At 46.3% G+C, this 144,179-nt stretch overlaps 1 protein-coding gene across 1 annotated transcript; it reads left to right on the top strand.

Moving 5' to 3' along the window:
- Positions 1 to 70,677: 70,677 nt before the first annotated feature.
- Positions 70,678 to 126,293, top strand: LOC135891577 (sodium- and chloride-dependent betaine transporter-like). Its single transcript, XM_065419164.1, has 14 exons — positions 70,678 to 70,825; positions 74,537 to 74,671; positions 75,433 to 75,573; positions 78,202 to 78,289; positions 80,633 to 80,765; positions 84,098 to 84,232; positions 86,710 to 86,813; positions 87,869 to 87,993; positions 88,497 to 88,609; positions 89,559 to 89,696; positions 91,537 to 91,639; positions 99,255 to 99,355; positions 108,142 to 108,312; positions 126,132 to 126,293. The coding sequence occupies exons 1-14, from the start codon at positions 70,678 to 70,680 to the stop codon at positions 126,291 to 126,293; spliced, it is 1,797 nt and encodes a 598-aa protein (XP_065275236.1).
- The last annotated feature ends 17,886 nt before the right edge of the window (positions 126,294 to 144,179 follow it).

Below are 144,179 nucleotides of genomic sequence, written 5' to 3'. Positions count from 1 at the left end.
CAAGTTGTTCTTACTAAAAACCTTGGGGAAAAACTTTTTCTTAATCAGGGTTTAACCCTGGGGTGCTTTTGCATGCTTTTTTTTTTATTACAACACATACAAAAGTGTTAAATAAAGGGCTGTGTCTTCATATAGGTTTGTCTTTTCAAGTGTTTATCAAGGCCTTTGCAAAACTTTCACCTCTATTTGTTAACAAATTGCTTTTATAAACTAGCCGGCTGTGGCTTTAACCCTAAGGTAATTTCTTTTTTTATTTTACCTTGTAAATAAAATTACTTACAAAGCGATGCCTTCTTTACATAACAAAAGGAAAATGTTTAGTTTAACAAGTCTTTGGTATAATTTTGTTTTAAAAGCAGGCCTAGGGCTTTCTTGTTATGTTCTGGCCTTCTTATATCTGATCACAGAGGCTGTTTTTGCTAACAATGGCTTTGCTGAAAGCCTGTTGTTTCATATTGGGCTTACTAAAAAATAACCACCTTAGTCTAGAACCTAGGGAAAAACTTTTTTATGACTATACATTACTTTTATAAACAAGCTTTCTGTTTTTAACCCTGGACTGTTTCTGCAAACTCACATGTTATTAAAACATCTATACCAAAGGACTGTGTCTTCAGATAGGCTTGTCTTTTTAAGTGTTTATTCCTTTCCAAAACTTTCACCTCTATTTGTTAAAAAGGGGGGGGAGGGGATGACAAACTTCTCTCTGATCCAGTGTTTTACAAAATAAGGAAAATATAAACTGTCTGTCACTCTATGGTTTTAAACCTGGGGTGCGTCTGCATGATTTTTTTTTTTTTTTTTATTGAAACACATGCAAAAGGGATGTGTCTTCAGATAGGTTTGTCTTTTTCAAGTAATTATACCTTTGCAAAACTTAATGTAACTTTTACTTGTGTTTGTTAAAAAGCAGGTGAAGAAGCAAACTCCTTCTCTATGATCCACTGAGACTCAGATGCTGTTTTGCTAACAGGAGCTTTGCTGCAGCTTCACATTGTTTTTACTAAAAAAAATAACCCCCGTTAGTTTAAAACCTGGGGAAAACTTTTTAAAATTGTTTGTTACTAAAAGCTTATGGTTTTAACCATTATAAAAACCCCTATGTAAAAGGGCTACATAGCGGAAAAAAATGCTGGGGGGTCTGTTTCTTTAGATAAGAATAAGACAGTTACAAGGGAGGGGGGAGAGAAGGGAGTTGGCTCTTGTTTAAAATCTTGGGACTATAGGATTGGTTCAGGAAAATGAATTCTATGACACTGCTGTAGAACAAACTCTGACTGGTCTGATCCAAAGGCGCTGATAACAAGTCTGAAAGTTTCTGAACTGAGTAGTTGCCTCATTTTATCTTTCCTGTCTTTCTGTAGAGATTCTCTCTCTCTCTCTCTCTCTCTCTCTCGTCTCTCTCTCTCTCTCTCTCTCTGATTCAACCATGTGCTCTTTATCTTTGCAAAGGGGACTTTCTTTTTCCTTTTCTTGCCCTGTTCTTTCTCTCTTTTTCTCTCTGACCTCTTCCACTGTAACCCCTAGGTCCTTTTCTGCAGAACTGTTACTAGCCATTCGGTCCCTAGTCTGTAGCAGTACATGGGATTCTTCTGTCCTAAGTATTGAATGCTTTTTAGTCACATTTTTACCATGTGCTTACTAAACAGGCTCTTTGCCCTAGTAAATTTTCTTTTTAAACCTAGTTTTTAATGTTTTTAAATGCTTTTTTTTTAACCTACACTGGTATTGAATGCTTTTTTATTCACTTTTTTACCAGGTGCTTACTAAACAGGCTTTGCCTTAGTACATTCCCTTTTTAAACCTAGTTTTCAATGTTGTTTAACTTTTTTCTTACCCACGCCCTGATAGTTAATACACTTTTTTACATTTATCTCAACATTTTCTATTCTTTAATAGCATACCAAACTAGGCCTTTACCATCATCTCTCTTTTCTTGAATAACTTACCTCTCTTCTTTCAAATTTCCTCTTTTTCTCTCTAAACCTTACCCAAACTTTCTTTTTTCATCTTAAACTCTCTCACTCTAGTCTTTCAACCTTTTCCTCTCAATGTATCCAAGCACAAACACACACAAGACTTCCCCTATTCTCACACACACACACACACATTTTCAAAATGGCCGACAGTGCCAAACTTCGGCGCCAACAGAAACGGGGTGGGAAGGCGGGACAAAAGCCTCAAATGGGGCATGGAAACCTGTCAAAAATGCATAGTGATGAATACTATCGAGGGATATACTACTCCTGTGTGTCCTGTAACAGCTTCTTACTGTCTGTGCTCTGTTTGCCCTCCCAGTTTCCCCTGCTGCATTGGACCACGGAGAGTAAAGCAGCTGTGGAGGCTGAGCCCAATGGGGGCATGGTGCTGCTCGAAAAGGAGAAGCCAGAAATGGAGCCAAGAGGCCAGTGGAGTAATAAAATGGAGTTTATGCTCTCCATGGCTGGGGAGATCATCGGCCTGGGCAACATCTGGAGATTCCCTTATCTCTGTTACAAAAATGGAGGTGGTAAATCCATAAAAGCCCAGGCTGTTCATATATACACGCCCGTACATAGAGAGCATGCCCACACCCCGTACCTCCAGTGAAGCAATCACACAGTGAGGTAAGCTGACAAATCTCATGCCACAGGTGGATGCGCAGAGTAGCTCTGCCAGATGGAGAGCAGCAATCCAGCTTTCAGTAGGCTCCCCATTTTAATAATGGATGAACATCTAGGTTTGCCATTTTGTAGAGGCAGCCAACAGGTGAGATGCTTATCTAAAACACAGCTGAATTAGCAGAACCTTTGGGGGCTCCCTCTGCCAGGGAACCCACCCTGTCAGTTCCCCCACCCAACAGTCCCTGGAACCCTTCCTCCCCAGCCCCCATGCATTCCCCCTCCTCCCAAGCTATTCCAAGCTCTCTCTGATCACAGCTGAACTTCTGGCAGGGGAAAACACTTTGTTGCTCTTATTAACAAGGACAGAGTGCAGAGTCCTGCACTTAGGACAGAAGAATCCCATGCACTGCTACAGACTAGGGACCGAATGGCTTGTACCGGGGGGCTGTAGGGGAGGCTGCTGATGGAGTGTGACCTGCGAGGCAGCCAAAGGGATGGCAGTGATGTGAGATCGGGAGTGACTGTGCTGTGAATGGTTGGGGGCTGCAGTGGGGCTATTGAGGGCTTTGGGAGAGTTGGAGAGCCCAGGCTGACTAAAGGGTGAGGTGGAACTGCAGGGGCCAGGCTGCGAGGGGATCCCAGAGACACCTAAGGCATTGTGGTGACCAAGAATACAGTATTGCTGTCAGGGCTAGGGTGACTGGGAAGGAGGAGTGATGGGGGAGATTGGGCAGCTTCGCTATGGGATGTGTATGAAAACTCTGGGCGGGGGGCTGCTGGAAGAGTCAAGTCTGGGATGTTAACCTTTCTCCCTCCTCCTGCACTGGCAGGAAGCGAGCCCTGGGGCTCACAGACGGTATTCACAATCTGGGCACTGTGCGCTGGGAGCTGGCTCTCTGCCTCCTGCTCGCCTGGGTCATCTGCTACTTCTGCATCCGGAAAGGAGTCAAGTCCACAGGCAAAGTAAGAGAAAAGTCTGTCCCCTTAGTCCCTAAACCTCCTCCTAGCTGCCATTATATCTCTTCTCCCCCCTTTTTAGCCTTCTCCATGATACAGAGAAGAAGAAGAAAGGAGGCAGGGAACACACAAGACATAGGGCCATACTCGGATTGGCATGGGTGGGTGCAACTGCATTGAGGTCACAGCTGCTTACGCTGGGTCTAAATTTAGTCCATTATGAGAAGAGCAAAGAAAGTCAGTCAATCAGAGGGGAGACAAGGGAAAGATCTTAGAAGAAATGGTGAAGTCCTAGACCAGCATGGTCCACTGTAATGGGGAAACCTTGTGAAAGACGCTGCTTCACCATTAGCAACACACAATCATCCAGTTGCTGATGCACAGTCCCCACGTGGTCTGGTGGCTTTTGCAACATTAGCCTGTTTTAGTGTCAAATCTCCAATCACCAATAATAATTAAACACCAGAGCTGAGTGAATATCCACTAGAAATAATCTCCTTAGGGGGTTCATCGCGGTTACCTTCCACTTCCTCATTATTTGTAATTGCTCAGTTTTGGGGGTTTTCTGTCTTTTTTTTTCTTTAACTCAATGGATTGCTCACAAACAGGGCGCTGCTGTGAGCATTCCACACTCAATACTGAAAATTTGAGCTGGGCTGGCTGGTTGTGATTGCATAAGTCACATGGTATTGTTTCTATTCCTGGATTGGATGAGCATAACATATTTCATATGGGAGGCTTAAAGAAGCCACTCGGGCTTCAATGGTGCAGGGCTGAAGTAGAACCCCCTAAGCAGTGGTGAGGGTGGGTTATACTACTCAGGGTTGGTCTTGCACATTTCTAGAGGACCTGTGACAATCGCTGAGGGGTGAGTGCCAGTTTCTTCAATCCCTTCTTCCATAAAGATGTTTCCCACTATTTGCTCTCTCTCCATCCATGAAGCTCCCATCACTCTCACGTTTTCCTGGTACAGGTATTGGGACGCGTCCTTCACAATAGACACATCTCTTTAGTTCTGCGTCAATGAGCTGCTGAGTCCACAGGGCTGTCTTCATCTCCCATATTTACAACCTTTTTACCACTGTGCTCCTTGGCTCAACTCTCAGATGGGAATGTGTGGAGCCTGCAAGCAGGGCCGGCACCAGGCAACCAAGCTGGTGCTTGGGGCGGCACCTGGAGGGGGGCGGCGCGGCGCTCGTGGCCGCCAGGGGAGAGCGGAGCCACAGCCGGGCTCGCCGCCCTCCCCCCGGTGCTCTGGCCGCCCTCCCCACCCGCGCCCTCACCCCCGGCTGCCAGGGCTCGCCGCCCTGCGCTCTGGCCACCGGGGGGAGAGCGGGAGCCCCAGCCGGGGCTCGCCGCCCTCGTCGCCCGCTCTGGCCGCCGGTGGGGAGAGCCGAGCCCGTCCGCCGGGGCTCGCCGCCCTCCCCCCCGGCGCTCTGCCCCCTGGCCGCCGGGGGGAGAGCGGAGCCCCCGCCGGGGGCTCGCCGCCCTCCTCCCAGGGCTCCGGCCGCCCTCCCCTCCGGCGCCTCCCCCTGGCCGCCGGGGGGGGGGTCGCCGCCCTCCCCCCCGGGCTCCCTGCCCCCCCAGTGGCTCCGGCTGCCCTCGCCCTCCGGCGCCTCTCCCCCGGCCGCCGGGGGGCTCGCCGCCCTCCCCCCCCGGCGCCCTGCCCCTGGCCGCCGGGGAGAGAGCGGAGCCCCCGCCGGGGCTCGCCACCCTCGCCCCGGGGCTCCGGCCGCCCCTCCCCCCGGCGGGAGAGCAGAGCCCCCGCCGGGGCTCGCCGCCCCCCCGGGCTCCGCCTATTTTTGTTCCATTGCTCTACCCTCATATGACGATTCCCGTTGCCCCTTGTTGTGCCAAGTCCCTTGTGCCAAGACTTCACTGGGGCAATCTGCTTACAATATATGGCTGCAGCCCTCTGTCATTTTTATTGCCAAGTATAATCATGTAGTTCTTGTAGTGCCATGGGTCAAGGCTGTAGGCTGCCAAGTTCTGTTTTGGGCTGCTGGCCTCTGGAGGAGTCTCAGGCTAGTGTTAGCTGTAAGCAAGTGCATGGATTCATGTCCCATTCAGAAAGCTGAGCACAAAAGCAATTGCCCAAAGTGGTATATTTACAGAGGAAAACAATGCCATCTCTCTCTCTCTCTCTCTCTCTCTCTCTCTTTTTTGTTCTGCCCCAACAGGACTGCTTCATGCTATGTTTCCTGAGTAGTGCCTCCAGCTTTGTGCCGGCTTTGCTATCTTCTCTGTGCTGGGCTTCATGGCACAAGAACAGGGCGTGCCCATTTCAGAAGTGGCTGAGTCAAGTAGGTGCTTTCTAAATGTGACCGGACCAAAAGGAAAACTTTAAAACATGGGTCGACTTTTTAAAAATTGACACCTTTGAATATGAAGCCAACCCATGAGGTTAGCAGTGCTGCTACCTTGAACCAATCCTACATCCTCTGTAATTGCTAGTGTCCCCAGTCCAGTTGCCCAGAACAGCCTCCGCCTATTCTGCGGAGTCAGAGGCCCTGTCATCCAGAACCACTGCTTTATTCTCTGCTATCCTGATGCACTTAGTGCCACTGTCCAGAAGCAGAGCTGCATTCCCTGTTGTTTTGAAATCCTGATTCTTCTTTCCAAAACCAGCTGCTCAGCCCATGTCAGCAGTTATTATCCCGTGTGTCAGTGACCATTGCACGATACATTCTGGGGAAGTGAGGTCTAGCAGGATAAGTTTTTAAACAGCACATCAAACTGGTCTCTGTGTTGCCTGGGGTCGTGTTGTTGGGGAAACCTCATCCTTACTCAGCTATCTGATTGGCAGGTCCGGGCCTAAGCATTCATTGCGTATCCAAAGGCTGTAATGATGATGCCTGTGTCTCAGCTCTGGTCCTGCCTATTCTTCCTTATGCTGATCTTCCTGGGACTGGACAGCCAGGTACAGTAAATTACGTTGGAGTTAGAGGGAAAGAGGAGGGTTGTCTGTCACATGTTTGAGAGCCTCATGTAGGTCATAACTCGTGGGTGGGAAATGGTGATGTGTCTCTCAGCCACCTGGAACACACCGTCACACATCCATGTTACTACTTCAGAATGATAATACTTAGAGCTGGCCAGTACATCCCAGCAGTCAGCTGGTGTTAGGTGTTACTCCTTAACAGTGACCTGCAGCACTCTGTACCTTCCAGCATAAGTCTCTGACAATCCAGTGACAACCAGCAGCCACGCTTCTGTGTCCTTCCCGCCAAGTCTGCCCTTTGGGGCTAGCAGTCATCTCTCATGAACCAGGCACTTTGACACAAAATGTGTAGTAATCTCCTCTAAGTTCACTAGGACTCCCTTTGTATTGTGACATTCCCTATCTGTAACTGTAGTTTGATGGCAGCTCCCACTGTACTACGAGTGTTCTTTGATTCCAGGTGTGACTTGTGACCTGCAGTACCCTCACTGTCTCCTGGCTCCAGAGTAGCTGCTTCCTGGCAGTAACTTCTTTTATACCACAGTGGTTCCTTGTGACACACAATTTATTTCTTGATAATCCTTTGTGGTGAGGTGCAATTCCCTTATTGTCTCCATGTTCCGTGTGTCATTTCTGTTGTACCTGAACATCCTCCCTACTCCATGTGCAAGGCTTGTGATAATCTCACTCAGTTCCAGATGTGGTTCCAGTCACTTTTCCGGGGCGCTCAATTCCTGATGTTGCACCAGTGGTAACTCCACTTCCTTTGGGACTCAGATGCAGCTATACCTCCCTGTTTCCAAGCAGTTCATGCTTCAGGGGTAGGAAAAAGGGGGAGAGAGACTAACTGAGTGGAAGAAAGTGAAGTGGGAAAGGGGATGCGTAGGGAAAGAGAGACATTAGGTCCTTGGTTTCTTGACATGAATTCTTCTGCAGTTCGTCTGTGTTGAGAGCCTGGTGACGGCCATTGTCGACATGTACCCAGAAGTTCTCTGGAAGAAAGGGCACTGGGAGTTGCTGATCCTGGCCATTGCAGTCATATGCTACCTGCTTGGCCTGTTGCTAGTCACTGAGGTAAGAAGGGAAGTATATGGTGGGGGAGCGGGATATGGATTTGTTTGGAGCAGTATTATCTGCAGCAAGTTTGTATTTCACACTGTTAGTTATTCTCTCTCTCTTTTTCTTAGTTTATTAGCTGGTGCATATCAGAACCAGTAGTTCTTCTTTCTTATATAGTGCTAGTTGAGATGTTGTCGTACTAAATAGCTGAGCCTTCCTCTGGGGTATGTCTCAGAGATAACCTAGCACAGGGGTCAGCAACCTTTCAGAAGTGGTGTGCCGAGTCTTCATGTATTCACTCTAATTTAAGGTTTCGTGTGCCAGTAATACAATTTAACGTTTTTAGAAGGTCTCTTTCTATAATATACAACTAAACTATTGTATGTAAAGTACATAAGGTTTTTAAAATGTTTAAGAAGCTTCATTTAAAATGCAGAGCCGTCCAGACCGGTGGCCAGGACCCAGGCGGTGTGAGTGTCACTGAAAATCAGCTCGCGTGCCGCAGGTTGCCTACCCCTGAACCTAGCACCAGGGAAGGGCCACCTGAAAGGAACTTTATATCCAAATTCCAGTCTTGATGGCTCTCAGGTCAAAAGTAGTGGAGCTACATGTGAGATGTGAATGCTGCCACTCTTTGCCATGGTGGAGGCCTTCCAAGGGAAGGCACAGTTGGCTGGCTGTCATCTGTGGAAAACAGGACTGGGGTTTTGAAGGCTGTTGATAGCAGGTCCTAGACTAAGTTAGAGCAGTGGCTCTTAACTTTTCCAGACTACTGTACCCTTTTCAGGAATCTGATTTGTCTTGCGTACCCCCAAGTTTCACCTCACTTAAAAACTACTTGCTTACAAAATCAGACATAAAAATACACAAGTGTCTGTCGGAGAAAAACTGAGTTCACACTCTCATGTTGGGTGCAGCAAGTCAGATACTTTATTATCTCTAGCAATTGCGTGGAGGGAGAGAGCAAAACAGGTCTCTCTCTAAGTAAACAATTACAGCAAGCAGTTATACCTTTTGTTACAGACAATAATGGGCAACAGCTGCATTTTGTTTATACATAGGTCATCCTGATATCTTATTTTTCTCACCTCTATTTAAACTATAGTCTACATTCCATATTTACCTAATACAAGGTCGCAAAAACTTCTCCCACAGTTCTTTCTCACTTGCCTCACACAATCCTCGCTTCTACAAATCTCGCGTTATTAGGGTTACAGCTAGCCTGACTCTTGCTCACAAACTACACTATTTGCATTGAAATACCCTTCACTTCCATCTCTACTTCCATACACACACCCCTTTTGTGCTTCTAGCACAACAAACATTCTTAAATCTCCATTTGCACCAAGCCTTGGATTTCAGATTCTACATCAAATGCTTCAACCTTAGGGGTTTTAATTGGATGCAATGACAATGCATGATTAGTATGGACATGAAAGGTATTACTATTATTATGTCCTTTACAACAACAACAATAACATAATCCTAAACTAAACAACAATAAAAGCAGTAGCATTCCCACAGTAATAATATGATGGGGTTGTTGTACAATTTTAGTCACAAAGCACAATACATCATACCTGGTACATAAAGAAGACACTCTATAAGCTGTATGAAAGGCATACTTTTCAACTTGATATATATTTTGAAGCATGTGAATTTGCCTTTGTAATTCAGAGATTCTTTGAACCTCTGGTAACAGTGAAAGCAAATTTTGAAATCGATCAGGTACTAAACTAGTCCAATTAAAGGGTATCTGAAATCTCAGGGCTACTTGTAAAGTTCTGTCCGCAGGCCAGTAAATAATATGACTACCTGCAGCAGTAGTGAGATTAAAATGTATATCTCGCAACGTGGTGGTTTTAACATACATACAGCTATCATTAGCTTGAAAAAGTAGGTGTCCTGTAAGGGTAGTTCCTTGTCCCCTACCCTCCCAGCAAACGTTGTCATGAACAGTGACAACTTCCCCTTGCTTCAGTTTCCTTATGCGCTGAAGCTGCGGGGGTTCTAAGGGCCATAATGTCCAGTGCTTCCCTATTCCAATCCAAATATCGGGTGTTATTCCGGGAGCACTAACAGCAAATCAGCTAGGCATTACCAGGTGGTCTAATCTCCCAGATATCACAGTGAATAGTCCAGTCCCACATGCATCCTCCCCATGGACCCGACAGGATTCGGTATGTGGGAGCCCACACCCCTCCTACCGGCCCATATGCTTGGGAGGAGCACTGCGAGTATATACAACTCCATCCTGAAAGTCTCCAAGTATGTCTCCATGGCTACAAATCAGATGGCATTCCTGAGGTATCTGTAAGGGCAGTAGGCCATGCCTCATGCTCGAGATCACTCTGAATGGCCGTCAGCTGGTCATTCAGGAAATCTTGAATTTCTGAACATGCCAAATCCCACTGCAATACCTTCCCAGCCTCAGTGATATTCAATACCATCTCTGTCCACAAATCCTGGTTATTGAACTAAGGGCAGAAATAACATGTAATTCACCAACTCCAGCTTGCACCTGGGTCAGCTGTGCTCCAGTAATAAGACCTGTGGCTTTCTCTAATTGTCCTAATTTCTCGTCATGTTCTTGGCTTTTAAAATATTCCAAATTGCTGCTGCACTATTGGCACCATCCCATAGGGATCCGGTCAAGTCCCTCTTCTTTCTAGAGGAAATAACCCAGGCCCTTTGCTGTGCTAATCTAATGGCAGCCCCTTTTGAGCAGTTTGAATATGTGGAGGTGATCTGAAAACTGGATGAGGGCAGTGTGAATTTAACAGTCCCTAGTGTAGTATTAATCACAGTCCATCGATATCCTAATACATCTCTCTTTGGTGTAGTACTATACCACATCTGTTGGTTGTATACCTTTATATACTTCCAAGAGGCATTGGCATAAGAGGGGGTATATTGCAATAGGGTACAGGTTACATTATTAGTTACTGGAATCATTTCAGTACAAGTAAACTTTCCAGTGGCAGAACACACTCTTTGAGTATGAGTCTGGTTATTTACTAATTGGGTAACCGAAGCAATAAGGACCCCTTCCCCCTGATATACTACAGACCCCTGGAATGGTCATTATATCAACCCCATTATAAAACCTTAATTTCAAATTCTTGAAGCTCATTTGTAGTGATGTCATATACTTTTATCTCCTCTGACCAGTCTTTTCCCACTCAATTGTTCGCTTATATGGGATATCCTGAACCTTAAAAATTTTTTCCAAACAATATTTAAATCAATCACTAAAGTGTGAAGGCCTTGGCCATTGGGTTTTATCAGATATATGACATTGTCTGTATTTGGATGTGTTACAGGGATAATAATGTAATGGAGGAAATGGCGGGGGCAGTGGCAACAAGGTGCCTTTGGTATTTGTCATTTAAAATCCAATTAGGGAGGGCAATATATGCTGGAGGATTTATCCAAAAACACAGGGTGCAGCCTGTAGAATAAACCCCAAAATCCAATCAATACCACGTTCTCAAGCATGGGTCCCACAAGTTTCTTCCTGCCAGTATATAATTCTTTGTTTCTTCACTAGGGTCAGTTCTTAATGTCTTTTGTAGTCAGGAATCCCTGGACTTTGGTGGTTTCAGTGGAGCAAGTGTTCCTTATTCTTTTTTCCTGAAACAGTCGTGGTTCAGCATGGTACAGGGGAGAGGTTACTAGCACATCACCCTGTAATGGTTTGATTCTTCTAGAAAAATCCAAAGGCACAGTAGGTCTGTCAGTGGACGAGGGAGAGGTTACTAGTACTTCGCCTTGTCCTTTTTTCCCTGCTGTCCAGAAGGCACAGCAGAGCTAGAAGGAGAAATAGGCTGATCATCAGTCGGAGAGTCATCTCCAGGTGGAGGGGTCTTTTCTTTGCAGTGAGAAGTGTGGGTCCAGGTAGGTAGTCCTTGGCACTTCACAGCGGTGTTGGTGGTTAACAGGACTTGGAAAGGGCCTTTCCAGCGTGGAGCCAAAGCAGTCTTTCATTGGTGGACCTTTACATAGATCCAATCTCCTGGTTTCAAGGAGTGGCAGGGCTGCTAGGGTTTTGTTTTGTTTCTGGGGGGGGGGGGGGCGTAGCGCTTCTTTTACCTGTGAGAAAAGAAACCTAACACATTTCATTAATGCCTGGCAGTGTTTTGCAGATTTTACAGCTGCTTGGGCACATTCAAGCCTCCCTTCTTGGCTTTTTTTAACCTACAAAGAAAACTTCCACTCTTCACTCATACATCTTTTCCCAACAATGAACACATCATTGCCATTATACAGTACTTTAGTCTTATTATTCAACTGTATGCCACGTAGACCCTTCCAGTAAAACAACTTTATTACAGAGCTTTGGAGCAACAAGCCAGGACAAGCACACCCACTTTTGAGGAGTCCACTCGGTACAACCTCTGGTGTCCAATAGCTTTTCTCCCTCTGCAGCCCTCTGGCAAGAAATCTGGGGTAGCCAGAAGGATCCCATGTGCAATATGGGGAGTGGGTTAACCTTTCATGTCATTGTTTCCAAAGACTGTTGGTGTGCAAATTTTAACAACAATTTTTTCTATTAAAAGATCTGGCCAATGAAATTTCTTTTTTCTTACTTAAGCAAATGTATTAGACTTTAGTATATCACATTTTCCTGATTTATCCAAACCTTGTATTTCAAGTTGAATAAAACAAGTATCTGCATTTTGATTTAACCCTTCTATTTGATTTTGAACTAGACTGTCCTATGAAAATATTAAACACAACAGTTCTGGCCACGAGACAAACACCACAAAACAGGACATAGAACACAGAACATAATTCTTATTGTGCCAGTAAATGCATGGTACGTTGAATGCTGTTCAGCTGGCATAAGTTTTCTCTGATTATCTGAAAGACAAAAAGAACAGAGGTCTACCCCTTCTGGGCAGTCAGTCATTGCTTAAAATATTTCCTTTATATACCAATATCCTTGTTGATTTCAGGCAAAACAGAGGAGTTACCCCATATTTTCTTGTATTTGTTTCATAGGCAGCCCAGGTTTCAGTGGCTTCTACCTTATCAGTTAGATAATTTGCATTAATACAGATGCTTTCTGGCTTGCTTCTGAATCCAAAGCTATCCACAGCTTAAAGCCTCTTACTTAAAACGGACACAATTGTTTTTACCAGAATTTTGATTGCCTTTTACTTTGAACTCCTGCTTTCAAAACACACAACGATCTGAAAGAAAACACCACTTATTGTAGCCCCTTAGAGCCTAATAGGATTTTAATTAAGTAGCACTGTATATTTACATTTCTTTAGCTAATTCGATTAAATTGTTCATAGCCAAATGATTGCAATCAAATAATTTCTTTGCCTGGATTTATTTACAAACATTTCAAAGACACCAAGAATTTTTCTCTTTAGCATTTTACAAAGTTCAACTGCTTGATTCCCTTTAGCAACTACAGAGTTAATTTCTCACTCTTTCCTTAAATCACTTGTTTGACTCCCAAAGGACACTTTTTATCAACTCAAATCACCATTTCAAGTATTGTCCTGGGGATTTGAAATCCCCATGCTTATACTTACTTACTCTTTTCCTTCCACTATGCCCTCAAAGTTTCCAACCTGTTTTCCAATCTCTCTATCTGTTGCCTGCCCGCTTGGGCCTAATCCTGCTTTCCTCGCTGAACCGTCCCTTCCATGGGTACCGGCTTTGTTCCACTACCAATTTAGCAAGGAGGGTGAGCTTCTCAACTAGCCCCCACCCTTCCTGGTCTCTTCCCTTAAACATTCTTACTCACAAGGCTACCCGAGTCCTCCCTCGTGAGGCTTGCCACCTGGGCAAAAACGCATGGCCCATTGGCATTTAACTATTCAATTTGCTCTTTGTGGCAAACACACTGCTGTTACGGTGTATGCTGAGCACAAATGGTTAAATTTTGACAAGTCCCTGAAGGACCGGTACTTGCTTAGCCAGTGCTTCCTTTTCTGCCTGGAAGTCCTGTCTCAAGGCTTGCAACTTGCCCTGGGCGTAGGTTTGAGTTGCTGCCTGGTTCATAATCTATGCCCTTAATTGCTCAATTCTAGTTATCAAGTACACCTCTCTTCCCTTTTCTCCGACAATTTGGGGGCTCGTCCGGGGTGGCAATGCCTGCTGAGACAGCGGCAACTGTTGCGGATCGTTCCCCTTCGAACCCCATGGCGCCACAATAGAGGTAAGAGACCTTTTGAAATCTCTATTGGGATGTCGGAGGAGGACTGTCCGTGGGGCCGTTTGTCCCTGTTGGGCTTACGCCATCCGAACTTATTGACTGTGCAGCAAGATCAGATGCGGAGCGGTACTGGGGAACTGTTTTGCTGCCCCCAATAAGGTTAGTTTGAAGTGGTACTGAGGACTTAGTTTGCCACCCTCAATAGGGTAGTTGTAAGCGGTACTGGGGACTATAGTTTGGCCGCCTCCAATAAGGTTAATGCATAAGGGAAATGCATTAGGTTAATGCACCGGTGCTGAGGGGTTGTTACCACCTCAAAAGTGAGTGTATTGAGTCTGGACATAAGGTAAAGATCGATCGTGGTATTTAGAAATAGAGGCCTTGGGGTGTGTGTGTGTGTATACACCAGTGTGAATGAGCGTCACAGGAAGAAACCCAGAGCCATCTGCGAAGCCATAGGCTCATGACCGAAGACGCTTTAACGCAAGCCCTGTGACTCCACCTAGTGGAGCGGTAAAAGGTCCCGACTAAGGCGGCTCTCTGGGTCTCGCATCGTCCGGTGAGGGGCCTGCCTGGGTCTAAGATTGTGTGATCCCATCTTCCCTTCCCTTTTCCTCTCTGTGTGAGCCACTGACTGGTCTGATCATCTCACTGGAAGCAATTAGAGTAAGCGGCGCCGTCTCTCGGAGACTAGCCGACGCTCTTTGCTGAAGGGAGGTGTAGGAGGGTCGTGGCCATCCTCGTTAACCTTTTTCCTGTGTGAGTGACCTGAGCGGAAGGTGGTGTGATACCTTTAGTTTATGAGCCGCTAGCGGACAGGACGCCCTCCCTGTGTGTGTGATTGGAAAATGAGTGGGGGACAGTCTAAGCATTCCCCCATACCCCCTAAGGGTACCCCAGCATATTACATGTACGTACATTATGGTCCTAGAACCTGCAGATATTTAGAAAATTGGAATCTTTACACCTGTGAAAATCCATCTAAACAATGCCCACTAGAAGGTACCTTCAATCTAGATAAGATCATACATATCCGAGGAGATTTAATCACCAAAAAGCCTCTGACACACAGTGGGAGCAATTTGTCTATTGAAGAAAGGAATGGGTTAATTTGAAATTCAGCTTGGCCCAGAGACAAAGAGAAATCTATGCTCTTAATTGCTCAATTCTAGTTATCAAGTACACATCTCTTCCCTTTTCTCTGACTTCTCTATTGCCCAGTCCTGCTACGACTGGGGGGTAGATCCACCTGACACCCTTCCCGGTCAACCGGGGTGGAGAGAGGAATGCTAAACCCCTCTCCGGTTCTCAGACTTACTGCGGCTGAGAGTGGGTACACCTTTAATCATGCAATCCTCAACATATAACACCAACAGTACCAAACAAAGCAAACAAATAGATGGTGTGCATTCTGCAGGGCTCCCCCCTTACTCAGTTTTCCACCAGACTGTGACAGATTTCTGTTACCAATCTATCCCTCGTGTCAGGTAATCAGGCTGACACCGCAGGATCGTTGGGGGAAGATAAAGAAAACACACAATATGACTGAATTTTAAAGCTTCATTAATAAAATAATAAAACAACAACCGAGAGCATTGGGAATGCTCCCACATCACTCGGGAAGAAAAATGTTAATGACCCAAGCCCTAAGCCACATTCATACTCACACACGTATGTCTAGACTGGCCACGTCTGTGTATAACGTCCAGAGAATGGGGGTGGGGGTGGACGGGCGATTATTCTGTATACAGCTTTTCCAGAGATACGCTGTGCAATCTCCAACTTGCTTCCGCTCTTGGGAGGGCTGTTCTTTTACACCCTTGGTTGTCCTACGGCGTCTCTTTCAGAGATTCCAGTCCAGTCCAGCTGCCTGTGGCTTCTTCAGCGTCCCCAAACTACGCCGGCTCCAGGGTCGCAAAGGCAGACTCACTGGACAGCTAAGTTTTGCAAATGTAATCTCAGTCCTGTAACTTGTATTGCCTTTGGTTTGCCTCTGTCTATATTTTTTCACAGCCAGCTGCAGCTGAAAGCAGTTTTTTCTTTGTATTTGGCATGGTCTGTGTTGATTCTTGACCTTGAACGCTAAATTTTACTGCAATACCTTCCCAGCATGTGGGGGAGAGGGATATGGACTTGTTTGGAGCAGTATTATCTGCAGCAAGTTTGTATCTCACACTGTTAGTTATTCTCTCTCTCTCTTTAGCTTAGTTTATTAGCTGGTGCATATCAGAACCAGTAGTTCTTCTTTCTTATATAGTGCCAGTTGAGATGTTGTCATACTGAATAGCTGAGCCTTCCTCTGGGGTATGTCTCAGAGATAACCTAGCACAGGGGTCAGCAACCTTTCAGAAGTGGTGTGCCGAGTCTTCATTTATTCACTCTAATTTAAGGTTTCGCGTGCCAGTAATACATTTTAACGTTTTTAGAAGGTCTCTTTCTATAATATACAACTAAACTACTGTTGTATGTAAAATAAATAAGGTTTTTAAAATGTTTAAGAAGCTTCATTTAAAATTAAATTAAAATGCAGAACCCCCCAGACCGGTGGCCAGGACCCAGGCAGTGTGAGTGCCACTGAAAATCAGGTCGCGTGCCGCCTTTGGCACACGTGCCATAGGTTGCCTATCCCTGAACCTAGCACCAGGGAAGGGCCACCTGAAAGGAACTTTATATCCAAACTCCAGTCCTGATGGCTCTCAGGTCAAAAGTAGAGGAACTACACGTGAGATGTGAATGCTGCCAGTCTTTGCCATGGTGGAGGCCTTCCAAGGGAAGGCACAGTTGGCTGGCTGTCATCCGTGGAAAACAGGACTGGGGGTATGAAGGCTGTTGATAGCAGGTCCTAGACTAAGTTAGAGCAGTGGCTCTCAACTTTTCCAGACTACTGTACCCTTTTCCAGAATCTGATTTGTCTTGTGTACCCCCAAGTTTCACCTCACTTAAAAACTACTTGCTTACAAAATCAGACATAAAAATACACAAGTGTCACAGCACGCTTTTACTGAAAAATGGCTTACTTTCTCATTCTTACCATATAATTATAAAATAAATCAATTGGAATATAAATATTGTACTTACATTTCAGTGTATAGTGTATATAGAGCAGTATAAACAAGTAATTGTATGAAATTTTAATTTATACTGACTTCACTAGTGCTTTTTATATACCCTGTTGAACACACCAAAGCTGAAAGCAGAATTCATCTCAAATTAGAGAAAGAAGGGCAATCAAACTGAGGATGGTAGTTACTGTATGAGCAATTGCACCTTTTTATCTTTTCTCATAATACAAGAACAAGGGGAGACAGAGAGCCACAAATTTAAAATGGATTGAAGGAAATCTGTTTTCCCCCCAATGCACCATATAATTAACCTGAGGAACTCACCATTGCTGGATAGTCTTGAGAACCAAAATTTAATAACTTCAAAAATGGATTAGACACATTTGAACTTGAACAGCATCTGCGGTTCTTATAGGCTAGAGAAAACATTATAAGGGCTCTGCATCCTGATGCTTCAGGGCATAAACAGATCACCAGCTGGGTTCAGAAAGAAACTTCCCCTCTGGATATAGGTTTGCAAAATTAGGGGAACTGTCAATGGGGCTTTTATGTCTTCTAAAACATCCAACACTGGTCACTTGCAGAGGAGATATTAGGGTTCATGGACTATTGCTTTGTTCCAGTATGGCAACTCTTAGGATGCGCAGGATAAAAGCAGGCATGTCTGTTCCTTCCAGCGAAGATCGCTTTGGGGAGATCTTTAGGGCATTCCCTCCCATAATGCATATAATCCTTCCAAATCTGTACTGGGGAGAAAGGGCAACACGTGCTGTGCCTCCAGCTTCTTCTTAGCTAGAAAGCAATGGTGACTGGGTGAACTGATAACTTCTTCAGCCTGATTACTTTGTCATTTGCTTGTGAAAGGTAGATCATGCAAACCTCATGTTCAAGGGCACTCCGAATCCATTCATGTCAGGTCCCATTGTGTTCCACTACATCATCCACTGCTTGCAACGGGTGCACTGGAACCACAGAAAATGGTGTTTATCTGGAACACATTTGGAAAAGGAAACATTAACGATACTACTACTAAATATAATTAGTAGAATATGGATTCCTGTGCAGAGGTGTCTTCTGTGTTCTCCTTGCTATTGTTTGGTATATTTGCATTTGAAAAAGAGCTCTTTCTCCAGTCATCCAGGATTTCCCTTGCACTTGATCCTGTAGAGAAATCCAGGATGAAAGTTTTTCTTCACACAATGCACAGCATGTGGAACTCTTTGCCAGAAGATGTTGTGAAGGTCAAGACTATAACAGGGTTCAAAAAAGAACTAGATCAATTCATGGAAGATAGGTCCATCAATGACTATTAGCCAGGATGTGCAGGGATTGTGTCCCTAGCCTCTGTTTACCAGAAGCTGGGAATGGGTGACGGGATGGATCCACTTGATGATTACCTGTTCTGTTCGTTCCCTCTGGGTCACATGGCATTGGTCACTGTCAGAAGACAGGATACTGGACTAGATGGACCTTTGGTCTGACCCAGTATGGCTGTTCTTATGTTCTGTTCATGATACTCTATTGACTTCAGCAGATTTACACCAGGGATGAATTTGCCCAGGCTGTATTTAACATCACAATGTGTTCCTGTGGAAAGATTGTGCAATGTCACACAGACTGTTCCATGGTCCTGTTTGAACCTGGAAAGTGATATCAGTAAAGCTGGTCCAAAAAAAGCTTTTTCCTCCGTATGGAAATTTTCAACTTTTCAGGAGAAAAAAGAAACCCACCACACTGAATATTTTTGGCCAAAGTCAGAAATGCTGCCTCATGGCCAGACTATCTATCCCTTGATATGCCCCAATCTCCCCTCTTTACTGAGCCACTGCAGTGCATCATGGGAATTACATGGATGTGGTGCACCATGGAAGATTAATACAGCTGAGGAACCTAGCCACAGACAATGAGGGCATGAGCCATCCACTTCAACTCCCATTAAGCACCATGTCAACATTTGCAAATTGAAATTTTTTTTTATTTCAGCAAAAAGTTTTGATTTCCAAGTTTTCAGATTTTAAACAAAAAAGGTCAAAATTTTCTATGGAAAGTTGACACTTCATGGAAAATTTTGCTTTGTCAAAAACCCAATTTGCCTTAAAAAAACATTTTGAGGGAAAATATTGGACCAGCCCTAGATACCAGCTAGGACAATTAAGCCAAAAGCCCCAGATGCATTCGTCTGGTTACTAGGGCAGAATATTCTTCACAGAGTCCCTCCACCCACAGCCACACAGTTAATCTAACAGAACTGTCTCTTTGTAATGTACGGGGCACATTACAAAGCCTGTGTTTACGCACAGGTTTATTCTGTGGGGGCGGGGTTCAGCTAGGTTAAGGAGTTCTTTTAGGCCCAAATTGTTAAGAGTGGGTGCCTAAAGTGAGACACCTAGCCATAGGGGTCATTTCAGAAAAATTCAGGTGGACAATGTTTGCTTTCCTGATGACCACATCCCAAGGGGGACGGGGGTAGGGAGGGGAGAGAAGGGGAGGGCAAAAAGTGGAAGACCTAATGGAGCATGGGTGAGGGTGAAAACCAAGGTCTAGCAAGGGACAACTGCCCCTCTTGCCCCATAGGTGCAGGGGCGTTATTTGCTATCTCCATATTTAGGCAACTAAATAAGTGGTCTGAATTCCAGAAATTCTGAGCACCTGGAGGACCAAATACATCCCTGCTGTATGGAATTAGAGCTTCCATTTTAGTAAAGCATAACTAAACCTGGACTTGGCATGAGTAATTTCTGAAGAACAAAAATTCTCACCCCCCTTACCTCTGTCTTTCTCTGTCCCTTCCTCTGGTGGTCAAAGTGCGGACCGTTTCTATGACAACATCGAGGACATGATTGGTAATCGGCCGTGGCCGCTGATTAAGATGTGCTGGCAGGTTGTCACCCCTGGTGTTTGCCTGGTAGGTACAAACTATGGTGAGGCATGTTTGTACAGGGATCCTAGAATCTGAGTGAAGAAGAGAATTTGAGGGTGCACTATTGTTTCATAGAATTGCTGTGGAGGAGCAGTAGCTTCTCTTTAGTTGAAGCTGGAATCAATTTCCATTGCAAAGCCTTGTCTTAGGTCTGGAAATTTCATTTAGCCTGAAAATTGGTATATTTATTCTGCAGGGAAAGGAGAATGTGTCTGCAAAGCCTGAAGGGAATTGATCAAATCATTTTTGAATTTCAGCCCATTAAAGAATTATCTTGTTCTGAAATGTTCTCTTCTGTTTACATTTCTATGACTCCCGCTAGTTCAAAAACATCTTGTTCCTGCACCTTGCTTTCCATAAGTCAAATCACCTTGAAAATGCACCCACGGACTATGTTTGAAGAAAACAGTTTATAATTAAGGAAAAATATTAACTATTTTTGTCTCGTGCCCAGTTCTGTTTCCATTGATTTCAGCAGATGGTATGCGCCTAATCCTGCTCCCGTGACGGTCATGACATTTGTTTGCCATTGACCTCAATTGGGATCAGGATCAGGCACTATGGCCAAAATCTTCTACAGTTTGGATAGGCACAAATAGCTTTTGGAGCTGCCACCTGAGGGCTCCAATGGGAGTTGAAAACAATCAGGGAGTTTTCAGAGCTGCTGCTTGGTCATGCATGAGTTGCTGAGAGCTCAGTGGTTTGAGTGCTCTATAGGGCTGGGTGCTGGCTGAGAGATCATCTTTCAAGAAGTATTTTCAGAGAGGGCCTTGGGTGCCCCAGGACTGTTCTCAGAGCTCAAAAGTCAGTCCTGTCAGAGGCATGACTAAGCCAGGAGTCACCAGAGAAGGTGCCCAAACTGCAGCCCCTGATTGGCTGCTCCAGAGTTTCTGCACCCTGACTACAGAGAGCTTACAAATAAGGACCTTCCTCCTACACATACAATGGAGAGAGAGGGAATTTCCTGGAGGTTTAGAGGATCCATGTTGGAGAGGGCAAGGCGAGGTAAGGATTTGGGTAGGGGCTGGAAAGGTGGGGGATAGGAGGTAGAAGAGCACTGAGACTCACATCCCAAAGGTTCAGGGGAGGGGAGGGGTTGGTGAATGGAAAACAGCATAGGGGGAGGGAAAATTCCAAAACCAAAAAAAGTTTCAAAACTCAGTTAAGGCTGGTAAGTAACAGCAGTGTACATACCCATGACATTATTTCCAACTCCCAAACACTTAGGAACAAGGATATAACTAGATAAGGAGATCACAAATCTTCTACTGCTTATACATCCCTTGTCAGGAACCGTCTCTCACCACCTGTTTCCGATTCACCATGTACCCACCTGCTATTCTGACTTTTATGTTCTTCATTCCTCAGGTGACCTTCCTATTTTCACTGATCAAGTACACCCCCCTCAAATACAACAACTGGTACATGTACCTTCCGTGGGGCTATGCTCTGGGCTGGTTGATGGCTCTCTCTTCCATGATCTGCATTCCACTATGTCATTTTCATCCTGCTGAAAACCAGGGATCACTAAAGAAGGTAAAATGTTTAGAACTTCTAGGTCCCAGATTCAAATCCAGCCCAGGTCATCAGTGACTAAAGACTGTGTGAGTGCTTCCCATTGGCTTGTGTGAAATGAATAGATGGTCTCCATCCAGTACAATAGAACCTCAGAGTTATGAACCCTTGGGAATGGAGGTTGTTCGTAACTCTGAAACGTTCGTAACTCTGAACAAAACATTATGGATGTTGTTTCAAAAGATTAGAATTGAACATTGACTTAATACAGCTGTGAAACTTCACTATGCAGAAGAAGAAGAATGCTGTTTTCCCTTTATTTTTTTAGTAGTTTACATTTAGTACAGAACTGCACTGTATTTGGGTTTTGTTTTTTTTGTCTCTGCTGCTGCCTGGTTGCATACTTCCAGTTCCAAATGAGGTGTGTGGTTGACCGGTCAGTTCATAACTCTGATGTCCGTAATGCTGAGGTTCTACTGTACTAGTACGAAACCATCTCGGCAACTGGCCCTAATTGAACCTCTTGTTGAGAGGCTTAGAAGAGAGGCCACAGATGAATATAGGTGTGGGGAATAAAGTACCCTCCTACTCCCAGAGGTGGTCACTGTGGATCACATTTGAGATGCATGAGTGGGACAGTGGGGATGAAGATAGTCCTTATGCTGCCCATGCTGTCCTTGATCTGTGACACTGTCAGTACAGCAGTTTTCACGATCGTGAATGTCATTCAGACAATTCAGTGCATAACATTTCTTTAAAGGGATAGACATAGAGGAGGGCGTGGTTCACTGAGGCCTGTCACCGTGTTCGTTGGTTACATCTGTGTAAAGTTGGCATAAGTTAGAATGGGAGCAATTTGCACTAGTGTAAAATGATGACACGATATGCAGGGAAATGGAGAATCTGGCCCGAACTGTTTGGAAGTGCTTCAAAAAGAATATAGTGAATCAATGGGGTGACCAAGTAGAAATGTCTCCTATCATCTACCTCTCCTCTCCTCTCCTCTCCTCTACCTCTGACCATATCTGTCAGTTCTTTCCAATGCATCCCTTTTCTTATCAGCCCTTTGATTCTCTAGCTGTGTGTTGTAATGTGATGAGAATGGAAGGAGCTGTGTAAGAGAAGGCTCTCTTGCCAATATCATTTGAGACCATGAAAGGATAGGGAAGAGGCCAGTGTAGATGAATGGAGGGATTTGGAAGGAGTGCAGAGAGAAACCAGAATTGTGCGTTTGGCTGGAACAAGTCCATGGAGAGTTTTAAAAAGAAAGAGGAACGTTTTGGACTGGATGCTGGAGAAAATGGGGAAGCAGCAAGGTCATTTGAAGCTGAGGCTGAAGGTGATGTGGTGAGGCTTTGTGGGACAAAGGTACTTTAATTTGGTAGCTGCCAGTTTATAGGAGCCCAAATCCTGAAGCCCTTCCTCAGGCAAAATTCCCAGTGACTTCATTGGAAGATTTGCCTGTATAAGGAGTTATGGGTCCATGGTCAATGGGCAATACACAAAACAGTGGTCAGGATCACCTCCTATGATAAAACTCACAGAATGGGGCTCAGAGGAGGACATCTCAGTGAGGATCTCCTTGGCTAAGTCCTCCCCTGATCATTTGGTCTGGGTGGCCTGGCGTTTGTCTACTGCAGAATGACCTGCAGCGGCCGTTGCTACACTGGGAAGGTTCTTGTGAATTTGCTCAGCTCCCAGGGGACCAACCAAGAACCTCGGCCTTCCTAGAGCGGGCCAGATCCGCAGTTTTATGTGCAACCAATATGCATGACTATGATGATGCAAGGCAACCATAATGCTGACTTAACCGGCTAGTGGAGGATTCCCCCAGTGTGGCACAGAGCTGTCATAGCAGCATCTATCTCTACCCCTCCCACTCCCTGGTGCAAAGAGTGTCAAGGGAAAAGGGAGTTTGAATGAGGCAACTCTATACTCCGTCAATCCCTGGCTCCCAGAAAGGCCCCCTGAGGACACAGGCTTCTGGGCTTAATTTCCACTGGAGATCAGCTGCCCCCAGGATCAGGGGGAGTCAAGGTGGCATAGAGCACCCTCCTGAGTTGTGCCAAGTGCAAGTCCTGGATCAGACACTGGCTCTTTACCTCTGATCTCCCCCTTACTCCTTACCAGTGTCTCCCCTGGCCAGGGCTGCCCCAGATAACTCTTCACAAGGTGTATTACCTAACCCTGCCCTGGCCTAGGTAATCTCTCCAGGGTCAGTATGGGCAGGATATATAACTTGCTCCCAGTCTATACAAAGCTGCCTTTTCCCTGCCCAATCCCCTCTTCTTCCATCACAGGGATCCTGAACCTGTGGAGAGCCTTATGCAAGGTCCTAAGATGTGTGTGTGTGTGTGTGTGTGTGTGTGTGTGTGTGTGAAATGGGGCCATGGAGGTGGCCACCCCCTATTCCAAAGTCCATACACGATGGGTTACTTCCTTGTGAAGACTTGGGGAAGCACAATCTCTCCCCCCGTTTGTCCCAGTTTGAATGACAGCTCAGGCTGATGGAAATGTAAATGAATTGGGGAGGATGGAATGTAACTTTGAGGAGCTGGGGCGAGTTATTCAAATCTCGCTACATGAGATGAGTGGAGAGGAGAACCCTGCAGTACTATTGCATCAGGGGGGAAATGGGCTCACAATGTCCTTTCCAGCTCCATCACCTCAGGGAAGGTGAATCTGTGCCCATGAGGCTCTTATTTCCTGGCTAGGAACTCTAACTTAATTAGAAGTGACAGGCTGTGTGGCAGTGCTGATTAGTGCCCACCTCAGGTGCCTAATGAGTTACAAGGCAAAGCCCCATTCAGAGGAGATGGGGAGAAAAGCCTTGAGCAAATGGGGAAGGGAGGAAGGCAGAGAAGACAGTCAAGGAATGCAGCCTCCTGGATTGGAAACAGCACTGGCAGTCAGGAGACCTGCCTTCTAGTATTGACTACATCTGTGCTCTTAGGCAAGTGACTTGGCTTTACTGGCCCTCTCTGCACAGGGAAAGGGTCTTTTATCAGCTGGACCAGCTTTATGCAGTTGGAAAGGCCCTTAACACCTGGGCCTAGTCTACACTGATTTTGTAGCAGTATTGCTATTTCGGTTAGGGTTGTTGTTTTTAACTGGAACAGTTATACTGGTACAACCCTTAATGTGGATGCAGTTATATTGGTATAAAGGTGCCTTTTGTGTGTATACCTTAATCCCCTTCCCACACTGGAATAAGCTAGACTGGTATAAGCACTTTTATACTAGTGGGACTGTTCTTAGCTTTTAGCTGTGGAATCTCCTGAGCCTAGTGGCGCATGAGGCAACCCATTTTCCCCACTGCTGTCTGTCCAGAGCAAGATGTTTGACTCAATAATATGTAGTCTCCATGGTGGCAACATCATTTTCAGTCATCCTGCAAAAAGTCATTCATTGTCCTCCATGCCTTCTTTTCCCCCCAGGAAGAATCCAATTTAAGACATACCTGGTGCTTATGCCACGGGGTTACCTGATGGTATGGCCAAACCACTGTAGCAGTCTCTGTCTGATCACAAAGGTCCTGGTGGATTCTCCATCATTGACAATTTTTAATTCAAGATTGGATGTTTTTCTAAAATATAAGTTCTATGGCCTGTGTTATACAGGAAGTCAGACTAGATGATCACAATGGTCCCTTCTGCCCTTGGCATCTATGAATCACTGAGCCCTCAGTCTCCTAACCCATGCGATGCAACACTTCCACATTGGTTACATGATCTTTCTAGTGAGTTCCTTAGATTCTTTTTAAGCAATACCTGTGGAATGCTTTCAGCATCCTCTTGTGTACTTCTGCCATCTGCCATGTTTCTGGGCGCACAATAGAACTTACAATCTCATTTTTGTGTGTAGCTGTGTCTTACTCTTCCAGATGTTTGACACATGGGAGAATGATCCACTGGCTTCATCGATTCTTGCCTTCACATCTTTAGTGAGATGGTCATTAGCAGATATTGTACTTACAAAATAGATTAATTCATTAACTCTTTTGTAATCTTCTCCATCAATCACACATCTGCCCGTGTTGATAGCGTTCTCTCCTGTCTCCATGATTTTGGTCTTCTGTATACAGATACAAAGTTCCACTTTGGCTGCTTCTGCTTTTAGGTTCATAAAGAGTCTTTTCATTCCATCCCAGTTGGTATCCAGCATGACTATCTAAGTCTTGCAGCCTTTTTCTTGCCTAAACAATACCAGTGTTCTCGTCAGTAGCTGTCAGTCTTATCACAAAATCTATGACAGTACAGAAAACAAGTGGAGAAAATATGCAACCTTGCCTTATGCCAGTAACACTCTTAAACCATTCTGGGTCTCTACTTTTGGTCCTGATGCAACCTCGTCATACAAAGCTTTGACCGAATTAACAGTCTTTGCTGGGATTTCATGGTGTCTCAGGATCTTCCAATCTCCTCCAATCTTTGGATGGGTGTCCCTTCTCCAGACCACTCTTCAACTGCCTGCACATGTAATTCACCATCACTTCCTCCCCAGCGTTTAACATTTCAGCATTTGTTTTATCCTAGCCTGGTGCTTTAACACTCTTCAGCTGGTTTATAGCCTTAGTTCCTTCCTCTGATGTGATTACTTGTAGTGATATAGATAAGACCTCTATGTCTTCACGTTTCTCAGTATGTGTTAATGGTTCTGGCTGGTTTAGCACAGCCTGGAAATGTACCATCCAACAGGCACTCTGTCCATCCTTTATGGTTGAAATCGTACAGTCTTGACCTTTTCTACACAATTCATCAAAGTTTAGAGCATTGTGATGTCAGTTGTTTAGATACTAGATAAAGCTTTTTAGAATCCTCTCTGCTATGTGCCTTCGCAGTGTCTCTTGCTTTATTTTCCATCCATTCTCTATGATCTCTTCTGGCTAATCTTTTAACTTCCTTGTCTCTGTCCGCATATTCTTGTTGCAGAATAGTTCTTTTACTGCTGTCTCATTCTTGTTGCTTTCTCTTCTTTAATTCTTTCCTCTATTCAACTAGCTTCCATGTATTTGGTTGGAGCCATTCTTCTTTTTTAGATAGTCTCATCTCACATGGTAGTCCTGGATGCATCCTGACTTGCTTCTTTGAAAAACTCCCATTGTTTTTCTGTTATCCCTCTGTGTCTTTAACTCTTCAAATCTATTGCTAAATTGCATCTTGAAATGTGCCTTCACTGTTGGATCTACTAACTTTCTAGTATCATACATACCTTCTACCTTGAGTGTTGTTATTTTTTAAGTTTTATTTTGATTGTCCCAATAACAAGATGGTGGTCACTTCTGATACTAGCACTCCTATATAGCCTGGTGTTCACCTGTTCTCTAGCACCTGCTAAAGGCAACATGATCAAGCTGTTTCTGGGTGAAGTCATAATTTCATCTCCACGTCAGTTTGTCTTTCCTTGTGTGAAAATGCATAGATTGCATCGGACACAGAATTATAAAAACATTTCCCATTGTCAGTCTGTTCTAATATGCCATTTCTGCCCATAATGTGCTCAGATCCAGTATTATCATCGCCAACCTGTGTATTTAGATCTCCCATAGAGATAACAATATCATATTTATTGATCTTGCCAAGGACGCTCTGCAACCTTTCATAGAAACAATCTTTGCCTTGTTCATCGCAATCATTCGTTAGGTGCATAACACTGAACAAGTGTGACTTTTGCTTGGTTTGTCATAAAGCGAGCGGTCAGTATTCTTGAACGTGCAGGTACCCATTCCTTCAGTGCTGTAGTAGCTTCCTTGCTAAACTTAACCTTTCCAATGTTTATCATCTTCTCTTCAACCATGCCTTCCAATGATAATTAGATGGGTCCACTCCACCTCATCTCAGTCAGTCCAAGTATACTTAGGACAAAGATTTTAATTTCTCTGATAACTTGTGTCAGTCTATCTGTGCTCTGAAGTGATCTAACATGCCAACTCCCAATTCTTGACTTACTTTTAGCTGTGAAGATACCCCATTTCAGATTAAAAACTTCCTTGCGGATTTGATTCTCCAGCATCAGAATGTCAGCCGGATTTGCTGGTTGATCAGTACTATTTTGTCTTACATCCAGCACATCATGGTTCTCCACAGTTGTTATTTGTATTTGCAAATCTGTGATGGATTTATCTTGTCTCCGTGATGTTTCTGTAACAGAGAACATTTTTGTGAGACCAGTGGACTTTAGTTTGGCTCCTACCCTTTGACCTTTCTGTCTTGGGTGACCCTACCAGGAGTTCTACACCTGCCAACATAGCTCTCCGGGCACCTGGAGCACACAAGCATACGCACCACATCAAGGTGCAGTCCCTGGGGAAACTATAGCTGTCCCCTCACTGGAGGGGTGGTTATTGCATTAACGAGACCGATATGGACTTTTTAACTGCCTCTTTATAAAGAAGCTTCTGAGGACATGGATTGGAAATGCAGGAAGGGGTCTGTCCACCTCCTTCCCCCACCCCCAAAAAAGAAAAATCCTCAATGAATATTTCTTCTGATTTTGAAATGGAGTCTCCCTGACTGCGCTTGTGCCCCTCTTTCATTCACTGCCTATGAATATTTTAAGAAATGCATGTACTGGCAGCAAAGCTCCAAGGAACAGCATACTGTATTTAAAGTGAATATTGCAGTATATTCATGGAAAGCACATTTCTAATTGGTAATTGTGACTATTCACACCAGCAAGCTAACTCCCAGAGTTCCACTGGGCCAATCAGGAAACACAAACATTGTTACCTTATGTGTCCAGTTAAAAACAGCTCAAATTCCAAACATGGAATCACAAACAAGCTACAGGCCAGAAATTACTGGATGAATATTTTTGAATAAATTAGAGAAAATAACAATCTGTTGGCAGGCAATTCACAAACAGAGAGAGAGAGTGTCAAAATTAGTTATATAAATGAGTTAATTGCTCAGCCCTGTTTGTGATGCGGTCTGTAAGCATGTGATCAGATGAATGGTGTGTGCTGAGCCAGACAGTCTGAGTAGAAAGACACATGTAGCTATGAATATCAATGTCTGTTAGAGAAATGTTTTGACGCTCAGTGAGTCTGAAAACCACTGAGAAACACTTCTTTGTGGTAGTCCCAGGGAGTGCAGGGTCTCAGGAGGGTATAGGGTGTGAGACGAATACTAGAAACATGGAGGGGGGGAGATCTATAGCTAAAAGCATCTCTCTCTATGGCACTGCTCTGTGGGTAGGTGTGTGCAGTGGGATAATATTACCTAGCGTTTTCCATCCGATGATCGCAAAGCATGGCACAGCCTCTAATGAAAGCCTCCCAGGACCCCTGTAAGGAGGGCAGTATTAGTAACCCTGTTGACAGTTGATGACACGGGTACAAAGAGCTGAAGATGCTGATTTTTCTATTGACGTGAACTGGATCTGGGACTGAGCAGCAATTCTTTATTATCAGCCCTTCGAATCGGATGAGTTCAGAGGAGCCACAACTCCCATTGAAGTCAGCGGAAGTTGTGACTACTCAGCACCACAGAAAAATTAAGTCACAAGGGGCTTGTCTGAGGCCACTGGAGATGTGAGGCAGAACCAGGAATAGAACCCTGGTGTACTGATTCCCACTCCTGTGCCTTAAACAGAAAACCGTCCCTCCTCCCATAAATACATCTCTAGTGCGCCTTGCGATACATGTGTCCCAAAATGTAAACAAATAGCAACATTGTAAGCCTGGAGGTTGAATAATCATGCATGAGAACTGGCTAAAGATCAGAAAAGTAAAGTAAGTGTGTGTGTGTGAGAGAGAGGAAGACAGAGGAGAGGAATGGAAAGGATTAGCTCTCTGAAATGCCTTTGCCCACAGCAATTACTCATAGACTTTAAGGTCAGAAGGGACCATTGTGATCATCTATTCTGACTTCCTGCACAACGCAGGCCACAGAATCTCACCCACCCACTCCTGTAACAAACCCCTAACCTATGCCTGAGGTATTGAAGTCCTCAAATCGTGGTTTAAAGACCTGTGGATTGCTATTGGGTGTCAGTTTGTTTACCAGTTTAATTAACAGAGATTTTCTCTGTCTGCCTGTCTCTCTGCAGAGGCTAAAGCAACTCACTTCCCCAGCAGAGGACTTGCCTCAGCCAAAGAAGCACCAGGCTAGCATGTCTGAACCATTGGAGAGCTTCAAAGCAGAATACAGGATCTCATCCCCATCAGCCAAGGAAGTGCTCATAACCATAGAAAAGGAAACCCACTTGTAAAGCATATGGGAAAGGATTGTACCTTTGCATTCTGGATTGATTCCCCCTCTTGTTCCTGAGGTGGCTTCTCTTCACACCTGGGACAATGCACTTTTCATTTCTCCTCTGCACACCTGAGGCAGAGCCATCCTAGTCAGTGACTCTGGGACATCCTTCTCCCTCCCCAAGTTTATCAGGTAGTTAACTATACAGACTTGGGACGGCAGTTCTTTTGACACCACTGGGACAGCTCTCTCCTTCTGCACCTGAGAAAGAGCAAAGTGACCTCACCAGAGGCTCTTTAGAGCCCTGACACTGAAAAAAGGAACAGTAGATATAAAATAATGGGGAAAGGAAATTGCAAAGAGTAGAGAGGTTCAGAAGTAAAGTCAGGAAGGCAAAGGCACAAAATGAGGGGGTGTGAGTGAAAGGAACAAGTTAAATGGTTTATAAGTACATAAAAAGCAGGAGGCTGACAAAGGAAAGTGCACAGGTAGGTCACCTACATACCAGGGAGAGAGAGAGCCAATCACATACTAAGGAGGCTGCAGTGCTGAGTAGCTATTTGGCTTCAGCTGTCACTCAAAGGGTGAGTGACAGGATACTTAACATAATCATAGTTAATGGGGAACGGGAGAGACCACAAGACAGACTCAGGATGGAACAGGCTGAAGGATATCTGGGTAACTTGCGCTAATTCAAATCAATATGGGCCAGTGTAATTCATCCTAAAGAGCATGAGGCTAGCAGAGAGCTGGCGATTCTTTTGGGGAGAACCTGGAGTGCAGGGGAGGTCCCACAATACTGGTCGAGAGTAAACATAGCATATAGGGGTCAAAAGGGGCTCCAGGACTTACACACGAGAAAGCTTAACTGCATTGCCTGCAGCTGGCTAGAAGAATTAATAGAGATGTCGATAGGCCTGTTTCCCTGCTACACTGCACTTTGTGGCGTCATTTACACCAGGGCAAGTGATACCACATCAGAATAGCAGTTTTTTACACCACTTTGCCCTGGTGTAAATGACGCCACAAAGTGCGATCAGGCTCAAAACCTGAGCACCTCCAGGCAAATACATGATAAATAGTAAGGCAACGAATAGCTAAGATGAGTTAATCAGAAAAAAGTAATGCCAAAGTATCTTAATCTCTTTCTTTGACAGGATAATGCCCGAAGGGAATGCAGGGACAGGGCCATCCTTAGGATTTATGGGGCCCTACGCAGTATTATTAAACTGGTGCCCCTATGCCTGACTTGGGGCACAGCCACCACCCTGGCCCACGGACCCCCAGAACCGCACCCCGTCCCCATTGCTGACACACACCGGGGAGGGATAACTCAGTGGTTTGAGCATTGGCCTGCTAAACCCAGGGTTGTGAGCTCAATCCTTGAGGGACCCATTTAGGGATATGCGGCAAAACTCTGTTGGATGATTTAATTGGGGATTGGTCCTGCTTTGAGCAGGGGCTTGGACTACTCCTGAGTTTCCTTCCAACCCTGATATTCTGATTCTATGATTCATACGCAGCAGATGCTGCAGCAGCCCGGGCTCGCAGCCTGGGGGGGAGGAACCAGGCAGCAAAGGATACTGAACGTCCCGGCCCGCCTCACGTTGGCAGAGAGTCACAGTTCCCCGCCCTGTACAATCTCCCTCACACAATATGCGCTGCGTCGGCGCATTCGGCTCTGTGAATACGGCCCCTGCCTAAGGAGACTGCAGCATGTGCTGGGTGTGCAGGAGCCAACCCGCTCTTACCTGCTGTCCCGGTGGTGCCCCAAATTTTCTGGTGCCCTATGCAGCTACATATGCCTAAGGACAGCCCTGAGGAGACTGGAGGTATTTCAACTTGAATAAGGCATTAGATAGAGTTTCACATGACAGTCTCCTATGGAGACTGAATTAAAATGGAACAGCTATAAACTGAAATGCCAAAAACTACATTGATGTATATCAAGGCTGCACAGTTAAAATCACAGGAAAAGCTGAAGTTAAGGGCCCATCGGCCGCATTACCTCAGCTCCGTGGCACGTATATTGGTATATAGACTGTGTGACATAATAGCAGCCTATTAAACTGAAACACACACTGAACCAGAAAAAGAAGAGGAGCAAATACTACACACTGTGGGACTGGTTGTCCATTGCACTGCACTTTGTGGGTATGTCTACACTGCAGCTGGGAGCGAGGCTCACAGCCCAAGGGGAGAGATCTCGTGCTGGTGGGGCTGAAGCTAGTGTGCTAAAAATAGCAGTGTGGACATTGCTGTGCTGGCGAAGGCTCAGGTTAGCCAGCCAAGCTTGGATCCTGTTTCATTCCTGTCCAAGCTTGGCTGGCTAGCCTGAGTCTCTACCCGTGCAGCAACATCCACACTGCTATTTTTAATGCTCTACCTTGAGTCCCACTAGCGTGAGGTCTGTCTGGGAGGTTCACTCCCAGCAACAATGTAGACATAACCTGTGTGGTCATTGACACCTGTGCTGAGTGGGCGTAAAACACTAACACTGATGGATGTGAGTGGAAAATCCATGCCTCTTGTGTGCAATGCAGTAGCATTTAGATTGCTGTTGGGGTCTTAGCTTTTGCTCTTCTTCTGAATGTCACTGTGCAGCCTTATTGCTGAATTAGCACCGTTTTTTTGTGTTTAGTTTCCTTCCTTTAAAAAGAGAAGAAAGAAAGAAAGAAAGATTGCTGGTGCAAGGAATATTTAAATGGCCCCAGTTAAGTGTCAACATTCACACTTCATGGAGGGGAATGGTTGGAAGATGTGGAAATTTGGTTGGAGACAATTTTTGGCGAGTCCGGGTGGATAGCAGGCCAGCGTCGCATCTGGTTCATTGTGATGGGTGTACTTTTGCAAAGAAAACAGTTAAAAAAAAAAAAAAAAAAAGAGACTTTAGAATGAGCAGAAGCCAACCAAGTTGTGGAATGGCCTGAAAATTATGAGATCAATTGTTTCCCGTGTTCATTATTTTCTCCTTCCCTTGCGTTAATACTGATGTGGCTTTTACTTGGAGGGTTGCTGTATGAGTTTCAAGAAGACAAATGTTGCCTCAGACAATGTTCCTCATACAGATTGCCCTAGCAACAGCCTGAGTGCAGCAGCTGTGGCCAGCCTGGAAGACTGTGCAAATGTGCAATGTCAAAGGCAGCAGAGCTTTATAAGACTGCTAAAATTTAAGCAGATGCCCACTGAGCATGCTCAGAAGTGAACTTTTCAATTGCTTATAACTGCTCTATTGTTATTTCCACTATCACCTCTCCCTCCTCCCCAGCAAGCGGAGCACAAGTGCTCGCAGGATTATGCCTAGGCCAATTTTGGTTTTTAATTCCAAGTTTTAGGCTTCAGCAGTTTTTCTCGCATCCTTGCTCGAAAGAGTGTGGTACAGTATTAGAGGGGGAGTGTGTATTTTAATCTCTCTCCAATAATTCAAGTGGCAGAAGGAGAAGGTTGGTTTTGTAGCTCAGGCACTGGAGTGAGACTCAGGCTATTGGAGTTCACTTACAGACTGTGACACAGACTCCTTCTGTGTCCAGGGGCAAGTCACTTAAAGTCTCTGTGCTTCATTTTGTAAAATATGAGGGATAATAATACTTACAACCTCCCTGATATGTTGGGAGGATAAATTCATTCATGTTTGTGAGGTCCTCAGATCTGATGGTGAGGGGGCTGGGGAAACACTTGATAAATTATAACCTTTGCACAGAGACTGAGGGTCAGATTCTGATCTGAGACTTGTTGGCATAAGTGTGGGGTTGTATTAACAGAAATATCACCTACAAGGAAATGATTCTCCTCTACTCACCAGTGGGCAGACCTTGGTGCGCCACTTTCACGTTCAGGCAGCTCCAGTTTAAGAAGTCAGAGGATGAAATGAAAATTGTGAAAATTATCTCTTTTGTATTTAAATAAAATTTTGATTTTTTTAATTAAAATCAAAAAGTGTTCAGTTTTTCCTTTCCCCCTTTTCTTCCTTTTTCACCCTTTGTTTCTTTTCCCCTCCTCTCTTTCCAGTGGCAAAATGGAAAAGAGGGAGGAAAGGAGGTGAAAAGATGGGTTAAAAGAGAGAAACTGAAAAGCCAAACGCCACAAATTTGTGCTTAAAAAAATTCATCACCATTTTCAAGAAATAAATAACCAAACCAAACCAAAACAGTTCTTCTAAAAACCAAACCAACCTCACAAACAACATGCCCAACTTCTAAACTAAAATGTTAGTGAAATTTTCAAAAGTGTTTTAGATTTTTTTTTTTTTTTTTTGGTGACCAGATCTACTTTGTGGCAGTGCTGAAAGAAGTTAACACCCCATTTCCCCTGCCACACCCCCTGCATTAGTAGAGGTGGGTACTGAATCAGAAAAGGAGATGGGCTTTTATAGGATTGGAAAAACTTCCCTCAGCCAGCATCCTCGCACACTCATCTGTTCATGGGAGATCTGTTATGAGGTTACATCTGGGATCTTGTCTTCACCACGAGAAAAAGTTGTGTTCTTAACGTGAGTGAACTAAGTCAAGATAAAATCCTAGTGTGGACAAAGAAGTCTGTAGTATTCCCATGAGCTGGCAGGTTAAGTTAAAAACTAACCTCCCCCATAGGCTTTACCTAGACCTGCTGACTCGTGTGAAAACTGCAAACTGGCTTGTGTTCACTAGGCTATTACTGTGTGCTAGTTATCACCTGTTAGCTAACTTGAGTTAACACCCCTTTCTTCCTACTGTAAAGATGGAGCCTGTAAGTCTAAGGACCCAGCGAACAGGGTATTCTGCAGCAGAAGGCAAGAATCCATTGGCAGCGGCAGCAGAGGGAGAAGTGGGCATTGCTATACATTTGACATGTCCTCTACTGACTGTAGGGACTTCTGGGTCCATCAGCACAAATTACCAGGCTCTACTGTCAGAGGGGACCATGGGAAGAGAGGAACCCAGTGACAGAGCAGACTGTTTGGTAGGGATCCACCTGTCAGGAGGCTGGCTACTCCTCATTTCCATCCACTTACTTCAGAAGTGCTGGGGAAAGGGCCCTAATTTTGGAGTTTGGGGGGGAGGGGTGTTTGTTAGCAGTAAATTCCCTCCTTAAAAGTTGGTTTACAGCACTTGTATGCACAGAATATGCCCCCATGTGCAATATTTGTACTTGTTTTTCATAGACTTGTGTATATTTTGGAAGACTTTGTACTGAACAATACTCTTAAAAAGAAAGGTGTTTCGTCAAACTGTTCTTGTCTGTGCAAATAGGTAGGTGAGTGGGAGGGTTTAATCTCCAGCTAGTGGTGCTCCTGTTCAGTAACCCAGCTGGATACCCTGCTGATAGAACTGGATGGAGATGGGTGGAGAGCTGAGTTCAGTCCCTAGCTGGTCAGGCACCAGGATAGAGCCAGGAGGCCTGGGCTCAATACCTGTAGTTGGAGAAACCCCTGAGTGACAATCAGAGGGGTTAAGGTTAATCAGGTGAAATGCCTGATTGGTTGAGTTTTAAGTTAGTTTTTTATTAGCCACGCTTCACTGGCCATAGGACACAACCTATAGATGAGACTTCTCTCTTCAGCCTATGAAGAAAACTGCAGTTCATTGTCCTGGGCACTGGAAGGAGGTGTGACCTTTTACTAATTCCTGTTACTGGTTTCCTACTGAATTTTGCTGTCATTTTATGCTTCATTTGCCATAGTGCCAGTTGTCAAGGAAGCAGAATTCACCCTGGGGAGAAGGGGACAGCAGGACTGATTCTTGCAACACTTTTTTAAAAAAAAATAAACCAATAGATCCTAAACCCTCAATTGCTTTGGAGTACGAGCACCATTCTGTATCCCCTACCTGTGAGTCTTTTCTGCAAAGGAAGACACTTATGTTTGGAGCTGTCTGTTCTGGTTTGTCAAGCCTCAGCATGGAGAGTCATGTAGAAAGGAAAGGAATTCCCCCAGAGAAATGGATGCAGTTCCCATGCAAAATCAGCCATGGGCTGTTCAGTGTTACCCTCCCTTGTGACATGCTGTAGAACAGTGGTCTCCAACCTTTTTACGCACAAGATCACATTTTGTATGTAAGTGCAACCCAGGATCTACCCCGCCCCTTCTCTGAAGCTCGCCCCTTCCCCGAGGGCCCATCCCGCTCACTCAATTCCCCTACCTCCATCGCTCACTCGTCTCCCTCACTCACTTTCACCGGGCTGGGGCAAGGGTTTGGGGTTTGGGAAGGGGTGCAGGCTCAGGGCTCGGGCCGAGGGGGTTGGAGTGTGGGAGGGGGCTCTGGGCTGAGCCTGGGGTTGGAGTGCAGGAGTTGCTGAGGGGTGCAAGAACTGGGAGGGAGTTTGGGTGCAGCATGGGGCTCCGGGCTGGGGCAGTGTTGGGATGAAGGAGGGGGTGACCGGTGACCAGCACCAGATGCTACAGAGAAGACGTATTGCAGTACGTGAGAGCGTGGCGCACCACTCAGTGCCACTGTCTGCAATGGGTCAGCAAGCTTCTGAGTAGATTGAGTTTGGTCGTGTTCACAAACTCACACTTTATTAGTAGCTGACACAAAGTTTTAGCTCTTGCAGTGAAATGTCCAAAAATCCTAACTGCCATGCTTTGTTGAAGGTGCCAGTTATGCTCTCGTTGGTCTCTTCTGAGGCTACCTCTCCTTTCTGTGTTCCAGGCCTGGTCTGTATTACAAAGATGGGTTGATGTAAGTTGTCTTGCATTGACCTCTTTGTACGTGTGTCTATGCTCAAATTTGTCTCTGGTTGATGTAAGTGCTTCCTGATGGTGATGCAGTAAACCACCTCCCCACACTGCGTGCAGCCATGGTTGATCTGCTGAGGTCAATGCGGTGCAAGTGTAAACACTGTGTGATCTGTGTCAACCCTAACAGTCCCCCAGCAACCATCCCACAATGCCCCTCTGTGACAGTGGCCATTCTGATCACAATTTTAAACTCCAATGCTCCCCACCTGAAAGTCCCCTATGTGTTTTTGAAATGCCTTTTCCTGCTTGCCCACCTTGGTGAACACACCTAGCAGCTCCCCCTGGTTGTGTGCAATGGCACAGCCAACCATGCTGGCTCCACACACTAGACACAATCCTGCCTGGAGTAGACAAGAGATGGTGGATCTGCTGGGCCTGTAGGAAGAAGAGGCTGTGCAAGTACAGCCATAGCACCATGGACCTCTACAAGCAGATTGCACAGGGGATGAAGGTGTATGACAGGGATCAGCAGCAGTGCCACATGAGAACAAAGGAACTTCACCAGGAATACCAAAAGGCGAGGGAGGCCTCTAATAGATCTGGTTGTGCCCTGCAGATCTGCTACTTTTTTATTGAACTGCCTGGCATACTTGGAATAGACACCACCAGAAACCCATAGGCCACTGTGGATACCTCGGAGGAGCATGAGCTAGAGACCCCGGCCATGAAAAGTGAGGAGAAGGAGCGGAGAGACTTAGCGAGGAACTCCAGCGAGGCTGTGAGCCAGGACCTGTTCGAGACTCCATCACAGAAGACAGTCCTGCCAGGTAATCACGAATGAGCCTGAGAACGGGGAAGAGAATTTGGGGATGTGTGTATGTGCATTTTACTGCTGCATCAGCCCATCTCTTGATTAAAGCCAAGGGCTTTGACAGTGGCTAGCATGCTCAGGTTTAATACTGGAACTAGGCCTCTGATCCTTAGATCTGGCCATGATTTGTTTGGCCACAAGGGCACCTTCATGGTAGGGTTGCCACCCGTCCAGTTTTCACCCGAACAGTCTGGATTTCGGCTTGTGTGTCTGGGTGCCATTTGACGAGCCCTGATGTCCGTTCTTTTTTAATCTGTGGCAACCCTAAGCAGAGGGAAGGAGGCAGCGCAGCAGCAGCAGCTGCCTCCGGGGCCAGGCTGCTTGTGCAGCTGGCGGGGTGCAGAGGTGGGACCTTGTGGGGAAGAGGAAGGGCAGGGGGCGGGGCTTCAGTGGTCCAGTTACTATCCATTAGAAAGGTGGCAACCCCCAAGTCCCAAGGGTGCTGTAGGCCAGTTTGGTTCGCAGTGTCACTTCTTTAACTTATACTGGCTGTAATAGCTCCAAGGGATTGTTCTACCAGCCAGAGATCAACAGAACACAGCAGCCCTCTGGCCCCAGCCTGGATCTGTCCCCTATACTGGGAGCACTGGGGCTGGGAAGGGGCAGCACGCAGCTTTCCCCCAAGCTGGAGGAATTCCCAGCAGCCCGATTAGAGCAGCTTTAAAGTCTCTTTATGTGGCACTGGCAGCCCAGAGGACTGGTAGAGTGGATCAGGCTCTGGCCCTACTGTTCAGTGGTTGTGTGGAGACAAATGCACTCCAAAATAGAACATAGGCTCTTTCCCCCTGTTTCATAAAACACAATCCTGAGTGGCTGTATTATGGCTTATGCTGATGGAACTACCATTCACAGGTGACCATCTAAACACTGCCCAGACTTCTCTGGGCTCCTTGCCTCCATCAGGAGTCATTGAGTATTTGTAGATACGACCTCACCAGCTCCCTTTTAGAGTCTAAGCAGGATTTTCTTGGTAAATGATATAAAAGAACCTATAGTCTCTCTCAGAAGGCCCAGCACAGCCAGGGGCTGGGTGCTTCCTGCTGCTCCCCAAGTGCCCTCAACTTCCACCTGATGAGCTACTGCTGATGGCAATTGAGGGTGCTCAGCACCCAGTAGTGTCCAACCCAGATAAATGGATCAGGAAATGTGCTAGATCCCTGTGTGAATGTATAGGCTCTGATCTTGCAAACACTTAGCTTTAGCACATGGGTCTCTGTCTGCAGGATGGGGGCCAAAGAGAGGGGAAGATATTGAATGCTAATGAGAAAACTGGAGGCACTGGTACCCTAGGTCCTGCTACTGATCATGTGAGTATCTCTGCCAAAATCACTACAGAGAGAGATACAAATATAGATACAGAGAAGTTGCTCTAAAGAGGAAATCGGAGCATTTATAAAACACACACAGGGAATGTTCCTTTAAATAAGACATGGCATCACGTGAAAACAACCCAGTGGGCATGTGTCAAAATAAAGGCTTAGGGCATACTGATCCTGGCCAACAACAATAGTGTTACACAAGCCGTGAACTCAGACTGGCTGTACATGTGTGTGCGTGGTAGAAACGCAGACATTTCAATATGTTGCCCTGAGTGCAGTAGAATAAATATATATCCCCCTTGCACAGCTCCCAGTTCCTCCATTGCATTCTGCAGGTCGACAGCTGGATTCTTCATTCTTGTTATTCTGTGCTGAGCTCCAGCACTGAAACAGGTTTAGCATAATCGTTCCTGGTGGAGTTTGAGGCGATTCATTCCATGTCCCAGGGCGCTGTAAGAGGATTCCACAGTTTAAAGAGCTGGGAGTGTGAGGCAGTCTGGTTAGGCTTTATCAAACTGTGTGTGAGAGGAGAGCTTGCTTCGTTCCAGTGAGCGTAAAGGGACTTGGATTAGTTCCACTGAATGTTGTAACTGCTGCCTGCAAACTTCTGGCCTTAGTTCTGCCTGGCCTGGCCTCTATTTCCCATGTTCTCTCTCTGCCTGTGCTTCCTATTACGGTTAAAGGTCTGGAGAGGAAAGTATTGGAAAGGAGGTGAGGAGAAATTTCCATTCCTCACACACACTCCCCCTCTCTCTCACTCCACCCACAAGTGAACTTGATAATAATTTAACAGGGAGATCTGATGGAGGGGGGAGAGAGGAAGGGGAGGAGGAGGAGAGAGGGAGGGATCTTTTTCCCAATCCCCTTTCTCCCAGAGTTGTAGGCACCTTGACTTGCCTGTTCTTGCATATAATGAGTTGCCTGTTGGCCACCCAGTGACTCAGTGGGACAGTACTGCGCTGCCTGTGGAGACTTGAGGTGGATTCAGGTGAGCTGGGTAATTGTTCCGTCCATGTGTCTGTCTGAGTCTGTATGTCATGCTGCCTGTGCTGGGGCCATAGGGAACTCCACAGCCCCTGACTGTCGCTTAGGCAGTGACCCTGCAGGCTTCATGAACATTTCAACAGAACTGCTTACTGGAGTCCAGGGGTGCATGGAGTATTTTGATGGGCGGGCAAAGGAGTCTGTGAGAGGGAGAAGCCCCCACTGCTGTTAGGCTAGGAAGGGGGACCTGAAAAAAGTAAAGGAATTAATTTTGAGGGACCAACTGAAGGGAACTTTCCTTATTGATTTCCAGTGGAAATTCTGAGGCGAGAAGGTAGGGACACCAGAGGGGGAAATGGGTGTGAAGGGACTTGGCAGCAAGGGATGCTAGAGAGATTGGCAGAGAGGTGGATGGATAGCAAAGGGAATGGGCACCGAGGGATTGATAGTGGGGTGGAGAGCACAGGGCTGTGAGAGGGACAGGCAACAGGTACCATTAGGGTTAGGGAGTGCATGGGCCAGGTAGCAAAAGGGATGGGCAGAGACAGTTACGGGCTGTGAGAAGGACATGCACTGAGGGGAGCAAGCAGTGACGGGGTTGTAAAGCAGGGATGGGTAGAGAGGGTGTATGGGGAGTGGGAGGGAGGACTCAGTGGGACAGGCTGCAGGAATTTCATTTGGTGTAAGCAAAGTATAGAAATTCCTTCTCTTCAAACACCATCTCCCCGGGGAGAACAGTGTCCTGGCATGTACTTGGGCGCCTGCAGGCTGCTGCTCTGTGAGAAGAACTTTCCTGGTTCCTGGGGTGTGTGTTTGCTGGGGAATGTCCTGATCCAAGGATTCTGCAGAGGGGCGGGGGAAGCGCTGTGAATAGGGTAGTGTGAAGAACTGCCCTTTTTTTTGGTTTGCTGGTACTGGAAAAAATATTAGTTTTGGTTGACCCGGATCTGAACTTTGTGGAAAATATCAGTGAGTTGAAGAAGTCTGTGCTGGGTTGAATGAAGGTGGTGGCCCCCTTGTAACTTTTAGGCCATGTCTACACTAGAGACCTTACTGCGGCACAGCTGTACCGATGCCGGTGCGCTGCTGTAAGGTCTCCTGTGTAGCTGCTCTATGCTGACGGAAGAGAGCTCCCCGCTTGGCACAATTAAACCACCCCCAACAAGTGGCATTAGGTATGTTGGTGGGAGAATCTCTCCCACCGAAATAGCACTGTCCACGCTGAGGCTTCTGTCAGTGTAACTTATGTCGGTCAGGGGTGTGTCTTTTCACCCCCCTGACTGACAAAAGTTTTATTGACAAAAGTGCTGGTGTAGACATAGCCTTAGACCGATGTTTAGGGCATTCAATGTTCATTGGCATGGGGACTTGAAGTTGGATCTGCCACATTCCAGGGGACTGCCCTAATCTCCAGACTAGAGAGTTATTCTCATTGTGTCTCACTCTCCAGCCCAATGACTATTCAAGTATTTTATACAAAGCACAACAATTTCAATAGGAGAGATGGAGGGAGAGCCCCACCCCAGAAGAGCTAAGAGCCTGCTGGTTAGGGCAGAGGTGGGTTCAAATCCCTGTTCCAGAGCTTGGGGGACCCGTGGTTTAAGTCCCTGCTCCAGAGCAGGAATTCAGACCTAAGACTCCACATCCCTGCTGAGTGCACTGGGCTAACGGCTATAAAGTCCCCAACCTCTGCCTCCTCTGGCTGTTTTGTGAATCTAGCCTGGAAATTTCTCTCTGGCTAAAACTATTCAGCAAATTTGTATTAGATTCAGGAATAGTTCCAGGTTGACTGAATAGTGTTCATCAGAAAAACTCTTCACCTGAATAAATGTGCCAAGTTCTAATTGTGAATCCCTTGCTGAGAGTGAGAGAGAATGTGTGGCGCTAAGATGTCTTTAGGAAGAAGGAGTTTTGTCTGCGCACTGGTGAGAGTGATCAAGTAACATGCCTATGCACCAACAGGCATATCTGTGGGCCAGATCCTCAGCTGGTCCAAGTCCAGTGACTTCATAGGAGTTGCTCCCATTTATAGGTGGCGTGGTACTGGAGGGCACTGGTCTGTGTGTCTGTGCCTGTATGCCAGTCTGTCTGCAAGTACACATCTACGCACACATGAACATTCGTGTGGATCACTATGTTCGCACAGGCCTGTTGGATGAGTGTACATGCAACAGGTTATATTAAAAGTTAATGAAAGATATTCCATATCTCCTTTGAATGAGCAGAGCTTTCAGTGTAGTCCTTGATGGTCACTGCCAATCCCATTGGAAATATCTTTGCTCCAATTCTGAAGTCAGCAGCTGCTGACACCGGATGAGTAAGCTTTGGACTTTAGCATAACCTTGGATGTAACAGCCAGATTTCCCTGAACTGGCAGGGACACAGTCCGAACCTGATGGCTGGGTGCAGGCTAAAGAGATGCTCTGGGGGAAAGCTTGCAATTGAAAGCTGCTGTTGGTTTGTGTGCGTCTGTACTTGGGAAGGGAATTTCAGTGCTTTGTGAGAGTGAATGGAGCTGTAACCTTGGCAGAGCTGAGCACAGCTTCGACGAGTGTCACGCTGGCTTCCCCTATGTAGATCCGCCAACTGCGACTGTCTGACCCCTTGATATTCCAGTCCTGGGCCACACACATCTCTACCAATGCTCCTCTGTCGTGGCCTGTAGGACCCTCTTCTGTTCCAGTCGTGGGACCCACAGAGACTGCGAGCACGGCTGCTCTGTTCTCGCAGTGTGTCTGTCCTACCTGCCAACAGAAGATGGGACTGTCTGTCAGCAGGGAAGGCAGCTCCTGACAGTGCTGCACCTGACCAGGAGTTCAGGGTCAGTGCACTCGCTGTGGTTAGAGTGACGAGGTTAATGACTTCCTGGAGACAGCAGGCAGTGCTCACTTTGTACTGCTGGATGTAGTGCCCGGACTGTCCAGGGACACTGCCTGAGGTGCCAGGAGTCCTGCAGAAGGCCCATAGAGCACCATTTCAGCTGTAGAGAGCAGGGCTGACCCTCGGTGGCTGCCAAGTGTGCACTTGCATAGGCTAATATATTTGCTAGGTGTAAAGGGATAAGACAGGGACCCAATTCTCCCTCTAGCTGGCAAACCCTTTCCCTGGCTTATGAAAATCTTGCCCAATTCTTCCTTGCCCACACTGCCCCTAACAATCTTTGCATAGGGCCTCGCAGGACATAGTGCTGGCTCTGACCATGTGTGTCCTGCTCTGTGGCCTCAGGAGAGATTAGATTCCATAAAGCACAGGCAAGTTTGGGAGGGTTTGGTAGAAACGTGTCTAGAACAGTATGGAACCAGAGGCTCTGGCACCACCTATCAAGCACACCTTTTGGCCCAGATTCAGAGGTGGGCTCACCCACACCAAGGTGCTATCCCTGTGACCCTATCTTGGAGACTAGGTCTCCCCTGAACCTTGCTAAAGAACCTTAGGAGTCACTGGTCTCATTTTACAGAACTGGAGCACTGGCTCCTTTGGCCACCAGTGACCTCTGAGGCTCTGAGTCTGCCCCCAAAGCAGTGGTCTCACATGTGAGACTTTGGAAGCGGAGATCGGCCCCAGCGGCAAAATTCAGATCCAGATTTCCGATCCTCCAAAATGCTGACGTGTTGGGATCTGGGAATTTTTGGTTTGGGCCCATCTCTGTCTTGGCAGGATAGTTCCTCTAATCCCCAGCCAGGCTTTAAGAACCCATTCAACAATGTGTATGGTGGGGGGTGCTGAGAGCCATTGAATCGAACTGTAAACACTGTATCTGATGAACACCACTTCAAGCCAGGGGTGCAGCAGCACCCCCAGTACGCCTAGTTCCAGCACCTATCTGTGCAGCCCCGTGTTAGATGCTGGCCTGGATCAGTGGAAAGCAGCCAGGTTGATGTGGTTCTAGGCAGGAGCTGTACTGATACAGCTGTGCCGCTGTAAGATGTCTCATGTGGCTGCTCTATGCCGACAGGAGAGAGCTCTCCCATTGACATAATAAAACCACCTAACAAGCGGCAGTAGCTATGTTGGTGGGAAAGCATCTCCCACTAACATAGTGCTGTGCACACAGGCGCTTATGCCAGCGAAATGTATGTTGCTCAGGGGTATTTGTGTGTGACGTGTACCTGGAAGAATGTGAGCCGGGGTGTTTCTGTGAGGTGCAGCTCCCTGTTACTTTGGAATGTGCTGGGAGCTCTTTGTTCTCTGGTAGCAGGTAGAACCAGCCTAGGAGTTGAGCAGTAATTGTTTCTTTAACTTACTTGGATTAAAGCAGTTACTTTCTTAAATACAAAGGCAGAGGGAGCTGATTCTGCTCTTGCTTACACCACTGTAATGCTGGTGACTTCACCAGTTCCTCCTGATTTACCCTGGTCTATGTGAGAGCAGAATCTGGCTCTCTCTCTGTACAGTAGATACAATGTGAACCTTGCCTGACCAGTGTGCAATAATGAAGCAAAAGGGGCCGGGCAGAAGTTCCTTTCTGAACTCAGCAGGGTGCTTGTTCCCTGAAGCGTGAGGATCAATAATCCTTGTAATTAAAATCCTAGTTACTGTGTTTGCAGATGCAGAGTCAGATTTTGATCTCACCCACACGTGTGTAAATCCAGAACCACTAAACTGATTTCAGTACAGTTACTCTGTTTAACACTGGTGACTATGAGAGCAGCATCTGGTCCATTGGTCAACTTCTCATTCCTGCCACTGGCCTCCATGAATCTCACTGAGCATACACCTTGAAGATACCCTGCAGCAGCAAGTATCACGAGTATAAGAGGAGTAAAAGAAAAAAAATTCCCCTTTTCAGTTTCAAACGAGCAGCTCTTTAATTTTGAGTGCTGTCTTGTAGGCCAGGATAAATAGGTATGTTGAGCGCATGCTGTTCCCTCCTCCCCATCCCCATCCCCATCCCCATCCTTTTTGCCATTCTCCTTTCTACACTGGGAGCTGGTCTGCACACAGTTTGGTACTGCTCGTAATACATTGCTTTAGGAACAGATATAGTTAAAGCAGTACAACCCCTAATGTGGATGTAGTTATATGGGTACAAAGACACTTCCATTGCTATAGCTTTCCTGTAAATTTACAGGCATAAACAGTACCAGTAGGGGCACTTTTGTACTGCTTTAACTATACCTCTTTCTAAACCAATACAGTACTAGTGGTGCAAAATCTGTGTGTCGGCCAGCACTAAATAATCCTGGTTTTTAATATTTCCTTCTATGGATTTCCTTCCCCCAGTATCTCTCTCCATTGTTGTTGCCCTTGTGATGCTGGCCAATCAGGTGCCAGCTTATGCTAAGGACCCCATGCCTCAGTGGAACACTGACAAATACATAGGTGGAACCAGTCTGGCTAACCTGGTTATTACTATTGGTCAGATTGGTGTTAGATTAATAAAAATGTGCTTTGTGTTTCGGCTGTATTGAATGCTTGTAAGTTCCTGCAGGCATCAATCTCACGTCTAACATCTCTATCCCATATCATAAGGTGATAATTGAACATTTACATTGTAAGCCTAATAATAATACCTAGATTTTATATAGTACTGTTCACCAGCTGATCTTAAAACACTTTACAAAGGAGGTCAGTATCATTATCCACATTTCACAGATGGAGAAACTGAGGTACAGGGCAGGAAGTGACTTACCCAAGATCCCCCAGCAGGTCAATGGCCTGGAGTGGAAACCAGGTCTCCTGGGTCCCAGTCTAGTGCTCTGTCCACTAGGCAGCACTGTTCTATAGAACTGTGGGGCTGGATCCTATATGTTGCTAGACATATGAGCCCCGATCCAGCATAGCACATAAACCACGGGACTGCTCACAAGCTTAAAGTTAAGCACATGCTTAAGTGCTGCACTCAGTACCTTGCAGGATCAAGCCCTTAATAGATGTCTACAGAAATTCTAGATTACTCTAAAATTCAACAGGGAGTGAGAGCCACATGAAGGGTTTTTTTAAGCCATCCTAAAGAATTCTACGGTAGGGTAGAATTCTCTTAAGCTCTTCTACCACCCATGCTTTTACTTTTGTTGCTACAATCTCTCTTAGAAAAGACAGAATCAACTGCTTTGCTCAGGCCCCAGTCCTCTTTGCATTTAAGTCAATGAGGGTTTTGCATACTGTTGTCAAAGAGAGCAGGTCAGGATGGGGGCTTTTAGCCCCCAGTCAGTTGCAGAATTGAACGCAGTCCTTGCTTTGCTATGCATGCCCATAGGAGAAAGCACATTGCCCCACAATTTATGCTGTGATTTCTTTATTTGTTTGAAATGTAGAGGAAAGATGCATTATCCCAAGTACTGAGAGCTTTGTTATGAAACTTAGATAAAAGTTACCTTCTCAGCTGTCTGCTCCTTTCTTTGCCCTGGGCCTATTATGTACAGAGAGTTAGCGTTTATCAGATCATTTTATTTGCATTGCGCAACCTGCAGACGCAAACAAGACACAGTGATGATAATGTTCTCTACTGTACAGTACTGTGTCAGCTTCCCCTCTTCCCCTGCCCATTTCCCACCTCCCTTCCCTCTCCAAGCAAAATTCTGTTTCATCTTCACCCTGGTGTGCATTTCACTATTAAAATGCATGGAGAATGATTGATGTTTGTAGCATTACCAGGTTAACACACTATTAAGACACCACCTGTTAGAGCAGCCAAAAAAAAATAAAAAAATAATGAAGTTCATAGTTATCCAGTTTCACTGTGCTCTATAATTAGTCTTGCCGGGGTAATGAAGACCCTGGGTGAAATTCAGCCTTGCTGTAAGCAAGAACTTACACCAGGGCTTGATTTGGCTCAGAAAGTAGGTACAAAGTAGAGAGGGCCCCTCACCAGAGCCTCTCTTACCTTTGGGGATGTTGGGATCCAGCTGTAGGTCTGAGCTTTCTGGCTCAGGCCTGTCTCTAGTGGGCTGAACCGTGACACATGTTTTCTAACCCCCCATGATTTTCTCATGAGTCTCATGATATTTGTTGTTTTCTGACCGCCCCGGAGGCATTGTGATTGTAAAAAATAAATACATAACTAAGAGAGCGAGAAAGAAAGAAAGAGCTTAATTCTCACGTAATTCTCTAATTCTCATAGTTGTGGAGAAAAGCTTGAAAATGTGACCTGAGTGCATCCTAAAGACTCACAAACCAAAAAGTAAATACAAAAATCCCCAAATGTATTTTTAAAAACTCATGTTTTTTATGCTAATATCACGAGTTTTTGCCTTGGCCGGACTCCTGATTTTTGGGCCCCTGGGGTTGGCAATAGTGGAAACCCCAGAGCTGATTCCTGATCCTCACTTTGCAACTTGGACCCATCTCTGGTGCTGAGAGACCAGGACTCTGGGCAAAGTCTGTTCCATGGTTCCACAAATGAGCTTTAGCCATGACTAGGATTTCACTGGGATAATTCATTAGCTGACACTTTTCCCATGAGCCAGTTGCAGGTGAATCTCCTTCTAGAAATCTGCACTTAACGTAAATCATGTAAGGATCCCCCTGCCCCTGGGGCCATCCTTAGGATTTATGGGGCCCTACACAGTATTATTAAACTGGTGCCCCTATGCCCGACTTGGGGCACAGCCACCATCCCTGCCCGTGGACCCCCAGAAGAACCCCCCCGCCATTGCTAACATACACCGAGCGGCAACCCGGACTCACAGCCCGCGGGGGGCAGGGAGGGACAAGGGAGCAAAGAGGCTACCGAGCTGCCCGGCGGAGAGTCACAGTTCCCTGCAGAGACCTGACCCCCGTACCTCCTCCCTCACACAGAATGTGCTGCGCTGGCACATTCAGCTCTGTGAATACGGCCCCTGCCTTCTGCCTAGTAAGGAGACTGTAGCACACGCTGGGTGTGCAGGAGCCGACCTGCTCTTATCTGCTGTCCTGGTCATAGGCCCGGACTCTGTGGGTGAGTGCTCTGGGGCCAGAGCTCCCACAGGGAAAATTTAGTGGGTGCAGAGCACACACGGGCGCCAAGCTCCCCCTCTCCATCCACGCCTCTCTCGCGCGGGCGGCCCCGCGCTTACCAACTCCTCTCCCTCCCTCCCAGTGCTTCCGGAGTACCGTGAAAAGCTGATTTGCAGTGTTCAAGCTCTGGAAGGGAGGGAGAAGAGTGGGGATGGGGCATGCTCGGGGGACGGGGTGGAGCAGGGACAGGAAGAGGCGGGGCGGGTGCTTGAGGGAAGGGGTGGAGTGGGGGCGGGACCTGGAGCAGAAGGGGTGGGTCGAGCACCCCCCTGCAAGATGAGAAGTCGGCGCCTATGGTCTGGCGGTGCCCCAAATGTTCAGGTGCCCTACGCAGCTGCATATGCTGTGTATGCCTAAGGACAGCCCTGCCCTCCTCCTCCTGGGCATTCTCCTGTGCATAAGTTAAGATGGCACCTTCAGCTGAATCATGGCTTTCTACCTTAGCCCTGACTTTTCTTTACCACTCTCAAATATCAGCTACCGATGTGAAGGTGTTGATGTTAATGGGACCCATTCATGTGGGTTTCGGCTAGGTTTAAACTCATTAGCCAATCACAAAGACCACGTGTATGCTGAGGAAATGCATCATGTGAGTGTTCTCTAATACTTTTTAATGAATATGATGTTAAATGCAATTTAGGACGTACTGTAGGAAGAGAGAAGTCATGGTTAGCTGGTCATTATTTGTAGAGCTGGATGAAATTTTTTCAGCAAATAGTAAATTTGCTGAAAAATGCATTTGTGGGGAGCACTGAAACTATTCATGAAATTGGGTCAAATTTGGCAAATAGTTTTGGCCAAAAAAAAGAAATGGAAAATTTTTGAACAAATCAAAACAGTTCTTTTGCCATTTCAAAATGAAACGGTTCAACTTTTTGTTTCAAAATGAAACATTTTGACCATTTTGAAATGTTTTGTATTTGACTTTTCATTTTAAGAGGCTATTTCTTTTAGAAGTTTAGCTAAATAAAAAACACACAAAAAAAGGATAAAGAGCACCTGGAAATCACCTGAAATGAACTCCCTCCTCCAAATAATTTCAAGCTGAAACTCTTTTTTTTTTTCCATTTCAGCAGGGGAAAAAATTGTTTCAGTTAGAACCAAATCAAAGATTTTTGCCTTAGTGGTACCTGTAGTGCTGGCTGTAGTTAGGGTCCCACTGGGACTTTGCCCCAGGCGGGGCATGCCCTGGTCTCCTGGATTCAAGCCCTGTTCGGACTGCAGGAGGCCTATGCCTGTGAGTGACCCCCACAGCAGCTGCCTTAAGTGCCTGGGGGAGTCATGTGTTAAGGAGCAGTGCTGGATCTGCAAAAACTTTCGACCCCGCACCCAGAAGGAGCGGGACGTCCTCCTCAGGGCTCTCCTGATGGAGTCCGCCCTCCACCCAGCTTCCAAGCCATCTGGACAGGTCGCACCAAGTGCCTTGGCCTCTGTGCACAGCGCACCACCAGTACCCGACTCCTCCCGGCACCGTTCACCATCGCCGGTGCCGAAGAAGAAGACCAGGAAGTGCTCCCCGGCACCGAGCAAGAAGGCCTGGGGTCATCTATCAAGGGACTCGGACCTGCCCACCAGAGTGCTCCAGAGCCACATGATTGTCCCTCCCCGACTGGGGCGCCCAGCCCCCTGAAAGGTCCATCACTGACTCTTGGGAGTGATATGGGACCCGCACTCCTGCCTGCACCTTTGTCAGCTCAGGCTCCCACGGCATAGAGATCACCCAGGTCTCCATCTGCTCCGCTGACTACCCTGGTGCTGCAGGACCCGGCTCAGGCTCCCCAAGAGGGCAAACCCACCGTTAAGACCCCTCAGGGAACACGGGACCAAAGTTGGTCGCAGGACAGAAGGTGTCGATCTTTGCTGCTGTGTCAAGAGTCCCGAGGCAGATCCCAATTGTGTCGCTGGTTGTCCAGGCGAGCTTCCAGATCCCCGCGATGCTACTTTCCGGCATGGGGCCGACGCTCTCTTTACTTTTCCCACCACCGTTTGCTGTCTCGACAGTTGTCCTCTAGGCATCGATCCTGATCACTGGCATGGTGGGAACGTTCCCCATCCTGGCACCAGTTCCCCTCTCCGCGCTGCAGTTACTGTTCAGTTACGCCCACGTAACGGTCACCGGTAGGCACAACCAGCAAACAAACTCAGGCGTGGTCATGTCACATAGTTCCTGGCTCCAGATGGCAGGCCTCTCCCAGGAGATGCAGGCTGTGATCCAGGACCTCCCCTTTGATGGAGTTGGTCTGTTCTCAGATCAGACAGACACCAGACTGCACAGGTTGAAGGATGCCAGGGCTACCCTTGGCTCGTTGGGCATGCACACGCCTCAATTAGCCAGGAAGCCCTCAGACCGCCAGTGCTGCCAATAACTGGGCAGCATTGTCAGGGACCTACGAGGAGAAGGGATGCTAGTTTTAGTCATTGTCGCTCTTCATCCTCCCGTGGCCCCCAGGGGCAGCCAAACAGGGAGCCAGAAGCGATTGTTTTGGGGGTGCGCACGAGAGCAACGCCCCAGTCAATCAGCCAGATACTACCCACCCTTTCCTCAACTGCCTTTCCCCCTACCGTTTGGCCTGGGAACGGGTTACATTGGACCTCTGGGTCCTGGACATAGTTGCTCGGGGCAATACCCTGCAGTTCATGGCCACCCTCGCTTCCCGCGCTCCCCTCCCCATTTTCTCATCCCTCTTCAGGGACCCTTCTCACGAGCAGCTCCTCATTCAGGAAGTAGAGAAGCTCCTAGGCTTGGGGGCTGTGGAGGAATTCCTCGGGACATGGAAGGAAGAGGATTCTACTTCTGCTACTTCCTAATCCCGAAGGCCAAAGGAGGCCTCAGGCCCATCCTGGATCTGTGTGGCCTCAACACGTCTCTCAAGAAGTTGAAGTTCCGTATGGTCTCCCTGGCCTCCATCATCTCCTCCCTGGATCCAGGGGACTGGTACGCCACTCTCGACTTACTTTCATGTCTCCATATTCCTGGGCCACAGGCACTTCTCGCGCTTCATAGTGGCTGGGTGTCACTTCCAGTTCATGGTGTTACCCTTTGGCCTATCCTTAGCCCCCCGGGTGTTCATGAAATGTGTGGTGCCGGTAGCAGCTTACCTGAGACTTCAGGGGGTCCAGATCTTCCTGTATCTCGACAACTGGCTCATCAAGGGCAGGTCTCTGGGGTAGGTCTAACAGAGCCTCAAACTGGTGCAAGCCGTCTGCGATGATCTGGACTTGTTAATAAACACAGAAAAGTCCACGTTAATGCTAGTCCAAAACATATTGTTTATCGGAGCAGTTCTCGACTCTGTCCTTCTGTCCGTAGGCATGCTTCCGGGCCATGTTGGACTTGATTGCCCACATAAAGAGCCATCCGCTTACCACAGCTCACATGTGCCTGCAACTGATGGGCCACATGGCCATGTGCACATGCGTGGTCCACCATGCCCGTCTTCATCAAGACCTCTGCAGGCATGGCTGGCCTCAGTCTATATTTCCAGCACGCACGCCCTGAACCGAGTGGTCACAGTGCCGAGCCATGTCCTTTTGTCCTTGGACTGGTGGCTGGATCGGGAGTTGGTGTTGCAGAGGGTTCCCTTTGTGTCCCCATCTCCGTCGCTTACCTTGGTTTCAGACACGTCAGACCTGGGCTGGGGAGCCCAACTGGGTGAGCTGAGCACCCAGGGCCGCTGGCTTCACAGTGATCTGGCCCTTCATATCAATGTGAGGGAGCTCAAAGTGGTTGCCTGGCCTGCCAGGCATTCTTGCCCCACCTGAAGGGCAGAGTGATGCAGGTCCTGAAGGACAATACAGCCGCAATGTACTACATCAACAGGATGGGTTTTCAGTATACCCCTGAGGAAACATGGTCCATGTGTACTGCTGCCCCTTGTAAGAAAAGGCAAAAAGATACTGGGAGTCAGGGTGAACCGGTACAGAAAAGAAAGCAGAGCACAAATCAACAACAGTAAAATGAGTTGCACCTGGTGGGATAGAAGCCAGAATCGTGCTGGGTTAGGGACAACAGGAAAGGCGGGTATAACAATGCAGTTAATGGCTTGAAGATCCTGAACAAACCGCCATGATTTACCATCAGCTTTTCGAACTGGGAGGATAGGAGTGTTACAGGGGCTGGAGCAGGGGACAATAATGCCTTGTTCCCGCAGGGCGGTCATGACCAGAGCAATGCCAGCCTCTGTTTCGGGGTTTAAAGGGTATTGAGACAGGCGAGGCAGGGGTTTGGAGGAGTCAACAGTAATGCAGACGGGGTCAGTATTTAAGCGGCCCACTTCAGATGGGTGAGTTGGCCACAGAGAGGATGGGACCTGTGAAATTAGGTGTTCAAGGGACGGGATCAATGGGTAACGGGACTGGAGTGGAAAGGGGAGTTTCAGACAGCAGGGAGGCCACAGAATCACTCAGAGAGGACTGGGGAATTTGTAAGTAGATACCATCCTGGGAACAATAGATGGTACAGCCAAGTTTACATAACAGAACCTGACCCAAAAAGGTTTACCGGAGTGGAATCAGAGAGAAGGAATGCATGAACCGCAGAAAGGGGACCAACCTGGACCGGTAGAGGTTTTGAAAGGGGATGAGTGGTTGGGATTCCCGTAATACCCACAGCGGACACGTTTTTTCCGGAGCGGGGAACCGCAGGCAGATCGGTAGTACGAACTGCAGAGAGCAAAGCTCCCGTATCAACAAGGAAAGGGAGAGAAAGATCATTAATAGTCAAAACACACTCACCCATGGGAGTGAGAGGTAGTAAAGGAGCTAAAATTTCCTGAGGTTCCCCGGCGTCCTGTCATTGCTGTGGGACAAAGTAAGGCTGGGGATTGTCAGGCTGTGCCGACAGGGGGTCTAGCTGGTTATTTACAGAGCTATCAGGCCGGCTCGGACACTCATTCTTCCAATGTCCGGGCTGCTTACAGTAATTACAAACATCCCCAAAACCCGAAAATCCAGTTCCACGACCCCTCCCGTGACCACGTCCCAGTCCCTGGAACCTTCCCCGTCCCCGGTACTGTTTGCTCTGCCCTGAATAATGTTGTATTTGCAGGGCCATTAATTTTTGAGAGGACTGTTTCTCCTTTCCTTTCAGAGTGCGTTGGCAGTGCTCTGCCACTGTTTGCAATTTGTCCATGGTTTTGGTCTCCCACCCAACACTTATTCGCTTTAGCATACTGCCAATAGCAGGTAGGAGGCCATTAACAAACGCATGAGCCAGGGCACCCTGTCCATTTTCACCCGGTTGCTGTATACCAGAATGTTGCAGAAAAACATCAGTTAGCCGGGTGCAATAGTCGCCTGGGTTTTCTCCCTGTCGCTGATTACAGCAGTGTATGGCTGTCCAGTTGGTTTTAGGAGTCCATATTCGAGGGATGGCTTCAAATAGATTTTTAGCTTGGTCCTTACACTTTTTCCGGTATTCAGCGTCAGGACCGGAGTCTGGCAAATTAGAGTGGCGTTCACTGACGGGCCAATTTGCTGCTGTGAACCATTTTTCATGTTCGCTAGGGTAGCTTACACAGCTGCAGGAGGTCTGCCTCAGAGGGTTCATAGGTGTCGCATACTAACAAAAATTCCTCTGCGAATTTGGTAGGATTTTCCAGGGGCTTTGGAAAGCCTTTTACAATTGAATGGAGCTCTGTGCGAGTCCAGGGTTTATAGCTCCAAGTAGGACCCCCTTCTTGGCCCCCAGTACGCAGGATTCGGAGTTGAGCCTGGACAGTTTTAGAGCTAGAGCACAAGCAACGGGCCCAATCCTTATCCAGGCTATCTTTGCATGTATAAGAAAAAGCAGAGGAGTCAGGCAGACTGTAGAGTTTCGGGGGAACAAGGGATTTTTCTTGACAGGCCTGAGCGGTACCGGAGGAATGGGCCTGGGTGGCATTGGACGGTCCGGACTGGTCTGAACTGGTGATCTCTGAGAATTGTTCCTGAACTGGGGAGGCTGGTGATCATCTATTGATCCGACGCAAGGCTGCCAAGCCAATTAATGCGTCTTCCTCATCGTCGTCCCCAGACTTTAACAAGGGTTTTCTTCGTCCTCTTCCACAATGAGATGGGAGTATGAAGGGGGGTTGGGATCGATCTGAGTCTCCTCGGAGAATGGAGTAAAGGGGAGCGCTTGGTCTGGTGGTGGGAGAGGAGGCTTCCAATAAAGCTTTTAACTTATCATTTGAAGCTTTGAGAGAGACGAGTTTCGATTCTGTCCACCTACGATTTGCCTCTTCCCACCACTGCATGAAACAATCAACCTCTCCTCTGGCCAATTTAGTTTTAGGTTGGCCGAGTTTGTCTTTTAAGACGTCCACTCGGTCTTTGTCCCAAGATCCTAACGGTGGCCACTGAGTTTTGGGATCCCCCTGAGTTAACCTAGACCATTTTCTCAGAAATTTACAGGAGTCCGGACCCTTCCTAAAATACATAAAATGAGCCGGCGTTCCTTTAGGGAACTGTCCTGACTTAGACGTCTGGTTATCCATACAGGAGGACTTTACACACACCAATCACACAAGAAGGAAATTCAGGTTCGTCAGAGCGATGCCCGGTGCAACACACAAAAGGAGCCCACAGGCTACTGCCTCAATCGCCCTTGCTTTCACACCAAGGGTTTCACCCAAGGTGCGATGCGGCTGCAATTGTGCAGATTTCACTCACTCAGACCGCAGGGACAGGAACGCCTTGGTCGGCCGATCCCCGGACGGAGACGGCACCCAGACTCAAACACTCCACAGGGAGGACGGATAGACACAGAGACAGGACAGTCCTCAGTCCGGACAAAACACAGAAATAATTACCTGACCAGATTCCTGATGTCAGATCCTGGGATCCCTACTAGAACAGAGTGGGAACCAACAGGTTCGATGGCATAGACTTCACTGTGGTCGTGCGCCCTTCCGTTCAGGAGGAGGACTGCCCGGCCCAGATGCCCAGGTGCCGGCTGCCACGGTCGTCCTACAAAAACGGTCAGGAATCCCACAGACCCAGTGAAGATGGTTGCCATCTCGGTGGAACCTCCAAATTGTCAAAGTCAGATTCAGGTCTCACAATTTGTTAGACCACTCTGTTTATTAGCACAGCGCTCTGCTAATACACCCAGATAATGTGAGCAGCATGCAAGACCCACACTACCTGATTTTATACAGATAAAAAGGGCGTGAACTTAACAAGAGGACAAAGAAAGCAGAACTGAAAAGTTTACCTGAGGCTAGACATACATATTTAATTTCCTTACTAACTTTTACCGATCTCCATTTAATGTTCCACCATTAGCTTAAGTGGACTCATTGTTTAAGCCAGGGGTAGGCAACCTTTCAGAAGTGGTGTGCCGAGTCTTCATTTATTCACTCTAATTTAAGGTTTCGCGTGCCAATAATACATTTTAACGTTTTTAGAAGGTCTCTTTCTATAAGTCTATATTCTATAACTAAACTATTGTATGTAAAGTAAACAAGGTTTTCAAAATGTTTAAGAAGCGTCATTTAAAATTAAATTAAAATGCTGATCTTACGCCACCAGCCTGCTCAGCTCGCTGCCAGCCTGTGGTTCTGTTCACCTAGGCTGGCAGCGGGCTGAACAGGGCCTATGGCCAGGACCCCAGACCTGGGGGGTGGGGGGTGTTTCAGGGGTCAGGGCAGAGAGCTGGGGGAGGGGGTTTAGGGCAGAAGGCTGGGGTGTGTGTGGGGAGGGGTTCAGGGATCAGGGCAGAGGGCTGGGGTGTGTGGGGGGTGTAGGGCAGAAGGCTGGGTGTGGGGGGGTTCAAGGGTCAGGGCAGAGGGCTGGGGGTGTGGGAGGGGTGCAGGGCAGAAGGCTGTGTGTGTGGGGGGTTCAAGGGTCAGGGTAGAGAGCTGGAGGTGTGTGTGGGGTGCAGGGCAGAAGGCTGGGGGTGTGGGGGGTTCAAGGGTCAGGGCAGAGGGCTGTGTGTGTGTGGGGGGTGCAGGGCAGAAGGCTGTGTGTGTGGGGGGGGTCAAGGGTCAGGGTAGAGAGCTGGAGGTGTGTGTGGGGTGCAGGGCAGAAGGCTGGGGGTGTGGGGGGTTCAAGGGTCAGGTCAGAGGGCTGTGGGGGGTGCAGGGCAGAAGGCCGGGTGTGTGTTGGGGTGTGGGGGGTTCAGGGAAGAGGGCTGGGTGTGTGGGGGGGTGCAGGACAGAAGGCTGGGTGTGTGTTGGGGTGTGGGGGTTCAGGTCAGAAGGCTGGGTGTGTGGGGGGTTCAGGGCAGAGGGATGGGACTGTGGGGGTGCAGGGCAGAAGGCTGGGTGTGTGGGGGCGTTCAGGGCAGAGGGATGGGGCTGTGGGGGTGCAGGGCAGAAGGCTGGGTGTGTGTTGGGGGGGTTCAGGGCAGAGGGCTGGGAGGTGTGGGGGGTGCAGGGCAGAAGGTTGAGTGTGTGTGTGGGGGTTCAGGGCAGAGGGATGGGGCTGTGGGGGTGCAGGGCAGAAGGCTGGGTGTGTGTTGGGGTGGGGGGGTCAGGGCAGAGGGCTGGGGTGCTCGGCTCGTGGGGTTGCTCCCAGCCCCCTGCCCTGAGCGGTTCACGGCAGGGGGCTGGAAGGGATATGCCCTGTTCCACCCCCTTCCCCCAGCCTCTGTCCCTACCTCTCTCTGCCTCCTCTACGGAGCTGTGTGCATGCTGCCGCTCTTCCCCCTCCCCCTTGCTAGGGCCATCAGCTGATTGGCCAGGGAAGGAGAGGAGGTGGGGCAGGAAAGCACCATGCAGGGGGAAGAAGCGGGGGAGGGGGGAAGCTTGGCTGCCGCAGAACCAAGCTTCTGTCTCCTGCCCCCGCAGGGGAGAACGGTGGGCGGGGGGGCTGAGTGGGGCTGGGGGCCGGGACCGCGGCAGGGAGCTGCGTGCCACTCAGAATTGACTCGCGTGCCATGTTTGGCACGCGTGCCGTAGGTTGCCGACCCCTGGTTTATGCCTTAATGTTTCTTTTCCTGACACCTGTATTTCAACATTCCTTATTTCTGCTTAAAGGTACATACAGCATTTCTTTAATCCATTCTATTTTTACAATATAATTCATTCTACTTTCGCAAGACTAAGGTGGTTATTTTTTAGTAAGCCCAATATGAAACAACAGGCTTTCAGGAAAGCCATTGTTAGCAAAAACAGTCTCTGTGATTAGAGATAAGAAGGCCAGAACATAACAAGAAAGCCCTAGGCCTGCTTTTAAAACAAAATTGTACCAAAGACTTGTTAAACTAAACATTTTCCTTTTGTTATGTAACGAAGGCATCGCTTTGTAAGTAATCTTATTTACAAGGTAAAATAAAAAAAGAAATTACCTTAGGGTTAAAGCCACAGCCGGCTAGTTTATAAAAGCAATTTGTTAACAAATAGAGGTGAAAGTTTTGCAAAGGCCTTGATAAACACTTGAAAAGACAAACCTATATGAAGACACAGCCCTTTATTTAACACTTTTGTATGTGTTGTAATAAAAAAAGCATGCAAAAGCACCCCAGGGTTAAACCCTGACTAAGAAAGGGATAAGAGTGGGAGGGATAGCTCAGTGGTTCGAGCATTGACCTGCGAAACCCAGGGTGGTGAGTTTAATCCTTGAGGGGGCCACTTTGGGATCTGGGGCAAAAATCAGTACTTGGTCCTGCTAGTGAAGGCAGGGGGCTGGACTCGATGACCTTTCAGGGTCCCTTCCAGTTCTATGAGATAGGTATATCTCCATATTTATTTATAAGAAAAAGTTTTTCCCCAAGGTTTTTAGTAAGAACAACTTGAAACAGCCTTTTGAAGGTAGTGGACTAGAAAAGAAGACCCCTTTGAAAAACAAGACTATCTGAAGACACATTCCTTTATTTAGCCCCTTTGGCATAAGTGTTTTAATAAAATGTAAGCCGGAAAAATTAGTTCAGGGTTATAAAAGTAATGTATAGTGACAAAGTTTTAGACTAGCACTGGTCATTTTTTAGTAAGCACAATTTGAAGCAGCAGCAAAGCCACTGTTAGCAAAAGGAGCCTCTTTGATCAGAGAGAAGAAGGCCAGAACATAACAAGAAAGCCCTAGGCCTGCTTTTAAAACAAAATTATACCAAAAATTTGTACTAAAAAGAATAGTAACTTTAACTGTAAATAAGCTTACTATATAAAATAAAAACTTTTTACAATAAAAGTTTAAAAAAGCTAAAGTATGTAGCCAGAGGCCCCTCATGTTTTTTGTTTTTTTTTTCAGGAAAAGGGTCTCTGCTCTTATCTAAACAACCAGGACCCTGTAACAAAAGCTGACCAACACATACTATAAACCATTTTAAAATGTGTTTTTTTTAAAGTAATGTCTAACCCCCCCTCTTTTTAACTTATTAAATAAACACATGAAAAAACAAACCTATCTGAAGACACATTCCTTTTGCATATGTTTTAATGAAATAGAGCAGGCAGAAGCACCCCAGACCTAAACCCACAAAACCCTTACTAAGAAAAAGTTTTCCCCCAAGGTTTTTAGTGAGAACCATTTGAAACAGCCTTTTCCTTTTGAAGGCAGTGGATTAGAAAAGAAGAACAGGAGTACTTGTGGCACTTTAGAGACTAACAAATTTATTAGAGCATAAGCTTTTGTGGGCTACAGCCCATTTCTTCGGATGCATCCGAAGAAGTGGGCTGTAGCCCACGAAAGCTTATGCTCTAATAAATTTGTTAGTCTCTAAGGTGCCACAAGTACTCCTGTTCTTTTTGCGGATACAGACTAACACGGCTGCTACTCTGAAACCTAGAAAAGAAGAAGATCCCTTTGAAAAACAGGCTGCCTGAAGACCCTTTTTTTTATTTAGCCCCATGGGCATAAGTGTTTCAATAAAATGCAGAAACAATCCAGGGTTAAAAACACAGAAAACTTGTTTATAAAAGTAATGTATAGTGATAAAAAAGTTTTCCTCTAGGTTTTAGGCTCGCACTGGTCATTTATTTTAGTAAGGACAGTTTGAAACAGCAGGCTTTTGCAGCAAAGCAGCGGTCAGCAAAAACAGCCTCTGTAAACCAGTAGATTAGAGATAAGAAGGTTGCTTCTTTGCCTGCTTTTTAACAAATACAAGTGAAAGTTATATTAAGTTTTGTAAAGGAATAAACACTTTAAAAGACAAGCCTATATGACGACAGAGCCCTTTATTTAACAATTTTAGAAGCATGTTTCAATTAAAAAAAAGGAGCATGCAGAAAACACCCCAGAGTGAAAACCACAGAACCTTAGTAACAGCTAGTTTATATGACCCTTATTCTGTAATCCAGTGGATTAGAGAGAAGTTTATTTTCCTCCCCACTTTTTAACAAATTCATGTGAAAGTTATAGTAAGCTTTTATTTTCCTAGGGCTTTTAGATTTAAGTATGAATTTTTTTGTGGCATTATCAGAATGTTTTTGGTTTTAAATGTTTGCAGCCCGTGTGCTGAGACACAGGTACAAGCTCCTGTGTTTGTTTTGGGTCCATAGATTTTATTAAAATAATACAACACAGGCTGGAGCTGGAGCCTTCTCTACATTTTAAAAACAGATAAGACTAATTAGGCTAGCCAGTGCTCCACGCACTATCGGCTGCCTTACCAAGGCTCTAGGGGTCACTCCTTCAGTTTGCTTGTTTTTTTACACAGACTGCTTTCCTTTTTAAATGCTGTTAAAGTTTTAACAAATGGTGAGATTGCATTGAAAGATACTTTATGAAAGTTATAACACATTTTATTCCATTTACTGATTGTAAAAGACAAAAACCACCGCTTTGTGACTGCATGAAGCTTAGAGATAGCCTATCTGAAGGATACCCTCACCCCTTGACTCTTCCCCCCATACTTTTAACACTCGCTAACATGCAGTGTTTTATTATATAAAGGTTTTTAACATTTAACATGAAAATACAGAATTGACTGAGATGTAACATAACATGACCTTTTTAAAGGATGTTCTGTATGCAGTGAGGCCTATTTGAAGCATTATGGTTTTTTTTTAAAGTTTATTATAAAAAAGCAGTATTGACTGAGGTGTAACAAAACAAAGCCCCTCTTAGGGATATTTTGTAGAAGGTTAGGGTATGTCTACACTACGAGAGTAGTTCGATTTTAGTTAAATCGAATATGTGGAATCGATATTACAAAGTCGAACGTGTGTGTCCACACTAAGGACAGTAATTCGACTTTGTGAGACTTTGTGAGTCCACACTAACGGGGCAAGCGTCGACATTGGAAGCGGTGCACTGTGGGCAGCTATCCCACAGTTCCCGCAGTCCCCGCTGCCCATTGGAATTCTGGGTCGAGCCCCAAATGCCTTCTGGGTAAAAAAATGTGTCGAGGGTGCTTTTGGGTGCCTGTCGTCATCCGTCCGTCACTCCCGCCCTCCCTGAAAGCGCCGGCGGGAAATCAGTTCGCGCACTTTTCTGATCAGTGACAGCGCGGACGCCACAGCAGTGCGAGCATGGATCCCGCTGCGACCATCGCTGCAGTTGTGGCAGTTCTCAACGCCTCGCAGCTTCTCATCCACCTTTACCAGAGGCAGCTGCAGAGAAATCAGGAGAGGAGGCTACGGCACCACCGTGAGGGCATGAAGTCGGAGAGTAGCTCCGAGCTCTCAGAAAACACGAGACCCTGCGCCCAGGACATCTCGGTGTCACTGGGTCTTGTGGATACTGTGGAACGGCGATTCTGGGCCCTGGAAACAAGCACGGACTGGTGGGACCGCATAGTGCTGCAGGTCTGGGATGAATCCCAGTGGCTGCGCAACTTTCGCATGCGGAAGGGGACTTTCCTCGAACTGTGTGAGTTGCTGTCCCCTGCCCTGAAGCGAAAGGACACCCGGATGCGAGCAGCCCTGACTGTCCAGAAGCGAGTGGCCATAGCCCTCTGGAAGCTTGCAACGCCAGACAGCTACCGGTCAGTCGCGAACCACTTTGGTGTGGGCAAGTCTACCGTGGGGGTTGCTGTCATGCAAGTAGCCAAGGCAATCGTCAAGGTACTGCTATCAAAGGTAGTGACCCTGGGAAACGTGGAGCTCATCATAGATGGCTTTGCCGAGATGGGATTCCCAAACTGCGGTGGGGCTATAGATGGGACTCACATCCCTATCCTGGGACCGGACCACCAGGCCAGCCAGTACATAAACAGAAAGGGATACTTTTCAATGGTGCTGCAAGCACTGGTGGACCATCGGGGACGTTTTACAAATATCAACATTGGATGGCCTGGCAAGGTTCATGACGCTCGTGTTTTCAGGAACTCTGGTCTGTTTAGACGGCTGCAGGAAGGTCTTTACTTCCCGGAGCACAAAATAAGTCTTGGGGATGTGGAGATGCCTACAGTGATCCTCGGGGACCCTGCATACCCGCTAATGCCCTGGCTCATGAAGCCCTACACTGGCGCACTGGACTCAGAGAAAGAACTCTTCAGCTACCGGCTGAGCAAGTGCAGAATGGTGGTGGAGTGTGCTTTTGGCCGTCTCAAGGGGAGATGGAGAAGCTAACTCACTCGCTGTGATCTCAGCGAAACCAATATCCCCATTGTGATAGCTGCTTGCTGTGTGCTCCACAATCTGTGTGAGAGCAAGGGGGAGACCTTTATGGCGGGGTGGGAGGTTGAGGCAAATAGCCTGGCTGCTGATTACGCCCAGCCAGACAGCCGGGCGATTAGAAGATCCCAGCGGGACGCGCTGTGCATCAGGGAGGCTTTGAAAGCCAGGTTCCTGACTGAGCAGGGTCTCCAGTGACTGTTTAGTTTGTGGACACAGATGCTGAACCTGCCCCCGTTTCTTTACCCAGTTACTGTTGACTATCCTTCCAAGTTACATACCCCCTTCACCACCCTCCCAACAAATAAAATCTGTTCCGTTTTGTTAATGAACAACGTTCTCTTTCTTACTGTTTTCGCGGGAATGTTGTAAACCGGGGACGCAGACTGTGGCGGGGGGCGGGTTTAGTGTTCTGATGCAAATGATGCTTCTAAACTCCGGGAATGACAGGCTCCGCAGTGGTGGATTGGTTGTTTCAACGGAGCCTGCCAGCAGTCCTGGGCGGGACTGCGTGTATGTGTCGGCCAAGTGACTTTCTGGCAGGGGGCGGAGGGTTACAGACCCCCTGCTGCGTGGCTCTGTGATCCAGGATAAGGACCGCGGCATAAGATCTCTAACTGCCCTCCCCCGCCACAAAGTCACAGATCAACCCCCCCGCCCCCCAGAACATGAAAACCACCTCCCAGACTGACCAGGGTAACTGGTGACTGCACTGTGTATGTGTCCTGATGCTGGACCTGTCCCCGCCTCTGTAGCCTGCTAAAGGTGACTGTCCTGTCCAATTAACAAACCCCTTCCCCCCCTTCAGACAGAATCTCCTCTAAAAGACAATCTTGGAAACAGTACTTAACAGAAACAGATGTTTTATTATGAACCGCACATGAAAAGGGGGGGGGGAGGAAACTTGGACGGGGGCTTGTGTGAGATGGGTAGGAAAGGACTTTTCAAACTTTGTGGAACGAGAGCCTTCTATTGCTACAGCAGTCTGCAAGGGTTGACTGAAAGTTTTAACGGCCCTTGCCGCCCCTCCTTCTTTGGACTTTTGGTGAGGGGGGTGTGGGACTTTGTGGCGGGGGAGGGCGGTTAGAGATAGACTGCAGCGGGGCTCTGTCCTCCTGCCTCCGGTCTTGCAGAACATCCACTAGGCGCCGGAGCGTCTCCGTTTGCTCCCTCATTATTCCAAGCAGGGTTTGAGTAGCCTGCTGGTCTTCCTGGCGCCACCTCTCCTCCCGTTCCATGACTGCTCGGTGCATTTGTGACAAGTTCTCCCTCCACTGTATCGTCTGGGCTGCCTGTGCTCGTGAGCAGTCCATAAGTTCATAGAACATGTCCTCACGCGTCTTCTTCTTCCTCCTCCTAATCTGCGCTAGCCTCTGGGAGTGTGATGCCAGGCTGGGTTGGGAGACAGTCGCAGATGTGTCTGTGGGAATGGGAAAAAGGGAGTGAATTCCTGAGACAGATAAATGAAGTTGCTAACAAAGAACATAGTCTTTCTCTGTGAACAACACCATGCACTGCACCTTTCACATGCGCACTCAGGACAAGGTCGAATTTTCGGCCCTCGCCTTCAGTGCCGGGGGTCTTGCAGTTGCGATCTGAGAAGCGTGGCAGGACACCTCTACTTTTGTAGCAGGAAAACATGGTAAGCCGTAGACTTGTGGCAGCTTAAAACTTTAATAGTAGCACTGGGCTCCTTTCGCACTGAAAGCAATGCCGCTCTCTGCTGGCAGCAATCAGGGAAGCATGAGCTCTGCCCCTGTCCCACCACCTCGTGGCTGTCCCAGGGAAAGATCCCTGTATGCTGCCCCTCTGCCGCCTCCACCGCGTGGCTGTAAAGCAGTCCCAATACTAACATTCCCCTCCCTAATTTAAAGCAGGGCATCATGTGCGACATCACGCTGATGAGGATCTCGGAGAGCGACAGGGGACGGATGCTTCGGGAGAGCATGCAGAAGCCAGGGCCGTATGCCGCCATGCTCTGCCGTGCTATGATCCCGGACTACTTGATAGAGTCATGGCGTGGGAACGTGTCTTACCACGGTGGACCTAACAAGATCGCCCTGCCACGGAACCTGATGCGCAGGCTTGAGCAGTACCTCCAGGAGAGCTATGCTGAGCTCTCCCAGGAGGACTCTCTATCAATTCCCGGACATATAGACCGTATTTTGGTGTAACTGTACTGGAAGGGACTACAGAGTGGAGCGTCCTGTGGTTGCCTAATCATGAAAATCCGGACATTATTTGATTTTTTATACATAGTTGGGACTAAATAGTTGCCTAAGGCAAAGAAATCATGAACACCCAATTGCTGATATTATTAATATTCCTGTTGTGTTATAAATAAAAGTTTCTATGTTTAAATGAGTGAATGAAAACCCCATTGTTAACAATATAAATATTCCAGTTATGTTAAAATTAAATGTTTAGATGTTTAAAGCACTCACTGCTTGATCCTTCCCCTGATTCGGTGTCCGGGGTAACCGATGGGGACGGTTGGTAGGGGATCTCGGTAAGGGTGATGAAGAGCTCCTGGCTGTCGGGGAAATCAGCGGTGCAAGCGCTGTCGACTGCCTCGTCCTCCTCATCTCCTTCCTCATCTTCCCCGTCCGCTAACATTTCCGACGAGGAACTGGCCGTGGACAATATCCCATCCTCAGAGTCCACGGTCAGTGGTGGGGTAGTGGTGGCGGCCGCACCTAGGATGGAATGCAGTGCCTCGTAGAAACGGGATGTGTGGGGCTGGGATCCGGAGCGTCCGTTTGCCTCTTTGGTTTTTTGGTAGCCTTGTCTCAGCTCCTTGATTTTCACGCGGCACTGCGTTGCATCCCGGCTGTATCCTCTCTCTGCCATGGCTTTAGAGATCTTCTCGTAGATCTTTGCATTCCTTCTTTTGGAGCGCAGCTCTGAAAGCACGGACTCATCGCCCCACACAGCGATGAGATCCAAGACTTCCCGATCAGTCCATGCTGGGGCCCTCTTTCTATTAGATTGCACGGCCATCTCTGCTGGAGAGCTCTGCATCGTTGCAAGTGCTGCTGAGCTCGCCACGCTGTCCAAACAGAAAATGAGATTCAAACTGCCCAGACAGGAAAAGGAATTCAAATTTTCCCGGGGCTTTTCCTGTGTGGCTGGTCAGAGCATCCGAGCTCGAACTGCTGTCCAGAGCGTCCACAGAGTGGTGCACTGTGGGATAGCTCCCGGAGCTATTACCGTCGATTTCCATCCACACCTAGCCTAATTCGATATTGCCATTTCGAATTTAGCGCTACTCCTCTCGTTTTCGAGGAGTACAGAAGTCGAATTTAAGAGAGCTCTATGTCGAACTAAATAGCTTCGTGGTGTGGATGGGTGCAGGGTTAATTCGATGTAACGGCGCTAAATTAGACATAAACTCCTAGTGTAGACCAGGGCTTAGTGAACTAAAAAGGCTTAAGACACTAGCCTGTCCTTTTAAAAATTGTGTTTTTAAAGTATCAAAACAACAACTGGGTAAGAATATGAAAACTGGCAATTGAGGGGAGTTTACATATGTGTTTTAATAAAAAAAAAACAAGATTGCTTTTTAAAGTTTGGATTTATACAAAAAACACAAGAAAAAATAGCGTATGTAAAAAAAGTAAGATTTTTTTTTTTTACCAGAGATATGGAGCCTTCCTCACCTCTGCTCTCCACACACACACTGCCCCCCTTTTTTTCTTCTTCTTTTTTTAATTTTTTTTTTTTTAATTTAAACCAAGGACAAATAGCCAGAGCCACAGAGGTTAGGCCCTGGGGGTAAGAAAGCTGTCCTGAGTTTTAGGGGGCATGTTGATAACTCTTTTAGTGAAACGGTTTTGTAGGCAGCCGGTCTGTGTTAGTTGTTATGCTTTAGCATGGGCAAGCATTTATTATTCGGAAACACTTTCCCACTTTATGAGGTATTATCTCCCCCATCTTATGGTCTATCAGAAATATTAACAAAAACAAGCTTAAAGATACTGTGACGGGTTGGATCACAGAAACCCCCTTGGGAGCTGCCACCCGATGTGCAAAGACTACCCCTGCTTCTGTTTTCCCTGCCAGCTCAGGACTCCAGCACCCTGTCTTGCTGAGCCAGACACTCCAGTCTGCTGCAACACCGACCCAGGGTCTGAATGACTTGTCCCAAAGCTGCAAGTTTACCTGAAAACAGCTCACAGGAGTGTGCTTGTCTTTAGCACTCAGAGGCCCAACTCCCAATGGGGTCTAAACCCAAATAAATCCGTTTTACCCTGCATAAAGTTTATGCAGGGTAAACTCATAAATTGTTCGCCCTCTATAACACTGATAGAGAGATATGCACAGTTGATTGCTCCCCCAGGTATTAATACATACTCTAAGTAAATTACTAAATAAAAAGTGATTTTATTAAATACAGATAGTAGTATTTAAGTGGTTCCAAGTAGTAACAGACAGAACAAAGTAAGTCACAAGCAAAATAAAATAAAATGCGCAAATCTATGTCTAATCAAACTAAATACAGATAATCTCACCCTCAGAGATGCTTCAGTAAGTTTTTCTCAGACTGGACACCTTCCAGGCCTGGGCACAATTCTTTCCCCTGGTACAGCTCTTGTTCCAGCTCAGGTGATAGCTAGGGGATTCTTCATGATGGCTTCTCCCCTTCTCTGTTCTCTTCCACCCCTTTATATATCTTTTGCATAAGGCGGGAACCCTTTGTCCCTCTGGGTTTCCACCCCCCCTCACTGGAAAAGCACCAGGTTAAAGATGGATTCCAGTTCAGGTGACATGATCACATGTCACTGCAAGACTTCATTGCCCACTTGCCAGCACACACATATACAGGAAGACTAACAGGTAAACACAACCATCTGCAGACAATGGTCCTGGTTAATGGGAGTCATCAAGATTCCAAACCATCATTAATGGCCCACACTTTACATAATTACAATAGGCCCTCAGAGTTACATTTTATATTTCTAGTTTTAGATACAAGAGTGGTACATTTATACAAATCAGATGATCATACTCAGTAGATTATAAGCTTTGTAATGATACCTTACAAGCGACCTTTTGCATGAAGCATATCCCAGTTACGTTATATTCACTTATTACCATATTTTCTCTAAAACTATCCCAGTTACATTATATTGACTTATTATCAAGTTTTTATCAAACCATATAGACTGCACAACGTCACAGATACTTTGTAGCAAGGTCTGCAAAGCAGTAATTACAATTTTGTTGATCGTTATCTTGTCTAAGCCCCTAGAGAATATATTTTGTTTGTTTTTTATAAAACACTTTTATGCAAACTGTAACCCTAGATGATGTACAGCATTAAATATGAAACAGTAGACGAGAGACCTGCGACACTGTTGAAATGAGAGGGGCTATGATTAAGTCCTAATGCAGAGGGTCTTGGGGTGGAAAATGAAAAGGTACAGCGGAAGCGGAAGATGGTATGATTTAAGAGGGGTTCTGGGACTGCTTTGCAACGGTCCATAGGGAGCCTATAAACCTCATGCACAAACACCAGGGCTGGGTGAGGTGGGTGGGCCTTTGTTAGAGGATCAGGCTGTTCATTTACCTTTTGTTGTTGTTGACAAACTGTAACCTACGCGTATACTATGCGGGGCAACCTACTGCCCTTTTGACAAACTGCACACCCCTTGAACTCCATAAAAACACGCTTTACACAGTTATTTTTAACTGACATTTTATTTTACAACACACCCCGTTTTGTTCCCAAAACATGCTCTAACTGTTAGTGTTTTTTCTTAGCAAGATTTTGTAATTTGCTGAATGAAGACGACGTTCAACATTTTGCATTAAATATTTATCTGTCAGTTTGATGATTTCATCTAAAACGCTATTTGGGTCCTCGGCCTCTGTCACTTTGTCCACCAATTCTGCCCCTAGAGCTAAATGTTCCTGGGTTAAACAGAGGCACTGTAGTATGTATCCCAGCATGATGATAATATTTAACACTCTCCATACACAAACTACCGCTAATTTCTTTAATTTTACAATTCACATCATTTAAAGACCAGTACATGCAGGCATGATGCCTCTGACTTGGGCCATCTATGGCGCACCCAGGACAATCCTCATTTTGTTTCTCTCTCAGGCAGTGCTTGATGATTCCGTACACAGCCACTCGCACAATTGCACGCATCCCGGTTTTATGGTTATGAATTCGCACCGGCTTAATACCTAATTTCTCCCTCAACTTTAGATAGTACAGGCCTATAGAATAAGCGTCCCCTGCTGTTTTGGCATTCTGTGGAGCATCTGGTTTTGTGTCTGGGCAAAAACAGATTGGGCCCAAACCGCTTGGTTCTTCGGAGCTGTCGGTGTCCAAAACCTCCAAGTCCTCTGAAGAACCATTGCTCAGCTGAAAAATTGACAGTAAGAAATGTGTGTAAGGCATCTTTGTACTTTTTCATAACATGATTTTAAAACCTTTTACACCGTGTATCAAGAGACCCCTTTTGCATGCAGCTTTTAAAAACAACAAACAACAACTGAAATATGTCTCCGTGCAGGCTTGATCCAAAAGGCTCTAGCCAACTGAGCATCGGTCAGTGCCAAACCATCCCTTTGAATGTTCTTACATACAACGTACCTGTGCCTTGTCTCCGTACAGACCTTCGTTTGATTCATTTGGGCTGGGGGCCGGAGTCTCAAACAAATCATGGCCCAGCGGTCTGGCCTCATGTTTCTCCACTGCGTTGTTCCTGCGGGTACAGGCATCATTAGCTATCCCTGTCTCCCCGTTCCCATGACCTGTCTCAAACACTGTTTGCCACAACGGTGTGTTTGTTTCTTCAGGTCCCATAGCAGCGACCGTATAACGTCTCTTCATGAGAAGCTTGACTGCCGGTGTTGGCCAGGGCCTTCGAGGTGCAGACCCGTTTAAATAGAGGAGCTGCTCCTTAAAATGGCAGCCCTAAACTATTGGCTAAGAATACCATGAGCTCTCCCTCCCTAAGTAAGGAGGAGCTCCTCTATTTAAACGCTTCAAATAGCCCTCACTGCATACAAAATATCCTTTAAAAAGATCATGTTATGTTACATCTCAGTCAATTCTGTATTTTCATGTTAAAAACTTTATATAATAAAACACTGCAAGTGTTAAAAGTATGGGGGGGGGGAGTCAAGGGGTGAGGGTATTCTTCAGATAGGCTATCTCTAAGCTTCATGCAGTCACAAAGTGGTGGTTTTTGTCTTTTACAATCAGTAAATGGAATAAAATAAATGTTATAACTTTCATAAAGCTTTTATTTTATATAGTAAGCTTATTTACAGTTAAAGTTACTATTCTTTCTAGTACAAGTTTTTGGTATAATTTTGTTTTAAAAGCAGGCCTAGGGCTTTCTTGTTATGTTCTGGCCTTCTTATCTCTAATCACAGAGGCTCCTTTTGCTAACAGTGGCTTTGCTGCTGCTTCAAATTGTGCTTACTAAAAAATGACCAGTGCTAGTCTAAAACTTTGTCACTATACATTACTTTTATAACCCTGAACTAATTTTTCCGGCTTACATTTTATTAAAACACTTATGCCAAAGGGGCTAAATAAAGGAATGTGTCTTCAGATAGTCTTGTTTTTCAAAGGGGTCTTCTTTTCTAGTCCACTACCTTCAAAAGGCTGTTTCAAGTTGTTCTTACTAAAAACCTTGGGGGAAAACTTTTTCTTATAAATAAATATGGAGATATACCTATCTCATAGAACTGGAAGGGACCCTGAAAGGTCATCGAGTCCAGCCCCCTGCCTTCACTAGCAGGACCAAGTACTGATTTTTGCCCCAGATCTCAAAGTGGCCCCCTCAAGGATTAAACTCATCACCCTGGGTTTCGCAGGTCAATGCTCGCACCACTGAGCTATCCCTCCCACTCTTATCCCTTTCTTAGTCAGGGTTTAACCCTGGGGTGCTTTTGCATGCTTTTTTTATTACAACACATACAAAAGTGTTAAATAAAGGGCTGTGTCTTCATATAGGTTTGTCTTTTCAGCTGTTTATCAAGGCCTTTGCAAAACTTTCACCTCTATTTGTTAACAAATTGCTTTTATAAACTAGCCGGCTGTGGCTTTAACCCTAAGGTAATTTCTTTTTTTTATTTTACATTGTAAATAAGATTACTTACAAAGTGATGCCTTCATTACATAACAAAAGGAAAATGTTTAGTTTAACAAGTCTTTGGTACAATTTTGTTTTAAAAGCAGGCCTAGGGCTTTCTTGTTATGTTCTGGCCTTCATATCTCTGATCACAGAGGCTGTTTTTGCTAACAATGGCTTTGCTGAAAGCCTGTTGTTTCATATTGGGCTTACTAAAAAATAACCACCTTAGTCTAGAACCTAGGGAAAAACTTTTTTATGACTATACATTAGTTTTATAAACAAGCTTTCTGTTTTTAACCCTGTACTGTTTCTGCAAACTCACATGTTATTAAAACACCTATAACAAAGGAATGTGTCTTCAGATAGGCTTGTCTTTCCAAGTGTTTATTCCTTTCCAAAACTTTCACCTCTATTTGTTAAAAAGGGGCGGGGGGGGGGGGGGGGGGGGACAACGACAAACTTCTTCTCTCTGATCCAGTGTTTTACAAAATAAGGAAATATAAACTGTCTGTCACAAAAAACCTGTGGTTTTAAACCTGGGGTGCTTCTGCACGATTTTTTATTGAAACACATGCAAAAGGGATGTGTCTTCAGATAGATTTGTCTTTTCAAGTAATTATACCTTTGCAAAACTTAATGTAACTTTTACTTGTGTTGGTTAAAAACCAGGTGAAGAAGCAAACTCCTTCTCACTGACTCACAGATGCTGTTTTGCTAACAGGAGCTTTGCTGCAGCTTCACATTGTTTTTATTTAAAAAATAACCCCCGTTAGTTTAAAACCTAGGGGAAAACTTTAAAAAATTGTTTGTTATTAAAAGCTTATGGTTTTAACTTTTATAAAAACCCCTATTTAAAAGAGCTACATGGCGAAAAAAATGCTGGGGGTCTGTTTCTTTAGATAAGAATAAGACAGTTACAAGGGAGGGGGGAGAAAGGAGGGGAGGGAGAAGAGAAGGGAGTTGGCTCTTGTTTAAAATCTTGGGACTATAGGATTGGTTCAGGAAAATGAATTCTATGACGCTGCTGTAGAAGAAACTCTGATTTGGTCCGATCCAAAGGCGCTGATAACAAGTCTGAAAGTTTCTGAACTGAGTAGTTGCCTCATTCTACAGAAAGACAGGAAAGGTAAAGATTCTGTCTCTCTCTGATTCAACCATGTGCTCTCTATCTTTGCCCTTTGCAAAGGGGGGCTTTCTTTTCCCTTTTCTTGCCCTGTTCTTTCTCTATTTTTCTCTCTGACCTCTTTTTTTTTTTTTTAAACCTACACTGGTATTGAATGCTTTTTTATTCACTTTTTTTACCAGGTGCTTACTAAACAGGCTTTGCCGAAGTATATTCCCTTTTTAAACCTACTTTTCAATATTATTTAACTTTTTTCTTAACCAACCCTGATAGTTAATACACCTTTTACATTTATCTCAAAATTTTCTATTCTTTAATAGCATACCAAACTAGGCCTTTACCATCATCTCTCTTTTCTTGAATAACTTACCTCTCTTCTTTCAAATTTCCTTTTTTTCTCTAAACCTTACCCAAACTTTCTTTTTTCATCTTTAAACTCTCTCACTCTAGTCTTTCAACCTTTTCCTCTCAATGTATCCAAGCTCAAACACACACAACACTTCCCGTATTCAAACACACATACAAAATTTTTTCAAAATGGCTGACGGCGCCAAACTTCGGCGCCAACGGAAAAGGGGTGGGAAGGCGGGACAAAAGCCCCAAATGGGGCATGGAAACCTGTCAAAAATGTATGGTGATGAATACTATCGAGGGATATACTACTCCTGTGTGTCCTGTAACAGCTTCTTACTGTCTGTGCTCTGTTTTCCCTCCCAGTTTCCCCTGCTGCATTGGACCACAGAAAGTAAAGCAGCTGTGGAGGCTGAGCCCAATGGGGGCATGGTGCTGCTCGAAAAGGAGAAGCCAGAAATGGAGCCAAGAGGCCAGTGGAGTAATAAAATGGAGTTTATGCTCTCTGTGGCTGGGGAGATCATCGGCCTGGGCAATGTCTGGAGATTCCCTTATCTCTGTTACAAAAATGGAGGTGGTAAGTCCATAAAAGCCCAGGCTGTGTGAGATGTTGGCCCAAGAATATGAGCACCAGAGCAGGCACTTTCATCTGTTCATATATACACGCCCATACATAGAGACCACGCCCACCCCCTGTACCTCCAGTGAAGCAATCACACAGCGAGATGGATGCTCAGAGTAGCTCTGCCAGATGGAGAGGAGCAATCCAGCTTTCAGTAGGCTGCCCGTTTTAATAATGGATGAACCTTTAGGTTTGCCATTTGTAGAGGCAGCCAACAGGTGAGATGCTTATCTAAAACACAGCTGAATTATCAGAACCTTTGGGGGCTCCATCCACCAGGGAACCCACCCTGTCAGTTCCCCCACCCAACAGTCCCTGGAACCCTTCCTCCCCAGGACCCATGCATTCCCCCTCCTCCCAGCTATTCCCAAGCGCTTTCTGATCACAGCTGATGTTCTGTCGGGCAAAACACTTTGTTGCTGTTATTAACAAGGACAAGTGCAGAGTCCTGCACTTAGGACAGAAGAATCCCATGCATTGCTACAGACTAGGGACTGAATGGCTGGGCAGCAGTTCTGCAGAAAAGGACCTAGGGGTTATAGTCGACGAGAAGCTGGATATGAGTCAACTGTGTGCCCTTGTTGCCAAGAAGGCTAATGGCATTTTGGGCTGTATAAGTAGGGGCATTGCCAGCAGATCAAGGGACGTGATCATTCCCCTCTATTCGACATTGGTGAGGCCTCATCTGGAGTAGTGTGTCCAGTTTTGGGTCCCACACTACAAGAAGGATGTGGAAAAATTGGAAAGAGTCCAGCGGAGGGCAACAAAAATGATTAGGGGGCTGGAGAACATGACTTATGAGGAGAGGCTGAGGGAACTGGGATTATTTAGTGTGCAGAAGAGAAGAATGAGGGGGGATTTGATAGCTGCTTTCAACTACCTGAAAGGGGGTTCCAAAGAGTATGGATCTAGACTTTTCTCAGTGGTACCAGATGACAGAACAAGGAGTAATGGTCTCAAGTTGCAGTGGGGGAGGTTTAGGTTGGATAGTAGGAAAAACTTTTTCACTAGGAGGGTGGTGAAGCACTGGAATGGGTTACTTAGGGAGGTGGTGGAATCTCCTTCCTTAGAGGTTTTTAAGGTTAGGCTTGACAAAGCCCTGGTGGGTATGATTTAGTTGGGATTCGTCCAGCTTTGAGAAGGGGGTTGGACTAGATGACCTCCTGAGGTCCCTTCCATCCCTGATATTCTATGATTCCATGATCTCCTTCAGGGCCTGGGTTTCTCCTCAAGGGCACCTGGACAACTGCCCCCCTATCCTGTATGTTTTGTGACCCAGGTGATGCTCCTGTCCCCACTAAACTCACCCTTCAGGCCTGACTGGCCCATGATTGTAGCCTTTCTACCAGTATTTTGGTATTTCTGGTAATCAGGGATCAGGAAAAATACTTATCCAAACAGAGGTGTGTTGTCTCCAATGAATTCTAAAGCTGAGTAAGGTCAGCGGATTTTCAAAGCTAAAGGGCAAGGCACTTGTCCTGGGGGTAAAGCTGAATTTGAGGAGCTTCAGGAGGGTGTGCCTGGGAGGATGAGAAAGGAAAGGACACTTCTACCTCTTCCCCAGTAATAGATCTATAAGTAGCCAACCCCTGGCCAGGGGAAACATTCCCACAGAAAAAAGAACGAGGAGTACTTGTGGCACCTTAGAGACTAACAAATTTATTTCAGCATAAGCTTTCGTGGGCTAAAACCCACTTCATCGGATGAGCTTATGCTCAAATAAATTTTAGTCTCTAAGGTGCCACAAGTACTCCTCGTTCTTTTTGCTGATACAGACTAACACGGCTACCACTCTGAAACCTATTCCCACAGAAAGAGTCCATCCCCCTTCACTGCTGCTTCTTGTGTGACTTCCTTACTTCCTTATTCCAGTAAAACTGCAGTAAGATCTTTTACATGGTTAAAAATGAGATTTTCTAGTGACAATAAAATGAAACAGAGTGAGGGGAAGATAACTGAACATCACCAGTTTGTTTATAAAAATGGTTGGACTTTGGTTTATAGATCTCTCAAACTGACCACAGCTAGGTCTGGGCAAAACTTGGCTGGGAGACTACCACAGAAAATTCAAGATGCTGCAGAAAGTGGTTTTCATGTTCTAATACAAAGCACCCTTCCCTTCGAGACCCAGTGGCTCAGAACTGTGTTGGGGGGTTGGCTGACCACTTGTACAGTCATGAAAGCTTCCATGTCATTTTTTGCAAAAATAGATGTTAACCCTGATATCCTGGCTAGCACTTTGGGAACTTCAGAATGCAAAGAAGCTTTATAAATGTAAGGTGGCACTCTTGTAAATGATTATTGATTAAATTGATCAGCCACTAGGACGATCAGAATCAGAAAACAGGGTATGGGATCTCCCTAAGGATTCATCTAATCAAGTACTGGATAATACTGTTGTCTCAGAAGAACTCTGACTGAAGGTCTTTTATGTGGCTGTGAAAGGAGCAGCTGCCTTTATCTGAATATGTACAGGATCTGTTTCCTACTTCATGAACTTGGACTGATCCTGTCTAGATGTGAAGGGTCTGCTGGCCCTACGTCCCCTGCAACTATAATACATCCGTGTTTAGGGAACATTTTGATGTTGCTCTTTATTTTAACATTATTGGCATAAGAACAAGGAGAAATGTTCTTTATTTAGACCCAATTGTTAATTATCCTTCATGGGAAGGAATGTGGGTCTGCATGACTGATTCTGGCAAGGGAGAAGCAGATCTAAGAAGAACCAGTTTTGCTTTTGAGAGAAGGAGCCCAAATCTTTCTTCCAAACATCTGTGTTTTTATCAGAGGACTGGGGCAAAGGATGGGAATATATTCACTTATCATTTGTTCCTTGTGTCTGATGAGGCCCTGCGGGCTGTTGTTTCAACCAGGAGGAGAATGGCATTTGCCAGGAGGGATAGCTCAGTGGTTTGAGCATTGGCCTGCTAAACCCAGGGTTGTGAGTTCAATCCTTGAGGGGGCCACTTAGGGATCTGGGGCAAAATCAGTACTTGGTCCTGCTAGCAAAGGCAGGGGGCTGGACTTGATGACCTTTCAAGGTCCCTTCCAGTTCTAGGAAATAGGATATGTCTGACGTTAGATTGAGGTGGGTGGGTTCTGAAGTGTGGAGTCCAGCTGCTCTCTTTGGAAAGGCAAATTAGGAGATGGGAGAAGGAAAGTCTGGAGACTAAACCAAGACCTGGCAGCAGATTAGAAGCAACTGGAGAGAGCTGTCCTGTGACTGCTGGGTAAGGAGGATCCAGTTTGGATACAATAAGATTTCCTCTTACCTTCCCAAACCTTTGCTCAAACTGGTTTTAAGGGCTGAAAAGTATAGTCAACGTTTATTTTCTGTGGCTTTTTTTGTCTTCTTGCCATTCTGCTCTTCCAGGTTCTGGCCAGGACCAGATACAGAAGTGCTGAAATAGCACGAGGATGGGGGTGCTTGTGGTATTTCCAGGACAAGAAGAAGAAAGCCGAGAGGCTGTTCTCTTGCAAGATCTGCACAGTTTTGCAGGCTCACCAGGTCCATTTAGTTCAGATAGGCAATTACATTCCAGGGTGTTTACCTGAGCCTTGATGGTACATCTCACTTGTTAGTGTACCTGATAATGGGTGATGATGATAATGTCGAGTAGTAAAGATTCCTCCATTTGCTACCCACTCTCTCTCTCTCTGCAGGTGCCTTCTTTATCCCCTACCTCATCTTCCTCTTCACCTGTGGGATCCCAGTGTTCTTCCTGGAGACAGCACTAGGACAGTACACCAGCCAGGGAGGGGTCACCGCCTGGAGGAAGATCTGCCCTCTCTTTGAAGGTGAGTCAATGAATGGGTTTCTCAGGTCCATGATGGTAATTTCTGGGTCTCATGGGTTTTTGTGTGAAAAATTTCAAAAGGTCTAGTTCTTGTTCTGAAGCAGAACAAAAACAAATGATAAAACCTGGACTTTTTTTGTGAAATGGAATTCTTGTTTTCTGGACAGCTCTACTTTAAAACCGCAGAGAATTAACCTCACAACTATCCTGAAGTTTTATGATCCCCATTTTACAGATGAGGAAACTGAGGCACAGAACGATTAAGTGATTTGCTCAGATTGGCATTTGCTGATATTGGCAGAGCCAGGATTAGAAGCTCCCGCCTAGAATCATAGAAGATTAGGGCTGGAAGAGACCTCAGGAGGTCATCTAGTCCAACCCCCTGCTCAAAGCAGGACCAACCACAATTAAATCATCCCAGCCACGGCTTTGTCAAGCTGAGCTTTAAAAATGAATAAGGATGGAGATTCCACCACCTTCCTGACCCTATGGTTTTGCTCTGGCCCCATTCTTTGGGTGTGGGATGTAGTTAGCAGTGAAAACCCTTTTTATTTCTGATTTCTCCACCGTAATGAACCACATCTGGATCTCCCACCCTCAACCTGAGTCTTATAGGATTCTTTGGTGAACCAAATTGCTCATTAATCTGCCCTGCCCGCAACTCCAGTGGGATGGCCTATGGCACTATTTGAAGCTAAAGTCTGATATATTTGGGGCTCGCCTGGGGGTCCATTTCCTAACCCCTGTCACTTTCCCTCTTAGGAATTGGATACGCCTCACAAGTCATCGAATCCTATCTGAATATCTACTACATCGTCATCCTATCTTGGGCTATCTTCTACCTGTTCAGCTCCTTTACTGCTGTGCTTCCCTGGGCCACCTGTAATAATCCTTGGAACTCAGGTACAACTTCAGCTAGTCTGTTTCTGGAAAGAGGATCTGGGTTTGAAAACTTTCCATCAAAACTGCTTTTTGACAGAAAATTGGGTATTTGATTAAACACATTTTTTGCACTGTTTGCTTTATGTGGAAAATTTTGAATTTTCATTGAAATATTCAGCTGAAAACTAAAATATTTTGATTTCAAAATGCAGTTGTGGGCCAAATGGGTGTTGTTTGGTTTCCTCATGTGCAGGGCTGGATTTACACCTTGCATGCCCCTAGGAAGGGTCCGCACACCTTTCATGGTGTCTGGGCAGCTGTGGGGCCTCCTGGCTCCGAGCTCCCCCCCTTCCCCCACAGGGGCTCGGAGCTCCAAAGTCTCCTGCCACCCGTGACTTGGCGCTCCGGGGCCCCCCACTGCCTACGGAGGGCTGGGATCAGTGGGGCTCTCCCCCCACGGCAGCCAGGAGCAGCAGGGTCCCCCCACCGTTTGTGGCAGCTCGGAGATCCGGGGGCCCCGTTGCCAGGAAGCATCCGGGAGCTGTGGGGTGATCCCCAGCCACCGGCAGCAGTGGGAGCTGTGGCAGATTAGCCACTGGGCCAACGGGGCCCATGCCCAGGGGTCCTGGTCAACTGGGGGCCCCTGGAAAAATGGGCACTCTGGTGCCCTGACCTATTCTGCTGCCTGCCACGGCACTCCTGCCCGGGAGCTGGGTCAGGGTGTAGTGGGCTTACCCCACTCACCCCACCCACCCGGCGCCCTTGATGGGGAGTGAGAGAAGCCCCCCGCACCCTGACCCCTCTCCCCACCAGGAGTAGCGGGGCGGGGGGTGAGGGGGGATGCGGGGCAAGCCCCTGTGCTCTGACCCCATTTCCCCAGCAGGAGTGGGGGTGGGAGGGACTGCAGGTGTAAGGGGTGGGGAGTGTCCGCCACTTGCTCTGGCCCAGAGCTCCACAAACCCCTTATCCGCCTCTAGCTGGGAGCTCCAGGGGTCCCCGCTGCCTGGCAGCAGACGGGAACTGTGGGGTACCCCCGCAATGGCTCGGAGCTCCTAACCATTGTGGGCAGTGCGGGTACTGCCACTTTTAACTTTTAGGCATCCCGCCACCCAACCCCCTCCATCACAGACCCTGCACTGCCCCAACACACACATACCTCCTGCACCCCCCACTGCCCAGAGCCTCTCCACAACCCCCCCAGAGACCTGCTCTGCCCCCCGACTGCACTCAGCAGCCCCACTGGGAGGTGGCTGTGTCTGCTGGGCTGAGTAAGGAGCGATCCAGGAGGGCTGCATGGGGCCGTCTCTCGCTCAGCTGACTCTGGCCCCACCCCTGCTGGGACCTGGGAGTGACAAAAAAATTTTAGGCGCCCCTAGTCACATGCCTACTGTGCCTAATGGGAAATCCAGCCTTGCTCATGTGCCCATTCTTCTCTATAGCCTGGGCTCCCCAGCTAGACTACTACTCCCATGATGCCCCATGGCCAGGATGCAACAGCCTCCTGACACCATGAGGAGAGACCATGATGCATCATGGGTTAGGTAGTCTGACCAGGGAACTCAGCTCATAGCGGGAGCATGTGACATCCAAACTACAACTCTATGGCAGCATTTCTAATGAAGATGTTTTGGTTTTCGATTTTTCATGGGAAATTCAAAATTTTCAGCAGCAAAAAAAGCCCATTTTCAGACCAGCTTTAGTCTGGAGTCCTCACCCCACTCTAAGCCATGGAAGGAGCTTTTCACTGGAGCTGGCACTGCCCTTATCTAGTGTGACGGGGTACAGCACAACCCACTCACTGCACCTCAGACCCTCAAGCATCTGGGCCAGCCTCCGTCACAGCAGAGAACTGTTTGTTCAGTCAGTCTTTGGCTTACTCAGGCCAGGTCTCTGCTAGGAGTGCACTGTTGGTATAGCTGCACCAGTGTACTGTACAGGCAAAGCACGTCTCATGTGGTTGCGGCTTATACCGGCAAAATTGTGCTTTTTCCAGTATAGCTTATTCCAGCTCACCCCCACCCCTCCTCATTCCCTGAGTAAAATAAGCTTTCCTGGCAAAAATCTTATAGTCTCAAATCAAGGTTGGATGTTTTTTCTGAAAGATTTGCTCTGGGGATTATTTTGGGGAAGGTCTATGGCCTGTGTCATCCAGAAGGCCAGACTGGCTGGTCGCAGTGGTCCCTTCTGGCCATGGAATCTATGAAAGTTCCCCTCTCCATGTTCAGTCGACTCACAGTCCTTCCCTGGCCATACCCCTGACAGGGGTCACTGCCTTTCCCAAAGGGGGATCTGACTCTCGCAGCTCCACAAGCAGAGCTTTATTTGTGGGGAAAGCCAGGGAAATTCCTCTCTGAGCTATCTCTTAACATTAAGTAACTTCCCAGCCTGGGTAACCATAGTCGCTGCCCCACAGTACCCTGCATTCCACAGCCATCTGGGTTCTATTCAGTAGGGAGCCTCCACTTCCCCCATCCCTCTGGCTGTTCCTGGACTAGGATTCTGGCAGGGGTGAGGGGAGAGTGATGTTTTACAGGGCTGCTTGAAGTGTGTTTGTGCTGCTGGAGTGAACAGGTTGGAGGCGGGAGGGAGCACAAATGCTGAGAAACATGAGAATTCTCTGGGCTCACCGACTTGCTTCCTCCTTTGTAGATCACTGTGTGGACTTTCTGAATCACTCTAACGTGGAGAACTGGACAACGCCTGCTAATGCCACCTCCCCAGTTACTGAGTTCTGGGAGTACGTACCCCGGTTTCAGACTCTTCTCTCCTCAAGCGGTCACAGCAGTGTGAATACTCCAAATGGAGTCTCTGTAAGGCCAAAAAAGATGTGCAAGTGCCACATCTCGGAACCCAGACCTCTGGCACATCGCACATCATGGGGCACATGAGCACACTCACTGCACATGCAAACTTGCATACTGACTGGGCACACTGACTGACAGAAATCCATGGGGCACATGGGCACTCCCAAGACACACGCTGTCTCACCCCATGCACCACACAGCCCCAGAGGTCAGATATTGACCCTTACCAAGAACGCATGCACATACGCACATGGACACATTCTTTCTGACATGGCAGATGCACTCAGCACCCGCAGGTTGTGGATACACAGGGCCTGAACACGTTGGCAGGGCCGCCCTGACAGACACCCAGCGGGCACGCATGTACGCACACCAAGTGTGATGATCTATCTAGAGCAGGAGGCCAGGTGGGAGGGGGCTGGAAGAGATTCTGCAAAGATGCTCTGCGGTGAAGCAGGAAGAGACAATGTAGCTTTCCCCCTTATTCTAATTGAGTTCCTTGTTCATTGTTAGAGGAAAGCAACTTTTTCTGTGATTCTTTACTGCTGGGTACCTAATGCACCCCGTGAAAACACCCAGAGGGCAAACAGACGTAGCACCCTAGAGGAGTCCTGAAAGGAGAAATGCTGCAGAATACACTGTAGGGAATCATCCAGCACTGGCCCTCAGGGGGCGTGAACAATATGGGAGTTGTAATTGTAAGGACTTGCACTCACAACCGTGCCCCCTCCCAATCTAGGGAAGTCACGGGAAGCAAGTGGGAATCAGGGGCTCAATCACAATAGCACGTTTTCATCCATCACTTTCAAAGTGCTTTGCAAAGGTGATCGGTATCCATTATCCCACTTAGCCTGTCTGGGTATGTCTACACAGCAACTAGGCACTCACGGCTGGCCTGTGCCAGGCGACTCGGGCTTGCGGGGCTGTTTCATTGCTGTGTAGACGTCCAGGCTTGGGCTGGAGCCTGGGTTCTAGAACCCTGCCGGGTGGGAGGGTCCCTGATTCTGGGCTCCAGCCCGAGCTCAGGAATCTACATTGCAGTGAAACAGCCCCGCAGTCCAACCCCTGTGAGCCTGAGTCAGCTGGCACGGGCCAGCTGCGGGTTTTTCTTTGCTGTGTCTCAGCTTCCCCATTGGTGAAGTGACTTGTCGAATGCAAAAGGATGAGCCAGAGGAAGAGCTGGGACTTCAGTGTCAGGCTCCCGTGCCCTGGGCCCATCCACCAATAGCTACAAAAACCATTGTGATTTCAGTACAACGTTGCCGGCCAGAAGGGAGCCCCTAGAGTTCTGGCGGGGGGGGGGGGGGAGGGTTTGGCCGGGAGGACATAGAGTTGTCAGCTATTAGGGTAGTGAGAGGCTGCAGGGGAACTGTCTGGACATGGTGGTCAGTTCTCACATGGTCCCCGTTATGCTATGTCTACACTATGAACGGGGGTGTGTGGTCCCAGCTCTTGTAGATATACTGATGCCAGCTCTCATCTGAGCTAGTGTGTGTAAAAAAGTAGAAATAGTAGTGTAGCCATGGTAGCATGGGCAGAGACAGCACCGTGCTAGATGCCCTGAGTACAAACCTCCTGAACTCCATGGGTACGTAGTGGGGGCTGCTAGCACAAGCCACCCCTGCCCATGCTACCACAGCTACACTGCTATTGTCAGTGTGCTAACTCAGGTGAGTGTGAGGGCGAGTATGGCTGGGTGAAGTGGGAATCACCCCGCTCCCCCGCTCATCGTGTAGACATAACCTTAGGGAGCCTGGGTGCTGAGGGGAACCTGTAGGGATGAATGAGGGCCATAACCATAAGGGTTCCTGGAGAGAGCCATAGAACATGGGGTGTTTGGAGGAAACAAAGTAGCCAGCAGGTGATTAGGAGCCATTGATGATACCGGGGGGCTGTAGGGGAGGCTGCTGATGGAGTGTGGCCTGCGAGGCAGCCAAAGGGTTGGCAGTGATGTGAGATCGGGAGTGACTGTGCTGTGAATGGTTGGGGGCTGCAGTGGGGCTATTGAGGGCTTTGGGAGAGTTGGAGAGCCCAGGCTGACTAAAGGGTGAGGTGGAACTGCAGGGGCCAGGCTGCGAGGGGATCCCAGAGACACCTAAGGCATTGTGGTGACCAAGAATACAGTATTGCTGTCAGGGCTAGGGTGACTGGAAGCAGGAGTGATGGGGGAGATTGGGCAGCTGTGCTATGGGATGTGTATGAAAACTCTGGGCGGGGGGCTGCTGGAAGAGTCAAGTCTGGGATGTTAACCTTTCTCTCTCCTCCTGCACTGGCAGGAAGCGAGCCCTGGGGCTCACAGACGGTTTTCACAATCTGGGCACTGTGCGCTGGGAGCTGGCTCTCTGCCTCCTGCTCGCCTGGGTCATCTGCTACTTCTGCATCTGGAAAGGAGTCAAGTCCACAGGCAAAGTAAGAGAAAAATCTGTCCCCTTAGTCCCTAAACCTTATCCTAGCTGCCATTTTATCTCTTTCCCCCCTTCTTAGCCTTCTCCATGATACAGAGAGAGAAGAAGAAAGGAGGCAGGGAACACACAAGACATAGGGCCATACTCGGATTGGCATGGGTGGGTGCAACTGCATTGAGGTCACAGCTGCTTACGCTGGGTCTAAATTTAGTCCATTATGAGAAGAGCAAAGAAAGTCAGTCAATCAGAGGGGAGACAAGGGAAAGATCTTAGAAGAAATGGTGAAGTCCTAGCCCAGCATGGTCCACTGTAATGGGGAAACCTTGTGAAAGACGCTACTTCACCATTAGCAACACACAATCATCCAATTGCTGATGCATAGTCCCCACGTGGTCTGGTGGCTTTTGCAGCATTAGCCTGTTTTAGTGTCAAATCTCCAATCACCAATTTAAACACCAGAACTGAGTGAATATCCCACTAGAAATAATCTCCTTAGGGGGTTCATCGCGGTTACCTCCCACTTCCTCATTATTTGTAGTTGCTCAGTTTGGGGGTTTTCTGTCTCTCTTTTTTTTCCCCTTTAACTCAATGGATTGCTCACAAACAGGGCGCTGCTGTGAGCATTCCACACTTGATACTGAAAATTTGAGCTGGGCTGGCTGGTTGTGATTGCATAAGTCACATGGTATTGTTTCTATTCCTGGATTGAATGAGCATAACATATTTCACATGGGAGGCTTAAAGAAGCCACTCAGGCTTCAGTGGTGCAGGGCTGAAGTATAACCCCCTGAGCAGCAGTGAGGGTGGGTTATACTACTCAGGGTTGGTCTTGCACATTTCTAGAGGACCTGTGACAATCGCTGAGGGGTGAGTGGCCAGTTTCTTCAATCCCCTTCTTCCATAAAAGATTTTTCCCACTATTTGCTCTCTCTCCATCCATGAAGCTCCCATCACTCTCACCTTTTCCTGGTACAGGTATTGGGACGCGTCCTTCACAATAGACACATCTCTTTAGTTCTGTGTCAATGAGCTGCTGAGTCCACAGGGCTGTCTTCATCTCCCATATTTACAACCTTTTTACCACTGTGCTCCTTGGCTCAACTCTCAGATGGGAATGTGTGGAGCCTGCAAGACTCTTTGCCTTTAATGGAAATGTACTGAGTTGCTCTCTCCTGCTTGCTGCATATGTGTGGAGACCCAGGGGACTCAATTAAAATCCATGTCTCCTCCCCACTCTTCTCTCTTTGCACTTCAGAAAACAATCAAATACTGAAGTGTAAACATGCGGATTTAAAAAGATACTTTAAAATGATGTTGAAAAATTGGAAAGGATTTAGAAGAGCTACAAGAATGATCTGATGCCTGGAAAATCTGTCTTGCAGTTAAAGCCAACCTGGAAACGGTTTTCCTGTCCTGTGAAAACTTTTGAGATTTCAAAAAACGTTTCCCCTCCTGAATCAGGACAAAAGGTCAAAATATTAAAAATTTTCACAAACTGAAAATAAAAATAAATAAATAAATAAATAAATTAAATTTGGGTCAATAATTTTGCAATGTTTCATTTCTATTACAAGTTTTCAACTTTGTTTTTTTACTTCCATTAGTTTAGTTTTCTAAACCTAAAATTGTTTTGAACTGGTAAGCCAGAATTTGTCATGTTGGCAATTTTGAAACTTTATATACAAAACGTTTTGAGTACCGATTTGTGGAAACCGACCCTGTTCCATGAAAAGTTTTGGTTTTGACAAATCTGCATATTTTGATGGGCAAAAATAGTTTGATCAAAAATTTTCCAACCATATCTACTGACAGTGAGAGACTAAAGAAAGTTCAATCTATTTATCTTAACAAAGAGAATGTTAAGAGGTGACTTGATCAGTCATAAGTATTTACATGGGCAGAATATTTCTGACAGTAGATGGCTCCTTAATCTAGCAAAGTCCCACAGTTGACAGCTGAAGTTTGACCAATTCAGGCTAGAAATAAGGTGCAAATGTTTAACAGTGAGAGTAATTAACCATTGGAGCAATTTACCTAGGAATGTGGTGGATTCTCCATCATTCCAAGTCTTTAAATCAAGCCTAGATGTTTTTCTACAATAAATGTTCTAGCTCAGTCAGATGTTATGGGCTTAATGCAGAAATTGCTGTGTGAAATTCTATGGCCTGTGCTACCCATGAGGTCAGATTAGATGATCATAATGGTCCTTTCTGCCTTAAAATCTACTCATCTGATGGGATGCTGTCAAGTAATTTAACTGTTCTGCTCTGTTTCTTACAGCCAGAAAAAGTTGTGCTTTGACATATTATGAACAAGCAGTAGAGAGATCATAGAATCACTTAAGAAGAACATACCTTGGTTTAATATTTGCAGTGGTGTAAGATTATTTTCAGAGATCAACTACAGAACTTTGTAGTCAATGGGAAGTCAACTCTTGACTGAAAGTTAATTTTTAATAGTCGATACTAAAAGGCCCGGTACCAGATCCTAGAGCTGGGAGAATAATTCATATGAAAAGTCTGAATGAGTAGTTTTTTAAAACCAGTTCAATTTGGCCACCTTTGTGTTTTCCTTTTGTGTTTACTTTTCTCATACTTCAAATAAATCTGGTTTACTAGCATAAATGTTCACAAAAAGTGAATTTCAGAGACAAATTTCAGTGCCAGCAGTGCTTGTGTGCTCCTCCAATCAGGGAACAGAAACAGTACCATCTGACTTATTTGACCAATCACAGTCAAATAACACAGTTTGATGTTTGAATATTTGCGATCAATCAATAGTGTGAACAAAGATTCAAAAGTATATTATTTGAGTGAATCTGAATAATGAATACCTTTAGGGAAATTGCAACTTGCTCACTGATATTCAATTCCAGAAGCAGAAAAATGGGCTTGACGAATGATTCATTCTGCTCAAACCGTTCCCTAAACCAATGCATTTCATTTCCCACACAAAAGAGAGGACAGGAGGGCTTTACAAAAACTGTGGTCAAGGCTTTCAAAAATACATCAAGATTTTGGGGGCTCTCAGATTCAAGTTGAGATGCCTTAAAGAGGCTGAATTTTTCAGGGTGGTGAACAATCACTCTTGGGAAATCAGGCCTCTGCTGGGTGTCTCAAATTGCTGCCTTGTTCTCCTCAAATTCACTGCTCACTTTTGGAAATCTTGGCCATGAATAGAAATATTTTCATGACCTTTAATTAGAATTCAGTGAAAGCAGAGGCTTTGAGAATTTAAAGACTTAGGTGTTGTTAATAATAGAGTTAGGGGATTTGCTTTGGATGTATAATCTATAGGGTGACAACATCCCCTTTTTATCCTTCTCTCTGCTTCCAGGTTGTTTACTTCACTGCCACATTTCCCTACTTGATGCTTTTTGTCTTGCTGATTCGAGGGGTCACCCTGCCTGGTGCTGCTGAGGGGATCATGTTCTACCTGAAGCCAGACATTTCCAGGCTTGCAGACCCACAGGTGAGTGAATACAGCCTGATACTGTGAGGTGTGGAGAGACTCCAACAAAGTGGTGATGGGAAAAGCAGGGGTTCAGCACCTCGCAGGATCAGGCCTTAATTGACTGCTATCTAGATCAGGTTGGACTTCCCTCCCCTAAGAGACCGACAAAATACTGAGGCCTCTTTAAAAGGGTTGATGGGGGAATCTCAGCCCAGCACAAATATAGCCTTTTTGTCAGGGTATTTTAAACATATGGATGTGTTAGGTCATTGCCATTTAGGGGCTTGGCAAATGCAGAAGCATCTATGAAATATTCAGTGTATGACAGATGGTTTTGTTGAGCCTTAAGTGAAATGATGATGAACAAAAGGAGAAAAAAACCTCTCTCTTCATGCTTTCTGGCCCAGCTTGAGCTTTTCTTGGAAGAGGCTGGAGCTTCCTCAAGGAGACGAGCTTCCTAGTATAAGACAAACTGCAGTAGGTGTGTAGGTAACTATTGGAGCTACAACTGGTCAGTTTTTATAAACAGGAGCCCCTTTATTCTGAGATTCGGCATTTCTGGCATTTGCTGTGAAATCAGCACCTTCTTGCAGAATTGTGCTCCAGAATCTCGGCTTTAATTTAAAAAACATTATATTTCTAGCCCTTATCCGTATGGGGGCGGGGGGGAAGCTTGAAACTGTGTAACTTGCATTCAGTGTTAGTTCCCTGAGTTTGCAGAACTCCAAACTATTGTTCCATGCATCCCAATGGGGTGTTAGTTCTGAGACCTAATGGAGGGTATTTAAACATTAATTATTTAACTGCTGATTATTGTAGCAGAAGCAATCAGCTAATGTGCTTTTCCCACATCTCAAACTGTTTCCTGCATCTTCCCAGATGGCAAAAGGCCCAACTGCTCCTTACCCAGTTGCTAACACCTCCAGCTTCCCCGATGACTTTCAGATGCAGTTATGTCTTGTCAACACAAAAATCGGTGACATGTTGAAAACATGGAGACAGCGTAAATTAAATGGAATTTTAATATGAAAATAAACAACACAGGGGCTGAGTGTCTTATTCGTGTTCAGTTAATTCATTAAAAGCCTCCATTTTCTAATCTAAATGAAGTTGATATGGAATTTCTGGTCTGCCACGTGGGAGAGCTGCAGGAGCCAGACACCTTGCTGCAGAATTTGAGTCCAGTTTGTTGTGGATTAGGTTGGACCTTGATTATAATGGGGCAGGGGGGGAGGTTCCTGGGTGAATCTGTAGGTCTGGATCTATGAGGGATCTCAGTTAATTCAAACAGCAGTGGCTGGCTGCTTGTATTTGAAGGCCTGCCAATTTGCAGCCACTTGGAAGCCTGCTGGGCACCGTTTAGGGGACAGCAAGGATACTGGACAAGGTGTTCCTTCCTGGCTGTTAACTTGCTGCTAATATCCTTCCCTGGCTGTGTGGAAGATTCTGAGCACTGCAGCCCATCTTTGTGGCTCTGTACACTAGCATCACACTGTGTGAGAGAAAGTGCTATCAATACAGTGAAGTGGAGGAGGAGCCAGCAGCTGAAGGCTGAAATAAACAACAAACTCTGCTGCTCTGGATGGGTGCCAGGATGAGTTAATGGTGGTGATGAGATACTATGAACCCAACATCTCCTGGCTGCTCCCGTTGTCCTGATCTTCCTCCACCCTCATGTGTAGGGAATACCGGGTGGTGTGGTGTCATATAAAGGTTTTATTGGCACTTGTTTGGGATGGCTTTGTGAGATACTCCTGTTTTTTTCACTCCCAAGCCGCTAAGTGATCTCCAACTTGTGCTGGTACAGTCTTTATACCATGCCACATCCCCATGCACCCTCTCTGTACATTCTGCGGGCACTTTAGCTTAGAAAAAATGAATGGTGTTTGGGATTGATCTAGCCCCCTGATTCACTGCCTCGGGGGAACAGATGATGACAGCCCTCTTGGAATATGCCCTCCATCAGGGTAGCTGGTGAAGGACAGATTATGCAACAGACACCCTAGGGCAGGGATAGTCAATTATTTTTTGTCAAGGTCCAAATTTCTTGGTCAAGGTATAGTCCAGGTCCAGAGTCCAGAGAAATATTTTCACACCTCCATAACAATAATGATGATAATAAGCAAATACAAAGATTTTGTGGTCCGTTCGAAAGTGTCTGGCAGTCCAGATTTGGCCCACGGTCTGCCTGAGGGCTTAAAAATCACTCTCCCTGCCCCACTAAAATCCATTCTTCCTTGGATTATTTGAGAGAAGCCGTTGGGGTCCAGAAGGAAAATTCTCCCTTTTCATGGTGGAATCTTCACTCCAGTCCCCCAAGCTGGGACAATCAATCCAGAGACATGTCACACCCTGTATGGATTCTTCCCTTCTCTGCCTGATGTGGATTTCTCCATATCTGACAGGCTGCTGCTCTGAAGTGTGTGTACCCTGACAGGACTTTACCATTTATTTCCTTAGCCGTGGCTGCAAATCACTGTCCTTTTCTGTTCTAGGTGTGGATGGATGCAGGCACTCAGATCTTCTTCTCTTATGCTATCTGCCAGGGGTGCCTGACAGCCTTGGGCAGCTACAACAAGTACAATAACAACTGTTACAGGTAGGAGCAGCCTGTGCCTCTCTCTCCCTCTCACATCCAGCTGAGGGCCGTGTGGGCAGCCAAGCAGAATGTAGTTGGAGCTGTGGCACTCACTGCCTCGAAATCACGCGTGGGGCCCACGCCATTTCGTCCTATGCTCTTGTCAGCTCTTACAAGCTAAGCAGGGCTCAGCAACTGGGTAGGAGACTACCTAGGAAAACCCAGGGGCTACAAGAAATGCCTTTGGTGGCTCTGCCGGTGGCACTCTTCCATCTGGGCAGGGAGAGGGGGCACGGGACTCCTGGAGGTGCCATTGTTGAGTTGATATGGGTATTGTAAAATGTTAACTGATATGGAAATAAGATTTAGTAATGCATGTGGCCAAATTCAGTTCAGTTACCTGGGTCTGATCTCGGGGGAGTTACACCAGATTCACAGTGGTCTAAAGAAGAGGAGAATCTGCCCCATGGCATCAAATGCCTTATTAAAATCCCAGCCCCTTTAGTGCACCCTGTGTGTGTTTTAATTCGATCAGAAAGAGCAACAGAAAGGTTTGTCTGGCATGACAGGTTCTTTTTCATCCAGTGCTTATTGCTTCTAGTTCCCTTTTCCTCTCAGGCCTGATCCCCAGCCCATTCAAGTCAATGGGAGTCTTTCTATTGGTTTCAGAGGGCTTTGGATCAGGTCCCTTGTTATTTAAGGATCCTTTTTCTCTCAGTATTTGTTCCATTGCTCTACCCTCATATGATGATTCCTGTTGCCCCTTGTTGTGCCAAGTCCCTAGTGACTTCACTGGGGCATCCTGCTTACAATATATGGCTGCAGCCCTCCGTTATTTTTATTGCCAAGTATAATCATGTAGTTCTTGTAGTGCCATGGGTCAAGGCTGTAGGCTGCCGAGTTCTGTTTTGGGCTGCTGGCCTCTGGAGGAGTCTCAGGCTAATGTTAGTGTAAGCAATTGCATGGATTCATGTCCCATTCAGAAAGCTGAGCACAAAAGCAATTGCCCAAAGTGGTAAATTTGCAGAGGAAAACAATGCTGTCTCTCTCTTCTCTCTTTGGTTCTTCCCCCACAGGGACTGCTTCATGCTATGTTTCCTGAATAGTGCCACCAGCTTTGTGGCCGGCTTTGCTATCTTCTCTGTGCTGGGCTTCATGGCACAAGAACAGGGCGTGCCCATTTCAGAAGTGGCCGAGTCAGGTAGGTGCTTTCTAAATGTGACAGGGCCAAAAGGAAAACTTAAAACATGGGTGGACTTTTTAGGAATTGACACCTTTGAATATGAAGCCAACCCATGAGGTTAGCAGTGCTGCTACCTTGAACCAATCCTACATCCTCTGTAATTGCTAGTGTCCCCAGTCCAGTTGCCCAGAACAGCCTCTGCCTATTCTGCGGAGTCAGAGGCCCTGTCATCCAGAACCACTGCTTTATTCTCTGCTATCCTGATGCACTTAGTGCCACTGTCCAGAAGCAGAGCTGCATTCCCTGTTGTTTTGAAATCCCTGATTCTTCTTTCCAAAACCAGCCGCTCAGCCCATGTCAGCAGTTATTATCCCGTGTGTCAGTGACCATTGCATGATACATTCTGGGGAAGTGAGGTCTTGGCAGGCTAAGTTTTTTAAACAGCACATCAAACTGGTCTCTGTGTTGCTGGGTCGTGTTTTTGGGGAAACCTCATCCTTACTCAGCTATCTGATTGGCAGGTCCGGGCCTAGCATTCATTGCGTATCCAAAGGCTGTAACGATGATGCCTGTGTCTCAGCTCTGGTCCTGCCTATTCTTCCTTATGCTGATCTTCCTGGGACTGGACAGCCAGGTACAGTAAATACCTTGGAGTTAGAGGGAAAGAGGAGGGTTGTCTGTCACATGTTTGAGAGCCTCATGTAGATCATAACTCGTGGGTGGGAAATGGTGATGTGTCTCTCAGCCACCTGGAACACCTGTCACACATCCATGTTACTACTTCAGAATGATAATACTTAGAGCTGGCCAGTACATCCCAGCAGTCAGCTGGTGTTAGGTGTTGCTCCTTAACAGTGATCTGCAGCACCTGTACCTTCCAGCATAAGTCTCTGACAATCCAGTGACAACCAGCAGCCACACTTCTTTGTCCTTCCCGCCAAGTCTGCCCTTTGGGGCTAGCAGTCATCTCTCATGAACCAGGCACTTTGACACAAAATGTGTAGTAATCTCCTCTAAGTTCACTAGGACTCCCTTTGTATTGTGACAAGCCCCATCTGTAACTGTAGGTTGATGGCAGCTCCCACTGTACTACGAGTGTTCTTGATTCCAGGTGTGACTTGTGACCTGCAGTACCCTCACTGTCTCCTGGCTCCAGAGTAGCTGTTTCCTGGCAGTAACTTCTTTTATACCACAGTGGTTCCTTGTGACACACAATTTATTTTTTGATAATCCTTTGTGGTGAGGTGCAATTCCCTTATTGTCTCCATGTTCCGTGTGTCATTTCTGTTGTACCTGAACATCCTCCCTACTCCAGGTGGAAGGCTTGGGATAATCTCACTCAGTTCCAGATGTGGTTCCAGTCACTCCTCCAGGGTGCTCAATTCCTGATGTTGCACCAGTGGTAACTCCACTTCCTTTGGGACTCAGATGCAGCTACACCTCCCTGTTTCCAAGCAGTTCATGCTTTAGGTGTAGGAAAGAGGAGAGAGACTAACTGAGTGGAAGAATGGAAGTGGGAAAGAGGATGGCTAGGGAAAGAGAGACATTAGGTCCTTGGTTTCTTGACTTGAATTCTTCTGCAGTTCGTCTGTGTTGAGAGCCTGGTGACGGCCATTGTCGACATGTACCCAGAAGTTCTCCAGAAGAAAGGGCACCGGGAGCTGCTGATCCTGGCCGTTGCAGTCATATGCTACCTGCTTGGCCTGATGCTAGTCACTGAGGTAAGAAGGGAAGTACATGGTGGGGGAGAGGGATATGGACTTGTTTGGAGCAGTATTATCTGCAGCAAGTTTGTATTTCACACTGTTAGTTATTCTCTCTCTCTTTAGCTTAGTTTATTAGCTGGTGCATATCAGAACCAGTAGTTCTTCTTTCTTATATAGTGCCAGTTGAGATGTTGTCATACTGTATAGCTGAGCTTCCTCTGGGGTATATCTCAGAGATAACCTAGCACAGGGGTCAGCAACCTTTCAGAAGTGGTGTGCCGAATCTTCATGTATTCACTCTAATTTAAGGTTTTGCGTGCCAGTAATACAATTTAACGTTTTTAGAAGGTCTTTTTCTATAATATACAACTAAACTATTGTTGTACGTAAAGTAAATAAGGTTTTTAAAATGTTTAAGAAGCTTCATTTAAAATTAAATTAAAATGCAGAGCCCCCCAGACCAGTGGCCAGGACCCAGGCAGTGTGAATGTCACTGAAAATCAGCTCGTGTGCCGCCTTTGACACGCGTGCCATAGGTTGCCTATCCCTGAACCTAGCACCAGGGAAGGGCCACCTGAAAGGAACTTTATATCCAAACTCCAGTCCTGATGGCTCTCAGGTCAAAAGTAGAGGAGCTACACGTGAGATGTGAATGCTGCCAGTCTTTGTCTGTATGAAATTTTAGTTTGTACTGACTTCACTAGTGCTTTTTATGTAGCCTGTTGTAAAACTAGGCAAATATCGAGATGAGTTGATGTACCCCCTGGAAAACCTTGGAGTATCCCCAAGGTATGTGTACCCCTGGTTGAGAACCACTGATTTAGAGGAAAGAAGTCATTGATAGCTGCTCCCCACACTCTGGAGACAGCAGGATCTTGCTATCTGATACAACCCTTAACCTCTCTTAGATGGCATTCCTGCAGTCATCTGAAAAGTCAGAGGTCCTTACTGAGATTTTACTGCGGAGAATTCCCGCAGAAGGCAATAGGAGTTTAGCCTGAGTAAGGACTGGGTGAAAACTGCATCAGGACTTCAGGACCTATCTAACTTCCCTGGGGCTTTTACACATTGCCCATCACTGCGGGATAATCTAAACACTGCACAAAGCTGGCTCAGTGTTTGGTGGGATTAATAGGAAAGCTTTTCTTCTGTCTCCGTGGCCATTCAAGGGGTTAAATAATTTTCCAATGTATCTGCTCCACTTTTTTCTTTTCTTGGAGGTGCTATTTTCTTGTCAAGACCAGTTGTGAGAACACAAGAGAGAGTCAGATTGTACAAATAGCTCTCCTGAGAGTAGAACAAATGCTCAGTCCATTATACTGTCATTGCACAATAGAGAGCCAAAGGCCGTTGCTTCCATAGGGCTTCCAACTATGCTTGGGACCCTTGCAACATGTAGAGATGGGCTTGAACTAGAAACCCGGAATCTAAACATACTGAACTTCAGGGTAGTTCACACCTAGATCTAAACTTTATGGCTTATGCCCAAAGCTCAACATAGCCAAGGACCACATTCAGAAACCGTGCTAGAAACTTGCCAGGGAGAATGATCTATAGCAACGTTTAAAAAACCCCCAGATCCCTGTTCTCTGTGGACACTGAAATCATGCTATGAAATGATTGTGAAACATCATCCTGGCCCCATGCCTGACCATCATTTTAGTGCCTGGTGGTACCTAGTATAATTTCCTAGTGTGGACAGGCCTAGAGAGAGATCTCTCCTCCTATGCCCCTTTGCTCTGTGTGCAGTTCCCCTGTCCCTCAGCCTTGTTTTGTATTTGTCCAAATTCCATTTTCTCTTGCACATACCCCTCTGCTGAGCCCTCCACGTCTCCCCTTTCTCTGCTTGACACAGGGTGGAATGTACATCTTCCAGCTGTTTGATTATTATGCTGCCAGCGGTACGTGCCTACTGTTCCTGGCCATTTTTGAAGTCATCTGTGTTGGCTGGGTATATGGTAAGTGGAACACAAGGACCCAGGCTGCTATGGGAGGAATGGGAATAGCCATGTCAGCCCCATGGAAAAGCAGGAATGCCTCGTGCTTCCCATTTAATCTGTTCACCCATGGGATTCCTCAGTCCCCATACACTTAGTGTAGGAATGATTCTTATCTCTGCTTTGAAAGGGATTTTCCCAGGAAGAGAAGTGAATTCAGTCTTCCTGCTCATTCAGGCATAGGTTCTGTCTCCCACGCACTGTGCTGTTCTGCCAGTGGACCTCTAGCCCTTTCTGGCTGACACAGACTATGCTCATTTAGAGTAGAAGAGGATTCTCCACGTAGGAGTGGCACTGGCTGCCGTTTTATGGCTGACCTGTCATGCAATCTCCCTCTGTCTTTCTGTTAATTTAATCCTGACAATTTATTTAACCTGAAATTCCATATACATACACACTGTGAATTAGCACACATAAAACTCATTTGCATAGTGTCTGGCCACAGTTACAAATGAAATTAAAGGTCTGATCTAGCGCCCAGTGAAATCAATAGAAAACGCCCAATGACTTCAAGAGGAGCAAGGTTGGACCCCAAAAGCTTGTGCCTGCTCCCTCTGTGTGTGCATGTGTCTGTGTGAGAGAGATTTATACAAATGCAAAAACCAGAGCATGGATTCATTGCAGGACCACCCAAAATGCTGCCTTAGGGCATCACTTCACCTTCTATCTGCTCTGGTTATCTAAAACAGTCCTCACGGTTTCAATCTCAGCTCTGATGCAGCGAGAGGACTGTATGTGAGCTCTCTTCTGGAACAGTTAATCCCAGTGTGTACCTGTTGTTTGGAGAATGCTCCCTGCAGCATGTTATTGGGGCATCAGCCATCAAATCCAGAGCTCTGAAAACTTATCAACTTATTCTACGCTCGGTTTTCAGAGCTGGGAAAAAATTACATTAGTGCTTCCCCTTTGGCAAATGCCATCAGTGGGTTTGACTCAGCCTGGTCTGTTTACAGGACTAAAGCTGTGGACCTGAAATCTCAAATCCTTGTAACAATGCCTTGCTGACAGGCAGGAGGAAGCTACTTAGTGGTGGATGGCATCATAATCCCTGGCAATAGGGAAGCTTGGAATGTGTGTTTGTGTTAGCGCCACTGCTGTAATACTTTGCAGTGTAAGCCAGAGAATCGGTGCTGCCAACCCATAGGCAAGGAAAACCCATTAACTGGCATTAGTCACTTTTTTTTTAACCAACTCCCCCATTTTTTTCTACTGACTCCATTTCAACACTCTTAGAAATGAAGCCAGCAAGTGCAAATTAAAGTAAAGCCATTACAATCACAACATGTATTGTCCTGACCTGACCTATGAGGAAATGTTAAAAAAACAAAACAAAACTGGGCATGTTTAGTCTTAAGAAAAGAAGACGGGGCGGGGGTGGGGGGGAGCTGAGAACGGTCTTCAAATATATTAAGGGCTGTTCTAAAGAAGTCAGGGATCAGTTGTTCTCCAGGTCCACTGAAGGTCGGACATGACGTAATTGGCTTAATGTAAAATAAGGGAGATTTAGTTTAGATATGAGGAAAAACTTTCTAACTATAAATAGTAGTTAAGCACTGGAACAGGCTTCCAAGGGAGGCTGTGGAATCCCCATCACTGGAGGTTTTTAAGAACAGGTTAGACAAACACCTGTCAGGGATGGTCTAGGTTCACTTGGTCCTGCCTCTGAGCAGGGGCTGGACTCGATGCCCTCTTGAGGTCCCTTCCCGCCCCACATATCTATGATTCTGTGAATACGCAGCATGCTAACACTCAGCAGGATAGTGGCTCCCAACAGGGCTGGCTTTCTTCTTCGTTCCCAGCTGCTATGTCCCATTACAGACTGCTAAGCGTGCCCTGACTTCATTGCTAGTAATTCTTTTCTACATGAGCAATCGGTGAGGTTGTCACCAGGGTGTTATACGATCACAGTTGAGAAGGGATGTGGCCTGTGCAATTGTGAACGGGGAGGCGTGATGCTCAGGAGGCCGTCTGTCTGTAAATGTGGTCCACGCAGTGTTTGAGAAGCCCTGCAATAGGGGGAATGAAATCTCATGGCCATAGAATGAATGGAATCCTCCCCCCTAGAATTTAAACACAGCCCGGGTTTTCTTCCACAAGATCGCCTGGGGAGCTTCACCTTTAGGATGCATCCCTCAAACAGACCTTCTCCTGGTGGAGATACAGAGTCACACAGGGATTGGGCCCCAGGATCTGTTCCCTTTTTAGTAGGGAGGGAGGAGAGTAGCTCCCTTTATGGGACTCTTTCACTAATTTCTGTAATGTGTGTCCAGCTACGACAGCTCTGGGCTCCTTCCTGCATATAAAAATTGACGAAGAACAAGGGATCCCCCTCACCACCCTCATGGAGCATTACTCCTCTGGCTAACTGCATGGGTTATCCCTTTCTCCGGAGCACTAGCACTGACCATCAGATACCGGACATAATGATCCATCTGGTCTGATGAATCCTGTGCTCCTAGTCAGATATGATTCTAAGAGGTGCTGACTGCCTGCAGCTCTCACTAAAGTCAAGGAGGGATGTGGGTGCTCAGCACGGCTCAGTAGTAGACCCCAGGCCTGGAAATGTCTGATCTCTAAGCGGCAACACTCGAGTTATAACTTGAGTGAAACTTTGCAATGAAGATAAGCCCATAATCAGTTCCTGCAGGAATTAAGCTCTTTTGGAGGGTGGGTGGGGAGGAGAAGAGGTTTCTAGCTCCTATGATTGTGGAGACAACCTTCCAAAGGGAAGCTGAGGCAGCGCTGTCAGACTGAGTTTGGAGAGAGAGAAGCCATTGTTTCTCTATTGTGATACCTTACACTGTTCCTTTGGCAAGCAGTGAAGCCAGCCACTGGAGGATTCCACCTGCATAGGAGAACCTCAGGAGGGGATAGTGGCTGTAGTGACTTTATGCCAACCCCTCTCCCCGTAGTCTGTGCAGGAGATAAGGCCGGAGGAAGGGAGCATAGCCCCAGTGACCCCTGGCTGCCACAACACCCCCTTGGGACCATTAGCAGTCAGTGTCTAGTAGAGAATCCACCAGACTTGTCTAATTTATGCCAGGAACAGGCCCTGTGTTTGCACAGTCTAGGATTGAGGAGCTACAGGGGGCAGTTCTGTGCCCTAGCCCCAGCTGCACCAAGCCCATCGAGAGGCGTGAGAGTTCTTCCCGCCTCCCTGGGGTGCTGTGTTTCAGGAGCTCTGCTGTCATTGTGATTGTAAACTCTCAGGGCAGGGACTCGGTGTCTTCCCGTGTGTTTGTGCAACGCCCAGCAGAATGGGGCCCTGATCGTGATTGGGTGCTACAGCAGTGTAATTAACACATAAGAATGAATTACACTTTTTTTTGGCCCTCCTCCCATCTTCAGCGTGGATTCCTGGACAACTAATCTTTGCCATCGCCTCTTCTCTTTCATAACATGATCCCTGGCTGGTGCTCTTTCCTTCCCCTCTCATGCCTCCACTCACTCTTCTGCTTTCCTTTCCCTTCTGCAGCTTCAGCCTGCTGAACAGGTACTTGTGCTTTCCCTGCCATTCAATGGGTGGGTTGCTTAGAGGGCTCTGCTGCCTCTTTGCCAGACTGCCATGTTTTAGCTTCTCTCTGGTTATGCTTTGCAAATTCATGTCTTCAATGCTTCCTCATCAGTCTCCCTCTATTTCGGGCAAGGTGAATGCCTCTGGAGACTTTATCCTGATCTAAATATTGCCACATAAGGTTTGCATTGGAGACTGCCAGTGTCTTTCCATTTGTTCACCTCCGATGAATTCTCTTTGCCCGTGCCTTGTGCTGGTTCCCAGTTCTCCCACCTCATGACACAGCTCACTCTTGCCCATGACTATAGCATTTTCATGGTCAGTAAACTGTCCCTTGATTTCTTCCCACTCACACATGCACCACTCACCATCTCTCTGCTTCATTCTTCATCACTTTCCTTAGAGCCCATGTTTCTGTTCCATGGAAGGTTGTTAAGTGTCAACCTGATCTTTTCAAACAGAGAGGCCTCTTACTCTTCGTGATGTTGTTCAGCTTCCCCAGCGGCTTCTTGTCCATCCTGGAGTCTTCTCCTCAGCTCTGCCTTCTGCTTTGGAATAACAGGTACTGGTTATCTGAGGCAAACATCCACTTTAGCAGCTTCCCCATCCACTATGATCTATTCTTGCTCTACATTTGCATGTGACATTTCAGAGCTATGTCTCTGCCTACTGTGCAGATTGCTTATAATTTAATCTGCAGACTCCCAAGTCCCGGTAGTTCACACTTCTACTCCCCCGCTCCCCTCTATCCCATCCTGAACTGAAATGACCTTTTGAGCCACTTTTGAAATGAGCCAACACCATGGCTGATGAATTCCAGTGTAGACAAGTGCAAATAAATGCATGTTGGGAGGAATAATTTAAAATACACACCTGCACTGATGGCTTCTGAATTTGTTTCATCCTCTCAGAAAAGAGATCTAGGCATCACTATGGTCATGTCAGTGCTCAGTGTGTGGTGCTAGTTGAAGATGTGATTGAGGCTGCATTAAGAAAAGAGAATAAAACAGACAACACGGCTGTTCAGTGGATAGCTCAGAGAACAGAGAGTCTGAAGAACTTGGGCCAGATCCTCAACTGGAGCTATGCCAGTGTGCATCAGCTAAGGATTTGGGCCGTGGTTTCCATTCTGGGCTTTCCTATTGCTTAGCTGGGCAGATCTTGGACAAGTTATTTGGCTTCTCTGTGCCTCAGCTTGCTCCTCAGTAGAATAGGGACAATAATATCTACTTTTGTAAAGTGCTTTGAGATCCTCAAATGAAAGGTTCTATAGGACTGCAAATGACAATTATGCTACCCTATGAATGGGTTGTATAGTTGAATTCTGCTTTCGGCTTTGGTGAGTTCATCTCAAATTAGAGAAAGAAGGGCAATCAAACTGAGGATGGTAGTTAATGTATGAGTAGACCAATTGCACCTTTTTAATCTTTTCTCATAATACAAGAACAAGGGGAGACAGAGAGCAAGAAATTTAAAATGGATTGAAGGAAATCTTTTTTTTCCTTAATGCATCGTATAATTAACCTGAGGAACTCACCATTGCTGGATAGTCTTGAGAAAACCAAAATTTAATAACTTCAAAAATGGATTAGACACATTTGAACTTGAACAGCATCTGTGGTTCTTATAGGCTAGAGAAAACATTATAAGGGCTCTGCATTCTGATGCTTCAGGGCATAAACAGATCACCAGCTGGGTTCAGAAAGAAACTTCCCCTCTGGATATAGGTTTGCAAAAGTAGGGGAACTGTCAATGGGTTTTTTATGTCTTCTAAAACATCCAACACTGGTCACTTGCAGAGGAGATATTAGGGTTCATGGACTATTGCTTTGTTCCAGTCTGGCAACTCTTAGGATGCGCAGGATAAAAGCAGACATGTCTGTTCCTTCCAGTGAAGATCGCTCTGGGGAGATCTTTAGGGCATTCCCTCCCATAATGCATATAATCCTTCCAAATCTGTACTGAGGAGAAAGGGCAACACATGCTGTGCCTCCAGCTTCTTCTTAGCTAGAAAGCAATGGTGACTGGGTGAACTGATAACTTCTTCAGCCTAATTACGTTGTCATTTGCTTGTGAAAGGTAGATCATGCAAACCTCATGTTCAAGGGCACTCCGAATCCATTCATGTCAGGTCCCACCGTGTTCCACTGCATCATCCACTGCTTGCAATGGGCGCACTGGAACCACAGAAAATGGTGTTTATCTGGAACACATTTGGAAAAGGAAACATTAACAATACTACTACTAAATATAATTAGTAGAATATGGATTCCTGTGCAGAGGTGTCTTCTGTGTTCTCCTTGCTATTGTTTGGTATATTTGCGTTTGAAAAAGAGCTCTTTCTCCATTCATCCAGGATTTCCCTTCCACTTGATCCTGTAGAGAAATCCAGGATGAAAGTTTTTCTTCACACAATGCACAGCGTGTGGAACTCTTTGCCAGAAGATGTTGTGAAGGTCAAAACTATAACAGGGTTCGAAAAAGAACTAGATAAATTCATGGAGGATAGGTCCATCAGTGGGTATTAGCCAGGATGTGCAGGGAAGGTGTCCCTATCCTCTGTTTGCCAGAAGCTGGGAATGGGTGACGGGATGGATCCACTTGATGATTACCTGTTCTGTTCGTTCCCTCTGGGTCACATGGGATTGGTCACTGTCAGAAGACAGGATACTGGACTAGATGGACCTTTGGTCTGACCCAGTATGGCTGTTCTTATGTTATGTTCATGATACTCTATTGACTTCAGCAGATTTACACCAGGGATGAATTTGCCCAGGCTGTATTTAACACCACAATGTGTTCCTGTGAAAAGATTGTGCAATGTCACACAGACTATTCCATGGTCCTGTTTGAACCTGGAAATTGATATCAGTAAAGCTGGTCCAAAAAAAGCTTTTTCCTCCGTATGGAAATTTTCAACTTTTCAGGAGAAAAAAGAAACCCACCACACTGCATATTTTTGGCCAAAGTCAGAAATGCTGCCTCATGGGAGTTTTCTGGTGCCTCATGTCCAAATTCCTCTAGGGGTGGACAGTGGGCTCCCTGGCCAGACTATCTATCCCTTGATATGCCCCAATCTCCTGTCTTTACTGAGCCACTGCAGTGCATCATGGGAATTACATGGATGTGGTGCACCATGGAAGATGTAATACAGCTGGGGAACCCAGCCACAGAGAATGAGGGCATGAGCCATCCACTTCAACTCCCATTAAGCACCATGTCAACATTTGCAAATAGATTTTTTTTTTATTTCAGCAAAAAGTTTTCAGATTTTAAACAAAAAAGGTCAACATTTTCTATGGAAAGTTGACACTTCATGGAAAATTTTGCTTTGTCAAAAACCCAATTTGCCTTAAAAAACATTTTGAGGGAAAATATTGGACCAGCCCTAGAAACCAGCTAGGACAATTAAGCTGAAAGCCCCAGATGTATCCATCTGGTTACTAGGGCAGAATATTCTTCAGAGAGCCCCTCCACCCACAGCCACACAGTTAATCTAACAGAACTGTCTCTTGTTGACCTACGGGGCACATTACAAAGCCTGTGTATACCCACAGGTTTATTCTGCGGGGGCGGGGGTTCAGCTAGGTTAGGGAGTTCTTTTAGGCCCAAATTGTTAAGAGTGGGTGCCTAAAGTGAGACACCTAGCCCTAGGGGTCACTTCAGAAAAATTCAGGTGGACAGGGTTTGCTTTCCTGATGACCACATCCCAAAGGGGACGGTGGGAGGGAGGGGAGAGAAGGGGAGGGCAAAAAGTGGAAGACCTAATGGAGCATGGGTGAGGGTGAAAACCAAGGTCTAACAAGGGACAACTGCCCCTCTTGCCCCATAGCAAATAACGCCCCTGCACCTATCTCCATATTTAGGCAACTAAATAAGTGGCCTGAATTCCAGAAATTCTGAACACCTGGAGGAGCAAATACATCCCTGCTGTATGGAATTAGAGCTTCCATTTTAGTAAAGCATAACTAAACCTGGACTTGGCATGAGTAATTTCTGAAGAACAAAAATTCTCACCACCCTTACCTCTCTCTTTCTCTGTCCCTTCCTCTGGTGGTCAAGGTGCAGACCGTTTCTATGACAACATCGAGGACATGATTGGTTATCGGCCGTGGCCGCTGATTAAGATGTGCTGGCAAGTTGTCACCCCTGGTGTTTGCCTGGTAGGTACAAACTATGGTGAGGCAAGTTTGTACAGGGATCCTAGAATCTGAGTGAAGAAGAGAATTTGAGGGGGCACTATTGTTTCATAGAATTGCTGTTGTCGTGGTCAAAGACCCCCACGCAGTCATTTTAGTTCACAGACTCAGAGCCTGAGGCCAGTTTATTGACATACAAACCAGTGCGCACTGGGGTGTGGTCCGGAGACCAACACACCTAGCAACAGCTCACATGCTGCTTTTATTCCATTAAACCACAAGCAGGGTACAAACAATACGTCATGAGTTAAGAAATTGGGGACCAATTATAAGCTGGGCATGGGGTGAACACGAGCTCGGGGGCAAATCACAGGCTGGGTTTGGGGTGATCACGAGCTAGGGTGTTGGGGTTGGGGTCAGTCCTCTCACCCCCCTCCCTACCCTCTGACCTAATTTCCGAGGAGTGGGTGTTTGTTTGGGTAGAAGGGCGCTTGGTGGTTTCCGCAGGGGTGGTGCTCGGCCCTAGCTTTGGTACATTTCTTAAGACTTGAACTATGTCATTTTCCGGGGGATTTCAGCAAAGGCTTAAGGGGGGGGGCTAGTTTGCAGATAGCTGGAATCACGGAGTAGGTCACAGATCATGCAAAGGAGAAATTGCATGAGTCAGTTTGCATTTAGCTAAAGTTACCTATTGCTTCACACAAGCGGTTATTATATTTCATTAGCCATGAACATATTTCACCAGTACTGCTGGGGGGGGGGGGGAGATTTATTCTTTCATTCCCTCCTCTGTTGCTACTTTTGACTGGGCATAGCCTCACAAACTGATTTTTGGTTCAGGCTTTTAGGCCTACCCCATTACCCACGAAAGTCCTCAGTATGGCGGATTTCTAGGGGAGATGTTTCAGGGTCTTCAGGCCCAGGATCTTGGTTATCGGAAAGAAGGCCACCCTGCTCTATTTCCCCACAATCTCCCTCCTCTGATGCCATATAGGCATCACTATCCTTATTTAGAATGGAGGTCATTGGGCAATACTCAGACTCCGAGTTTATACTAAGGTGGTCAACAGTTGGGTCTGAAAGATTATTAACATCGGTGGAAAAGAACAGGGCCCTGAGGGGTGGTTGTGGCTGAGGCTGGGATATAGGACAAACTCTACATAAGCAGCACAAAAAGGCAATTAACAATCCACAACAAGCAGCTAAAATAATACCAAGCAAAATCTTTACAACTATAGAAGTGGAAAGGCTGGGTGCAAGCTGAGCCAATTTTTTAGAGACAAAACACGCAATATTATGAGAAGAACATAAGGCACCTAATCTATAAATGGCCTGAAAGTCTTTAACTGTTTTGTTATATTTTACTTCTATTACATGTATTTGGGCTTGAAAGCGAGATAGGTTGGAGAGGAGGTTAAATAGAGAGGTTAAATTTAAGAAACGGTTAGAGAGGAGAGGAGTCCAATTAAAAGTAAGAGGGATGGCTGGGTTGAGAGACACATAGATTTGGGGCATACCAGGCCAGGTAATAAAGCGGCTGCCTTGTGCAGTGGTTAAGTTAAGATTGTATGGAATGGGGATTTGGGGCTGAGATGGCAGGGCACACCCATCCTTTTTGCTAAACAATAATTTTCCCTTTGGGTCCTTTCCAATTGCTTCTCCTTCCCAACAGGCCATGTCCAATACATTGATCATTTCCCCAGGATGCAATTTGCGGAGGCAAAATAGCTGTGGGGGTTCCAAGGGCCATAATGACCACAAGATTCCGATACCCACCCAGATATGTTGAGCAGCAAAATCATAGGGAGTGGTGATGAAATGGCTAGGTTCATGGGGTGGTTTAACTTCCCATACCTGCCTGTGGATAACCCAGTCCCATAGACAATTCGCCCAGGGTTTTGGCACAAGTAAGTGCACTGGAGCCCAGGTGCCATTTACCGGTTCCGAAGCTTGGAAGGTATATGCAACAGAGTCACAGCTTTATTTTGACAATGTTCACGTATTTCTCCACTTCCACAGCTTGGGTGGCACTCCCACAGTAGTGGTAAGGGTTTCAGGCCACCGCTGATTTAAAAGGGACCGTTAAAGAAATCCTGCATTTGACTACAAGCTGAATCCCAGACAGTGTCCTTTCCTGCTAAGGCTAGGGTGTTTATTAATTTTGATAGAAGGGTTTGGATTGTGGTTCCCAGTCCTGACAAGGCATGGAGGGCTTTTATATTGGTATAGGTGTTAGTTAACCCTGCCTCAGTAAGGAGGCCTGATGCCCTTTCCAAATTTCCCAGACTTTCTTCGTGATCCCGGGTTTTATCTATTGTCCAAATAGCGGCTACTCTAGTTAGGTTATGTAAGATTCCTTCTACTACGCCTCCCTTTCCCCAATAAAAACTTTCCCACTGCACAAGCTGGGCCAGTTGAATGGCCACTCTCTGAAAACAATCAGGGTACTAGGTAGTTATTTGGAAAGCAGAGAGGGAAATGAGAAAGTGGTGGTTCTTATAGTAGCATTTAGCACAATTCACCACTGTAAACAACAATTTCATCGGTAGGATGTGCTATACCACATTCGTTGTTCCGAGACTTGAATTTTCCCTGAGGCTATGGCCAGACAGATTTGTATGGGAATTGGAGAAGATACAAGGGGGAGTAGCTGGGGAGCGGGGACTACAACAATGGGCAACCATATAGAGCCGGAATACACTGCAATACGACACAGGCCAAACCGGAGGCTACTGATTGGCCAAGATTACTTTTTCCCTCCCCACCCCAAGTTCGTTAAGGAGGAGAGGCTGAGAAATATTAAAAGTTTCATCTTCAGGTAGTTTTGGCTAGCTTCCGCAAGCTATTCTTCAAGATTTCGTAGTCTTAGTTCACTTAGCTGTCCGGCAATGAGGCTGCAAGGGAGGGGTTACCAGCACAATCACCTTGCTTGGTTGGAGGCTTTATTATGGCCTCAGGTGGAGAAGTCGTTTTCTTAGCAAGGTCCGAAGGCTTAATGGATTGGTCAGCGGACAAGAGTCCCATAGCATGGGGCCAGGGCAGTTCTTTGCTGATGGACCCTTATGCAGACCCAGTCTCTGGTTTTAGCGAGTGGCAGGACTGCTGTATATAAAAAGACCTAACACATTTAGTTAGTGCCTGACTATTGTGTGATTTATTAAATGACTGTTTATTTGAGCTAGGCCAGCAGGGCACTGTTGGTAGCTGCATTGGGTGCCCTGGTAAAATTTTTTATGAGGGCTAAATTTGGTTCTTTGATTGGGAGTGGCCTTTAAAGGGCATTTGGCCATACTGGATCTGTGAAGCTGCACACATACTGGATCTGTGAAGCTGCACATAGCTCTTTTATAATCAGTTTAGATATGCCAGATTGTGATACAAAATTCTTAAGCAAAAGCTCCACAACAGCCCCCGCATGACATATTTTACCAATACAAAACTGTTGCAAAACCTTCATCCAAGATCCTGCATTTGCCCTCTCTGCAAGAAAATACACCACCAAAACTAACACACACTTATAATTATAACTTTTAAACATTTGAACAAATTAATTTAAATATCCAAAACAGATTTAAAATTTTCCATTTTAAAACAATTTAAACTTTGCAAAGCACTAAATTACTTTAAGGATTAAATGCTAAATACCAAAACTAAACAACACTAGTTTATTTTGTTTGGCAAAAATGTTGTCCTTGGTTCCATAACCCCAAAACAACATTAACTTATCTTAAACTTATAAAACAAAAATTATACACACCAGGAGTGTTTCTTAACAAATTTAACTAACCTTTTCTTATAGTCAAATGATTTTACCTTAATAACCTTTTGCCTGGATTACTTACAGACACTCCCAAAGGAATGGCTGCAAAGAAACCAAGAATTTCCTTTTTAACATTTATTCATAGTTTTACCGCTTATGCCATTTGTGACGGGTTGGATCACAGAAACCCACTTGGGAGCTGCCACCCAATGTACCAAGACTACTTCTGCTCCTGCTTTCCCTGCCAGCCTAGGACTTCAGCACCCCGTCTTGCTGAGCCAGACACTCCAGTCTGCTCTAACACAGACCCCGCTGAATCACTTGTCCCAAAGCTGCAAGTCTACCTGAAAACAGCTCACAGTAGTGTGCTTGTCTCTAGCACTCAGATGCCCAAATCCCAATGGGGTCTAAACCCAAATAAATCCGTTTTACCCTGCACAAGCCCATGCAGGGCAAACTCATAAATTGTTTGCCCTCTATAACACTGATAGAGAGATACATTTTATATTTCCAGTTTTAGATACAAGAGTGGTACAAATCAGATGACTATACTCAGTAGATTATAAGCTCTGTAATGATACCATACAAGAGACCTTTTGCATAAAGCATATTCCAGTCACGTTATATTCACTTATTACCATATTTTTTTCTAAAACTATTCCAGTTACATTATATTGACTTATTACTAAGTTTCTATAAAAACATATAGACTGCATGTTACACCACTATTCAAGCAATCACTATTATAAAAGAAAGAAAGCAAGAAGCCAACTCTGCAATTACTTAATTTTCACCAGCAACTACAGAGTTAACCCCTCAACCCCCCCCTCTCCTGACTTCCTCAAACTGCGGTTGTCTGCCCGCTTGGGCCCAATCCTTTTTTTCTTATGGGCACAGGCACTGTTTTACTATCAATTCAGCAAGGAGGGTGGGCTGTTTTTACCAACTCTCCTTGTAGAAGATGACCAATTATTTAACAAAACAATTATTATTATACTTAAAGAGTGGTTAAACAACACAACAACACTAAAACACTTGCTATCATGCTTGAAGAATAATTAAACAACACTAAAATCTATATTACACAAATTAGAACACTGCAATAAGCTCTGCTCTCTCTTCCGGGGGAGAGCAATCCTTCCCTCTTGCTCCTTTTTAAACCTGGGTGTAGCCTCACCCCTTTCAACATTCACACCACTGGGGAGGATTTATAAGGGAGGTCCTCGCATGCACCCTGTCCGGCAACGAGTTACCAATCCGCCCTCTAGGGGAACGGGGTAGGATGCCCGATTGCCCCAGGTTTTGGCAAACGATTTCCAGGGGCTCCCCTTCACACACAGCAAGGGGAGGGAGCTCACTCCACAGTGATCCAACCCACACGCGAGTTCTTGCTCCAGAGGAAGATAAGATTCGGGGAAGGGTTTTTGGTCGTAGGCCAATCACACAAAAATTAGGAAAGCTTTGGTCACCGTACTCTCCTCCCTTAGTAGAGAGCACCGGCCCGTCTTCAAGAGTACGGGATGGGATACTCTACTACCTAGGAGTACTAGGACGGATTCCTTAGGGGCCCCCCCGCTCTCCGAGCAAGGAGGTGGTCGCCGTACACTCCTCCTCCAGCAGGGAGCACCGGCCCGTCTTCAAGAGAACGGGATGGGTTGCACCACTGCCTAGGAGTACTTGGACGGTTTCCCGGGGCCTTCCCGCTCTCCGAGCGAGAAGGGACACAATTGTCACTTAATGGGTAGAAAAGGGTGGGGACCTACTACTCTACTTTACACAAAACGGGGGTCTCCGCTACTTCCCTTCACGGTCCCTTACCCCGCCCGTAGCAAGTCCCGGAGTCACCTTGCGACCTACAATCACACCACACCTAAACCGGGATCTTTGCTATAACAGTCCTTTCCAGCCCCCAGCCTATTGCTAGTGGGAGTCCTGTCAATCCCCGGGCCGCAGGTCTCATCAGTTCACACAGCCTATTGCTAGTGTGGTCCGCCAGCCTATTGCTAGTGGGAGCTACTCCGGCCCCTTCGGCTGCACTGGGTCCTCCTGGATTACGCCCCAACTCCTGTTGAAGTCCAGGCAGTGGATTCTGCCCCCCCTCTACTCTACTCAGGGGATTATACCCCACCTCGCTTAAGGGGTCCACCCGCGTCCTACAGGTTCGGTGGATTACGCCCCTACTCACTATGGGGTCCACTTTCCCGGGGTGCTCCTGCAGCCGGTCCCTCACCTCCCTCTGAGATCACCACTGCCCAGAGGGATATGGCCACAAAGCTAAGCAAGCAACAATATAGAAAGCTTAAAAAGGCAAAGCATAGGAGTTTGGCGTACTTCTTGTTCTTATCAAGATTAGAAACCCTTTCAGTTGTTTACCTCTAGTCCTCGGGCCACTCAGTTCTTGAGTCAGTGGTGGTTTCCTTTATGTCCCAGAGAGATCACCCAGCCTATTCAGCCTCTGTTCCTGCCTGAATAATATCCTGTCATCCGAAACTTGTTTTTATTCTGGGCTGGCACTCTAAAAGTGTTTAACTGCCAGACGGATGTCCCAGTAATTTCACCGAGGCTGTTTCAAGGAAACCGTTGGGTCTAAGACCTCGTGTACACACCACAAAACAGACAGTCACCTACGCCCTCCCCCCTAGCTTATAGCCTAAGAGAGCGCAGCATGATGCAAGAATTTAAACAGACAAGTTACAGAACGGACACACACAAAACGAACAGGCGTCAGGCAAATGAGTCTTACCTCAAAAGGTTCGGATCACAGCGCGCCCTCACCTGAACCCAGAGCCTATGGGCAGCTCCCCACCGAAGCCCAAATAGAGACAAGGGTCTCTTACCTGGCGCCTGGGATCGGTGTGAGAGCGGTCCACGGTCCTCCGGTCCGGTGGGACGTCGAGTGATCCCGGACGAGCCCCCAAATTGTCGTGGTCAAAGACCCCCACGCAGTCATTTTAGTTCACAGACTCAGAGCCTGAGGCCAGTTTATTGACATACAAACCAGTGCGCACTGGGGTGTGGTCCGGAGACCAACACACCTAGCAACAGCTCACATGCTGCTTTTATTCCATTAAACCACAAGCAGGGTACAAACAATACGTCATGAGTTAAGAAATTGGGGACCAATTATAAGCTGGGCATGGGGTGAACACGAGCTCGGGGGCAAATCACAGGCTGGGTTTGGGGTGATCACGAGCTAGGGTGTTGGGGTTGGGGTCAGTCCTCTCACCCCCCTCCCTACCCTCTGACCTAATTTCCGAGGAGTGGGTGTTTGTTTGGGTAGAAGGGCGCTTGGTGGTTTCCGCAGGGGTGGTGCTCGGCCCTAGCTTTGGTACATTTCTTAAGACTTGAACTATGTCATTTTCCGGGGGATTTCAGCAAAGGCTTAAGGGGGGGGGCTAGTTTGCAGATAGCTGGAATCACGGAGTAGGTCACAGATCATGCAAAGGAGAAATTGCATGAGTCAGTTTGCATTTAGCTAAAGTTACCTATTGCTTCACACAAGCGGTTATTATATTTCATTAGCCATGAACATATTTCACCAGTACTGCTGGGGGGGGGGGGGGGAGATTTATTCTTTCATTCCCTCCTCTGTTGCTACTTTTGACTGGGCATAGCCTCACAAACTGATTTTTGGTTCAGGCTTTTAGGCCTACCCCATTACCCACGAAAGTCCTCAGTATGGCAGATTTCTAGGGGAGATGTTTCAGGGTCTTCAGGCCCAGGATCTTGGTTATCGGAAAGAAGGCCACCCTGCTCTATTTCCCCACACTGTGGAGGAGCAGTAGCTTCTCTTTAGTTGAAGCTGGAATCAGTTTCCATTGTAAAGCCTTGTCTTAGGTCTGGAAATTTCATTTAGCCTGAAAATTGGCATATTTATTCTGCAGGCAAAGGAGAATGTATCTGCAAAGCCTGAAGGGAATTGATCAAATCATTTTTGAATTTCAGCCCATTAAAGAATTACCTTGTTCTGAAATGTTCTCTTCTGTCTACATTTCGATGACTCCCGCTATTCAAAAACATCTTGTTCCTGCCCTTTGCTTTCCATATAGTGAAATCACCTTGAAAATGCACCCACCAACTATGTTTGAAGAAAACAGTTTATAATTAAGGAAAGATATTAACTATTTTTGTCTCGTGCCCAGTTCTGTTTCCATTGATTTCAGCAGATGGTATGGGCCTAATCCTGCTCCCGTGAACATCATGACATTTGTTTGCCATTGACCTCAATGGGATCAGGATCAGGCAACTATGGCCAAAATCTTCAACAGCTTGGATAGGCAAAATAGCTGTTGGAGCTGCCACCTGAGGGCTCCAATGGGAGTTGAAAACAATCAGGGAGTTTTCAGAGCCGCTGCTTGGTCATGCATGAGTTGCTGAGAGCTCAGTGGTTTGAGTGCTCTATAGGGCTGGGTACGGGCTGAGAGATCATCTTTCAACGAGTATTTTCAGAGAGGGCCTTGGGTGCCCCATGGCTGTTCTCAGAGCTCAAAAGTCAGTCCTGTCAGAGGCATGACTAAGCCAGGAGTCACCAGAGAAGGTGCCCAAACTGCAGCCCCTGATTGGCTGCTCCAGAGTTTCTGCACCCTGACTACAGAGAGCTTACAAATAAGGACCTTCCTCCTACACATACATTGGAGAGAGAGGGAATTTCCTGGAGGTTCAGAGGATCCATGTTGGAGAGGGCAAGGCAAGGTAAGGATTTGGGTAAGGAAAGGTGGGGGATAGGAGGTAGAAGAGCACAGAGACTCACATCCCAAAGGTTCAGGGGAGGGGAGGGGTTGGTGAATGGAAAACTGCACAGGGGGGAGGGAAAATTCCAAAACCAAAAAAATGTTTCAAAACTCAGTTAAGGCTGGTAAGTAACAGCAGTGTACATACCCATGACATTATTTCCAACTCCCGAACACTTAGGAACAAGGATATAACTACGTAAGGAGATCACAAATTTCTACTGCTTATACATCCCTTGTCAGGAACCATCTCTCACCACCTGTTTCTGACTCACCATGTACCCACCTGCTATTCTGATTTTATGTTCTTAATTCCTCAGGCGACTTTCCTATTTTCACTGATCAAATACACCCCCCTCAAATACAACAACTGGTACGTGTACCCTCCGTGGGGCTACGCTCTGGGCTGGTTGATGGCTCTCTCTTCCATGATCTGCATTCCACTCTACGTCATTTTCATCCTGCTGAAAACCAGGGGATCACTAAAGAAGGTAAAAGAAGGTCCAGAACTTCTAGGTCCCAGATTCAAATCCAGCCCAGGTCATCAGTGACTAAAGACTGTGTGAGTGCTTCCCATTGGCTTGTGTGAAAGGAATAGATGGTCTCCATCCAGTACAATAGAACCTCAGAGTTATGAACCCTTGGGAATGGAGGTTGTTCATAACTCTGAAACGTTCGTAACTCTGAACAAAACATTATGGTTCTTTCAAAAGATTAGAATTGAACATTGACTTAATACAGCTTTGAAACTTTACTATGAAGAAGAATGCTGCTTTCCCTTTATTTTTTTAGTAGTTTACATTTAGCACAGAACTGCACTGTATTTGGGTTTTGTTTTTTTTCCTCTGCTGGTGCCTGGTTGCATACTTCCAGTTCCAAATGAGGTGTGTGGTTGACTGGTCAGTTCATAACTCTGATGTCCGTAACGCTGAGGTTCTACTGCACTAGTACGAAACCATCTCGGCAACTGGCCCTAATTGAACCTCTTGTTGAGAGGCTTAAAAGAGAGGCCACAGATGAATAGAGGTGTGGGGAATAAAGTACCCTCCTGCTTCCAGAGGTGGTCACTGTGGATCACATTTGAGACGCATGAGTGGGACAGTGGGGATGAAGATAGTCCTTATGCTGCCCATGCTGTCCTTGATCTGTGGCACTGTCAGTACAGCAGTTTTCACGATCGTGAATGTCATTCAGACAATTCAGTGCGTAGCATTTCTTTAAAGGGATAGACATAGAGGAGGGCGTGGTTCACTGAGGCCTGTCACCGTGTTCGTTGGTTACATACGTGTAAAGTTGGCATAAGTTAGAATGGGAGCAATTTGCACTAGTGTAAAATGATGACACGATATGCAGGGAAATGGAGAATCTGGCCCAAACTGTTTGGAAGTGCTTCAAAAAGAATATAGTGAATCAATGGGGTGACCAAGTGGAAATGTCTCCTATCATCTACCTCTCCTCTATAGGCATGTGACCATATCTGTCAGTTCTTTCCAATGCATCCCTTTTCCTGTCAGCCCTTTGATTCTCTAGCTGAGTGTTGTAATGTGGTGAGAATGGGTCTTATCGGCCTTCCTGGAGCGGGCCAGATCCACAGTTCTATGTGCAACCGATATGAACGACTATGATGATGCAAGGCAACCATAATGCTGACTTATCCGGCTAGTGGAGGATTCCCCCAGTGTGGCACAGAGCTGTCATAGCAGCATCTATCTCTACCCCTCCCACTCTCTTGTGCAAAGAGTTTCAATGGAAAAGGGAGTTTGACTGAGGCAACTCTATACTCTGTCAATTCCTGGACTTCAAGGTGCAGAGAATCTTCCAGCAAGTGACCCGTGCCCCACGCTGCAGAGGAAGGCGAACCCCCCCCCAGGGCCTCTGTCAATCTGCCCTGGAGGAAAATTCCTTCCCGACCCCAAATATGGCGATCAGCTAAACCCTGAGCATGTGGGCAAGACTCACCAGCCAGACACCCAGGAAAGAATTCTCTGTAGTAACTCAGATCCCACCTCATCTAACATCCCATCACAAGCCATTGGGCATATTTACCGCTAATAGTCCAAGACCAATCTCATTATACCATCCCCTCCATAAGCTTATCAAGCTCAGTCTTGAAGCCAGATATGTCTTTTGGCCCCCCTACTCCCCTTGGGAGGCTGTTCCAGAACTTCACTCCTCTGATGGTTAGAAACCTTCATCTAATTTCAAGTCTAAACTTCCTGATGGCCAGTTTATATCCATTTGTTCTTGGGTCCACATTGGTACTGAGCTTAAATAATTCCTCTCCCTCCCTGGTATTTATTCCTCTGATATATTTGTAGAGAGCAATCATATCTCCCCTCAGACTTCTTTTGGTTAGGCTAAACAAGCCAAGCTCTTTGAGTCTCCTTTCATAAGACAGGTTTTCCATTCCTCGGATCACCCAAGTAGCCCTTCTCTGTACCTGTTCCAGTTTGAATTCATCCTTCTTAAACATGGGAGACCAGAACTGCACACAGTATTCCAGATGAGGTCTCACCAGTGCCTTGTATAACGGTACTAACACCTCCTTATCTCTACTGGAAATACCTCGCCTGATGCATCACAAGACCGCATTAGCTTTTTTCATGGCCATATCACATTGGCGGCTCATAGTCATCCTGTGATCAAACAATACTCTGAGGTCCTTCTCCTCCTCTGTTACTTCCAACTGATGCATCCCCATCTTATAACAAAAATTCTTGTTATTAATCCCTAAATGCATGACCTTGCACTTTTCACTATTCAATTTCATCCTATTACTATTACTCCAATTTACGAGGTCATCCAGAATTTCCTGTAGGATATCCTGGTCCTTCTCTGTATTGGCAATACCTCCCAGCTTTGTGTCATCCGCAAACTTTATTAGCACATTCCCACTTTTTGTGCCAAGGTCAGTAATAAAAAGATTAAATAAGATTGGTCCCAAAACCGATCCCTGAGGAACTCCACTAGTAACCTCCCTCCAGCCTGACTGTTCAACTTTCAGTATGACTCGTTGTAGTCTCCCCTTTAACCAGGTCCTTATCCACCTTTCAATTTTCATATTGATCCCCATCTTTTCCAATTTAGCTAATAATTCCCCATGTGGAACCGTATCAAATGCCTTACTGAAATCCAGGTAAATTAGATCCACTGTGTTTCCTTTATCTAAAATATCCGTTACCTTCTCAAAGAAGGAGATCAGGTTGGTTTGCACGATCTACCTTTTGTGAAACCACGTTGTAATTTGTCCCAATTACCGTTGACCTCAATGTCCTTAATTACTTTCTCCTTCAAATTTTTTTACAAGACCTTGCATACTACAGATGTCAAACTAACGGGCCTGTAGTTGCCCGGATCACTTTTTCCCCCTTTCTTAAAGATAGGAACTATGTTGGCAATTCTCCAGTCATATGGTACAACCCCTGAGTTTACAGATTCATTAAAAATTCTTGCTAATGGGTTTTCAATTTCATATGCCAGTTCCTTTAATATTCTTGGATGAAGATTATCTGGGCACCCCGATTTAGTCCCATTAAGCTGTTCGAGTTTGGCTTCTACCTCGGATGTGGTAATAACTACCTCCATATCCTCGTTCCCATTTGTCATCCTACCATTATCCCTAAGCTCCTCATTAGCCTCATTAAAGACTGAGGCAAAGAATTTGTTTAGATATTGGGCCATGCCTAGATTATCCTTAACCTCCACTCCATCCTCAGTGTTTAGCGGTCCCACTTCTTCTTTCTTTGTTTTCTTCTTATTTATATGGCTATAGAACCTTTTACTATTGGTTTTAATTCCCTTTTCAAGGTCCAACTTTACATGGCTTTTGGCCTTTCTCACTTCATCCCTACCTGTTCTGACCTCAATAACGTAGCTTTCCTTGCTGATCACTCCCATCTTCCACTCCTTGTAGGCTTTCTGCTTTTTCTTAATCACCTCTCTGAGATGCTTGCACATCCAGTTTGGTCTACAACTCCTGCCTATGAATTTTTTTCTCTTTCTTGGGATGCAGGCTTCTGATAGTTTCTGCAACTTTGACTTGAAGTAATTCCAGGCCTCCTCTGCCTTCAGATCCCCAAGTTCTTCAGTCCAATCCACTTCCCTAACTAATTTCATTAATTTTTTAAAGTTAGCCCTTTTGAAATCAAAAACCCTAGTCACAGATCTATTTTTGTTTATCCTTCCATTTAGTTTAAACTGAATTAGCTCATGATCGCTCGAACCAAGGATGTCCCCTACAACCATTTCTTCTATGAGGTCCTCACTACTCACCAAAACCAAATCTAAAATGGCATCCCCTCTTGTTGGTTCAGCAACTACTTGGTGAAGGAATCCATCAGCTATCGCATCTAGGAAAATATGAGCCCTATTATTATTACTAGCACTTGTCCTCCAGTCTATATCTGGGAAGTTAAAGACTGCTGTGATCACACAATTCCCATTAGTATTTACTTCATTAAAAACATTAAAAAGGTCTCCATCCATATCTAAATCAGATCCCGGTGGTCTATAGCACACCCCAAGCACTCTCTCAGGGGAGGCTCTAGTAGCTTTCTTCCCCAATGTGATTTTTGCCCAGACAGACTCTGTCTTATCCATTCCATCCCTTCTTATTTCTTTACAGTCTACCTCATCATTGATATACAATGCTACTCCACCACCTTTGCCTTTATTTCTGTCTTTCCTAAACAGCACATACCCTTCAATACCTGTACTCCAGCCATGACTACTATTCCACCATGTTTCTGTTATCCGTATAATATCCGGTTTCACTTCCTGCACCAGTAACTCTAGTTCCTCCATTTTGTTACCTAGGCTCCTTGCATTGGTGTACAAACATCTTAATTCTTGATGTTTGGCTTCGCTCACATTCTTTACCCGATTAGGCCCAGACATTCTACCACCAGTATCACCTATTAGAATGGTATCTACACTACCCTTCCTCCGTATGTCCATTCTCCTACCCACGGCTGTATCCTTTCTTTCTTTGTTTTCTTCCCTCTCAATGTTAAAATCCGGCGTGGAGATTACCTGGACATCTCCCCCCAATTCCTAGTTTAAAGCTCTCTTAATCAGTTGTGCCAGCCTCCATCCTAGAAGTCTATTTCCCTCCCTACTCAGGTGAAGTCCATCCTGAGAGAACAGTCCTCTGTCCATGAATGCCTCCCAGTGGCCATACATCCCAAAGCCCTCCTTATAGCACCACTGCCTGAGCCATCTGTTGATCATCATAATCTTGACACACCTTTGTTGCCCTTCTCTAGGAACAGGCAGAATCCCACTGAAGATCACCTGAGCCTCGATTTTCTTAAGCGTCTTCCCCAGCCTGGCATAGTCTCCCTTGATACGTTCCAGTGAGAATCTAGCTGTATCATTTGTTCCCACATGAAGGACAATCAGCGGATTCTTTCCCGCTCCCGTTAGGATCCTCTTCAGCCTCAGGTCCACATCCCGTATCTTAGCACCCGGCAGACATCACACCCTTCTGTTCTCTAGGTCAGCTCTGGTTACAGGCCTGTCTATTCTTCTCAGTAAGGAGTCTCCAATCACGTAGACCTGCCTTTTCCTGGTGACGGTGCGATTCTCCAGTCTATCCCCTGTTCCCTCTGGCTGCAAGTCCTCTCGATTCCTATTCACCCTTGCAATCTTCCACAACCCATCCCGTATCCTCCTGGGGCTCATGTTTGGTGGTGTTATCTCCATTGACGCTTTCCTTATTCTTATAGGACTAGCTGCTCTTCTCTTCTTCCTTGCCTTCTCACCTTCAGCGACCACCTGCTGTGCCCCTTCTTCATTTTGCAACTCTGCAAACCTGTTCCTGAGCTCTATTTCTCATTCACTAGCCTGTCTTTTCCTCTGCCTGGTTCTCTTAGTCACATGCTTCCACTGTCCACTTTCCTCACCCAGCAGTCTCCCCTCAGAGTTCTGTGGTCCTGTTTCCATCTGCAAGTCTGAGCTTTTCCATTCAGATTCCTCATGTCTTTGATCCATCATCCGCTCGAACCCCCTTCTAACCTCAACCAGAGTTTCCACCTGCATCTCCAATCCTCGGATCTTTTCTTCCATCAGCTCTATCAGGCGGCACTTCATGCAGATGAAACTCTTATGAGGTACCCCCTCCAGGATCATGTACATGCCTCAGCTTCCACATCCAGTCATCTTCATTGTGTCTTCCATTGCTTGGGTCACCTCCACTGCTGCCTCTGAATCTGTCATAGGCTTCCCACCTAAATCCTGTAAACCTGGGAAACACAAACCAAACCAAAACACCACCACCCACAGCAAAAGAAACCCCCAACAAGCACCAAAACACTGCTAGAACACTGCACACTCCCTTCGCTAGCCTGTCTGATTCTCTGCCTGCCTCTCTTAGTCTTCCCCCAAACTCCCCCTGCAAACTCCCACTCAAACTCCCCTGTTTACAGCTCTGTTTGCTGGCTCCTGTGCCACTGCAGCTCTCCCCCTGTTTGTCCCAGTTTGAATGACAGCTCAGGCTGATGGAAATGTAAATGAATTGGGGAGGATGGAATGTAACTCTAGGGAACTGGGGGGAGTTATTCAAATTTCGCTACATGAGATGAGTGGAGAGGAGAACCCTGCAGTACTATTGCATCAGGGGAAAAAATGGGCTCACAATGTCCTTTCCAGCTCTGTCACCTCAGGGAAGGTGAATCTGTGTACACGAGGCTCTTATTTCCTGGCTAGGAACTCTAACTTAATTAGACGTGACAGGCTGTGTGGCAGTGCTGATTAGTGCCCACCTTGGGTGCCTAATGAGTTACAAGGCAAAGCCCCATTCAGAGGAGATGGGGAGAAAAAGCCTTGAGCAAATGGGGAAGGGAGGAAGTTAGAGAAGACAGTCAAGGAATGCAGCCTCCTGGATTGGAAACAGCACTGGGAGTCAGGAGACCTGCCTTGTAGTATTGACTACATCTGTGCTCTTAGGCAAGTGACTTGGCTTTACTGGCCCTCTCTGCACAGGGAAAGGGTCTTTTATCAGCTGGACCAGCTTTATGCAGTTGGAAAGGCCCTTAACACCTGGGCCTAGTCTACACTGATTTTGTAGCAGTATTGCTATTTCGGTTAGGGTTGTTGTTTTTAATTGGAACGGTTATACTGGTACAACCCTTAATGTGGATGCAGTTATGTTGGTATAAAGGTGCCTTTTGTGGGTATACCTTAATCCCCTTCCCACACTGGAATAAGCTAGACTGGTATAAGCACTTTTATACTAGTGGGACTGTTCTAAGCTTTTAGCTGTGGAATCTCCTGAGCCTAGTGGCGCATGAGGCAACCCATTTTCCCCACTGCTGTCTGTCCAGAGCAAGATGTTTGACTCAATAATATCTAGTCTCCATGATGGCAACATCATTTTCAGTCATCGTGCATTAAGTCATTCATTGTCCTCCATGTCTTCTTTTCCCCCCAGGAAGAATCCAATTTAAGACATACCTTGCGCTTCTGCTACGGGTAACCTGATGGTATGGCCAAACCACCGTAGCAGTCTGTGTCTGATCACAAAGGTCCTGGTGGATTCTCCATCACTCATGATTTTAAATTCAAGATTGGATGTTTTTCTAAAATATAAATTCTATGACCTGTGTTATACAGGAAGTCAGATGATCACAATGGTCCCTTCTGCCCTTGGCATCTATGAATCACTGAGTCCTTAGTCTGCTGACCCATGTGATGCAACTTTCTCAATGAGTCTTCTCAAGGTGAAAATCTGTTCTGAACATGACCTACCAGATTGAAATCCAGCCTGTTCTTCCCTGAGTACTTTATCAATAGCAGTTTTCATCCCATTCAAAATGATAATACAAAACACTTTCCCAGGTACAGCTAGGAGTATCACCCTTCTCTAGTAATCACAAATAAGCTGTTCTACCTTTTCAGGGATTTTTCAGATAACACCTCTTCTCCAATCTTTGGACGGGTGTCCCTTCTCCAGACCACTCTTCAACTGCCTGCACATGTAATTGACCATGTCTTCCTCCCCAGCATTTAACATTTCAGCATTTGTTTTATCCTAGCCTGGTGCTTTAACACTCTTCAGCTGGTTTGTAGTCTTAGTTCCTTCCTCCGAGGTGATTACTTGTAGTGATATAGATAAGACTGCTATGTCTTCACGTTTCTCAGTATGTGTTAATGGTTCTGGCTGGTTTAGCACAGCCTGGAAATGTACCATCCAACAGGCACTCTGTCCATCCTTTATGGTTGAAATCGTACAGTCTTGACCTTTTCTACACAATTCATCAAAGTTTAGAGCATTGTGATATCAGTTGTTTAGATACCAGATAAAGCTTTTTAGAATCCTCTCTGCTATGTGCCTTCGCAGTGTCTCTTGCTTTATTTTCCATCCATTCTCTATGATCTCTTCTGGCTAATCTTTTAACTTCCTTGTCTCTGTCCGCATATTCTTGTTGCAGAATAGTTCTTTTACTGCTGTCTCATTCTTGTTGCTTTCTCTTCTTTAATTCTTTTCTCTATTCAACTAGCTTCCATGTATTTGGTTGGAGCCGTTCTTCTTTCTTAGATAGTCTCATCTCACATGGTAATCCTGGATGCATCCTGACTTGCTTCTTTGAAAAACTCCCATTGTTTTTCTGTTATCCCTCTGTGTCTTTAACTCTTCAAATCTATTGCTAAATTGCATCTTGAAATGTGCCTTCACTGTTGGATCTACTAACTTTCTAGTATCATACATACCTTCTACCTTGAGTGTTGTTATTTTTTGTTGTTTTATTTTGATTGTCCCAATAACAAGATGGTGGTCACTTTTAATAGTAGCACTACTATACAGCCTGGTGTTCAACTGTGATCTTCTCTAGCACCTACTAAAGGCAACATGATCAAGCTGTTTCTGTGTGAAGCCATCATTTCATCTCCACGTCAGTTTGTCTTTCCTTGTGTGAAAATGCATAGATTGCATGGGACACAGAATTATAAAAACATTTTCCATTGTCAGTCTGTTCTAATATGCCATTTCTGCCCATAATGTGCTCAGATCCAGTATTATCATCGCCAACCTGTGTATTTAGATCTCCCATAGAGATAACAATATCATATTTATTGATCTTGCCAAGGACGCTCTGCAACCTTTCATAGAAACAATCTTTTCCTTGTTCATCGCAATCATTCGTTAGGTGCATAACACTGAACAAGTGTGACTTTTGCTTGGTTTGTCATAAAGCGAGCGGTCAGTATTCTTGAATGTGCAGGTACCCATTCCTTCAGTGCTGTAGTTGCTTCCTTGCTAAACTTAACCTTTCCAGTGTTTATCATCTTCTCTTCAACCATGCCTTCCAATGATAACATTGCTCTACAGCCAAAATGCTTCTGAAATAAATGTAGTCAAACTTTACTAATTCTGGGTCACTGAGAACGAAAATGATGCTTAAAATTGTTGATTGGCTCTAGTTTTCAAGATATGCTATTGGGTCAGTATATACGACCCTTGACTTGGGAATGGCAGAGGATAAGTGAGTTATAAAGGGAAGGGATCTCAGTTTAAACCAGAAATGACTAAAATACATCTTTGACTGGATCTATGAATAAATCTATGACTGGGTTTGGACAGTACTTGCTTTTTAGGCAAAACAATGAATGATGCAATCTGAAGCTGGTATTGCATCATACATGCTATGAATTGCATCATGTTATTCCTAGAAGTCATGGATGATGCAATCCTAACGAAGCTTACATCACTCTGCTGAACAAATTGCCCTATATCAGCTCTAGAAATCAGACAGTGTCGTGCTCTCTTATTTGTCAGTGTTTGATTTTGCAAAGGGACACATTTCTGTTTAGCCAAAGTGAGCAGAGATGCCTCGTACTTGTGTGAACAGTGCAGATAACTTCTGCTATGTTTGTGGTGAAGTGACTTTTGCATCACAAAAGCGTAGTATAACTAGCCACTATGGTTAAGAAAGCCTATCACCTTTATTTTGGCTGCAAAATTGGAGCTCAGGACAAGAGGTGGGCCCCACACATATGCTGCAACACTTGTGCAACAAATCTTTGCCAGTGGTTGAACAGGAAAAGGAAATCTATGCCTTTTGCAGTGCCAATGATTTGGAGAGAGCCAACAGATCATACCAGCAATTGTTACTTCTGCATGGTGCCTCCAGTTGGGAAAGGTGTGTCAAAGAAGAAAAAGTGGACTGTGCATTATCCAAACATTCCATCAGCTATACGCCCAGTACCCCACGGAGAAGGACTGCCGGTTCCTGATGCACCAGAATCATTCTCACTTGAGTCAGACGAGGAAGAGGAAGAGGATGAAACTTCTGGTCCTGAACCGTCAATGTCACAGGACCCACATTTTCTCCCATCCTCCTCCTCTGAACCACACTTCATAACACAAGGTGAACTGAATGACCTTGTCAGGGATTTGGAACTACCCAAGAGTAAGGCAGAGCTGTTGGGCTCCAGACTACAGCAGTGGAATCTCCTGGCAGGTGATGTTAGGGTTTCCATGTTCCGTGACCGTCAAAAGGATCTTGTCCCATCCTTCTTCATGGAAGGTGATCTTGTAGCCTGCAACAACATGGATGGTGTGATGGCAGCCCTCAACATCGTTCACGATCCAGATGAGTGGAGACTGTTCATTGATTCATCGAAGACGAGTCTTAAAGCTGTTTTACTGCATAATGGCAATGTTTTGCCATCAATTCCAGTTGGTCATGCAGTCCATATGAAGGAAACCTATGACAACATGAAACAACTTTTGAGGTGCATAAACTATGACCAACATCAGTGGCAGCTTTGTGGCGATTTGAAGGTTGTTGCTCTCTTGCTTGGTCTGCAGACTGGATACACAAAGTACTGCTGTTTTCTCTGCGAATGGGATAGTCGTGCAAGAGATTCCCACTACATCAAGAAAGATTGGCCACTCCGACAGTCATTGGAGCCTGGGAGGAAAAGTGTTCAGCATCCACCACTTGTTGAATCAAGGAAGATTTTGTTACCACCCTTACACATCAAGCTGGGTCTGATGAAGAACTTTGTCAAGGCCATTGACAAAACACAAGCAGCTTTCAAGTACCTCTGTGGAAAATTTCCAAGGTTAAGTGAAGCTAAGATAAAGGAAGGTGTCTTTGTTGGTCCTCAGATTCGTGAACTTCTTCGAGATGATGCATTTGACCATGCACTGCGTGGCAAGGAAAAGATGGCATGGAAAGCCTTCCAGTTAGTGGCAATAAATTTTCTCGGAAACAACAACAAGGCAGACAACTACAGGTTGTTGGTGGAAAACCTCCTCAAGGCATACAAAAGCCTTGGTTGCAACATGTCACTAAAGATACATTTTTTGCAATCTCATCTAGATTTTTTTCCCACCGAACTGTGGAGACTTCTCAAAAATTGTAGACCAGTGAATAATTAGATGGGTCCAGTCCACCTCATCTCAGTCAGTCCAAGTATACTTAGGACAAAGATTTTCATTTCTCTGATAACTTGTGTCAGTCTACCTGTGCTCTTGTCACAACCCAGTGGCCCCCTCCCTGAAGGGGTCCCCTGTGGAGGCAGATCAGCATTGTATGTTGCTAATGCTGTTGCAAGCATTGCAAGGCATTTTGGGAAGGGTTAAAGGGTTTAAGGTGTGAGTGTGGGGGTATGTCTACACTACGAAATTAGGTTGAATTTATAGAAGCCGGTTTTATAGAAATCGATTTTATACAGTCGATTGTGTGCCCCCCCACATAAAATGCTCTAAATGCATTAAGTCGGCAGACGGCATCCACAGTACCGAGGCTAGCGTCGACTTCCGGAGTGTTGCACTGTGGGTAGCTATCCCACAGTTCCCGCAGTCTCCGCCGCCCATTGGAATTCTGGGTTGAGATCCCAATGCCTGATGATGCAAAAACAGTGTCGCGGGGAGTTCTGGGTACATGTCGTCAGGCCCCTCCCCCTCCATCAGAGCACCGGCAGACAATCGATTCGCGCCTTTTTACCTGGGTTACCTGTGCAGACAACATACCACGGCAAGCATGGAGCCCGCTCAGCTCAGCTCAGCTCACCATCACGATATGTCATCTGGGTGCCTGCAGACGTGGTACTGTATTGCTACACAGCAGCAGCTAATTGCCTTTTGGCAGTAGACGGTGCAGTATGACTGGTAGCCGTCATCGGCTATCTGGGTGCTGGCAGACATGGGGCTGCATTGCTACACAGCAGCAGCTCCTTGCCTTTTGGCAGTAGATGGTGTATTACGATTGATATCCGTCATCGTCATATTCCTCAGTGAGTTCAATCAGAGGCACCTGGGCAGACATGTTTTGTCTCCTGGAGACTCAGTCCTGCCGACAGTCCTATTGAACCGTCTTGACGATGATGGCTAGCAGTCGTAGTACAGCATCTTCTGCCAAGCACCCAGAAGATGCCGATGGCTATCAGTCATGCTGCACCGTCTGCTGCCAGCTTAAGATGTAAAAAATAGATGGACCAGATTTGTTCTGTATTCATTTGCTTCCCCCTCCCTCCGTGAAATCAACGGCCTGCTAAACCCAAGGTTTTGAGTTCAGTCTTTGGGGGGGCCATTCTGTGTGACAGTTGTTTGTGTTTCTCCCTGATGCACAGCCACCTTTGTTGATTTTAATTCCCTGTACCTGTAAGCCATGTCGTCATTCGCCCCTCCCTCCCTCCATCAGACAATAGTTTCGCGCCTTTTTTCAGCCCAGACGCCATAGCACTGGGATCATGGAGCCCGCTCAGATCACCGTGGCAATTATGAGCACTATGAACACCACGCGCATTGTCCTGGAGTATATGCAGAGCCAGAACATGCCAAAGCAAAACCAGGCGAGGAGGCGATTGCAGTGCGGCGACGAGAGTGATGAGGAAATTAACATGGACATAGACCTCTCACAAAGTACAGGCCCCAGCAATGTGCAAATCATGGTGTTACTGGGGCAGGTTCATGGCGTGGAACGCCGATTCTGGGCCCGGGAAACAAGCACAGACTGGTGGGACCGCATCGTGTTGCAGGTGTGGGACGATTCCCAGTGGCTGCGAAACTTTCGCATGCATAAGGGCACTTTCATGGAACTTTGTGACTTGCTTTCCCCTGCCCTGAAGCGCCAGAATACCAGGATGAGAGCAGCCCTCACAGTTGAGAAGCGAGTGGCAATAGCCCTGTGGAAGCTTGCAACGCCAGACAGCTACCGATCAGTCGGGAATCAATTTGGAGTGGGCAAATCTACTGTGGGGGCTGCTGTGATCCAAGTAGCCAACGCAATCAAAGACCTGCTGATATCAAGGGTAGTGACTCTGGGAAACGTGCAGGTCATAGTGAATGGCTTTGCTGCAATGGGACTCCCAAACTGTGGTGGGGCGATAGACGGTACCCATATCCCTATCTTGTCACCGGAGCACCAAGCCACCGAGTACATAAACCACAAGGGGTACTTTTCAATGCTGCTGCAAGCCCTGCTGGCTCACAAGGGACGTTTCACTAACATCAACGTGGGATGGCCGGGAAAGGTACATGATGCTCCCGTCTTCAGGAACTCTGGTCTGTTTCAAAAGCTGGAGGAAGGGACTTTCTTCCCGGACCAGAAAATAACCGTTGGGGATGTTGAAATGCCTATCGTTATCCTTGGGGACCCAGCCTACCCCTTAATGCCATGGCTCATGAAGCCGTACACAGGCAGCCTGGACAGTAGTCAGGACCTGTTCAACTACAGGCTGAGCAAGTGCCGAATGGTGGTGGAATGTGCATTTGGACGTTTAAAAGTGCGCTGGCGCAGTTTACTGACTCGGATAGACCTCAGCGAAGCCAATATTCCAATTGTTATTGCTGCTTGCTGTGCGCTCCACAATATCTGTGAGAGTAAGGGAGAGACGTTTATGGTGGGGTGGGAGGTTGAGGCAAATCGCCTGGCCGCTGATTACGCACAGCCAGACACCAAGGCGGTTAGAAGAGTACAGCAGGGCGTGGTGCGCATCAGAGAAGCTTTGAAAACGAGTTTTGTGACTGGCCAGGCTACAGTGTGAAACTTCTGTTTGTTTCTCCTTGATGAACCCCCCCCCACGCCCTCCCCCGGTTCACTCTACTTCCCTGTAAACTAACCACCCTCCCCTCCCCCCTTCGAGCACCGCTTGCAGAGGCAATAAAGTCATTGTTACTTCACATTCATGCATTCTTTATTAATTCATTACACAACTAGGGGGATAACTGCCAAGGTAGCCCGGGAGGGGTGGGGGAGGAGGGAAGGAAAAGGACACACTGCAGTTTAAAACTTTAAAACTTTAACACTTATTGAAGGCCAGCCTTCTGATGCTCGGGCAATCATCTGGGGTGGAGTGACTGGGTGGCCGGAGGCCCCCCCACCACGTTCGTGGGCGTCTGGGTGAGGAGGCTATGGAACTTGGGGAGGAGGGCTGTTGGTTACACAGGGGCTGTAGCGGCGGTCTCTGCTCCTGCTGCCTTTCCTGCAGCTCAACCATACGCTGGAGCATATCAGTTTGGTGCTCCAGCAGCCGGAGCATCGACTCTTGCCTTCTGTCAGCAATCTGACGCCACCTATCCTCTTCAGCCCGCCACTTGCTCTCTTCAGCCCGCGATTCAGCCCGCCACCTCTCCTCTCGTTCATATTGTGCTTTTTTGCACTCTGACATTGACTGCCTCCACGCATTCTGCTGTGCTCTGTCAGCGTGGGAGGACATCTGGAGCTCCGAGAACATATCATCCCGAGTCCGCCGTTTTCTCCTTCTAATCTTCACTAGCCTCTGTGAAGGAGAAACATTTGCAGCTGGTGGAGGAGAAGGGAGAGGTGGTTAAAAAAGACACATTTTAGAGAACAATGGGTACACTCTTTCACGTTAAATTTTGCTGTTCACATTACACAGCACATGTGCTTTCGTTACAAGGTCGCATTTTTCCTCTTATATTGAGGGCCTGCCGGTTTGGTGTGAGAGATCACTCACGCAGTGCCAGGCAACAGATTTTGGCTTGCAGGCAGCCATGGTAAGCCACAGTCTTTTGGCGGCCAGGGCTACAGCAGGAGCGCTGCCACGCGGCCCCTCCCACTGCGCCGCCTCCTGCTGCCTGCCGCAAGGGCTCCATTCCGGTCGGCGGGGAAGGAAGGAAGAGGACTGCCCTGCAGGGCACTCTGGTTCTCTGCGCCACCGCCCCCTACAGGGCGGCTGGAGCGGAACAACAACAACAACAAAAAGCGGCCATGCCGCCCTAGGATTGGGCAGAATGCCGCCTCGAACAATCTGCCGCCCCAAGCACCAGCTTGCTCAGCTGGTGCCTGGAGCCGGCCCTGGTGAGAGGCTGAAGGGGGAGGAAGGGAGAAGAGAACGGGTTAACACAATGCCTCCACTCTCAGCTCAGCCTGAAGATAAGACGCTGGCTCCAGTCCAAGGTCACGGCGCTCGAACAGACTCTATGGAGCCAAAAAACCTGCAGCCACATCTGCTTCTTACCCAACTCCAGCCAACCGTGGGAAAGGGGGTCAGCTGGGCAGGGGATCTAACATTCCAACTCCCAATTCTTGACTTACTTTTAGCTGTGAAGATACCCCATTTCACATTAAAAACTTCCTTGTGGATTTGATTCTCCAGCATCAGAATGTCAGCTGGATTTGCTGGTTGATCAGTACTATCTTGTCTTACATCCAGCACATCATGGTTCTCCACAGTTGTTATTTGTATTTGCAAATCTGTGATAGATTCATCTTGTCTCCGGGATGTTTCTGTAACAGAGAACATTTTTGTAAGACTCGTGGACTGCCTTTAGTTTGGCTCCTACTGTCATAACTATAAAGGGAAGGGTGACAGCCATACTGTGTACAGTACTAAAGTCCCTCCTGGTCAGAGACTCTAAAATCCTTTTACCTGTAAAGGGTTAAGAAGCTCGGGTAACCTGGCTGACACCTGACCCAGAGGACCAATAAGGGGACAAGATACTTTCAAATCTTGGGGGGGGAAAGGCTTTTGTGTGTGTCCTTTGTTTAAGGGGTTGTTCGCTCTTGGGACTGAGAGGGACCAGACATCAATCCAGGTTCTCCCCATCTTTCTAAACAAGTCTCTCTTATTTCAAAAGTGTAAGTAAAAGCCAGGCAAGGCGTCTTAGATTTACTTTGTTTTTCTCAACTTGTAAATGTACCTTTTACTAAAGTGCTTATCTTGTTTGCTATACTTTAAACCTAAGACAGAGGGGATTCCTCTGAGCTCTTTAAGTTTGATTACCCTGTAAAGTTATTTTCCATACTGATTTTGCAGAGATGATTTTTACCTTTTGCTTTAATTAAAAGCCTTCTTTTTTAAAACCTGATTGATTTCTCCTTGTTTTAAGATCCAAAGGGGGTTTGGATCTGTATTCACCAGGAGTTGGTGAAAGGAAGGAGGGGGGAAGGGTCAATTTCTCCTTGTTTTAAGATCCAAAGGGGGTTTGGATCTGTATTCACCAGGAGTTGGTGAAAGGAAGGAGGGGGGAAGGGTCAATTTCTCCTTGTTTAAAATCCAAGGAGTTTGGATCTGTATTCACCAGGGAATTGGTGAAAGGTTTCTCAAGGCTTCCCAGGGAGGGAATTCTTAAGATGGTGGCAGCGGACCAGAGCTAAGCTGGTAGATAAGCTTAGAAGTTTTCATGCAGGCCCCTACATTTGTACCCTAAAGTTCAAAGTAGGGATACAGCCTTGACACCTACCCTTTGACCTTTCTGTCTTGGGTGACCCTACCACGAGTTCTACACCTGCCAACATAGCTCTCAGGGTACCTGGAGTACACAAGCATACGCACCACATCAAGGTGCAGTCCCTGGGGAAACTATAGCTGTCCTCACACTGGAGGGGTGGTTATTGCATTAACGAGACCGATATAAGTAAAGTGGTAAAACTTGTGTGTAGACAAGACTTCAGTTACCTAGTCTACAACACAACCAGCTTACACAGCTGAAAGATGTTAAACTGTCTGATATTAAAGGTAGATGGGGGGCCTTTGTGACTTAACTTTCCCAGCTGTAATATGCGAATGATACTTAGCCACCTTTGGTAAGCATTTTGAGATCTACAGCCAAAAAGTTCCTGTAGGTGCCAAATATTTTATTATGATGTGTTAGTGCTAATTTATAGTGTGCTCAAGTGACTGATTTAGTCAAGTTACAGATAAGAGATATTTTTTGTTTACCTCTCACTTTATATAATGTCAGATATAACTTCCATGGACTTTTTAACTGCCTCTTTATAAAGAAGCTTCCGAGGACATGGATTAGAAATGCAGGAAGGGATCTGTCTACCTCCTTCCCCCCTCCAAAAAAATCCTCAATGAATATTTGTTCTGATTTTGAAACGGCGTCTCCCTGACTGTGCTTGTGCCCCTCTTTCATTCACTGCCTATGAATATTTCAAGAAATGCATGTACTGGCAGCAAAGCTCCAAGGAACAGCAAACTGTATTTAAAGTGAATATTGCAGTATATTCATGGAAAGCACATTTCTAATTGGTAATTGTGTCTATTCACACCAGCAAGCTGACTCCCAGAGTTCCACTGGGCCAATCAGGAAACACGAACATTGTTACCTTATGTGTCCAGTTAAAAACAGCTCAAATTCCAAACATGGAATCACAAACTAGCTACAGGCCAAGAACTATACCAGAAATTACTGGATGAATATTTTTGAATAAATTAGAGAAATTAACAATCTGTTGGCAGGCAATTCACAAACAGAGAGAGTGTGTCAAAATTAGTTATATAAATGAGTTAATTGCTCAGCCCTGTTTGTGATACGGTCTGTAAGCATGTGATCAGATGAGTGGTGTGTGCTGAGCCAGATAGTCGGAGTAGAAAGACACATGTAGCTATGAATATAAATGTCTGTTAGAGAAGTTGTGACTACTCAGCACCACAGAAAAATGAAGTCGCAAGGGGCTTGTCTGAGGCCACTGGAGATGTGAGGCAGAACCAGGAATAGAACCCTTGTGTACTGATTCCCATTCCTGTGCCTTAAACAGAAAACTGTCCCTCCTCCCATAAATACATCTCTAGTGCGCCTTGCGATACATGTGTCCCAAAATGTAAACAAATAGCCTGGAGGTTGAATAATCATGGATGAGAACTGGCTAAAGATCAGAAAAGTAAAGTGTGTGTGTGTGTGTGTGTGTGTGTGTGTGTGTGTGTGTGTGTGTGTGAGTGAGAGAGAGAGAGAGAGAGAGAGAGGATGGAGGAGAGGAATGGAAAGTGGAGAGGATTAGCTCTCTGAAATGCCTTTGCCCACAGCAATTACTGTGGATTGCTATTGAGTGTCAGTTTGTTTTTCAGTTTAATTAACAGAGATTCCCTCTGTCTGCCTGTCTCTCTGCAGAGGCTAAAGCAACTCACTTCCCCAGCAGAGGACTTGCCTCAGCCAAAGAAGCACCGGGTTAGCGTGTCTGAACCATTGGAGACCTCCAAAGCAGAATACAGGATCTCATCCCCATCAGCCAAGGAAGTGCTCATAACCACAGAAAAGGAAACCCACTTGTAAAGCATATGGGAAAGGATTTCACCTTTGCATTCTGGAGTGATTCCCCCTCTTGTTCCTGAGGTGGCTTCTCTTCCCACCTGGGACCAAGCACTTTTCATTTCTCCTCTGCACACCTGCGGCAGAGCCATCCTAGTCAGTGACTCTAGGACATCCTTCTCCCTCCCCAAGTTTATCAGGTAGTTAACTATACAGACTTGGGACGACAATTCTTTTGACGCTGCTGGGACAGCTCTCTCCTTCTGTATGTAACCCTTCTGCCAGGCCGAGTTGATAGCAGCAAGGGCCGGGTTCAGTACATAGGGGTCCCTTCCCAACAGCGTGACACAAAACCAGCTCGAGCCCCCACCCAGTGACCTGGGAAAATCTTACACACACCCCTGGGCACCTCGAAGAGGCAATACTTCCCCTCTCGCAAGCACAGAGCCTCGGTGTAGCAGAAAATGTTTAATAACATGAGGTAAACGACATAGCATTAAATTGGGAAAACACCACAACTAGAGTTCATAAACCAAACCATGAGCGAAGACCCACCCCAGCAAATTGGGCCGTGTCCTTTCCTTTTGGTTCTTGAAACCAGCAACCCAAGAATCACCAAAGTCCCAAAAGTCCAACGACCCCAAAGTCTCTTGGGTCCAGCAACCCAAGAATCACCAAAGTCCCAAAAGTCCAACGACCCCAAAGTCTCTTGGGGCCAGCAACCCAAGAATCACCAAAGTCCCAAAAGTCCAACAACCCCCAAAGTCTCTGTCCCTGGTCAGTGCGGCCCCAGAGTTCAAAGGGGGGGGCATGCAGGGTGTTAAGGGGCACCTTACGTGATCCGAGGCCGACCGGCCGCCTCTCCGTGGGGTTCCGCCGCAACCTTCACCACGAGCCGCTCCTGCCGTCCCACGAACTGCTCTGCTCTACCAGCTGCTCCGCTCACCGACCTGTGAGCTGCTCCGCTCCGCTCTCCGTTCCTTGGGCCGCTCCAACCGTCACTGCAAGGCTCCGCTCTGCTAGCTGCTCCTCCAGCTGTCCCCACAAACTGCTCCGCCAGCCGCTTAGCAATATAGCTTCAGGCTCCCCCACTAGTTAACACAGCACTCAGTAATCTCAGCGCTTAGTAACTTTAGATCTTTTGTGATTTCAGCTCTTAGTGATTTCAGCTCGTAGTAGGGGAGACCCAGTGCTGGTACACTATTAACCCAAAGTGAATTCAGCTCAGCAGCCTGTAACTAGACTCCTAATGGAATCAAAGTTAGCTCTGACATTCAGCAGTGGAGAAGGAGGAAAAGGTGCAATTGGTGTTTCAGGCTCACAAAAGGGGGCCCACACCACCAGGTACAAATACCTGCCCCCCAACCTCTCTCAATTCACTAGGTTTTTTAACCCATGCCCCTTGTCAAGCAAGTGCTACTTAGTTAATGGTGAGTCCTTCTGTCATACAACAGTTCCACTGGCCTTGATTCACAGAATCAGGGTAACAAAACTTTATTCTTCCTGCCCCAATAACAGAGAAACTGGGGATCCCACACCAGCCAAAGTAACCACTTTCAGTTGCTGTTGTCTCATGCCAGGCGGGTAGGTGTGCCTATGCAAACAAGATCAGCCCCTGGAATTCTTTTCCACACTCGCCATAATTCACCAACAGATGTCAGGGTAGAGCTCATCCTGACTCTGCTTACATGCACCTGAGAAAGAGCAATGTGACTTCACCAGAGGCGCTTTAGAGCCCTGACACTGAAAAAAGGAACTGGTGCCCCTATGCCTGACTTGGGGCACAGCCACCACCCCAGCCCACGGACCCCCAGAACCGCACCCCCCCCCCCACTGCTGTCACACACCGAGCTTCATACGCAGCAGATGCTGCAGCAGCCTGGGCTCGCAGCCTGGGGGGGAGGGACGAGGCAGCAAAGGATACCGAGCGGCCTGGCCCGCCTCACGGCGGCGGAGAGTCACAGTTCCGCACCCTGTACCCTCTCCCTCACATTCGGCTCTGTGAATATGGCCCCTGCCTAAGGAGACTGCAGCACATGCTGGGTGTGCGGGAGCCGACCTGCTCTTACCTGCTGTCCCGGTGGTGCCCCAAATTTTCGGGTGCCCTATGCAGCCACATATGCCTAAGGACGGCCCTGAGGAGACTGGAGGTATTTCAACTTGAATAAGGCATTAGATAGAGTTTCACATGACAGTCTCCTATGGAGACTGAATTCAAATGGAACAGCTATAAACTGAAATGCCAAAAACTACATCGATGTATATCAAGGCTGCACAGTTAAAATCACAGGAAAAGCTGAAGTTAAGGGCCCATCAGCCGCATTACTTCAGCTCCGTGGCACGTATATTGGTATATAGACTGTGTGACATAATAGCAGCCTATTGAACTGAAGCACACACTGAACCAGAAAAAGAAGAGGAGCAAATACTACACACTGTGGGACTGGTTCTCCATTGCACTGCACTTTGTGGGTATGTCTACACTGCAGCTGGGAGCGAGGCTCACAGCCCAAGGGGAGAGACCTGGTGTTGCTGAGGCTGAAGCTAGTGCGCTAAAAATAGCAGTGTAGACATTGCTGTGCTGGCGGAGGCTCAGGCTAGCCAGCCAAGCTTGGATCCTGTTTCATTCCTGTCCAAGCTTGGCTGGCTAGCCTGAGTGTCTACCCGTGCAGCAACATCCACACTGCTATTTTTAATGCTCTACCTTGAGTCCCACTAGCGTGAGGTCTGTCTGGGAGGTTCACTCCCAGCAACAATGTAGACATAACCTGTGTGGTCATTGACACCTGTGCTGAGTGGACGTAAAACACTAACACTGATGAATGTGAGTGGAAAATCCGTGCCTCTTGTGTGCAGTGCAGTAGCATCTAGATTGCTGTTGGGGGCCTTAGCTTTTGCTCTTCTTGTGAATGTCACTGTGCAGCCTTATTGCTGAATTAGCACAGGTTTTTTGTGTTTAGTTTCCTTTCCTTTAAAAAGAGAAGAAAAAGAAAGAAAGAAAGAAAGAAAGAAAGATTGCTGGTGCAAGGAATATTTAAATGGCCCCAGTTAAGTGTCAACATTCACACTTCATGGAGGGGAATGGTTGGAAGATGTGGAAATTTGGTTGGAGACAATTTTTGGCGAGTCCAGGTGGATAGCAGGCCAGCATCGCATCTGGTTCATTCTGATGGCTGTACTTTTGCAGTGAAAACAGGTTTTATTTTTAAAAGAGACTTTAGAATGAGCAGAAGGCAGCAGTTGTGGAATGGCCTGAAAATTATGAGTTCAATTGTTTCCTGTGTTCATTATTTTCTCCTTCCCTTGCGTTAATACTGATGTGGCTTTTACTTGGAGGGTTGCTGTATGAGTTTCAATAAGACAAATGTTGCCTCAGACAACGTTCCTCATACAGATTGCCCTAGCAACAGCCTGAGTGCAGCAGCTGTGGCCAGCCTGCAAGACTGTGCAAATGTGCAATGTCAAAGGCAGCAAAGCTTTATAAGACTGCTAAAATTTAAGCAGATGCCCACTGAGCATGCTCAGAAGTGAACTTTTCAATTGCTTATAACTGCTCTATTGTTATTTCCACTATCACCGCTCCCTCCTCCCCAGCAAGCGAAGCAGAAATGCTCGCAGGATTATGCCTAGGCCAATTTTGTTTTTTAATTCCAAGTTTTAGGCTTCAGCAGTTTTTCTCGCATCCTTGCTCGAAAGATGGTGCAGTATTAGAGGGGGAGTGTGTAATTTAATCTCTCCCCAATAATTCAAGTGGCAGAAGGAGAAGGTTGGTTTTGTAGCTCAGGCACTGGAGTGAGACTCAGGCTATTGGAGTTCACTTCCAGGCTGTGACACAGATTCATTCTGTGTCCAGGGGCAAGTCACTTAAAGTCTCTGTGCTTCATTTTGTAAAATACGAGGGATAATAATACTTACAACCTCCCTGATATGTTGGGAGGATAAATTCATTCATGTTTGTGAGGTGCTCAGATCTGATGGTGAGGAGGCTGTGGAAATACTTGATAAATGATCATCTTTGCACAGAGACCAAGGGTCAGATTCTGATCTGAGACTTATTGGCATAAGTGTGGAGTTGTATTAACAGAAATATTACCAACGAGGAAATGATTCTCCTCTACTCACCAGTAGGCAGACCTTGGTTCGCCACTTTCACGTTCGGGCAGCTCCAGTTTAAGAAGTCAGAGGGTGAAATGAAAATCGTGAAAATGATCTCTTTTGGGTTTAAATAACATTTTGATTTTTTTTATTAAAATCAAAAAGTGTTCAGTTTTTCCTTTTCCCCTTTTCTTCCTTTTTCACCCTTTGTTTCTTTCCCCTTCCTCCCTTTCCAGTGGCAAAATGGAAAAGATGGAGGAAAGGAGGTGAGAAGGGGGGTTAAAAGAGAGAAACTGAAAAGCCAAACCCCACAAATTTTTGCTTAAAAAAATTCACCACCATTTTCAAGAAATAAATAAACAAACCAAACCAAACCAAAACAGTTCTTCTAAAAACCAAACCAACCCCACAAATAACACGCCCAACTTCTAAACTAAAATGTTAGTGAAATTTTCAAAAGTGTTGTAGATTTTTGTGTGTGTGTGGGGCCAGATCTACTTTGTGGCAGTGCTGGAAGGAGTTAACACCCCATTTCCTCTGCCCCACCCCCTGCATTAGTAGAGGTGGGTACTGAAGCAGAAAAGGAGGTAGGCTTTTATAGGATTGGAAAAACTTTCCTCAGCCAGCATCCTCGCACACTCATCTGTTCATGGGAGATCTGTTATGAGGTTACATCTGGGATCTTGTCTTCACCACGAGAAAAAGTTGTGTTCTTAACTTGAGTGAACTAAGTCAAGATAAAATCCTAGTGTGGACAAAGAAGTCTGTAGTATTCCCATGAGCTGGCAGGTTAAGTTAAAAACTAACCTCCCCCATAGTCTTTACCTAGACCTGCTGACTCGTGTGAAAACTGCAAACTGGCTTGTGTTCACTAGGCTATTACTGTGTGCTAGTTATCACCTGTTAGCTAACTTGAGTTAACACCCCTTTCTTCCTACTGTAAAGATGGAGCCTGTAAGTCTAAGGACCCAGCGAACAGGGTATTCTGCAGCAGAAGGCAAGAATCCATTGGCAGCGGCAGCAGAGGGAGAGGTGGGCATTGCTATACATTTGACATGTCCTCTACTGACTGTAGGGACTTCTGGGTCCATCAGCACAAATTACCAGGCTCTGCTGTCAGAGGGAACCATGGGAAGAGAGGAACCCAGTAACAGAGCAGGCTGTTTGGTAGGGATCCACCTGTCACGAGGCTGGCTACTCCTCATTTCCAACCAGTTACTCCAGAAGTGCTGGGGAAAGGGCCCTAACTTCAGAGTTTGGGGGGGAGGGGTGTTTGTTAGCAGTAAATTCCCTCCTTAAAAGTTGGTTTACAGCACTTGTATGCACAGAATATGCCCCCATGTACAATATTTGTACTTGTTTTTCATAGACTTGTGTATATTTTGGAAGACTTTGTACTGAACAATACTCTTAAAAATAAAGGTGTTTCGTCAAACTGTTCTTGTCTGTGCAAATAGGTAGGTGAGTGGGAGGGTTTAATCTCCAGCTAGTGGTGCTCCTGTTCAGTAACCCAGCTGGATGCCCTGCTGATAGAACTGGATGGAGAGGGGTGGAGAGCTGAGTTCAGTCCCTAGGCCTGGGCTCAATACCCGTAGTTGGTGAACCCCCTGAGTGACAATCCGAGAGGTTAAGGTTAATCAGGTGAAATGCCTGATTGGTTGAGTTTTAAGTTAGTTTTTATTAGTCACTCTTCACTGGCCATAGGACAGAACCTATAGATGAAACGTCTCTCCTCAGCCTATGAAGAAAACTGCAGTTCATTGCACTGGGTACTGGAAGGAGGTGTGACCTTCTACTAATTCCTGTTACTGGTTTCCTACTGAATTTTGCTGTCATTTTATGCTTCATTTGCTATAGTGCCAGTTGTCAAGGAAGCAGAATTCACCCTGGGGAGAAGCAGGGGTGGCTCCATGTTTTTTGCCGCCCCAAGTACGGCAGTCAGGCGGCTTTCGGTGGCGCACCTGCTGGCGGTCCGCTGGTCACGCCAATTTGCTGCCGAAGCTGCGGGACCGGCGGACCTCCCGCAGGCATGCCGCCGAAGGCAGCCTGACTGCTGCCCTCACAGGGACCGGGAGGCCGCCCCCCGCAGCTTGCCGCCCCAGGCACGCACTTGCTGCGCTGGTGCCTGGAGCTGCCGCTGGAGAGAAGGGGGCAGCAGGACCGATTCTTGCAACACTTTTTTGAAAAAAATAAACCAATAGATCCTAAACCCTCAATTGCTGTGGAGTACCAGCACCATTCTGTATCCCCTACCTGTAAGCCTTTTCTGCAAAGGAGGACGTTTATGTTTGGAGCTGTCTGTTCTGGTTTGTCAAGCCTCAGCGTGGAGAGTCATGTAGAAAGGAAAGGAATTCCCCCAGAGAAATGGATGCAGTTCCCATGCAAAGTCAGCCATGGGCTGCTCAGTGTTACTCTCCCTTGTGACATGCTGTAGAACAGTGGTCTCCAACCTTTTTACGCACCAGATCACTTTTTGAATTTAAGTGCAACCCAGGATCTACCCCGCCCCTTCCCTGAGGCTCGCCACTTCCCCAAGGGCCCGTCCCACTCACTCAATTCCCCCACCTCCATCGCTTGCTCGTCTCCCTCACTCACTTTCACTGGGCTGGGGCAAGGGGTTGGGGTTTGGGAGGGGGCGCTGGGCTGAGCCTGGGGTTGGAGTGCAGGAGTTGCTGAGGGGTGCAAGCTCTGGGAGGGAGTTTGGGTGCAGGAGGGGGCTCCGGGCTGGGGCAGAGTTTTGGGATAAAGGAGGGGGTACGTGATGCGGGGTCTGGGAGGGGGCTCAGGGCTGGGGCAGGGGGTTGGGGTGCAGGAGGGGGTTTGGGGTGATGGCTCTGGGCAGGACTGGGCGTTGGGGTGCAGGAAGGGTGCGGGCTCCCGCCGGGCAGCACTTACCTTGGGTGGCTCCCGGTCAGGGGTGCAGTGGGGCTAAGGCAGGCTCCCTGCTTGCCCTGGCCCCACACCACTCCTGGAAGTGGCCAGCATGCCCCTGCGGCCGCTGGGATGTGGGAATGTGGCTCAGTGTGTTACTCCTGCCTGCAAGCACCGCCCCCACAGCTCCCATTTGCCACAGTTCCCCCTTCCCAGCCAATGGGAGCTGCAGGGGTGGTGCTTGCAGGCAGGAGCAGCATGCGGAGACCCTCTGCCCTCCCAGTGGCCGCAGGGACGTGCTGACCACTTCCTGGAGTGGCATGGGGCCGGGGATGCCTTAGCCCCGATGCACTGCTGGACTTTTAGTGGTTGGAGATTGCGATCGACTGTCAGAGGCTCTAGGATCGACCAGTTGATCACGATCTACCGGTTGGTGACCACTGCTGTAGAAGCTATGAGCACGCTTATGAAACGCAGTCACTGTAGTTTCCCCTCCTGCAGACTCTCAGAACTACAGTAGTTTCCACTATAAGGCTTGGTTGCATCCAGTGCAGTGGGGAGGGGAGCTACCACCTTTTAGGAACAGAGAAATTGCCAGGCTGGAGCGGAACAGTGGTCCATCTATTCCATGAGCCAGTCTCTGACAGTGAACAGCACCAGCTGCTACAGAGAAGACGTATTGCAGTATGTGAGAGTGTGGCGCACCACTCAGTGCCACTGTTTGCAATGGGTCAGCGAGCTTCTGAGTAGATTGAGTTTGGTCGTGTTCACAAACTCACACTTTATTAGTAGCTGACACAAAGTTTTAGCTCTCGCAGTGAAATGTCCAAAAATCCTAACTGCCATGCTTTGTTGAAGGTGCCAGTTAGGCTCTCGTTGGTCTCTTCTGAGGCTACCTCTCCTTTCTGTGTTCCAGGCCTGGTCTGTATTACAAAGATGGGTTGATGTAAGTTGTCTTGCACTGACCTCTTTGTACATGTGTCTATGCTCAAATTTGTCTCTGGTCGATGTAAGTGCTTCCTGATGGTGATGTAGTAAAACCACCTCCCCCAACAGCGTGCAGCCATGGTTGACCTGCTGAGGTCAATGCGGTGCAAGTGTAAACACTGTGTGATCTGTGTCAACCCTAACAGTCCCCCAGCAACCATCCCACAATGCCCCACTGTGACAGTGGCCATTCTGATCACAATTTTAAACTCCAATGCTCCCCACCTGAAAGTCCCCTATGTGTTTTTGAAATGCCTTTTCCTGCTTGCCCACCTTGGTGAACACACCTAGCAGCTCCCCCTGGTTGTGTGCAATGGCACAGCCAACCATGCTGGCTCCACACACTAGACGCAATCCTGCCTGGAGTAGACAAGAGATGGTGGATCTCCTGGGCCTGTAGGAAGAAGAGGCTGTGCAAGCACAGCCATAGCACCATGGACCTCTACAAGCAGATAGCACAGGGGATGAAGGTGTATGACAGGGATCAGCAGCAGTGCCGCATGAGAACAAAGGAACTTCGCCAGGAATACCAAAAGGCCAGGGAGGCCTCTAATAGATCTGGTTGTGCCCTGCAGATCTGCTACTTTTTTATTGAACTGCCTGGCATACTTGGAATAGACCCCACCAGAAACCCATAGGCCACTGTGGATACCTCGGAGGAGCATGAGCTAGAGACCCCGGCCATGAAAAGTGAGGAGAAGGAGCGGAGAGACTTAGCGAGGAACTCCAGCGAGGCTGTGAGCCAGGACCTGTTCGAGACTCCATCACAGAAGACAGTCCTGCCAGGTAAACACGAATGAGCCTGAGAACGGGGAAGAGAATTTGGGGATGTGTGTATGTGCATTTTACTGCTGCATCATCCCATCTCTTGATTAAAGCCAAGGGCTTTGACAGTGGCTAGCATGCTCAGGTTTAATACTGGAACTAGGCCCCTGATCCTTAGATCTGGCCATGTTTTGTTTGGCCACAAGGGCACCTTCATGGTAGGGTTGCCACCCGTCCAGTTTTCACCCGAACAGTCTGGATTTCGGCTTGTGTGTCTGGGTGCCATTTGACGAGCCCTGATGTTCATTCTTTTTTAATCTGTGGCAACCCTAAGCAGAGGGAAGGAGGCAGCGCAGCAGCAGCAGCTGCCTCCGGGGCCAGGCTGCTTGTGCAGCTGGCGGGGTGCAGAGGTGGGACCTTGTGGGGAAGAGGCAGGGCAGGGGGCGGGGCTTCAGTGGTCCAGTTACTATCCATTAGAAAGGTGGCAACCCCCAAGTCCCAAGGGTGCTGTAGGCCAGTTTGGTTCCCAGTGTAACTTCTTTAACTTATACTGGCTGTAATAGCTCCAAGGGATTGTTCTACCAGCCAGAGATCAACAGAACACAGCAGCCCCCTGGCCCCAGCCTGGATCTGTCCCCTATACTTGGAGCACTGGGGCTGGGAAGGGGCAGCACGCAGCTTTTCCCCAAGCTGGAGGAATTCCCAGCAGCCCGATTAGAGCAGCTTTAAAGAGGAAATGGAAGCATTTATAAAACACACACAGGGAGTGTTCCTTTAAATAAGACATGGCATCACGTGAAAACAACCCAGTGGGCATGTGTCAGAACAAAGGCTTGGGGCATGCTGATCCTGGCCAACAACAATAGTGTTACACAAGCCGTGAACTCAGACTGGGTGTACGTGTGTGTGCGTGGTAGAAACGCAGACATTTCAATATATTGCCTTGAGTGCAGTAGAATAAATATACATCCTCCTTGCACAGCTCCCAGTTCCTCCATTGCATTTTGCAGGTTGACAGCTGGATTCTTCATTCTTTTTATTCGTGCTGAGCTCCAGCACTGAAAAAGGTTGAGCATAATCATTCCTGGTGGAGTTTGAGGTGATTCATTCCATGTCCACAGTTCCCAGGGCACTGTAAGGGGATTCCACAGTTTAAAGAGCTGGGAATGTGAGGCAGTCTCGTTAGGCTTTATCAAACTGTGTGTGAGAGGAGAGCTTGCTTCGTTCCAATGACCATAAAGGGACTTGGAGTAGGCCGTGGCTACACTCGAAACTTCAAAGCACTCCCGCAGCAGCACTTTGAAGTGTGAGTGTGGTCGCGCGCCAGCGCTGGGAAAGAGCTCTCCCAGCGCTGCAGGTACTCCACCTCCACGAGGGGATTAGCTTACAGCGCTGGGGCACTGTTTACACTAACGCTTTATAGCGCTGTAACTTGCTGCGCTCAGGGGGGTGTTTTTTCACACCCCTGAGCGAGAAAGTTGCAGCGCTGTAAATTGCCAATGTAGCCAAGCCCTTAGTTCCACTGAATGTTGTAATTGCTGCCTGCAAATTTCTGGCCTTAGTTCTGCCTGGCATGGCCTCTATTTCCCGTGTTCTCTCTCTACCAGTGCTTCCTATTACAGTTAAAGGTCTGGAGAGGGAAGTATTGTAAGGGAGGTGAGGAGAAATTTCCATTGTTCACACACACTCCCCCTCTCTCTCACTCCTCCCACAAGTGAACTTGATAATAATTTAACAGGGAGATCTGATGGAGGGGGGAGAGAGGGAGGAGAGAAGGAGGAGAGAGGGAGGGATCTTTTCCCCAATCCCCTTTCTCCCAGAGTTGTAGGCACCTTGACTTGCCTGTTCTTGCATATAATGAGTTGCCTGTTGGCCACCCGGTGACTCAGTGGGATAGTACTACGCTGCCTGTGGAGACTTGAGGTGGATTCAGGTGAGCTGGGTAATTGTTCTGTCCATGTGTCTGTCTGAGTCTGTACGTCATGTTGCCTGTGCTGGGGCCTTAGGGAACTCCACAGCCCCTGACTGTCACTTAGGCAGTGACCCTGCAGACTTCATGAACATTTCAACAGAACTGCTTGCTGGAGTCCAGGGGTGCATGGAGTATTTCGATGGGCGGGCAAAGGAGTCTGTGAGAGGGAGAAGCCCCCACTGCTGTTAGTCTAGGAAGAGGGACCTGAAGAAAGTAAAGGAATTAATTTTGAGGGACCAACTGAAGGGAACTTTTCTTATTGATTTCCAATGGAAATTCTGAGGTGAGAAGGTAGGGACACCAGAGGGGGAAATGGGTGTGAGGGGACTTGGCAGCAAGGGATGCTAGAGAGATTGGCAGAGAGGTGGATGGATAGCAAAGGGAATGGGCACCGAGGGATTTCTAGTGGGGTGGAGAGCACAGGGCTGTGAGAGGGACAGGCAATAGGTACCATTAGGGTTAGGGAGTACATGGGCCAGGTAGCAAAAGGGATGGGCAAAAACAGCTACAGGCTGTGAGAAGGACATGCACTGAGGGGAGCAGGCAGTGACGGGTTTGTAAAGCAGGGATGGGTAGAGAGGGTGTATGGGGAGTGGGAGGGAGGACTCAGTGGGACAGGCTGCAGGAATTTCATTTGGTGTAAGCAAAGTATAGAAATTCCTTCTCTTCAAACACCATCTCCCCGGGGAGATCAGTGTCCTGACGTGTACTTGGGCGCCTACAGGCTGCTGCTCTGTGAGAAGAACTTTACTGGTTCCTGGGGTGCGTGTTTGCTGGGGAATGTTCTGATCCAAGGATTCTGCTGGGGAGGGGGGAACGCTGTGAATAGGGTAGTGTGAAGAACTGCCCTTTTTTTTGGTTTGCTGGTACTGCAAAAAATATTGGTTTTGGTTGACCCGGATCTGAACATTGTGGAAAATATCAGTGAGTTGAAGAAGTCTGTGCTGGGTTGAATGAAGGTGGTGGCCCCCTTGTAACTTTTAGGCCATGTCTACACTAGAGACCTTACTGCGGCACAGCTGTACCGATGCAGGTGCGCTGCTGTAAGGTCTCCTGTGTAGCTGCTCTATGCTGATGGAAGAGAGCTCTCCGCTTGGCACAATTAAACCACCCCCAACAAGTGGCATTAGGTATGTTGGTGGGAGAATCTCTCCCACCAAAATAGCACTGTCCACGTTGACACTTCTGTCAGTGTAACTTATGTTGGTCGGGGGTTTGTCTTTTCACCCCCGTGACTGACAAAAGTTTTATTGACAAAACTGCTGGTGTAGACATAGCCTTAGACCGGTATTTAGGGCATTAAATGTTCATTGGCACGGGGACTTGAAGTTGGATCTGCCACATTCCAGGGGAGTGCCCTAATCTCCAGACTATAGAGTTATTCTCATTGTGTCTCACTCTCCGGCCCAATGACTATTCAAGTATTTTATACAAAGCACAACAATTTCAACAGGAGAGATGGAGAGAGAGCCCCACCCCAGAAGAGCTAAGAGCCTGCTGGTTAGGGCAGAGGTGGGTTCAAATCCCTGTTCCAGAGCTTGTGGGACCCTTGGGTTTAAGTCCCTGCTCCAGAGCAGGAATTCAGACCTAGGTCTCCACATCCCTGATGAGTGCACTGGGCTAAAAGCTATAAAGTCCCCAACCTCTGCCTCCTCTGGCTGTTTTGTGAATCTAGGCTGGAAATTTCTCTCTGGCTGAAACTATTCAGCAAATTTGTATTGCTGAATGGCCACTGTCACAGTGGGGCATTGTGGGATGGTTGCTGGGGGAATAGTTCCAGGTTGACTGAATAGTGTTCATCAGAAAAACTCTTCACCTAAAAAAATGTGCCAAGTTCTAATTGTAAATCCCTTGCTGAGAGTGAGAGAGAATGTGTGCAGCTAAGATGTCTTTAGGAAGAAGGAGTTTTGTCTGCGCACTGGTGAGAGTGGTCAAGTAACATGCCTATGGATAAACAGGAATATCTCTGGGCCAGATCCTCAGCTGGTCCAACTCCAGTGACTTCACAGGAGTTGCTCCCATTTATAGGTGGCGTGGTCCTGGAGGGCACTGGTCTGTGTGTCTGTGCCTGTATGCTAGTCTGTCTGCAAGTACACATCTACGCACACATGAACATTCATGTGGATCACTATGTTCGCACAGGCCTGTTGGATGAGTGTACATGCAACAGGTCATATTAAACATTCATGAAAGATATTCCATATCTTCTTTGAATGAGCAGAGTTTTCAGTGGAGTCCTTGATGGTCACTGCCAATCCCATTGGAAATATCTTTGCTCCAATTCTCCAGTCAGCAGCTGCTGACACCGGATGAGTAAGCCTTGGACTTTAGCATAACCTTGGATGTAAGAGCCAACTTTTCCTGAACTGGCAGGGACACAGTCCTAACCTGATGGCTGGGTGCAGGCTAAAGAGATGCTCTGGGGGAAAGCTTGCAATTGAAAGCCGCTGTTGGTTTGTGTGCGTCTGTACTTTGGAAGGGAATTTCAGTACTTTGTGAGAGTGAATAGAGCTGTAACCTTGGCAGAGCTGAGCTCAGCTTATGACTATTTACAGTGTAGGTTCCTTGTGAAAGGGAATGTCTTTGACTGTTTGTACAGTGCCCAGTGCAATGTATCCCTGATCCTCACTTTGGATGCTACTGTGATACAAATAAAAAGTGATGCTGAGGAACCGTGATCCAGCTGTCCACAGGGCCAACTAGATTACTTTGCTGTAAGATTAAAGCAGTAGTATAACCTCGATTGTATCCATCACCATGAATTTTTGACAGGTTTCCATGCCCCATTTAGGGCTTATGTCCCACCTTCCCACCCCATTTCCATTGGCGCCAAAGTTTGGCACGGTCGGCCATTTTAAAAATTTTTGTGTGGTTGTGTTTGACTAGGGGAAGTGTTGTGTGTGTTTGTGCTTGGGTACATTTAGAGAAAAAACTTGAAAGAATAGAGTGAGAGAGTTTAAAGATGAAAAAAATTAGCTGTTTTTTACCAGAGATATGGATCCTTCCTCACCCCCGCTCTCCACACACAGTCACACACACACACTGCCCCCCCTTTTTTTTTTACTTTAAATTGCTTCCAAATGATAAATGCTTGCCCATGCTAAAGCATAACAGCTAATACAAACAGGCTGCCTACAAAACTGTTTCACTAAAAGCGTGATCAACATTGTCCCCTAAAACTCAGGACAGCTTTCTTACCCCCATGGCCTGATCTCTGTGGCTCTGGCTTTTATTTTTTAATTTGTTTGTCCTTGGTTTAGATTAAAAAAAAATTAAAAAGGAGAAGAAAAATAGGGGCGGGGGGGGGGAGGCGAGAAAAGTAAGTGTGTGTGTGTGTGTGGGGGGAGAGAGCCAGGGTGAGGAAGGCTCCATATCTCTGGTAAAAAACAGATAACTTTTTTACATAAGCTATTTTTTTCTTGTGTTTTTTGTATAAATCCAAACCTTAAAAAGCAATCTTGTTTTCTTTAATTAAAACACGTATGTAAACTCCCCTCAATTGCCAGTTTTCATATTCTTACCCAGTTGTTGTTTTGGTACTTTAAAAACACTATTTTTTAAAGGACAGGCTAGTATCTTAAGCCTTTTTACTTCACTAAACTTCTATAAAATATCCCTAAGAGGGGCCTTGTTTTGTTACAGCTCAGTCAATACTGCTTTTTCATAATAAACTTTAAAAAAACATAATGCTTCAAATAGGCCTCACTACATACAGAATATCCTTTAAAAAGGTCTTCTTTTTTTTTTAAATTAGGAAAGAAGTCTGTGTAAAAAAACAAGCAAACTGAAGAAGTGACCCCTAGAGCCTTCTTAAAGCAGCCTATAGCGCATGGAGCACTGGCTAGCCTAATTAGTTTTATCTGTTTTTGAAATGTAAAGAAAGCTCCAGCTCCAGCCTGTGTTGTATTATTTTAATAAAATCTATGGACCCAAAACAAACACAGGAGCTTGTACCGGTGTCTCAGCACACGGGTTGCAAACATTTAAAAACAAAGACATTCTAATAATGCAACAAAAAAAATCATACTTAAATCTAAAAGCCCTAGGAAAATAACAGCTTACTATAACTTGCACATGAATTTGTAAAAAGTGGGGAGGAAAATAAACTTCTCTCTGATCCACTGGATTACAAAATAAGGGGAATATGAACTAGCTGTTACTAAGGTTCTGTGGTTTTCACTCTGGCGTATTTTCTGCATGCTATTTTTTTTAAAATGGAAACACACATGTAAAAACGTTAAATAAAGGGCTCTGTCTTCATATAGGCTTGTCTTTTAAAGTGTTTATTCCTTTACGAAACTTCATAACTTTCACTTGTATTTGTTAAAAAGCAGGCAAAGAAGCAGCCTTCTTATCTCTGATCTACTGGTTTACAGAGGCTGTTTTTGCTGACCGCTGCTTTGCTGCAAAAGCCTGCTGTTTCAAACTCTCCTTACTAAAAAAAATGACCAGTGCGAGCCTAAAACCTAGAGGAAAACTTTTTTATCACTATACATTACTTTTATAAACAAGTTTTCTGTGTTTTTAACCCTGGATTGTTTCTGCATTTTATTGAAACACTTATGCCCATGGGGCTAAATAAAAAAAGTGTCTTCAGGCAGCCTGTTTTTCAAAGGGGTCTTCTTTTCTAATCCACTACCTTCAAAAGGCTGTTTCAAATGGTTCTCACTAAAAAACTTGGGGGGAAATTTTTTCTTAGTAAGGGTTTTGTGGGTTTAGGTCTGGGGTGCTTCTGCCTGCTCTATTTTATTGAAACACTCCTGTAAATAAAAGGGATGTGTCTTCATATAGGTTTGTCTTTTAAAGTGTTTATCCCTTTACAAGACTTAACATAATGTTCACCTCTATTTGTTAAAAAGTGGGGGAAGAAACAAACTTCTTCTTCTCTCTGATCCACTGGTTTACAAAATAAGGGGAATATAGACTGTCCGTTACTAAGAATCTGTGGTTTTAAACCTGGGGTGTTTCTGCATGCTCTATTTCAGGGGTAAGCAACCTGTGGCACGTGTGCTGAAGGCGGCGCGCAAGATGATTTTCAGTGGCACTCATGCTGCCTGGGTCCTGGCCATCGGTCCGGGGGGCTCTGCATTTTAATTTAATTTTAAATGAAGCTTCTTAAACATTTTAAAAACCTTATTTACTTTACATACAACAATTGTTTAGTTATGTATTATAGACTTATAGAAAGAGACCTTCTAAAAACATTAAAATGTATTACTGGCACGCAAAACCTTAAATCAGAGTGAATAAATGAAGACTCGGCACACCACTTCTGAAAGGTTGCCGACCCCTGCTCTATTTTATTAAAACACATCTGTAAATAAAGGAATGTAACTTCATATAGTTTTGTCTTTTAAAGTGTTTATCCCTTTACAAGACTTAATATAACTTTTACTTACATTTGTTAAAAAGTTTGGGGAAGAAGCAGCCTTCTTATCTCTGATCCACTGGCTCACAGACGCTGTTTTTGCTAACAATGGCTTTGCTGAAAAAGCATGCTGTTTCAAATTGTGCTTACTAAAAAATAACCCATGTTAGTCTAAAACTTTTCTGTCACTATACATTACTTTTATAACCCGGGGTTGTTTCTGCATACTCTTTTTTTTTTATTAAAACACTTATGCCAAGGGGGCTAAATAAAGCAATGTGTCTTTAGATAGACTTGTCTTTTCAAGTGTTTATTCCTTTACAAGCCTTTCACCTCTTTTTGTTAAAAAGTTAAAAAGAAACAAACTTCTTCTCTCTGATCCACTGGTTTACAAAATAAGGGGTCTATAATCTGTCTGTTACTAAAAACCTGGGGTTTTAAACCTGGGGTGCTTCTGCCTGCTCTTTTTTATTGAAACACTCCTGTAAATAAAGGACTGTGTCTTCATTAGGCATGTCTTTTCAAGTGTTTATTCCCTTAAAAGCCTTAATATAACTTATAAGCAATATAAGCAATCTTCTTCTTCTCTCTAATCCAATGGTTTATGAAATAAGGGGTTTATAAACTGGCTGTTACTAAAAACCTGGGGTTTTAAACCTAGGGCGCTTCTGCCTGCTCTTTTTTTTAATTACAACACATACAAAAGGGATGTGTCTTAGGTTTGTCTTTTCAAGTCATTATACCTTTGCAAAACTTAATGTAACTTTTACTTGTGTTTGTTAAAAAGCAGGTGAAGAAGCAAACTCCTTCTCTATGATCCACTGACTCACAGAGGCTGCTTTGCTAACAGGAGCTTTGCTGCAGCTTCACATTATTTTTACTAAAAAAAATAAATAAATAACCCCTGTTAGTTTAAAACCTAGGGAAAAACTTTTAAAAATTGTTTGTTACTAAAAGCTTATGGTTTTAACTTTTATAAAAACCCCTATGCAAAAGGGCTACATGGTGGGGAAAATGCTGGGGGTCTGTTTCTTTAGATAAGAATAAGACAGTTAAAAGGGGGGGAGAGGAGGGGAGGGGAAAGAGGAGGGAGATGGCTCTTGTTTAAAATCTTGGAACTCTAGAATTGGTTCAGGAAAATAAATTCTATGATGCTGTTGTAGAACAAACTCTGATTGGTCCGATCCAAATGTGATGATAACAAGTCTGAGAGGGTCTGAACCAGGGAAGTTGCCTCATTCTACAGAAAGACTTGAAAGGTGAGATTTCTCTCTCTGATTCAACCATGTGCTGCCTATCTTGCCCTTTGCAAAGGGGGCTCTCTTTTCCCTTTTCTTGCCCTGTTCTTTCTTTTAACCTCTCTTTTTTTTTTAACCTACACTGGTATTGAATAGTTTAAATGCTTTTTTATTCACTTTTTTACCATGTGCTTACCAAACAGGTTTTACCTTAGTAAATTCCCTTTTTAAACCTAGATTTTAATGTTTTTAAAAGCTTTTTTCTTAACCTACACTGGTATTGAATAGTTTAATGTTTTTTTATTAATGTTTTTACCATGGGCTTACTAAACAGGCCCTGCCTTAGTAAATTCCCTTTTTAAACCTAGTTTTTAATATTATTTAATGATTTTAAATGCTTTTTTCTTAGTACCCCTTTATAGTTTTTGGCCATGTGCTTACTAAACAGGCTCTGCCTTAGTAAATTCCCTTTTTAAACCTAGTTTTATTGTTTTTAATATTATTTAATTATTTTAAAGACTCTTTTCTTAACCTACCCTGATAGTGAGTAGCTTAAATGCTTTCCTATTCACTTTTTTACCATGTGCTTACCAAACAGGCTTTGCCTTAGTAAA

The sequence above is a fragment of the Emys orbicularis genome, chromosome 1 (assembly GCF_028017835.1).
Source record: "Emys orbicularis isolate rEmyOrb1 chromosome 1, rEmyOrb1.hap1, whole genome shotgun sequence".
In the NCBI taxonomy this organism is placed as follows: Eukaryota; Metazoa; Chordata; order Testudines; family Emydidae; genus Emys; species Emys orbicularis.
This window is presented reverse-complemented; position numbering and strand designations above follow the sequence as displayed.

Bases quoted from the DNA above. Each gene is read 5' to 3' on its own strand.
- LOC135891577 (XM_065419164.1), top strand. From the start codon at position 70,678: ATGGTGCTGCTCGAAAAGGAGAAGCCAGAAATGGAGCCAAGAGGCCAG. The intron at 78,290-80,632 runs GTACGTACCCCG...CTGCACTGGCAG, and splicing joins CCAGTTACTGAGTTCTGGGA to GAAGCGAGCCCTGGGGCTCA. The intron at 108,313-126,131 runs GTAAAAGAAGGT...GTCTCTCTGCAG, and splicing joins CCAGGGGATCACTAAAGAAG to AGGCTAAAGCAACTCACTTC.